The 134,055-nt window shown below is 46.3% G+C and overlaps 21 protein-coding genes across 25 annotated transcripts; 11 read left to right on the top strand and 10 right to left on the bottom strand.

Moving 5' to 3' along the window:
* Nucleotides 1-1,300: 1,300 nt before the first annotated feature.
* On the bottom strand, nt 1,301-2,118 carry LOC131281618 (F-box/LRR-repeat protein 15-like). Its single transcript, XM_058310961.1, has one exon. The coding sequence runs from the start codon at nt 2,110-2,112 to the stop codon at nt 1,366-1,368; it is 747 nt and encodes a 248-aa protein (XP_058166944.1). The 5' UTR covers nt 2,113-2,118; the 3' UTR covers nt 1,301-1,365.
* Nucleotides 2,119-56,902: 54,784 nt separating this feature from the next.
* LOC131282597 (rac GTPase-activating protein 1) lies at nt 56,903-59,013 on the top strand. Its single transcript, XM_058312143.1, has one exon. It carries the CDS (start codon nt 56,969-56,971, stop codon nt 58,895-58,897), a length of 1,929 nt encoding a protein of 642 aa, XP_058168126.1. The 5' UTR covers nt 56,903-56,968; the 3' UTR covers nt 58,898-59,013.
* A 3,111-nt stretch (nt 59,014-62,124) lies between these two features.
* On the top strand, nt 62,125-65,424 carry LOC131281891 (protein dimmed). Its single transcript, XM_058311255.1, has 3 exons — nt 62,125-62,454; nt 64,148-64,420; nt 64,648-65,424. The coding sequence occupies exons 1-3, from the start codon at nt 62,125-62,127 to the stop codon at nt 65,422-65,424; spliced, it is 1,380 nt and encodes a 459-aa protein (XP_058167238.1).
* Nucleotides 65,425-74,997: 9,573 nt separating this feature from the next.
* On the bottom strand, nt 74,998-77,052 carry LOC131291115 (DNA polymerase delta subunit 2). 2 transcript variants are annotated; one of them, XM_058320317.1, is made up of 5 exons: nt 76,709-77,052; nt 76,460-76,643; nt 76,309-76,317; nt 75,913-76,037; nt 74,998-75,831 (listed from the first exon to the last, which is right to left on the bottom strand). In XM_058320317.1, the coding sequence occupies exons 1-5, from the start codon at nt 76,997-76,999 to the stop codon at nt 75,061-75,063; spliced, it is 1,380 nt and encodes a 459-aa protein (XP_058176300.1). In that variant the 5' UTR covers nt 77,000-77,052; the 3' UTR covers nt 74,998-75,060. The 2 variants fall into 2 exon arrangements, with proteins under 2 accessions (XP_058176300.1, XP_058176292.1); XM_058320309.1 differs by lacking the exon at nt 76,309-76,317.
* A 291-nt stretch (nt 77,053-77,343) lies between these two features.
* LOC131282677 (protein D2) lies at nt 77,344-78,199 on the top strand. The gene has a single exon (XM_058312204.1). It carries the CDS (start codon nt 77,398-77,400, stop codon nt 78,025-78,027), a length of 630 nt encoding a protein of 209 aa, XP_058168187.1. The 5' UTR covers nt 77,344-77,397; the 3' UTR covers nt 78,028-78,199.
* Nucleotides 78,200-78,352: 153 nt separating this feature from the next.
* Nucleotides 78,353-79,925, bottom strand: LOC131294794 (actin-related protein 2/3 complex subunit 1A-B). The gene is made up of 2 exons (XM_058322841.1): nt 79,588-79,925; nt 78,353-79,491 (listed from the first exon to the last, which is right to left on the bottom strand). Exons 1-2 carry the CDS (start codon nt 79,658-79,660, stop codon nt 78,440-78,442), a joined length of 1,125 nt encoding a protein of 374 aa, XP_058178824.1. The 5' UTR covers nt 79,661-79,925; the 3' UTR covers nt 78,353-78,439.
* A 731-nt stretch (nt 79,926-80,656) lies between these two features.
* LOC131282045 (carnitine O-palmitoyltransferase 2, mitochondrial) lies at nt 80,657-82,882 on the top strand. The gene is made up of 2 exons (XM_058311432.1): nt 80,657-81,434; nt 81,511-82,882. Exons 1-2 carry the CDS (start codon nt 80,657-80,659, stop codon nt 82,737-82,739), a joined length of 2,007 nt encoding a protein of 668 aa, XP_058167415.1. The 3' UTR covers nt 82,740-82,882.
* Nucleotides 82,883-84,471: 1,589 nt separating this feature from the next.
* LOC131281932 (brefeldin A-inhibited guanine nucleotide-exchange protein 2) lies at nt 84,472-91,693 on the bottom strand. Its single transcript, XM_058311300.1, has 3 exons — nt 91,450-91,693; nt 84,790-89,852; nt 84,472-84,687 (listed from the first exon to the last, which is right to left on the bottom strand). The coding sequence occupies exons 1-3, from the start codon at nt 91,691-91,693 to the stop codon at nt 84,511-84,513; spliced, it is 5,484 nt and encodes a 1,827-aa protein (XP_058167283.1). The 3' UTR covers nt 84,472-84,510.
* Nucleotides 91,694-92,774: 1,081 nt separating this feature from the next.
* LOC131281502 (membrane protein BRI3) lies at nt 92,775-93,531 on the top strand. The gene is made up of 2 exons (XM_058310836.1): nt 92,775-92,933; nt 92,996-93,531. The coding sequence occupies exons 1-2, from the start codon at nt 92,858-92,860 to the stop codon at nt 93,385-93,387; spliced, it is 468 nt and encodes a 155-aa protein (XP_058166819.1). The 5' UTR covers nt 92,775-92,857; the 3' UTR covers nt 93,388-93,531.
* A 523-nt stretch (nt 93,532-94,054) lies between these two features.
* Nucleotides 94,055-99,994, bottom strand: LOC131282529 (cysteine sulfinic acid decarboxylase). The gene is made up of 4 exons (XM_058312026.1): nt 99,248-99,994; nt 96,298-96,454; nt 96,022-96,232; nt 94,055-94,655 (listed from the first exon to the last, which is right to left on the bottom strand). The coding sequence occupies exons 1-4, from the start codon at nt 99,992-99,994 to the stop codon at nt 94,055-94,057; spliced, it is 1,716 nt and encodes a 571-aa protein (XP_058168009.1).
* Nucleotides 99,995-102,767: 2,773 nt separating this feature from the next.
* LOC131293727 (dermokine-like) lies at nt 102,768-103,257 on the top strand. Its single transcript, XM_058321797.1, has 2 exons — nt 102,768-103,195; nt 103,251-103,257. Exons 1-2 carry the CDS (start codon nt 102,768-102,770, stop codon nt 103,255-103,257), a joined length of 435 nt encoding a protein of 144 aa, XP_058177780.1.
* On the top strand, nt 103,186-107,750 carry LOC131282328 (leukocyte receptor cluster member 8 homolog). Its single transcript, XM_058311756.1, has 4 exons — nt 103,186-104,915; nt 105,190-105,388; nt 105,463-105,670; nt 106,074-107,750. Exons 1-4 carry the CDS (start codon nt 103,263-103,265, stop codon nt 106,348-106,350), a joined length of 2,337 nt encoding a protein of 778 aa, XP_058167739.1. The 5' UTR covers nt 103,186-103,262; the 3' UTR covers nt 106,351-107,750.
* Nucleotides 107,751-109,059: 1,309 nt separating this feature from the next.
* LOC131293706 (uncharacterized) lies at nt 109,060-109,732 on the top strand. Its single transcript, XM_058321783.1, has 2 exons — nt 109,060-109,321; nt 109,365-109,732. Exons 1-2 carry the CDS (start codon nt 109,060-109,062, stop codon nt 109,730-109,732), a joined length of 630 nt encoding a protein of 209 aa, XP_058177766.1.
* A 1,237-nt stretch (nt 109,733-110,969) lies between these two features.
* On the top strand, nt 110,970-115,945 carry LOC131282327 (protein pigeon). The gene is made up of 4 exons (XM_058311755.1): nt 110,970-111,335; nt 111,407-112,857; nt 113,192-114,443; nt 115,579-115,945. Exons 1-4 carry the CDS (start codon nt 111,272-111,274, stop codon nt 115,716-115,718), a joined length of 2,907 nt encoding a protein of 968 aa, XP_058167738.1. The 5' UTR covers nt 110,970-111,271; the 3' UTR covers nt 115,719-115,945.
* LOC131293686 (ferritin, heavy subunit-like) lies at nt 115,794-116,473 on the bottom strand. Its single transcript, XM_058321764.1, has 2 exons — nt 116,251-116,473; nt 115,794-116,191 (listed from the first exon to the last, which is right to left on the bottom strand). The coding sequence occupies exons 1-2, from the start codon at nt 116,471-116,473 to the stop codon at nt 115,794-115,796; spliced, it is 621 nt and encodes a 206-aa protein (XP_058177747.1).
* A 239-nt stretch (nt 116,474-116,712) lies between these two features.
* LOC131288074 (uncharacterized) lies at nt 116,713-118,963 on the bottom strand. Its single transcript, XM_058317176.1, has one exon. It carries the CDS (start codon nt 118,960-118,962, stop codon nt 117,184-117,186), a length of 1,779 nt encoding a protein of 592 aa, XP_058173159.1. The 5' UTR covers nt 118,963; the 3' UTR covers nt 116,713-117,183.
* A 468-nt stretch (nt 118,964-119,431) lies between these two features.
* Nucleotides 119,432-121,880, bottom strand: LOC131282548 (protein SDA1 homolog). 2 transcript variants are annotated; one of them, XM_058312057.1, is made up of 3 exons: nt 120,777-121,880; nt 120,178-120,706; nt 119,432-120,102 (listed from the first exon to the last, which is right to left on the bottom strand). In XM_058312057.1, exons 1-3 carry the CDS (start codon nt 121,793-121,795, stop codon nt 119,461-119,463), a joined length of 2,190 nt encoding a protein of 729 aa, XP_058168040.1. In that variant the 5' UTR covers nt 121,796-121,880; the 3' UTR covers nt 119,432-119,460. The 2 variants fall into 2 exon arrangements, with proteins under 2 accessions (XP_058168040.1, XP_058168031.1); XM_058312048.1 differs by having other exon boundaries at nt 119,432-120,706.
* A 611-nt stretch (nt 121,881-122,491) lies between these two features.
* On the bottom strand, nt 122,492-124,456 carry LOC131281563 (uncharacterized). The gene is made up of 4 exons (XM_058310905.1): nt 124,290-124,456; nt 123,447-124,230; nt 122,888-123,379; nt 122,492-122,812 (listed from the first exon to the last, which is right to left on the bottom strand). Exons 1-4 carry the CDS (start codon nt 124,439-124,441, stop codon nt 122,621-122,623), a joined length of 1,620 nt encoding a protein of 539 aa, XP_058166888.1. The 5' UTR covers nt 124,442-124,456; the 3' UTR covers nt 122,492-122,620.
* A 1,397-nt stretch (nt 124,457-125,853) lies between these two features.
* On the top strand, nt 125,854-128,940 carry LOC131283140 (threonine--tRNA ligase 1, cytoplasmic). 3 transcript variants are annotated; one of them, XM_058312716.1, is made up of 4 exons: nt 125,854-126,016; nt 126,665-126,697; nt 126,818-128,711; nt 128,780-128,940. In XM_058312716.1, exons 1-4 carry the CDS (start codon nt 125,960-125,962, stop codon nt 128,923-128,925), a joined length of 2,130 nt encoding a protein of 709 aa, XP_058168699.1. In that variant the 5' UTR covers nt 125,854-125,959; the 3' UTR covers nt 128,926-128,940. The 3 variants fall into 3 exon arrangements, with proteins under 3 accessions (XP_058168699.1, XP_058168698.1, XP_058168697.1); XM_058312715.1 differs by having other exon boundaries at nt 125,918-126,390; nt 126,665-126,713; nt 126,804-128,711; XM_058312714.1 differs by having other exon boundaries at nt 125,918-126,390; nt 126,665-126,713; nt 126,786-128,711.
* A 451-nt stretch (nt 128,941-129,391) lies between these two features.
* On the top strand, nt 129,392-130,727 carry LOC131281076 (phosphatidylinositol-glycan biosynthesis class X protein). Its single transcript, XM_058310328.1, has 4 exons — nt 129,392-129,642; nt 129,718-129,996; nt 130,075-130,258; nt 130,343-130,727. Exons 1-4 carry the CDS (start codon nt 129,521-129,523, stop codon nt 130,499-130,501), a joined length of 744 nt encoding a protein of 247 aa, XP_058166311.1. The 5' UTR covers nt 129,392-129,520; the 3' UTR covers nt 130,502-130,727.
* A 219-nt stretch (nt 130,728-130,946) lies between these two features.
* On the bottom strand, nt 130,947-133,291 carry LOC131287804 (putative inorganic phosphate cotransporter). Its single transcript, XM_058316891.1, has 5 exons — nt 132,715-133,291; nt 132,294-132,622; nt 131,357-132,232; nt 131,132-131,264; nt 130,947-131,050 (listed from the first exon to the last, which is right to left on the bottom strand). Exons 1-5 carry the CDS (start codon nt 132,788-132,790, stop codon nt 130,995-130,997), a joined length of 1,470 nt encoding a protein of 489 aa, XP_058172874.1. The 5' UTR covers nt 132,791-133,291; the 3' UTR covers nt 130,947-130,994.
* Between the last annotated feature and the right edge of the window lie 764 nt (nt 133,292-134,055).

Below are 134,055 nucleotides of genomic sequence, written 5' to 3'. Positions count from 1 at the left end.
CCTTTCCCCGCGGCAGACTAATCTAATGGTGCAGTAGCGAGAGAAAGAGAGGGTGTGAGGGGATGGCTCCGGTTGCAAATATGTAAACGTGAGGGCTCAGTTAGGGAGAGTTGTGTTCTTGTCTCTTCGTCGTGAGAAGTACAGAATCTTAACGGAGTTCTTTAGCGAAGCTTGGGGAAGGTTGTTTCGATTATGTGTCCCCGGGATGATGTGTCCATCCAACAAACTTGATGGATGGATCCGCGATGAAGACATGTTCGATTATCAAGTCTTATCATTGCAGTAATAATCGTAGAAGTTCGTCTTTCGATCGGCGGGTAAAGATAAAGAGAGAGAGAGGAGCAGAGGGAAGCGTTCGTTCGTCGCTAGTGAACGTTATTTTAGCCGTGTTTAGCAATGATTTTATTTTTATACACTTTACCATTTTGTTTTTTAAACCGCATCATTTGCCAGAAGCCGCCTACGAGAACCATCCCTGACGGGTGTATCCGTGTATGACGTTCAGTTCCCGCTGGACCGAAGCTCTGCGGAGCGTACCTATATGGTTCTTGTGGCGCTTGCTTCTGGCAGGATCGTATTGAATCGCTTACAAAATCCGTCACCGAAAAAATAAAAAACCATGAGAGCTAAATGAAAACAATCCACCGCCGTGTGTCATATCGCGTTTGGCACAATCGCAACAGTTTGGAGGAAAATAAACTTTCGTACCTTTAAAATGCAAAGTATCTTTTAGTAACGCGGTTGGATGTATCAGAGGAAAATGCCCTGTTTTGTATCTTGATCTATTTCCCAATAGACCCTTTTAGCGGCACATATACGGCACAAACTATCAGAACAGGATTCAATACGATGTTAGTTACACGAAAAAGGGGAAAGAGTAAAGATCACGATAATAAAACCCTTTTATTGTACAAGTACGGGGAACCGAATTGCCATTACCGTTTTATTTCACACTTTATGGTTGAAAGAAATGTTGTAAATTTTAAGGGTATGTATTTATCTTTTGCTGTAGCTTTTAATTTATTTCTAAACCGTTACTGAGTTTGTATTGTGGACGAAATTGTATAAAATATGAAAAACGTAATAGTTAAATTTGGACGGATGATTGTACAATTCCTTATCTACATTGATCGGCACTCTTGAAATGCATTATAAATATTCAAATGTATATTTTTCCACCATTCTTCACCTATAATATCATAATTTTGTGTAATTATATTCTGAGAGTGGAGTCTGTTTTGTTTCTGAAAGTATCGGAGTAAAATATAATATAAAAACATTTGCAGTGGAAGTTGTGGAATGTAAGCACCACAGCTCATCTTCAAATCTGGAAGGATATCTCTTCAAATGGTTCCAAAAAACGGTTTACCCCGATTTAAAATATGTCAGTTCCGGCAACTCGGTACCCATCGTAATGGAGCGGCCTTCCTTGTGGAAAATATCTTTGTTGCGCTGCAACCAAAGGCTTCCGGTGGCGTCGACGGCGGCCAACCGTTTGGCATGCTTCAGGAACTCCTCCATCATATCGACGTTCAGCGAAAAGCAGTAGCTTAAATCGAGCTGCTCCAGCATGGGGCAGTTGGTCCAGTTGGCGAAGAAAGCACCGGAAAGATTCGGGTTGCCTGCGATGGCCAGGGTACGCAACTGCAACGTAGGCTGGGACTGCAGAAACTCGGCCAGACTGGCGTCGGTCAAATCGCAGCGGCCAAGATCGAGAGTGACGAGCGTACGCAGTAGAACCGCCAGCGGTCTCAGGTGCAGCTCGGTTAAGACTGTGTAGTTGATTGTAAGATGCCGCAAGGATGTACAATACCTGGCCAAATTATCCACGATGGTTTGTTTTAGCTTTTCGTCCATAATGTACCCGGCCGATAGCCGGAACGCAACCATCGACGGTCCAAGACTGCGAAAGATGTTCTGCAGCCGTTGCTCATAGTTTTCGCAGCCCGCGATTGCACGGTAGTCTAGCTCAAAGTGTCGAATTTTACGTAGGTGTCGTTGGCAAAGCTGCAGAAAACGACCACAGACGGCGGACAGCATCAGCAGCTCGTCAAACGAGAAGTAGGAGAAAATTTCCATCAACGAGTCTTCGTCTAAATCGAGCAGTTCCATCTGATACACCGGCTGAGGCTATTCGGCTGGGGAAAAGGGCTTCGAAACTGATCCGCGGGAAGCATTCGCGACTAGGCGATGCACACGAAACCAACGGTTTCTTTACTAAACCGCTTTACTAACCCACTTTTCTTGACTAAAATGTGTTTTACAAATTGTCAAGTTCGGAACTCGCTTTGTTTTGTTGCACCAGTCTGCAACATCAGCTGTTCGAACGTTGCGACATTGTCAAAAATGTTGCACGTGTTTTTTAAATATTTAAAAGGACAATTTAAATAAAAGGTCTTTAAAAGGATGTTGTGCAGAACAATTAAGGAATGTTTCAGCAATACAAACAGTTTTTTACTTCTTTCTTGTCATCTCAAGGCGTTTTAAAAACAAATTCGAATAGATGGAGCAATTTTTACACGATTCCTTCATTTATACACCATCAAAAAGAAGCTAGAGAAAAATGGCAAACCTGTCCGATTGTACGAAAACTGGTCTTCCAATCGTTGTTGGCACATCAAAAGCTATTTTAACAGAAATCCCATTGGGAATGCTACAGACGCAGCCGGTAAACCGCCACCAGTGGCAAATAGAGTCTACCGACTGCATTGTAAATGCATTTTCTCACTTGCCTCACTAGGACAGCCAACCTTCCCCACGCTCGTTTTGCATACTCTGTCCAAGCGCCTAGAATGCAGTGGGCGCCTTACGGCTCTCGAAAGCAGCATCAGGTGGCGAATGGAAAATTCAATATCGTCGGCTCTGCCGGTGGCTGCGTTGAATGGAAATTGAAAAACTAACGCAATTAAAAGGTGAAAACAGAACCAAACCGGATGCGTTCGGATCAATCATTTTTTGTGTGTGTGATATTTCTCATCCCATCAGAGAGAATGCAATTGATTACCAAATTGCGGCACTGAATTTGATTGTGGCCAGTGGCTTCAGTAATGAGCATAAGGTTTAATGATCTGTTTCAGCATAAATTATTCTGATAACGAATACGTCTAATTTAAGTACTTGAAAAGACATTGTGTTAGATATAATGTTTTGTGTTCTAAGCACAACTCTACAACCATTCGACTATTTATATCGTTCCAAGAAACTATTATTCAAACAGTTCATTGAAACGGCTAGTAAGTTAAACGCTTCTTCATGCTACCCATGCTTCCGATCAGAAACGGTATAAAAAGGAACCCATAAAAGGGCGATATTGCTTAACCATGTTTTCTTGGTGGCGTGGTCGCCTGGCAAAATAAAACAATAACCATCAATGCCGTTCAACATGACTTTGATCATAGCATTGGGCGTTATAAATCGGACTTCTGTACCATCGAAATCGCAAGGATGTGAGGCTCCTTTTATGGGTTTCTCTTCGATGAAAAGCGAAACACTCATGGATAGGTCACCGCGGTACGTTGGTCGTAAAGGGATTCCTTCGCAGAATTGTGTTCACGGCCGCAATAATAATTGGAGTCATTAATTGTGGAAACACATACACACATTTCAAACAATGAAGTCTGAACGATCGGTCGTTTTGAGTTGGTTTTCTCTATAACCCTTTAAGGTTCAAGCAAATGATGCATCATTAACAATTTACTAGAAATGTAAAGCGGATAAAAGTACGGAACTATTCTTTACAATGTAGCCGTTTAAAGGATTTAAATAAAATAAAAGCATAAGATGGTAGAGACGAGCTTTTATTTTCATTCCAAACTTCAAAAATCTAGTCCAATGAGTCAGACATGATAATTATAAATGGTTCCGAGCGAGGTACCCGACTGCCGGAAGTCTCCTTTGGTTGTTTGCTTCGGCCCTCCCACGGGCTAAATTCTATTAGTCAACCCTCCCATTTGCAAACAATGTTTTCCGCCGAAAATTTCAAATCTCGCCAAAGCCATAAGTCAACTGTTTGTGCCCCTTTCCTACCATCGTCTAAATGTCGCCGTGGCGTACGGCCCAGGGACAATTGTTGACATCCTTTCACCGACTTCCCAAGCCTTTTCCAAGTCACTCCTCCTCCTCGTATCTACCCACCCACCTCGTTGGAGATCAGAGAAATTGAATCGGTGCTAAGTCGATTATTGTGAAATTGAAACTTCATTGTTCGGTGCTAATTAGCGATCCCGGTAGTGTCCGTTTTGGGGGCGGTTCGGTCACGACTCTAACGACTAATTGACTATGGTCGCCGTCGGTCTCCCTCGGCGGCGTTCGTGGTCTCGGCGGGATACATGATTGATGACAATCGCACGGAAATTAGCGTCCAGGATCCCCGCTTTTCCATCCAGCGGGGATTGAGCGAGGAAGGCAAGAAGGGTTAGGACCACGGGTAAGGTTTCCATAAATAACAACCCTGGTTCAACTGGTGGCGCCGGTTGGCGAAGCTGTTGTTTGCAGAGTGTAGGATTCCTTTTGGCAATAGTTGAATTCCATGATGATGGGGATATTGTTAAGCCGTTATTCAGATTTCCTTGGACTCGTTAGAAACCAAGTACGAAGGGAGCATCGAAATAGTAATATTCGAAGAGTAAAATCTTTGGAATACCATACAAATTTAAATACAGTGTTAACCGAAACATAAAGCTGAAATAAATGTAAAATAAATAATCTAGTAAATTACTGAACAGTACTTAATTAACTCTTTTTTAGGAAAAGGTAAACTTAGATTGTCTTAAGTGTTTTGCTTTGACGAAACTGTTTTTAAATGGTTAATTGACTACTATAATAAAAGTCTTTCCATTTTTAACTCACATCACCCCACTGATGATTGAGTGTCAAGTTTAAAAACCAATTTGTCTCCTTTTCTCTATCAAACAATATAGCATATATGGAAGAAAAAGTTTCTCAAAGCAAAGATGACGCCCGATGCAGGCTAATCGCATAATTCACAACTCTCTGCTCCGTACCATCCACTTCACTCGAAACCACCATCGGAAAAGCTGGTCCCTCGCTGGAGCACTTTTCTTCGAGTTTCCTTCCTTCCACTGTGGTTCACTTTTCATGCACAGATTTATGAAGTTTCTAATTTCTTCCCGCTGACTGTTAGTTAGTTTTTATGTTTCTTTGATTTTATTACCCGCCGGTTGTGCACGTTTTTTCGTTGTGTTGTATCTTCCTTCCTTGCGACCTTCTGCTGTGGTAAAAATTGAGTACGGTGGAAATTGGAAACCCGTTCGTCGCAGGGTCGTGCTCGCTGGAAAACGGAGTTCCACACAATAATAAATGCGTCGAAGGAAAAGAATGGATGGAAGGAGATTTTGAGCGGAGGGGAGAAGAAAAGAAAAACTATGAATAGAAAGCAGAAAACTCGATCCTTTTGCGCACCACGCCATGGCAAGCGATGTTCGCTTTAATCAAAGGGGGCGTACATGGATAATATGCATCGATTGGAAGGCGCCACCAAAGGGTGATGATTGATACCGGGGAGCGCTGGGAGCGGAAAAGTAAAATAAAATAAAAGAATGACGGACCCTGGATGCTGGTGCAAAATTGTATTGAAAAGTTCGTAATAAGATTTCAAGCATCACCAACATAAGGCGCACTGTGAAACATCTCTGACATAGAAGAAAGTAAGTATCTGGTTTTCCCACACCTTACTCCATAAAACCATTCCCAGCGAATGTTGTTTTAGAAAGTAAATAAATAAAAAATAACATATTTTGCGCAACGACCAACCAAGGACACCCGCTTTCGTTTCGTTCCATCAACTTTGGGCAAAATCATAGCAGGCGTATGTAGTTGGCACAGAGGCTTACTAAGAATGAACTCCTCCTTGTACATGTAAGTAGCGTGACGCGAGAGTGGGTGGCTTTCGATGGGAGATTTCGAATGACGTCAAACAATAGGACGATTTTCAGGCGCGATGGCGCGCATTGCACATGTCCCCCTTTGGCTGGGGTGTATGGAAAAGTTGGCCAGGTTTGTGAGGATTTTGTTTCATTGCTATGTTTTGAGGATAACTTGTCTTTCACCCAATTTAATACATGTTTTTAGCATACCATTGTTATACCTTAAGGAATTTGATTATTTCTAAGCAACTCAAACTTTAAAATAGCGTACTTTTTGCAAAACTTTCGTCTTCTTCCCCAGTAAAATATTTTAGAAATGAAACAACAGCAAACCGCTAATTTATCTTTACAAAACTACCCAGAAAGTCTAAGTAGCATTCTAAACTCGGGCAACATTTTGTCCAATCTAACAATTTTCGGAGCGAACGAGCATAAAAAAACACCATCTCTTCTTCCCTTGGTGACAATCCTAACCGATGGCAGGCAACCTGTGTCGAACGTCTGGAACGGAACTGATAACAAGCTTCAAATTCAGACCTCATTCAACACCGCGTGTGCCGCTACCGGTCGGTCCTGATCCTGTCTCCCTCAGCAGGGGGTGAAAACTGTGGAAATTGCCCCTCGCAGCGTCGAAGGGAAAAGGTATTTTCGTCGCATTGATAACGCTAACGGATTTGGAAGCGAGGAGAATTAAAAACAGGGCGAGATGGTCGGTCAAAATCGTAAATAGAATTGCGCTCGATCGTCCGGTGATTAATTCATTAGCTGTTTTACTTTTTGTTGAAATCACTTCACTCTATTTGAGGCTGGCGTGACGCGCGTCTCACTCGTAAAGCGGGGAACTTAACTGCGTGGATTAGCGTTGGCCGCCGATGGGAAAAGGACACGCGTTCCTCGACGCGCTCACATTTCACGCCTGTTCGCCGATGGAAATGAGCTCCCCAGGCAGTAATCTCCCGTTCCCTCCGGGAGAGCGTACGGTTGAGAAAGGCTGCCTCCCGAAAGTCCATTTCGAAAAAGGCACGCTCGAACGGTTTTGTAACTCGTGTTACAAATCAAGGGAATTTTATGAGAACTTGTTAGTTGATAATTTGATCAAATCCCGCGGGCCGTAGAGGGTAGTGAAGAAAATTGAGAAAAAGTAAACGGCTAGGTGGTGCATATAAAAATTGGTACTTTATTTGTCATAGTTAAATTTGGTATGGCATTATAAACAGTTTCAAATCATGTAACGTATTTTCAATGTATTTTAAACACTTAGTATAAAAGATTATCACTTTTTAAAGTCTTATACATTACATTGAAAAAAACGAAACAAAATACTCCCACAGAAAGCAAAACTTCACCACGCTAACAATCAACAAGTAATTAAAACAACATGCGCATTATCGGCTGTCAATTGATTTAACTGGAGTGAAAAAAAGGGACGCTGGTCGAAAGAAAGTGCGCTAAATGGAATTAAGCTGCCCGAGATAGCCCTTCGACGGCAGACGAATCGATAACTTAATCAATTCGTTACCGCCTTCGCAAGAAGCGGGGGCAAGGAGTTCGGGTTTGGAGAAGGTCGGCTCTAAAGTGTGGCCAGCTTACAACGCTACGGGGGATGCAACCGTTACATTGTAGGAGAAGTGAGAAAATAACAGCAAATTACATAATAACGGGATCAGCCCGTTCGTTCCAGGGTTTTTTTTTTTTTTTTTTTTTTTTTTTTTTTTTTTTTTTTTTTTTTGGATGAGGAGGAAATCTTCGATAGACAACCGGTCCCCGCCTGTCAAGGGTCCACGGTTAGTGCCGGATTTTTACCGGCCAAAACCCCCGACGTCTATTGGCCCCTGATTCCTCGCCTGGATCTAACCGGATGGCATTACTACAGGACGAGGGGGATTGCCCAAAGTCAGTTCGACCTGACTGTGCCTGCACTCTGGTGATTATAGCCTTCACCCAGCATATTTGTTTAACGACAGACTATTGGGTGCATGGTGTTATGCTCATGCCCCGTAATATGCGCTCCAGCGACTTTTTGCAGCCCACAACCTACCCCGCTCTGGGTCCGCGGCCTACTGCCCTCTCTGCAGCTTCTTCACGCGCGGCGATTTCCTGCTCGCGTTTCCATGAGCGACCAAGCTCCCCGGTGATCTCCCCCGCCGCGATCTTGATGCCGGCCCATGTCTCGCTGTCCCGCAACATCGCCGGCACCAGGTCCTCCGGTGCGAGCACTAGGCCTCGGCCATCCCTCAGATACCGGTTGCGTGTGGCGTGAAACATTCGGCACTGGAACAATGCATGCCTCGTAGTGCCTCGTCGCCGATAGCAGGAGTGGCACCACGGGGTCGGTCGAAGCTCCTTCAAGTGGAGATACTCCCGGAAAAAACCATGACCGGTCAGCACTTGGGTCAGGCTGAAGTCGATCTCCCCATGGCTACGGTTGTACCAGGGCTCAAGTTGTGGAATGAGAAGATACGTCCACCTCACGTACCGGCTGGCACTTTGGCACTGTCCCAGTTCCGTCCATTTAGCCTGGAGCAACCGCATAGTGGTGATCCGCTCCTCCTTCCGGATCGCCGTAGCTGTCGTCCCTTCTCTCTGCCTACGCTTGCTGCACCGAAGGTCCTCGTCGATTAACAAGGCGATGGGTATAACTCCTGCAACAACGCACGCCACCTCATACCTCACCGTCCTGAATGCGCTGGCAATACGTATCGCTGCCAGGCGCTGAACTCGTCCGAAGTTCCGTCGAAGGTACTGCCGATCCGCCACTTCCTCCGCAAACACTGGTGCTGCGTATCTCATCACAGCGTTTGCCACGTTGGCGAGAAGCTTCCGTTTTGTGCTTCGTGGCCCACTGTGGTTACGCATCAGTCCAGTAACTGCATCGTTGATTCGACGGGCCTTTGCTGCTGCATACTCGACATGCGGGCGCCAAGAAAGCCTGTCGTGCAACACCACTCCTAGGTACTTGAGTGTTCGTGCCGAGCGTTTGTTGGCCCCATCGAGGGTGACAAATACAGGTGCATGCCTATCTCGAAGACTGCTTACCGCCAGCATCTCCGTTTTCTGCTGCGCGAGCTCTAATGATCTTGAGTTCATCCATTGGTGAACTATGTTTACAGCATCCTCAGCTACGACTCCTGCAGCTTGTTTTGTTGGCGCTGCTACTGTCAGAACGACGTCGTCAGCGAAGGCCACCATTTTCACATTCGCCGGCAGCGTCAATCTTAGCAGGTCGTCGTACATTGCGTTCCATAAAGTTGGTCCCAAAATAGATCCCTGCGGGACTCCTGCGGTGATTCGCCGTACAACCTTGCCATGCTCAGTGTGATATTCAAGAAGCCGATCTTGGAAGTAGTCACGTAAGACTTCGTACAGATAGCGTGGTACCTCCATGCTGCGTAGGCTCTCTCCAATCCGGTCCCATCGCGCTGAATTAAATGCATTTCGGACATCAAGTGCCACAATCAGGCAAACTCTATTACGGTCCGGGTGAGTTCTGCCAATGGCGTACGCTTCCTTGCACTGATCTACTACTAGTTGGATCGCCTGAGTCGTTGATCTCCCTTTTCTGAAGCCATACTGGGCTGACGAAAACCGACCAGTCAGCTCCAGATGGTCTGTCAGGCGGTTAACGATCAATTTCTCAAAGACTTTCCCTAACGTATTCAACATACATAGGGGACGGTACGCAGAGGGGTCGTCCGGTCTCTTGCCTCCCTTTGGTAGCAGTACCAACCGCTGACTTTTCCATTCTCCAGGGAACGTGCCTTCCTCTAGGTAGTGCTGATACATTGTCCGAAATACTTCCGGCATTTCGCGGACGGCGGCTACGACAGCTATGTTCGGTATACCATCAGTGCCCGGCGCCTTGTTCTTTGGCATCGCCGAGACAATGGCTAGCAGCTCTTCCTCTGTCACCGGTCGCATTGTTGCTTGGTCCGAGTTCGACCTCTGCCATCCCACCTCCTCGTGCTGTGGAAATAGATGATCGACGATTAACCGCAGCTTCTCCGGACAACGTTCCTGTGGAATTTGACTGCCCCTCAGGCGAGACATGACTATTCGATAGCTTTGCCCCCAGATGTCGTCCTCTGCCTGATTCGCCAGCTCCTGCAGACACCGTCGCTTGCTCTTCCTGATCGCCTTCGAGAGCGCCTTTTTTGCTGCCCTGTGCACTATCAATCGCTGCTGCCTCACTGCTTGGTCTCTCGCTCGTTTCATCCATCTGCGAGTCCTGTGGCAGCTATGACGGAGTTCCGCAATTTCCTCAGTGTGCCAGTGCACCGGTCTTCTTCGAGAGCGTGAACGTTTGCGCGGCATTGTTGCATCACACGCCTGCGTTACCAGTGTCCCCATCGTGCTGGCGTTTGGGTTCTCCTGCAGTAACTCGGACCACCTTAGCCCTTCAACAAACAACGGCTTGTCGAAGCGTGCAATATTCCAACGCTTACCATTAAACCACTTCTCGTTCGTTCGACGAGTCTGATCCTGCTGCGGCGTTCCAATAAAATACCGGAGAGCATTATGGTCGCTAGCATTGAACCTTTCATCAACTCTCCAGTTGGCATGCCCGCATATGGTTGGGCTGGCGAACGTCACATCGACTATAGACGTTGGGCCTACGCCCCCTATCCCGGTGAAGGTTGGGGTATCACCGACATTGAGCAACGACATGCCTAATTCCCGCGCGGTCTCCAGCAGATCTTCGCCCCGTTGGTTTGTCCTTCTGCTTCCCCAGTTGGTCGCCCATGCGTTGAAGTCCCCGGCAAGTACCAACTTCTCCGTTCCATGCACCGCTGCTTGGATGACGTCCATCATGACACGAAATTCCTCGATGCTACGGCGTGGTGGAGCATAGCAGCAGACGAACGTGATGCTGTTGATCTCCGCTATGGCCACTCCTTCGCAACTAACAGGGATAACCTTCTGTATTGGGTACCTACCCGATGCTACTATTGCAACTGTGCCGCTTCTATCCGCCGCCCAGTTCCCGTTGTTTGTCGGGACCCGATACACTTCTGACAATAATGCCACATCACACTGCTCCTCTCGTGTTGTCAGCACTAACAGGTCCTGCGCGGTACTGCTACCCCGGAGATTCTGTTGGATTACTTGCATACTGTGGTGTTGGACTTTCCTCCCACCTGTTGACGGCATGGTGTTCCCATGTGGCGGTCTTCTCCGCAGCGGAAGCACTGCTTCGTGCGATCCTCACCTTGACACCGGGCGGCCACATGGTCCAGCTGGCCGCAACGGGCACATCGGATCCGTCGCTCCGATACAACCAGATTGCACACTGTCCAGCCAATCCTGATTGAATGTGCCTTCAGCTCCTCTACCTTCGATACCGGCACCCTGAAGAACGCATTCAGTGATCCGTCGCGCGCTGTATTGACGTATACCGCTTGAGTCGTGAGGCGCAGTTTGGTTGCCGTTTCGAGTGCTACGACTATCTCCTCCCTGGTTACCGACGCATCTATACCACGGCATGCGACCTCCCGCATCGGCACCAAGGTGCGAATTGCCGTTGTTTTAGAGACAATACTTCTAAGAGCCTCCGCTACTTCCTCCACCGCTTCCGTGGATTCTTTCAGCTCCACCACCATTGCATCTTGTTTGTGGGACTTCCGCAACGATTTGACAAAGGGGAAGATCGCCGCCTCAAAATTCTCACTTTGTCGCGCATCGGAGAGCGCCTTGGTCAGCTCCTCGCGCGTGCCCGCTTTGATAAGAAGCGCAGGGTTGGTAGGGCGCTTCTTTCGTGGCTTCTCGCTCTCCTTGCCTCCGGATTTCTTTTCCGAAACCTCCAACTTTTTTGGCTTGATACTTTTCGGCTTACCACCTTTCCCTGCCATGATCCAAGCCTCCTCCTTCGCCGGTTGCTCAGTCGTCTCTCTCTCCTGCGCGTTCTTCCCCTTCGTTGCCGGTTTAGCCTTCTCCAGCCCTCTCTCCACCTGTTCAACGCGTTCAATTAGTCGGGTCTGAGATTCCATGAAGCGCTGAACCCCCTTCTCATTTAGCTCCCTCATGGCCCGCAGTTGCTCCATCACCCTCGCGTGATCGGCCCGTTCCTCCTTCAACTCTTCGATGGTACCCTGTGCCCGCTCGATCACCTCCAAGAGCTTCTTGATTACTTCTTTCAGCTCTTTCACGCTGGCATTATCACGGCACTTTTTCTTTGCCAGTGTAATGGCCTTTTTAACTGCCGCCGGGGACCCGTTTGCCACGACAGTTCGATTGTGGCTATCGGAGTCCGAGTCTGAGCTGCTTGACTCCACTTCAGAGGTCCCCTCCGGTGTTCGTGCAGCCTCCCTGGTGGTGCGCTTCCCCGAGGTGGATCCCTCTCCGGTACCGGCAGCTTTCGCTTTCTTTGGCGGCATGATCTCTCCTAGCCGCCCCACAGTTTTATTAGTAGAACGCCGTCGTTAGAATGTCGGCTCGTTCTTTTCACCGCCCCTTTCCCATGCGATCCACCTACAACCTGTGTCCCAAGTACCGTTATAAACTCGGTGCACCTTCGATCACACAATCACCACACACTTTGCCCCAAGTACCGTTATCAACTCGGTGCACCTTCGATCACACAATCACCGCACCTGTCCGATCACCCACGCACCGATTTTTTCAGCTGTCACGGTTAACGGTAAATCTCTACTCGTTGTGGAGCACACCAAAAACACAACCGATCAGCTCGAGTGCACGATACCGACTCTCGTTCCAGGGTTTTAGTAGCGACGTTCCGTTTTATTTTTGTTGCCAGATGAGAATTCCACAAGGTGGTTCCTCTTGAATGGTCAGTGGCTTGAAAATAGTTGTGGTACGGAATGAATGATGAACTATTGTTTGCAAAGTTTCAATTATTCATCCTTACACGGGAAACGACTTTGAACATTGATAAAAGGTAATAGAAAACTCTACAACCAAATCGTACATAACGAAAAATTAATGAGAAGAAATTGTGTTTCCAACTTATTCAGGTTTCTCGCTTGTGACTAATTTAAATTAAAAGAAACTTTTCGTCGCAGACAGGATCCTTCTGTGGTCGTGTAGTGAAAATAGAAAAATTGGTTACTTATCTGGAGTAATAAACACTTGTGTTTGGAAGCTGCAGCAGAAAAAATTAATTCGTCCTCTAGAAGAGACAATTCTGTCACTTCGAGGAGGATAAAAGTTGTCAAACTTTCACCGATTGTTGTTGAACTGTTCGACACAAAGGTTTTCTATTACATAACTGTGCATCGTTGTGATTGACAACAGAATTCCAAAGCGCCCCAACCGTAAGAATTAATGGAGTGTCTTGCGATGGATCCACTGGCCAGTGGAAATGATCTCCCACTAATATTCCGTTTGTGAGTTACTGCAGAGGTGAATGAAAAAAAGGAAAACGCATACCATCCCAACCCCTCGAAACTCCAATTATAAACCTCGATGGTTCGATTAGAGGGACACCGAAAGCGGGGTGTGGTAGGGGGGTTATCGGGTGGTTGGAATTCCAGTCTCCAGTGTGGCGGCGTTCGAGCACACTCTAAAGGGGGACGCATAACGTTTTCCTTCCTCCAGCACTTGCCCCGAAGGGCGGCACTTGCAGGGCTGCTCGCTCTAGAGTTAACGGTTGAGTTGAGTTTTTTGTTCCACTGTCCCCTTTTCTTTGGCTTGCTCGGGTTCGGGGGATTAGGGAGTCCCGAGGCTCGCATCCTTTCCATTCTTTCCCAACCGGGGGCGTTGTTGCGTAGCGTACTTATCAAAGCGCAAACGGCACCGATACACACACACACACACACATACATACGCTTAGTTTCCGGCCAGGGAACGCATCCATCCGAGACATCGTCTCCTGTGCAATCCGTGCCGACTACGGGGTGGTGCGGGGTGGGCGAAGGAAATCGTGCGAAAGCGAAAGGCAACACTTTCCATACTATTTTTATAGGCGAGGAAAATGGTTACAAATTATAATTCAGCATCATCGGAGATAATGAATCGCCAGCCAGGCGCCAGCCCGGGGGCACCATAGCACACACACACACACACATGCAGGAGCACACCCACACAGTTTTCCAGTGACATGGATATCGACAATTGCGTGTAGTGTGTAAAGTGTCGCGTTTTCGCCTCTTCCGTGGTCCGAGACGTGGTGGACTTTTCCGGCGAGTTTCCAGCAGGGATGCTGGCTGGGAGGGTGATGTTGTCCTGTTGCTTCGTCGCCATTGGTGTTACGGGGAACGGTTGTTAAACAGCGCCCTCACGCCATTACTATCCGCGCGAGAGAAGAAGAGGGAGCGAAATGTCGGCGATATGAAAAGATGTTCGGTTCGTTAATTTTGGAAAATTATTTCATTTGGGAAATGTTGTGCCCGGCGCTAGCGGGACCGCCGGCAGTGGTGTCGATTAAAATTCGACAAGTGAGAAACTACGGGAATAATACCCGGTTCCGGCGTTATGGCGTCATCCGCGGGAAGGCAACAATTATGACTTGTGAGGGTTTTTCCTCCTGAAAGTCGATGAGACTAAGAAGAAAACCACATGTATTTATTACACGCTTAGGGATTGATCATAAACTGCTTTATTTGCTGAAAACATTTGAAATACTCTTCATTAATTAGATATGTTTATGGCGTTCTAAAAAACATTAGTTTTTCAAGGGAAAAAATATATTTATATTCATTATTTAAAGCTTTAGTAAATTTTACTCGTTTTAAATTTAAGCTACAATTTTATAAAAATAAAGGATTGCAAATGAAGAATACCTAAGAATCTAACCAATTCAAATAAAATTTGCTATAGTAAACAAAACCTGCGGAACGTAAGTAGTAGATGCTGGTCTGCCATGCAGCTACCCAGAAGGTCCTCAAAAATACGCAGCTAGTTGGTTGGCGGAAGCTGGTGTTGACTTTCGCGATCCGCAGAACGGAAGAAGAACGCCGTCATAAGAGCGACATATTGGCGACGAACTTCTACTGCTTCGCTACTCGCTTCTCTGGAGCCTGGAGTTTGCATCGCAATATCCAGAATGCGAGGACTTTAGGGGTTTCTTTAATCGACAGACGGGCAAAACAATGCCGAAGGGAAGTGAGGATGAAAACGTTTGCTGTTAGTGAAAAAGAGGGGGGCTAATATTGCAACAAACGCAATGTCAACAATCGACGAACAGCGAGAACAGCACCTCGTCTTGGATCGATCAGCTTCGGTTTCCTTTGGTTGCTGCGATGCAAAACAACTAAATCCACTCGCCGCACTACAAACACTCTTACACGCACACCGAAGTCAGAATATGCGGATATTCTTACGCCTCGAGTCTGGTTTGAAGTCAAGGTTCGATGGGAAAACGAGTAAGGGAATAACAATATTTGCACAAGCTTATGGAAGAAAATATAGTTTTCGATCGCAGCGGTTAAGCGGTGGAACCGAAAGATCGAACAACGTCGAACGAACAGCGGTCGGGGAACAACGGGAATGGAAAATAGGGATTGGGAAAAGATAACCGCAACCGGGTACCGGCGGGATAAGAAAGTGTTTCCAGGAAGAAAAGTTTGTGCACTCCCCGACAGGGAGGAACAAAGTTGACGGGTGCAGGCTCGGTTTGAGATCGATTAAAAAGGTGGAAAACTGTTTCAGGCAGGGTACGGGACAAAGGATTGTTTTTCATGCCGTTGGAAAGTGCAAGATGAAATGTAAAGACAGTTATGCGATTATCGTTGGTTCTAGTTGGTTTAAAGTTACCGGTAAAGTGAGAAGATAAATGTTTTCTTTTGATCGTGTGCTTTCGATGAAACCCGACAAGAGTATTGACGGTTGGAATAAGAATTCATTTCTTTTATAGTACAGTTTGTTTGCGGGATCTCAGAAACTTTGCGATTCGGGTGAAGTTTTAGTTGAACTTATGCTTTGTTAAACATCTTAATATACGAAAATGGTTTTAATGCCTGCATTTAAATGCATTCGGAAGTTACGCACACAATTTCTTGTCCTTTCGTGAGCCGGTAATCCAAAGGCGTTATAAAAGAGTTGGTGGGAATGGACTAGACGCAAATCTTCTCATCTCCAAGTGCCCTTGATTTTCCGACCCAAATCCGGCTGGTACCCAAGTAAGAAAGCAAAGCAAAGTAAACTCATCGATCCTCTAATCCTAACTTTTCAACAACATACACCCTGCTCCCCACCCGACCGAACCCGCCAATTTCTCCCCGCGTACCCGGAAAAGCCGCCCGGATTACAAGCCATCATCCGTTCAACCCCATAAATCGAGCCCGGAGCATTTTGGCCCCGTTTATTACCCGCCCTGGACTTTATGTGCCCGCCACTAAGCGCGTTTGCTTGCGCTCGGCTTAATTGGATTAATTTTTTGGGTGTTTGTGACGCACGGCTCGGACCTTCCGTGCCCCTTCGCCCCCCGCCCGGGAAAAGGTAACGATCATGTTAGTGCTGTTTTCGGTGTCCTTTTCGGAGTGACCTCGCTCAAAGAACGCTCCCGGGGTCGGCCTGATACGTTGACACTTTGGTTCAATTCTGAATGCCATTAGTATAAATCAATTAAATCGAAATGGCTTCGTTAATGATCAGAGGGAGGAGAAAACAACGACGTGAAATCGTGGAGTTTCACGACTTCCGAGAGAACCTCAGAGCGGTCGGGAAAAAGTTGCATACCCAGGGAAGCTTTTTCTGCCTATCCTTTGTTTTGTTCCCAGTAATGATTTTCTCTCGTGTTTTTCCATTTTTCGATAAACTGTTAATGGAACTCACCGAGCCTTGACACAAACTCCCGGGAATGGTGGGACTACTTCGATAGTATTCCACTTCCTCCTAGATTGTTTCGCTTTAGTCTCCCGTCCGTTGAATCCTATTAGTACGTAAACTTTTCTGTTTGCAATCGTTAAGAACCACTTTCCATTTTGTCGCGAAAAAAAGCGGAATATTTCCTCATTTACTTGACGATTCATAATCCCCGTGTATCATTTGCCGTCTCACCCAAGAGAGGTTGGACTTCCTGTTGTTTGCCTTACTGCAACAATCTTTCCTTCCAGTTTTTCTTCCAGCTACATTGTGTGCACTTTTGCTTGCGCACGGAACGCATCTGTTGGAAACAAATATACTTTCTAACGATAATAATGAAAACGTCAATAGCACTCTCGGTTCATTTAATACCTCAATTATATAACGACGCCCGTCAGAAGGGGGAACCCTTTGGCGGATCGTAAAGAATCGCGAGCGGAATGAAAATCGCTAGTGTGTGACGACGAACGACGGAAACATCGACAGACTTTCGAGTGCAGTACAAGCAGTCGGTTGCGGGCATTAGAGTGTGCCATCAAGATGCCTTGGGGCCGTCTTCTTCAGGATGAAGAAAAATCTGGAAAACTGGAAGTCATACCGGGTTGCACGCTGGGCTCGGCTGCGGCGAACAGGTTAGTAATAATGGGGTGCGGAATTGGAATTACGAAACGTTACGTCTTTTAATGCCTTCGTTGCGATCGTTGGCGAAGAGCAGCTTCCTGATACCGTTGTTAGCGTCATAAACGTCCAAGTCAAAACCATTGATTACTTGTTTTTTTTTAAGACACTAGATGTCATTCTGGGAATAGATCCCGATTGGTCGCGCAATTGTTTTGACAGGTCCAGAATTCGATAAATGATCTATTTGAAGATGAACTGGCATGAACAATTTGAATGAATTAACGAACAAATCGTCTTTTATTAAAACTAAATTAAAAAAAAACATCTTTAAAAGTGTGAGTCAAAAGTAAAGTGATTAGTATTGGATGTGGATGTAACTTCAGAAAATCAATTACATAGTTGCAAAACCTCAAACAAACTTTCCTTAAACTAGCATTTGATTTATTTAAATAATTTTGATTGCTATGAGGTAATATGTTGAGACATTTAATCCAACGAGAAATAATATTAAAATTTATAAACTATTCTAAAAATTCTAAACTATTCTAAAAAGGTTTGAGTGTTTTGCATAATACACTTTTGAGCATTATTGAATTATAGAAATAAATTTCCAATTTAGCTACAAAACATTTCAACGATCTTTTGTTTGAAAACAACATTGTATTTGAAGGGGTTAAATAGATTTTGCTACCGATAATAAATAAAACATGATTCATTGGATTACATGTTATCCCTTATCACTTCCTATTGAAATTAATGAATATATTCCATGCATACACGAAAAGAGTTGAGCCGCATTATTGACACCCTTTTGGTCGATTTGGAAACGTACAGTTTTCGGTTCCGTTCGGGGCTTGTAATGTTGTGGCTCCAAAAATCGATTTGCATTTCAATCACGCGTCCAAACATACACGCGCACGCACGCCATTTTGCTTCGCGCTAATCGTAATGATTTTTATTCAAACCGATCAAACTGTTGTGCCAAATCGCTCCGTAATGGAGTTATCCAGTTTTTTCCCCGCAACGCTTCTAAATTGTGTTGGGCGCGCACGTGGGACGGTGTCGAGGTGATTTGACAGGTTACAGCAGTACGTGGAACACGCAAAGTGGAGCGTGTAAACGCTGGCGAGAGAGACAGCCCTGTGTGCCGCGTTATCCTATTTGCTCGTCATCAACGCCCACAGCCTCGCGGCCCGGGGAAGGATGGTGGCGGTTGTTGTTTGCTCCATGGCCCGTATTTTTCCTACATCAAAAGTGTAACGTCAATTCCTTGCTCGCCCGGGAATCTTTCGTCCTTTCGGCGCGCGAGACAAAAACACAGCACACAACCGATACTGTTGACACTATATTGGTGGGGTGTCGCGAGCTTTGACAGAAACGTGACCGGAATGGGGTTTTCCCACTCCCTCCCCCTCGGCGGGGACAAGAACAGCCAGTCCAGCGTCAACAACAATATGCAGTTGTTGTACGTTCCGATGTGAAAGGAAATCATGGAAGCCACTTACTGGGAAATTGCGCGACCATTCAGAATTCAAACGGCAAGAAATCAAAAGCAAATGAAAACGTGTTCGAAATCCTCTGGATGTGTGCCAAGTGTTGGTCTTTTGGAGGTATGTAAATCCGTCTGTTTACAGTCACCGCTATCCGTTATACCGAATTGAGGCCCCATTTTCCCCAGGGGATAATTCCATGTATTTTTTTCTTGTCGCATTCATCCTTATTTATTATTTTAATACTTCGAGTGTCTAATATTATCCTGCTCTCGGGACGATTCCTTCCAAGTTCGAATGGTGACGAAAATATACACACTCAAAGGATCTTCTTGGACGGCTGTTTATTATTATTATTATTATCATTGATGTCGACTTTGGCCAGTAGCATCTACATAGTCTGGACGACCTGGGGATTAGAAAAAGAAGGACGGCGAGCTTCCCAGTCGGGAAGTAAGATTAATTCGAAACATTCAAACTGTAATCATAATAAATTATAGCCTCGGTGATAAAAACGCACGTCAAACCTGGCGCCCGTGTGCGCGTTTGTGTGTGTGTGTGTGAAGGAAGCCACAATGGTGACTTCGAGGAATGGAAAAGAACGCCATGGTGAGTTCGTTTCTTTTTTAACATTAGGTCCCGCTGGCCCTCGCGTCCGATTTCCATGCGACAGTTGGAAAATTAAACGGAAATAGATGATGCAACGCTCGGCGTCGGTCGGAAACGTATGCGATCGGTTGGTCGTTTCTTCTCGGGGAAGGTTTTTTCGTCCATCCATCAAGCCAGGGCAGGTGCATGCTACACACATGGGGAAGTTATTTCATGGCTTGCTAACTTTCCGTCGAGGCGGGAGAGAATGCATAGTATGATCGGGAATTAGAGTCATGACACAACACAGTCATGTCCCATGACCGTCGAATGATCCTTGCACTGTACTGTATGTACCCGTGCGTACGGCACATAAGGATAATTTGTCAAGGAAATCACGTACCGCGCTGGAAGTGGCCTATTTGCGGCGTAAGATTTGTGCAGAATTAGGTCTGCGTGCCGGACAATGGAACAATTCCACTTCCGACGAGCCTTCGATGGCGGCAATAATGGCGCATCGTCGCCTTGTGAGAGATATTTTTGAACTTCATCACCGTTGACAAGGACATTACGGACTCATGCCTCGGATTGGAGTTGCAGTGCGCTTCCCGGAAATAGATTTTCATTACACGCCTAGCCTGTTGAGTCTGTGAGCCGCCTTTGGGGCACTTAAAAAAATAATCCCAGAAATCATTACGCACCAGTGGACACACCTTGCCCCTACCCCTCCGTCTCGCCCCCGCGAAATCACACAAAAGCACGCATAGAAGAACAATAAACCGGACGAAGAGTTCCGATATGAAGACCGGGGTTTTATCGAGCGTAAAATGGTCACAATGAAATGGCGGCGGCTAGTTTCGCAGGATTTTTAACGTTTTTGCGTTGTGCACCCCGCTGGAGGGCGCGACGGGCCCGGGGTTTACGACGACGATGGCGTGGAAATGGCAACGGTCGTCAATATTTACCGCACGATTTGCTGCACAAGTTTTTAATATCATCCCCATGGCGATCTTTCAGGTGGAAAATGGAGGTTGGTTTGTTGGAAAATAAAACCGACGAAGCCGATTCTTGTCAGTCTCGAGTTCAGGTGGGAGGGAAAAAAAACGGGAAAAACGAGATGATCGGAAAACAACCCCTCCGCGCCCGGTTCGAACAATGCACGCTTAAGCGCACGCGGTGGGGGATCGAAACATTCCTCCGGTAAAGTACTTAATCAGCCCTTTTTCCCGGATCGTGACCGGTGTCCGAGACTTGTTGATCCGTTCGGTATACATGTAATACATCTACGTTCGGAAAAGAGAGATTGTCCAGTTCGATTGCTGACTGGCTTTGGCAACATGCCGGTAACATGGTTGACTACAATGTTGTGTAGGTGGGAGGTGGAAACGAAAAAATAATTTAAAACAAAACGACATCACTTCCATAGCGGTTCTCTTTGTTTTTGTCCTGCAGAAAAAGAATTAAGGGGATTATAGAGCAAGTTTTGTAATTCCTATTGAACGACCGATTTTCCGGGAAAAGGTTATAGTTTAGCCCTGCCATGAGCAAGTGTTTGTTTATTGGATTTAAAATCGTTCATTTGGATCGTTTAGGGTTGATAGAAGTGTTGATTTATAGGATTTCATAATTTATAATCAATTTGAGGATGCTTGTTTTTGTTTTTAAATGTTCTTAACACATTTTAACACCTAGATTAATATTTTTAAAGTTTGTAGTAGTTGGGATTTGTTTTACTTTTATTTCTGATCTACCAATGTGATTATACTAGTCAATTTTTTTAACTATAAAAACAATCATATTATGAGCAGTCGAAGCATTTTGAGTTTTTAAGAATTTTATTAAATTCTTTAATTTAAGTTAAAAATGAAATTTTAAATTTTATTTTAAGAAGTACAAATTTGTGGATATCTTATAGAAGATTAAAAAAACTTGTTATCCACTCCAAATATTATTCAAACATTGAAATAAAATTAACGGAACATAACATTGTATAAAACAATGTTGGCATATTTTCAAGACCCTAGCATATTTTCTTAGATCATACAAGATTAAAGTCTCACGTTGGGATTATTTTTTATGGAAGAATGCTCCGCCATTGACTCTTCCAAGAATCTAAACACACTCTGTAAACATATTATCCTTACAAATCAACGCCACAAGACCCGGGAAAATCGTAAGGCAGGGAGTTTTGAATGTGTGCTTCACCTGTCCCGCCCTCGTTTCCTTTGCAATCCTATTGCATGGCGTGTGGGCGCTGATCCTGATGTTTTTGCAAGAACCTACCAGCACACACACACACGCACATACACAAACAAACACACGTACTCCACATCAAGACGGATGTTTGTAAACTTCACGGTGTTTGTGTGTCCTTCAAGCCTTTCGTGCCCGATTCCCCTTCCATTTGCTATCGTCACCGTTTCGTCGCCGAGAAGCGTGAGGTGTTTATTGATGTAATCAATATCTTTATTTGTTTATCTTATTCATCGCCGTGGTTTTCCCGAGCAGGATCATAAACACAGCGCACACCTATGGTGGCACGGGGAGGGTATTAGAGGAAAATGCGTGACACTATGCGGTCGAGACCGTTGTTGGATCCGGTTGGCAATGGGAGCCATCACAATATAGTATCCATCATCGGTTGGTGTTGGTGGTTGGAAGTGTTTCTAAATCAAGGCTAGAAGATCCACGATGAGGAGGATTCGTTTCCGTTTGATCCCGTGCAGGTTGAAGGGAAGAAAATGTGTTAAAAATAAAAACTGGAACTGGATTTAACGAGGGTGGGGAAAAGACATAAACGTATTTAAACGAGAATCAAAGGACATCTCATAACACACGGAACCTTGAGTCAATAATAAAGGTTGAATTACGTTCCACATTTGTCACCGAAAGCCACAACTTTCCTACCCCCCGGGTCTTATGACCAGTTTACCGTTTATCCAAATCGATGGATCAAACCCCAGAAGCAGTGGTTTTTAAGCGGGAAAAGTTTTTCCCATATCGCTCCCATTTTCCAGCATCAGAATCAGAGCCCGAAACATTAATGATGGACACATGATGGGGAGTGTCTCCTGGTGGCAGTCTAACCGCGAGGTCACCACGAGGGAAACCTAAGGCCGGAAAATGGGAAAACTTTGCCCCTTGAACGAGCGCGCCAGGACACGAACCGGCAAAGTTTTCGAATAAAAATCATTCGGCAAATAATGACGATTATTAGCTTTGCGTGACGTCGGTGCACTTTTTCTTCTTCGCGTCGGTGTGTGTGTGTGGGATTTTGTGGGTTGCACTGCCAGTCCCTTAGCTACAGGAAGCCCCGAAAAGGGGGGAGGCTGGAGGTGAGACAAATCCGAAATTGAGATTAGTGGCCGTTGGACAGAATAAAAGCCCCGGTCGGGAGGTTTGGGGTTTTGTGTCGCAATTTTTAAGCTGATTTATTAGAGCTTCACCACTCGCGGCATGCGAACGAAGTTCAGCTGAACCCGTTTAGTTACCCACGTACTCATACGATGGCCCGAGTTTAGCTGAAAAGGACGTTGGAAAACGCTTCGGAAGGGCATTTCTGTGAGATCCTGTACGGTTCCTATCTCGGTCAGTACGGCGTCCCTTCTGTCTGCTTCGTGTTTTTGTGTTCGCCAGTGAAAGTGAACGATGCTGACGCTGTGGAGTTGCAGGGATAAATTAAATCACTTGTCCCAGTGTCTGTCTCGTTGGCGCCTGACCGATCGTTGCACTAATTTTCCGTCAACGGGTTGCACGTCAGCCCGTGACGTGGTAAGGTTTAACCATCGCTCGCTTTTGGAAGGAATCTCATAAAGTTTACAATATTACCTGGCTTTAAAAAAATGTTTTATTTTGAATATGACAGTAAGTTTACTAACAAATACATTAAGTTGTACAATGTTCCGGAAAATTACTTCATCCTCCTCAAGATAATAGCAGCATAAATTGATCAAACCAACATAGAACAAGCTGATTGAAAACGGAACGTGTTGCCCAGTTTTCCTTCACATGTTTCAAAAGCCACGCGAACGGAATGCCGTACGTTATGTGAATAAATTTCCTCCACCAGCACAACCGTGCTGGAATGATGGATTTATAAATAAAAGGCGCCGAAGCAGGCGGGGGAAAACCGAAGCGCAATTGGATGTGCTTGTGCTTTTAATCTACGTCTTCGTTCGGAGTGAGGGAGGGCTGTGGGGTTTCCGAGTCACGCGAGGGCGTTACTCCTCTCGCCTAGGTACGGAAGGTGTCGGTTTCAATTGGGCCACAGCCATTTTCCGCACAATGGCGGAAATCGGTAGGGGCCGTTTACGCGTATTCCGTTTCGTCGGCAGTGGCGGTGTTGTGACGGTTACATTATTTGCCATCATTCTTTACACGTCCGTTGATCCGAGTTCGCCCCTCGTTCCGCATCCGTTGGGGGGAAAACAAAGCAGCGAAGGAAGTAGTGGAAAATTTGCATATTCACCTGCAGGCATCTGCAGCAAACGCACCGCCGGGAGAGCGGAAAACCCCGGAATAGCATCCCCAGTACGTGCCGTTTGCGACTGCAATGGAAATACTACTATTGTTTTGTGTTCGTCCACCCTCACGACGTTCAGTTGCGGTGGAAAATTAGACTCCGGAGCGCGCGGATGGAATGGGCTTTTCGTACGGCGAGAGGTGATTAGAAGACCGGGTATTTAACACCGAAGGTGTTTCGTAAGCCGTAATGTAAGCGCCCCGGCTCATTATGCAGCTGCATGTAGGAAAAGGGTGTTGTAGGTTGAGCACGCAGTCGGGATGCTTTTCCAGCGGATTATGCTGCGGTGTGAGCATGATTTCCTCGAAGGTAAGCCGTGCGAAAAGGGGCGTAAATTAGTCTCGAACTTAACTTAACTACATTTTAACTAAATGGCGTATCAAAAAAGTGTGTAACAAGTGTAGTTCAGCTATCACCAAACAATAATCGACAACAATACAGGGTTGGAACATGCAAATCAAATGATTTTCGTCGTGAAATCCAGTTGAATTCACCATAAACATCGAAAAAGAATCCTCAATATCTAAAAGATGCCTCCTACAAGCTTTTACACCGTCCTGTCCTAATTTGATTAAAACTATGCTTGGAAAATGGGTTTCCTGACCACTCACCAACCACATGTTAACCACTTTTATGAGTTTCTAGTCTAGTGTAACACACCTCGTTTTGCTTATTTCTTATCAGCATATTGGGCATGCTTGTGTATGTGCGCTTGTGGATCGTTACTGCGAGTTCACCACAAAAACAAAACTGTGGAACGTTACTTTGCCACTTTTCGCTCTGCAAAACAGAGTTTCTCCTCCAAACCAGAAACCAATTTGTCGTATTGTCATGTTCTTGAACACTTCTGTGCCGGGCTCAACTTTACAGCTTCGGTTCAATTTAATTTTCCCCTTCGAAACCCTTATCTCGACTGCCGCAAGTCGCTCGCCTCTTTTACTTCTATGAGAGAACAAACCTTTTCGTTCGGCATCCCTCCTTAAGATCATGCAAATCAGTTCGACAAAGTAGCAATTTCTTGGCCAAACGAAGGGCCAGTAACACTTTGAATCGGATAATTCGAATGCAAACACAAAGATGTTGGATGGAAAGTTTGTGGCGATGGAAAGTTGCCATGTGAGCCGATAAAAGTTGGCAAATAGTTCGGCAGGGTTTGTTGCCTTCGAAGGTAAAACCGAATCAGATCCTTGAGTTGGAGGTAATTTACTTAAGGATTGTTGTGCGTTTCGTGTTCGTCGTGTCGGAAAACGGTGCGAAGATGGGCTTTACGTGGCATAGTTTGTGGTATCAATTTATTAGCGATGTGTATATGGATGTTGAATGTCTTTAAACGATTATTTGTTTCATACTTACATATTGGAAATCGAAAGTGTTTCGGTAGATAAATTATTAGGATCCCATTTTGATTTTTCAATATATGTCATTCCAAGCGACCGTTTTCCTCGGACAGCATATGGTGAAAGTTCTATCAACGCTACATCCGATCGATCGATTGCGATTTTTCTCAACCCACCTCACTTATTCTAACCCCTTTTTCTATCTTATCTCGAATGACGTAAGCGTTCACCACCAGCGATAAGCGGCCGAACAAGTGAGACGCTGTTTGCTTTACTACGATTGTAGCTGTAATAACTGACGCTTCGGGGGGAAAAATCTATCCCCCGGCACCTGGAAAAAATCGGGATCGTAAGTCATCATCGTAACCGTCCCGGTGTCGGTGGAAATAACGCGCATATCTATCACTCGCTTATCAGCAATCAAGCGGGCCCCCGTATAACGGACACTTATCGCTCGTTGCACACAGTTAGCATCAATTTATTGCCACCGATATCGGTGGTGGAAAGTGGTTTTCGTTTTTCCCCGGTACGGTTCGAACTGAAAGAAAAACATTGCTAAACGGTTCGATGCGTTATTTGCTCGACGTCGGAGATCCGTTGGCAGCTATTAATTTTTGTGTGTACCGTTACATGGTACTCCCAACTTATGTGGATTCTTTTCTTTGATGGTTTTTCTCCTTGTGAATGATTTTTTTTTTAAAGAAAGATATTTGTGTTTGCAGAAACTAAATATAACTCCAACGACTGTAATTAACTGCATCCTCTGCCGATCGTATAATTTTATCTTTGAACCAGTTACACCCTCCATGAAAGCGCACGGCCGTTGAACTCTTTTACAACAGCTATTTACATTTGTTGGCATTAACATGAATTACCGGAAACATCCTGGTGTTCCCGTATGTCTACAAACCTTCATTTTCGTTTCCATTTCAACACAGTTCCAAAACTAGAGCGTGTTTGGTGGGAGCAACTTCAAGCGTTCCGCTTGTCCAGAGCAATAACATTAAGCTACCCCAACGTTTTCCTAAGCCAACAACCCTTATGCCGATCCCATCGGTAGCAACTGTCAGTAGTGCTTATTTGCATTTAGCGCATTTTCGTTTCTTGCTGTGGAAAACATGACTTGTGGATAGTTTTCCAGTTTTTCCTCTAACGAACTTTTTTCTCCCAACCGCAGAGACTGTCAGCGACAGAAGTGCGCCGTGAAAAGTTTAATCTTCGTCATTCTTATGCCAACGTGTTCTTGTCTGTTTATCGATGATGATGTCAAATATGCATCTTGTTCCCCCATTTTCCTTTAACACACATACAATGTGTACCTTTGAACGAACTGAATGGAAAACCGAATTTGATTTGGTTTTACACCTGGGTAAACTTTTCTTCACAGGAACGATGCAGGGAATATTTTCTATATCAACTTTTCTTTCTCTCTTGCCTTTTCCAACAAATCAACTATTTGCAGACAGTGTGAAGCAACCCTTCTCTCAATCTCGGCATGGATATGTTTATTTGCAGCGGAAATGGTAAGTGCTAGGAAAAGCTTGAGCTCTAATCTTCCCCATTAAACCTTACCGGAGTGAGGAGATCCGGTTGGTGAAACTAATTTGCACCCTCTTGATATGATCATCCTGCAATATTTGCATCATTCCTCCATCAGCGTCAACTTCCTTACACCTCTTTACACTTAAAACGGAGAGTGAATTGCACCCTCAGGTAAGTAGGGATTCACTCCTTTCGGTAGGTACCGGGAAAGTAATTTTCCCTGGAACAAAGCCCAGTGGAAAGACCGGTCTGCTAATCGAGCATGAAGACACACACAGTGTTTATTTGCAGCGTTCCACACAGGATGGAATGACATGGCAAACAGAAGGATAAACGATCCTTTAATGATTGTAGGAAAATGTCGAACTCGTTGGAAGGATATTGAGCAAGGAGTGATTTTGAGAAATTAAGTTGTTCGTGAAGGAATTGTTGCACCGGAAGCGTTCATTGTTGGTGAAAAAAGTGTAAAATAATATACGTTCTTCTAGAAATGTCTCACTTTGGTTGACTTTTATTTTCTATTTCAGGTCAATTTCAAATTTTAAATTTCAAATAAAATTTTAAATAACTTTCTACAAACAATGTCTGTCCTCGAACTCTTTTTTGTTCGTTTCGTACATTCACCTTAAAACCTGTGTCTCCAGCAAGTCGATGGAAAACCCCGCACAATATCCCGCTGGACCGTTGACATACCGATACAGTGTTCGAGCACACGACATGGCACTATCCGGGCCTGACCCAGTCTGACGTACTTCCCGCATCGTCAGGCAGCATGCCGGTGGGCCCCATTTCCCATCGTTTTCCACCGTCAGCCGACCCAACAGCAACAGGTTGTCAATATACACACTGTGAGTGCCGAACTCGGAATGGATGCCATGAAATGCGCACCGACGGCGCAAGGTACCTTCGTCATTCCCATGATGAAACTCGCTCGGCATGACTTCCGCCGGCCGCTGCCACCGGCACAAATCGAGCGCCCTCGCGGTTAGGGCGGGGAGCGGGGGAGAAAAGGCGACTGCGACGGCGGGACGGACACCCGCTGCGTAAACGTTTCTAATTTTAATGTTGTTTTTCTGTTCTGGGCAGCTTCTGTGTGGGGGTTTTGTCGAATCGCACGAGTTCCATTTTTGCGTGGTGGAGGATTAGAAGAAGGTTCTGTTCATTTTTGAAAACCATTTTTAAGCATGAGAATGGGGATGTTTTTGGGTACCGAGAAACAAAACGAAAAGAAGAAAAATGCATCCCGGAAAACCCTTGTCATGGAAAGCGATATGTTGACAATATCTGATGAAAAGATGACTTACTTTTGACACTGTTCGATTTTCGATATCTACATCTTTTCACATCCAAGGTTTGCTTGAAAAGCAAGTGTCTTTCACTGAAAGTACAATTCAAATTCTTGCAATGAAAGCCAAGCTCTATTATTAGAACCAAACGTTGCTTCTGCAGCTTACCATGTTGAGAGATATTTCCATCCACGCACACACACACACATTCCAATTGAAAGCAATCATCCTCATCCCACAACAAAAGTCTCCACGCCAGATCCAGGTCCAGCTTGTGCGGCATCGTGTGCGGAGTTGATATTACAAAAAGATTTTCCCGTCCTCCCGAATGTCATTCCGAGCTGTATTCTCCCTAGCGCCCAAACCCCTACCCAAACCAATACGTTAGTTTCCTGACTTCCAACTCCGGCGACAGAATCGAACTCCCCCGAAATGGGAGGACTGGAGCGAGCGATGGAGGAAAGTTCGATAAGATTTTATTACATTCTCGTGTCACATTATCATTATTATCTCACACCACGCGGCTTATCTACCCCTCGCTGTTCTGGACGAAACGTGTAGGAAACTCTGTCCTCACTCGGTAGAATTTCCACGCATCTCGTTCTGCAGCTTTTTCGCAATGGGGGAGAGAGTCTCGTGCTCGGTGGTTTGCCTACATTGCGGCGTTGGGCGAGTATTTTTCGAAGTATTCGAAAATCCTTGGAGCGTCATATGGATGTACGGTCTTCCTCGCCAGACGGTTGAGGGTGAACTGTTGCCACGAGCGAACCAACTGCCGCATCTTCGGAACCACTGGAAAATTCGTTCGCGTTTGCTTCGGCAGCATTCTGCCTCTTGAACGGAGGGGAAATGCCGTACCGAACCGAGGCCCGCTTTTGGGTATCTTGGGGTATGTTTTTCCCGATGTTGTTGGAGCCGGCTAACACAACTGCGCCGCACGCCGTGGTCACGCCGTACAGAACGGTTGGGGTTCGCGCCTGTTGCGTTGGCGGAACACACCGTTTGGCACCGAGGCGGTCCTCGCTCTCGCGCGCGTTGCTAGGCTGCTGCGAGCGGTGAAGGGAGAGCGGTTGGTGCAGGCGGTAGACCACGCGGTATGCACCCTTCAGAACGTTCAGAAGGAGGCGCTTGGTGGCTTACATTGTCGACCGACCGACCGACGTTTGTGTCGACTTCGCCGTGCGTAGGTGGGTCCCGAGTGGAAGGAGAATGTGTGTGGCTCAAATTAACGTGAAGGAGCTCAGAACATAAGCGGTTTCCGCGGGTTTGTCGTGTGGGGTGGAGAGCCATGGGAAAGGGGTATATCAAGCCATTGGACAAGCGGTGCTTATTATTGACTATGTTCATCGATCATCTCATGTAGGAAGATTTGACGAAATTATTTTCCAAGTATATCGTTCTGTGGCTTGGATGTGAACGGTTAGAATAGAAAACAATGCACGTTGTGTTTCACTATGTAAATGTTGACAAATAAGACTAATAACTAGCAAAACTACTGTGAATTGAATCAAACAATTAACTTGAACGGGCATTTCAGTTAAATAATTCAAAACAGTTCTATGTTTATATTATAACATGGTTGTTTTCTTTGCCGAATCTTAATTTCAATAAAACACATTTGAATTATGGTTTGAACCACGTTTATACATCAAACAAAAGAGCAAAAACATACTTAAAAAAGGGAGAATTTGTAACCACCTTTCTTCTGTAAATAAAACAAGACAAACTTCGAAATAAGATTAAAAAACCCATAGATTATCTTTGTGCGCTTATATGTGAAAGTACAAAAAGATGGTCTATTTTAGAAAATCATCAATCCTTCATCCGATCGCATCAACAAACCGCGAGCAGAATCGACGCCCAAAAACAGAATGTCGTCAAGAGGAAGGGAAATAAAAAACTTTCACTGAAAACTAGACGCTTGCAAGAACGTTTGGAATGCAAAGTGGAAACGCGACCGATGAACCCACGAGCTTTCGGGACTATGAAATTTGATTTTTGTTTTGCTTCACACACCCGTTGGCAAGTTTCGATGGAGTCGCCTGGTCGTTCACTCCACGACCGACGCGTGGATGCGTGAAAATTTGTGGACGACCGGATTATCCGGTCTGCGACAGCGGCCGTTTTCCCGCAGGTACGGCCTGTCGCGACCAGAAAACCGCAACCCGGGGGTTGAGACACAAAAAAAAACAAGCCAAAGTCAAACATGCAAAAACACAAAAGGCCCCAAAAACGCGAGTTTGGAATCGTTCGTTCTTGAATCAAGTCGCGCCTGATGGTGTCGTACAAATCGCCCCCTTCGGGCGTGAACCATGGTGTACTCTTTTCTTTCCACACCGATGGTCGCCAGTGGAGTGCTGGAATGTGCATCTCGCTCCAGCGCGGGGCTACAGTGTGGCTCAAATCAACACCCGATCGAAGCGTTTTACCAGTTGTTGTTTGCTCCGAAAGAACGCACTTCACTATTTTCCCCATGCAAACGCTGGAGCCGAGCGCGACCCGATGGAAAACTCACAGAAGCAACAAGTTCGGCACGCGCTCGTTCGATGCGGAGCGTGTGTTGGGGTGAATTTTCATTGACGCGCAGACAAAACACGGGCGAAGGGCTAAGGGTTGTCCTGCATCTGACGAAACAGAACTTTCGCCTCGCGAAGGGATGAAAGGGGACGACGGGAAGGCTTCGGCCTTGCGCGCTCGTGTGTGTGTGTGTGTGTCGAGAACCTGTTGCGGATTTGGCTTGCGTTTCGCACAACAACTCTCCGGTGACAGAGAGGGAGTGCGTCGGGCGGGGGTGCTGTCGCTTCGTTCGGCTCTCGCGGGGTTCCTTGTGGGGGTGGTTGATAGCCTTCCGCTCGTTCGTGGGAAACCGGAAAGGAACATAGAACGGCGCCGTGGGGACGAACAGCTACGTGTTGCTTCCGTGACGGTTCGGGTTCAGTTTACGTCCAACAGTTGCCTGTTGCACACCACAAAACGGCTGCGACTAGTACCCGGGAAGAACTTCCAGGTTCATCGTTCGTTAATTCGGGAAGAGAATCGTCGTTCGCTTCCGTTCTTGCTTGTTTTGCTAAGGTCGAAGTAAGCGTGAATCTAAACGACGAGTGTGGACAATAAGTACGTTTAATCAACATCCAAGCAGGCTTCAGTGTAGGTTCATCCCATCGAGAAACATTGAAGGCCTACCTACCTGTTGCCAGGAGTGAATGCAGTGTGGGACGTTGCAGAACGTGGTCAACAAGTTCTTACCGCAAAGTGCACTTCCCAGTTAGTGGTCGTGGTTGGCAGAACACCTCTTTTTTCCCGTGGCAAAGAAAAACGAATCCGCAACCTGAACGGAGAAAAGTTTGCAGAGTGCACTTGGAAACTTCCTCCCGGAGACCCGGGAAGAACCAGGGCAGTGAACGAACGAGAGAGAACCTGCTATAGAACTTGAACTGGACTTTGACAGTTGCGGCACGGGATTGCGAGAACTGTAATTTGAACGTGTCCTTGCCGGCCTGTGCGTACGTGCGTTCGTTCCGGATTGCTTGCACTTGTGGTACTCGGGAGTGAATAGTGTGGCGACGAGCTGGAACTCCAAAAGGGGTCGCTCCACCTCCCAACAGGAGAAGTGATTTCGCACGTTCTGCTCGGCAGTGTTTGGTGAAGTGGTAGTGAGAGTTTTCCATTAATAAATTAAACTGCTAATTAGATAATTTCCTCCGGACTCCGCACCCGAACACCGAAGGCGAAGCCCGAAAGGACCGAAGCGCAGTCGGTACATCTGAGGGAGGCCATCCTCGGGGAACGTTCAGTCGCCGCCTTCCGGTGTCAAAGAATAATCTCTGCAGTGTCGCCGGGCTCCAAGGTTAGAGAGGTAGGATATGGATTTCTGGTTACCCGACTTCTTAACCGACCGGGGGAGGGTGTAGAATAGCTGAATGTGGGGGGTAATGGTTTACGTCGTGGACTTGCTTTTCCGGGATTTTTTGTTCACCTTCGCTGAGCAGAACGGAAAACATCCTCTAACGTCATCTGACATAACCTGCCTCCGTTCGGCCTTCAGGATCGCGCACCGTTTAACCTCAGTGGTCCTTCCTTTGGATCACCTGCCTTTTCCGCTTCATTTGCTTCGCACCAGCAAAACCGGTGCAGGACACAGCTGCATCCATGGTCGGGAGCGTACCGGGAATGCAATTTAACTGAAAGCAATTTACTTTGGCCAGAACTTTCCAATAAACAAGATGGCCACACCGGGAGGAGGAGTGAGGAGAAAGGGTCTGTCCGGGATATAGAAGAGTGTAAGTCTACTGCTCACCAAACAACGCTTGCATTATCTTCTGTCTTTGTTATGAAGTCTCCTTCTTCGCAAAATTTGAACCTCTTCTGGTTAAGTAGGAAATGAGTATACCCTGGCCAAGGTGTCAGGTAGTTCCGTTCAGTCGTTCTACGTGCTGACCAGCGTGAGAAAGCCGGGGCCCGAGGTTTGATTAGTCGTGACTGCTGCATCTTGCACCTAAGAACCACCCACACTTTGCTATCCTCCTCAAGCCAGGGTGAAGAACGGTTGAGTAAATAATAATTAATTCTAAAGATTATCTCACAAGAAGTCTCGCAAAGTCACGCGCGTCTTCAACGGATCTTCCCTGCCCCGACTCGAAGTCTTTTGGTCCTGAACTCCCCTTCCCCTTTGCTACAAGAGGTTATAGGTAAGAGACTTTTACCTTCGTCTTTCTTCCTTTCGATAGATTTTATTCTCGATTGCAGAAAGCGATAGCGCGTAAATTTATCCGTCCATCCGAAGCGGCACGTGCTTGCCATCAAAATGCACAACCCCCGGAGTTGCATGAAGCTTAAATTGGGTATCTGGATGTGGGTGCTTTTTTTTGTGAGGGCTCTCTTTTTCGTGGTTTCTTGGCGCCGAGAGCGAGGAGTAGCAACAAACGAGACCCGTGGCGAGGAATTTTCCACAAAGTCGGGCTATCAGATGCGACCGGTTGGAGCTAAATTTCTTGTGGCCCACGGTGTCGTGTGTTGTTTGTGAAATTGATGCAAAAGTAATCATTACAATGGGAAAGGGTTTATTTTATTGCCGAAGAGAAGGTGATCCTAAATGGATGTTTTTATTTAAGGATGTAAGAAGAAAATTCTTACCCCTTCGATTCCTAAACTTGAAGCAAGGAAGTAAAATTGCAGATATCGAAGCCAAAACAACTAGCAAAAATCAAGAATTCATAGGACACTCCTCAGAGCAATGTAAGAGCCTGTCGAAGGAGAATAATATGCAACTTCATGATCACTTTTTGTACAATCCTCCCCAAAAATATAATTAGTTACAGCGTCGAGACCGAGAACGATAATAGATTCATACGAGTTGTCAACAGCTCCGTTGTTCAACGTCGAACGACCCAGAGATCCTAACACCCACCAGATAATTAGTATTCTTTGGTCTGCCAGAGCGTCTACCAACGTCCCAAAAAAAAAGACAAACCATTGGAACCATCATCAACGCCGTTCCCTGAGTCATGCTTGCCAATTGGTCTCGCCTTTTTATATTATCTCTTGCGAAGGTTGTTCCAAGTCACCCCCTTCGATGTTATGACGTAGAACATCCGTCGGGTTCGTTCTGCCTCCGCGCGCGAACCACACGAGAGCTGCTGTTTTTCGAAGGTTCTCCATGGCGAACGCTCCCAAAAGGACGACGACAACACGGAGTCCAATTCGAAGACGAAAGAGCGTATATTCATTTGTTATTTTGTCAGAACGCAAAAGTTAATTAAGTGCGGCTGAGTTGTTGGTTTTTGGAAAGCAGACAGGACAGGTTTTTGCTTATCGTTTTTGTTTTTTACATTGCATTTTGGTGTCAGAGACTGTACCACCCTGTATTTCATTGTGTTATAGCTTATCAATATAATTATTTTAAATGTATTAACTTTAACAACGTTTACCAAGGTCTTAGCATGCTTTAATAAGGTCAGATTAAATTTTACGCAGTTTCAATTGGCACGGTTTGTTTAATCGAGCAGAAAGTTTCAATTTTCGAATAGTACTTTCAAACAAACAACAAGAAAGTCCTTTTTAAAGTGACACCCGGCAGGAGAAAGTTTGACTCGAAAGGCCAGACATAAAAAAGTCGTTGAAATCTCTAAATGATATCCAACGTAAATATCGTAAAATGCCTGTGTGACGTGAAAGTATTTTTATTTTAAGTTCGTTTCTTTGCTTCGCCACACCAAGGAATGTGAAGGATCAACACAAAAAAGGGAAACATTATTGCACCGTCATGGGAAAGGAAAAGGCTCGAATTGGGTTTTGGACCAGCCTTATTGGCGTTTGCTTTCATCATCTGTTTGGGGGTTCATCGGTGAGGCCAAAATACAGAAGGTTGAACGTAGGGACTAATCTGGTTTACCCGGAATCTTTACGTCACATTCTAACAAGACCAAAAATCACTTAAAATTAATCAATTTTCCGAGAGTGAATTATCACTTGGGTACTTCTTGTCTTTAATCTGGTTTAAAGTAAACATTTTTTAAATTCTATCCTGGAACAGTACTGGAAATTCAATCCACCCATTTTTATATGGATATACGCAAACGCAACAAAAGAAGAACTCTTCTTTCATGTTACAGCTATGTGAAATCAATAACAACAAGTATGTGATTTTAAATATTTGTTGCAACATTGAATAGCTCTCCATTTTTCGCACGGCTTTCGACTACACACAGTCCCTTTTTCAACACGCGCACGTGAAAGTATTTCCCTTCCTGTAGTCATTCCTTGGCTCGCGTTTCTATTACACCCTGCGAATTTGTCTTTTTTAGTGATAATCCATTTTTACACTCCACATTTACTTTACGCTTTACCACTCGCCCCAGCGTCCGGCGGGAAACGAAAGGAAAATCAGCAAGGTCTCTGCTCCTCAGTTTGTGTTTCCTGAGAATGCCATTCCCTCGTGTTGGTCGGGGGCACTTCCGCTTGGAGCAAATGTCCTGTCGCCGGGACGTTCGAGTTGCATTCGAACGAAGGAATGTTTCGTTTGCGTTGGTTCTCGTATTCTTGTTTGCCCTGCTAACTTTTCCACCCGGTAAAGGAAGGTGGGCAGTGGGTCAAAATGGGAAAGTGTAAAACAAACCAAGCGTAATGCAGAAATAATAATAAAAAGAAAGCTTCTGGAGTGGAGGAACACCGATGGAGGAAGAAAGAAGCAAATGAAAACTTTTTCCACACACCCTTCGGGGTGATTCTCCTCCGTAAGGTGGAGGGCACTCGAAAGTTTGTTTGTGAAGCTGTAAAAATGTGAGTACAAGTACAAGGTCAGCGAGGGCACAGCGAGGGAGGGAAGAAGGGGGCTAAAATAATATGTATGTTGAGACACTTTTGCGATGGTTCTGTGAAGGGACAGTCGAAACACATATAATCTAAATACGCGCCAGGATCTTAACTTTGCCACGAGCTACCGAAATAAAAACTCTAACCATAACGGAAAAGATAGAGTGGCTAGAGAAAAACAGCCGGCTTTTCCGGGCGACCCGTGGTGCTCGAGAAAGAGGAGGAAGATAAATTGAGTCATATTTTCAAATTTGTATCATTACTCCATCAACGTCCGGGGCGTACCCGCATCGTCGATAGAAGCCTTGGTCGGCCAACGAAAGGAGGGAAAAATAAAATGGAAGGATGTTTTTCGCACTCGCTCGGGTCGGGCACAAATTCTCAAGAAGAAAGTGGCGGTGAAAAAGGCGTTGGCATACGTTCACATTTGCGTTAAAGTTGGATAGAGCCCTTCCAAGCCACACAGGGCACGAGTTTCTAGTCGCAGGAGGGAAGCGAGCACGCACTCAGCAGAACGTTAGAGATACATTCTTCCAACGGATAACGTGGTGATGATGGTGATGATGATGGGGACGATAATGGTGATGGTGCCGCTATCATAAGCTATGTACTCTCGGGCGTCAACACGTTAGCTGATCTTATACATCCTTAGATCGGTGGAACTACGTTAGTTCAACGTTCTTTTGACCCCCCCGAGCGGGTATGGTAAGAATCTTGCCATTTTGCATTGAAGACGATGTTTGGAATGTCGACTTATCGGGACAAAAGTCGAGACAATATTTAAAGAAATTTGTCTTTCACTAATTCGACACAGTGAACCTTTGTCAAGGCAATTATATTTAACAATCTCTGTTCTGGAAGCCCTTACGAAAAATTTGAATCCAACCTGTATTCCATGAAATATAGAAATCTAACTGGAAAGACATATTACGAACACTTGTGGGGAAAAATGTTTTATTGAAATTCTTAGCTCCGATCTCGCTATGGTCTCGTTTTGCACAGGGCTGAGGCTCTCGAAAATTGCCTGCCATCAAGTGATATGTTTCCCCACCATTAGGCCCACCCTCACCCTCCCGTAACCACTTCCGGCCGAACTTTCGGATGGTGGCATCGATCAAGAAACATTCCCACACTCCGCTCCACCGATTGAATCGGAGTCACGCCGAACACGCCAAGGAAATATCAAATCATGTTGATACGATTTTCATAGAAACATACATCATAACGAGGGATGCCCATGTCGCCTCCCCTCGTTCCACGACATTTTTCCCGGCACGACAAAATTCCGAGCCGAAGGAAATCCTCCCGGCCGAAATTCGGGCGAAAGGGAAAATGATGCAGAAATCGTTGTCGTTGGCATTTTTCGTGTCGTTCTTGGAATTCCCTTTTCCTTCCGCTGGCAATTCTGATGGCATCATGCACAGAAGAAAATAAAAAAAATATCCCCAGCCGAGAAGGAAGCTGATGAACTCGAGAATTGTGTCTTCTGTGTCGACTTGCTTGACTCGAGTGACTCGCGCAAAGAAGACGGGGTTGTACTGACGGATTGTAGACACTGATTCCGTCACCTCAGCGCCTCGACCTGACGAAGCAATTTCGTCCAACGCGACCCCCTCCTTCCCCGGCCACTGCAACGATATGTGAAACGATGTATCGACAGGTGCCTCCGGGTGCCGAAGGAAATATCGAGGAACTTCCAGACGACTTCAACTCTCGCATCACACGCACCGTGTTAGCGGGGATGACGACGCCAACGGGAAATCAACCATCTCCGGGATCATCCTTCGCACTTCTTATCTTCCTCCGTTGGTGGCCAAGGATGCGGTCGGACTTTTACAAGAAGTCTCAAGAAGCGCCCCCACCTTTCCTAACCGCCGAGCCCCTATCGGTTCAACTTTTTGTACAACGCCGTAATTGATTTATGTCGAATCATGACACGTTATGTCCCGAATGCCGACGCTTTCTGTAAAGTAACAAAAAATGTATGGGAAAACAACTGGAAAAGCGATCGGGCCTACACACAACATGGTTCGAATCGCGAAGGCGGGTGCGATGCGCTCCCTTTATGGGCGCGCTGAGTCATGCCTTCGGGGGGTTGTGGTCGTATCGAGTTTTTCTTGCCCACGGTTTCTTAAAGGATTTGGGCTTTCAACATTTTTATTAGTTTCAGAATGGCTTCGATTACTTAAAGTTTGACAGTCACGCTAAAACGGCGTGATCTTTACACTCTTCTCGGTATCCGAAGCCTGACATAGTCGATAAACAAAATTAAGGCTAACCTAAAACCAATGTGTACAACCTTACTTTAAAGAGAGGTCAACTTCACTGAATTTGATGATTACGATACATTGGTAATCAGTTCTTATAGCACTTTAGACGAAGAACAACAAAAATACAAGGGAAAAAAGATGTTGAATTTAGTTGTATAGCTCGTATTTTCTATCTTTCGAAAACAATGTTTCAACATGCACCTGCCACTTCTATCTTCAAATTTGCTGTTTCTATTCTTCTTGGTGTTTTTAGAATTGATAACGAAGAGTTGACTTCAGCTAAGATTGTAAATTAAAAACGATCCAAGCAAGGCCCATTTTATGAGCATTACATTCGTTTTACAATAGGCACTTTCGGTGCAACAATTGCTTTCAGAAATCAATCCAAACTGACGTTCGCAGCCTCGAGCCCACAATAGAAGCCTTTCACCACCCGGGGGTAAAATGAATTCGTCTGAGAGAGAAATGTTTTCAAACCGATCGTTGCATAAAGACTTTTCTAAAAAAGTATATCGTATTCTCGTACCGGTCGAAGTTGCACTTCAGGTGAATGATCCCTCGTTGGCCTTTGCTACCCAACGTGGTTCGGTCTTATGAAAACTCCGCTCGACCGTTCACTGAATCCAGCAGGAGCAGCAGCAACCACAACAAAACATAACAAGTCGGTGGAAACCCCGTTCGGAACGCTTTCCACCGAAACGGCAAACCAATTTCGCTTCGCCGACAAAGAAGATACCAGCGCCGGCTGGTGGATTAGTTTTCTCCGACCCTAACTGACGACCGATTGTTATCCTTTCTTTTTTACCAACGCGAGGGAAGGGAAACGAGGGAGGGAGGGTTTTTTTGTATTTCTTACAGACGCGAAAGAACCCCAATTTCGAGCAGGCAACACACGCTTCAGCTGGCGTGAAATGATTTATTCTCCGTTTCCAGAACGAGCTGTGTGTGTGTGTGTTTATGTGGGGGAAGAGCCCAGCGTATAGGTGTGTGCAATGTTGTTTTTTCCCTCGAGTTTCACTATCCCGAACCGGTTCCCTTGGCCACCGGTTTTTTTCCCCGCTGGGATATCACAGACGATCCGATTTCATTATCACACACTTGCCGGGCAAGGATTTCGGGCGCGTGGAACCATTTTGCCCCAAAAGCGAAAGAAAAAAAAAGTGATGACGATGACCTGACGCACACGTGAAACCACGAGGAACCCCTTCCTCCTCCTTCATCCACCCTGGTTTGGGTTTCGAATTGCTACACGCAACGAGGGAAACGCGCTGAGATGATTACCCTTTTTCGGGTGAGAAGCCAGGCGCAAATTTAGCACAACTTCATCAGAATAACACGAGGCGGACGGTTCGGGAGTGGGATGTTGGGGTTCGTCTTCTGAGGTGCTAGGCTCACCATTCACTCATCCTCCCAGCTCCTGGGACCGGGATTCTTGCAAACCATCTCCCCATCGTGGGACACCCTTTGCGGTCGGTTTGACAGGTGTATAATTAACACTCCCGTTTTTCCGAGCACTTTTCACTCGATCTTTCCCAAGCGTGTGTGTGTGTGTGAAAAAGAGCAGGAAGTAAGGTGCTCGGAATACTTCTTCACTGTTGACTTTTGGGGGGAAGGATTTTACTTTCGGGTCGGGAAAGTGTTACAGTATCCGGGGCCTTCGAAAGAACCACGTTGGACAATGGACGCGTAATGAGCTCTCCTTTTCGCGATTGAGATTGTTCTTTGAAGTGTCAAAACACATTACAGAGACGTTAATGATCCTTCAAAGTTTGTTTGTGGAGTCTTTTGTTAAATGTTGGTTTAGATTAAATGTAGTAGAGGTCTATGGGAGGCTTGTGAAGTAAATGGAAACGAAACGTTATTCATTCCACTTGGAAAAGCACATCATTTGAAAGCAAGTAGCAGGTAATCGTTACATAAAAAACATTTCAACATCAACTTGAGGTATGTTTTCCGTTAAAAACATACGAACACCAACCTGAGTTCACACTATCATTACGCTGTAAGTGGTAATTTTCTACCTTTATAATCATGTCACTTTGCAATGGAGTCACTAATTAGTAAGGCAGCAATAAAGCATTTAATCTCGCCTCATACACACCACCACAGTTCCCCCACCCGGCGGTGTAAGGCCATCATCCAACACCGGATACTTTGCGTCAAGAACTTCAACGGGACCCATTAACAAAACTCCTTCCGTTCCATTGTCCTCCCGGTATCGTACGGAGCTGACATATTGGCTCTGAACTGACAGGAAAACTTTGTCGTCGTGGAAAATCGTCGTGGAGTCCTTAAGAAGGGAGACTCTTCGTGAGCTAATTTTTACCAATGGAGTAAGCTGTTCCGTTCTGTCGTGCCCATTTGACGTTGAGGCGACATGGAGCATCAAGCTCCAGTGTTTCCGCTCTTGTTGCTCCCCCGTCGTCGAGTCCATTGCGTCATTGTTGGTGGTGTCAGTCAGGCTTTCAAGAATTACCAGCGCGACACAATAGCCTCCGCACCAGGGCTATCTTTCCTCCACGCTGGATCGAAATTTTTCCAGCACCACACGCCTGGATACGCCTGCAACTGAGACGATAATCAAATAATAATAAAAATAATAACATATTTTCCAATCCATTTACAGCTCATTCCCGCTCACTTCCTTGCTGCCTTTGTGTCCTTTTGGCGCTCCTTCGAAACAGCCATCGTGGGTGTCGTTCTCGGTGTTCCGCCTTCCGCCTTTATCTCGCTCTAAGTGTCAATAACGTGTTGGCCGGATTCTTCCGCCGGAGGATGCGGGACAAATGCGTCGTCCGTTTTTCCTCCTTCTTTAAAATCTTCTGGCAAGTAAGAAGCTCCTCCGAGGCGAAGAAGGGACGCATATGCTTTCTTTTATCGTCGGGTTTCCTGCGACCAACGCCTCTTCCCATCGGTACCGCCGGGACAGTATTGTTCGTTGTTCTTTCCAGCGTTCCCCATGGGTCAGCGAAGGCAATATTTTCCTCCCGGCTGGTTTTCCATCGGGCTGTCGATAAGCTCTCCGCGTGCCGAGTCGTTCTACTTCAGTCTTTTCGCCATCGCTTTTCTCTTTCTCGTTCGCTATCGAACGGGGCAGCTTTGGACGGTTCGTACAGCAGCATTCCAGCCGCAGCAAGCAGCCCCCCGTCGGGGTTCAAATGAACCGACATCGGATACATTTCGAGCCGCAACATTCCCGTTGACGAACGCATTTACGCCCCGGGAATGGTGTAATGGATTTCTTGTCAGCAAGTGAATTCCGAGCGGAGAGAGAAGCTGTGAGGCGGGTGAATGTTCTGGACCCGAAAAAAAGGCAACATTTGTTGATGGTTATGGCCGTCAACCAGAGCTGCAGAGGGCAGCATCCAAATGGGGCGAACAAGAATAAGAGGTGTATCGTTCAGTTCGGAAAGGAAAGAGAAGTCCTTTGATAGCGAGAAGATTCGATTGCAGCCCAAACCTATCTAGCACTCGACCAAAGCAGCGGGACAGGATGGTTCGAAATTGGCTGTAGATTGGTTTAAAACTTCGTTTAGTGGCAAACGCGTAAGTGGCACTACATTTCACCGGAATACGTGTTGGCTCTCGAACGGACGGAAGCGGACGTTGGCTTTTTCCCTCAAAGCGTTGCTTGGTTGGTTGGATTCTCGGACTGCCCGATCGCGTGATTGGGAGAGCTAATTTTCGTGATTCAATGCTAGTGTTCTTGGCGATGCGTGAAATCACTCACTTTGGCGCTGAGTAGCACTTTTCAACAAAGCGTGAAGTCTCGCTTTTTCCTTCCCCCAAAAAATGGTTTCCCCAGCGAAAAGACTCAATCCTCGAGCACTTTCGAGAATTAAACGATCCACAGTAATCAATTGTGTTGTGTTCCGGGAAGTTATGGTAACTGTTTTCGAAGCACGGCTTTTGTTAATCAAACGGAGAAAACACAATTGGGCCCTCGAAGAAAGAAAATCGATTCTCTATAAATTGCAATTAGATTTTAATTTTGAATGAAAAAATACCTACTAAAAATACCGTAGGACAGACGACAAACAAGCAATTCGTTAGGTGAACTCGAAAATATTTTTCAAATCCTGCTCGGAAACAGACTCACAAGATGTAATGTTTAAACCGATATAGTAATTCAAAAAATATGAAATTTAGCTGCTGATAAACCCATGTTTGGTGTTATTTTTTAATATTTCAGTTATCTCCCTTTTCAATAAGTGACGCAATAAAAGGAAGCATCACTTCCGCTAACGAGCGGGAAATTTTTATTCTTCCCCATCGCAAGCCCACGCCACAATCCGATTGGGCTTCACGGCGGCATCCTAAGTATTCTTAATTCTTCTATTATGTGTTCTAGAGGATTCCGCACAAGCTTTTCCTCGTACGCGAGCTGCTGCTGATGGCGCAAACAATGTGCCCGATTTATGTGCACGGATGGTATGAGCGCAGATTCTTTCAGGGCAGAGATTTGGAGTTTTCCTTTTTCTCCCTCCTTTTTCGATGGTGGCTTCAGGACAAAGGCAAAGGAACAGGCTAAACCCTTCGGAGATCAAGTGGACTTTGGGAAGCTGTTCAACAAAAATGCCTTTAAACTAAAACTTTAAATACCTTACAGAGAGTAAGCGTTCGTTGCCAAAAATTAGAATATATTCTTGGTACAAAATATTTAATCTACTTTTTTACATGAATCAATTATCCCATGATTCGTTCTGGTTTAAATGTTCGTACCCTTACGAGAGCTGATAGATTTAACATTCATTTTGCTTTTCTATCCTCACGGGGTAGTCATTTTTTCTCTCGGGTTTAGATTGAAAACGATTCGTACCTTCGTCGAACAATTATGGTGGTCTTTTTTTTCCCTTCCTCCGTACCCAGTGGATCGATGTTAGAACTTCATCAACATTGGCCACCTGTTGCACGCCGTCCTGTACCGAGAAGCGTAGCGTGAAGACATAAAACCCCACCGTCCCGGGAGTGGGAGGGAAAAGAGGGCGCCCGGGTGAGTGGGTGATGGGTCTGACATTCAACAGGAGAATTCAACAAGTAGTTTTTACCGATGTTTTCATTTCCACCACCCCCCACGCAATGGTACCGGGTGGTCGGGCGCTGGAATGGAAGTGAGCTCGGAAAACACCGAAACCGAGTTAGAGCCCGGTGGCGGTCGGGTGGTTGGTTGTGTGTGGCAATGTAAAGCCACGAACTTCGTTTGATTGCAAGTCACTGAAACTGCGGGAGGAAAGGCGAATACGAATAATCCTATCGTTTCGCAGTGACGTTCTTCGGTATCGTCTGTTTACGGGCCAATTTTCACCAAAACCAATGAAAGCAAACCAATGGAGGAGGACAGCCGTGTTGTGCTTCGGAATCTGGTCTGAAGCATCTCGTCATCTAATCCGATTTTGGGTTTCAATTCACTCAATTCGGAAGCCAATATTCTTGAATGGTCCATCATCATCATCCGTATGTAAGATTATTGTTTTCTTTTCGGTTGATGCAATTTTACCTAGAACGGAATAAATATACTTAATTACTCGGTTAAAGTTTTAAAAAAAATCAATTTTTGATTTAATATTCGAATCTGGTTTTTTGTTACAAAAGATTTCCTACATTCCATCTCGTCGTATCATAACCAACTATGAAACACTTTCTGAACTATAATCAATAGATTCCATTCTCGGTATCTTCTGATGAAAATTGAACGGAACAACTTTAATCGGTGTATCAATCCAGAACAAGTCAATGAATAAAAGAATATCAATTTTAATCATCTCGTTTATAAGAATCGTTGACGCACAGCAGGTGTTCTGAATTTGATGCTTAAATCCATACCTTCCTCATTCAATCTCTCTGACCACTGCTTCCATCCATCTCTTTTACCCGCGCCTGTGGATGGCATTAAGAATGCGGAGGGGTAATTCGACGCGCCCGAAATGATAAATGGTATCGATTATGGGTGTTTTCACCGAGTGGCCACTTTTCCACCAGCCAAAAACTGTCCCCACGACACGGGGCAACACGAACGAAGGCCTTGACGTAGATGTTTGCCATTCGTCTGAATTCTTCCAGTTGTCCTTTGTCCGGATTTTATCCACAGCCACCGATGGATGGACGGATGGATGGATGGATGGCTTTGAAAGTGAGAGCATCCAAATGAAATAAAATGACGTCGGGAGAAAGCGTCGCACGGCGTTCCGTGTGTATGTGTCCCATATCCTGTTGTGGCCTCTATTGGTGATGGTGTCCGGGCGCTGCGTGCGAATTGACCGACTGTCGCTTCGTTTTGCTCTCCAGCTGAGCGAATGCATTACATTCACCGTCCGTTCGATGACCCGACCTGTTTGAAGGGGTGGTTTCGGAGCGGAGGATCGAAAGGACGGAAGAGAGAGAAAGAGAGAGAGAGCGAAGAAAGGAAGCCTAGTGACACTTCCGGCAGGCGCCAGTGGATTAGCCCCGCCAGTCAGAGCGGGCGTAGACGCCATTTGCATCGGCCCGATTCCTGCTCGCAGCATGATTAATGGTAAAACACAATTTAATCCGACGAAGAACGTACATGGACGTGTTTCATGAGATGGAATCTGTCTGCTTTACGAAACGGTGTTTGGTCGATTTAAAGTGCCCGTTGCGTGTGGACAAATGTTCAGTTAGTTTAGCTTTTGTTGATCCTCCTTCAACTGAAAGCAATATCTGTAAAATAATTCCTTCCATTTCTACATGACACGATCCGGTACAAAATCGACATGAACTGACCTAGCTAAAAGTTACTTTTATGAAAACAAACATTCAATTTATTCAAATTTCTTCATGTTATTTCAACGAATTCCACCCAAAACAAAAAAGGTAGGAGTCTGTCATAAAGTTGTACAGCTTCGACTTCTTGTCGTGTTTGACGCTTCGTGGGTGGCAAAACTCCCTCCGACATTTCTTCTTGGTTCATATAATTAACACTTTTTAGACTTAGATTGTTTATCAAAGAAATAGGGAAACCTGCAAAAGAAGGAATGAAAATGAGATTTGAGAGAGAAAAAGCAACTTTCCATTAACATTTTTTCCCCGTCCGATTGGCTCATATTTTGCATGCTGCGGTTCCATGCCGTTTGCTAAATTCTTGATCTCGAGAAGCCGTTCACTATGTTTTCTTTTGCTTTTAACACTTCATGCGGCGCACGAGTTGGTTTTTTTCCATTTCGATTAATTATTCATTATTCAATATTGCTTTGCAATGGTGGAGACATTTTGGTTAAAAAAACATCAACATGCCTATTTCTATTGTGAGAGGTGCAGGAGGTTGGATATTTATTTTATTTTCCATCGGTTCAACATCGAGTTTTTCGGAACATTATTCTTTAGCAACCCGAAAGCAAAAAGCATGTCCCGGTGTGGCTTCTGCGAAGAGAATTTAATTAAGAAATTACACAACCAGTTGACGCTGATGTCGATGGCTGAGAAATCTTAACGAAAAACGAAAAAAATCAACATGTTTAATTCGGTTGGTAATGGAAAAAGAAGAGTGAATTTTTCGATTCTTTTTAGTCAAGTTATCCAACTTTAACTTTGTACTCTTTTTCTCAAGCCTAGATATTAGTAGTAGATCCTTATAGCAACAGTTGTAAGTAATTCAGTAACAATCTGATTGTATTACATCAAATTTAAATATCCTCTCCTTGGATTAAAACGGAATGCATTGTGATTGGGAAAATAATTTGAATTTGAAAAATAAGTACTGGCTTGGAGATTAAAATTACCAGCCAAATACACATCGTGTCGGTGCAAGCACAACTAATTGAATGAAACGTGTAGCAACGTAAACGAAGGTCGACACTATGAACAAGCGTCCAACGGTATCGAGAGCCAATCCATTTCCCCCCCATTTCCGTCGACCAACAACTGAGATGTCCTATTCTGGAACGAATTCTCGGCGTCGGTTAAGGAAGAGGAAAGGTGGGACGATTTTTCCAGCGGCGCATAAAAGCCGAACCGAGCGAGATTTAACCTGATGAACGAAAATAAATCTCAGCAAGCCGTCCAAGTGTCGCCACCATGGCAGCGAGCAGCAGTCGGGGCGCCAGAAAGCACCAGGCTTGCTCATTTACTTCTTCGCACGCATTCTACTATTTTTCCACCCAGCACACACGCACACAAAAACACACACACATACAAACAAACAGTCACTTGTTGCTTGCTGTCCTTGTTGATGTTCTGCCGAACCGTGCCGCTCCAATGGCACACTAATGGCGGCCGACGTCCCGGCTGGTTAGTATCGAAGTAACACGCATAAACAGTAGATTGCTGTTGACTTTATCAATATTCTGGCAACGCGGGAGTGCTGAAGCGATGGTTCTTTGGCGCTGCCTTTCGCTCCGTTCGCTTTACCGAAGGCCTTTCCCGGTACTTCCCTTGGCGCACCAGAGAAACCGGGTTGATGCGTGAATTATGTTTCATTAAGACGTTTGATGCCTCGTTTCACTTCCTCCGTTCAACCTCTTTCCGAAAGCGGCTGACACCTCCTACGACCACGCTTGTTTTTCGGCCAATTCTTAACGCCCCGCTGACGTCCCCGGGTGTTGGTAACGGTGGCGATCAAAATATTGATGGCTTACGTGTGCGATTAAGACGATAATTTTCCTCCACCCTTCCCTTTCATCTGTTCCACCATCCAGAACGCTAGTGACGTCGACATAAATAAGCGAGCTAGCGCTGATCGATCGATCGTCCCGGAAAAATAGCGACACAAACGTTCGATTGCGATTGTTATTGAAATCAACGTCACTTCCGGCGGGCGTGCTTTAATGGGTCGACAGTTTTTTTTTTCCTCTCCCAAAAACGCGCCACTAATAAAGCACTACGGTTTGATGAACTTTGACCGGCACAGGCGTCACAGCGAAATTGATCAGAGAATTAAGAGATTATCACCATCCGGAGCCTCCGCGAAACGATTTCTTTCTCCATTTTGCGTACCGGAATATTTCGCCACGCCGCGCTCCCGAGGAAGCAATATCGAATTAAGTTGATTTTTATTTAATCGTCCATTCCGACCGAAATGGCATTAGAGCGGAGGTGGAGGGTACAACCACGATGACCTCCGGAAAGATTTCCAGTCTTTTGGGGGAAGTTTTCCACCGTCCGTTGCCCGGTGGATCCTTAATCTTCCACGCTACCCCGCTATTTGGGTGCGGGAGGGGAGAAACTTTTTCGCTTCACGCTTCCTTCCTTGAAGTCTCCTTCGGAAGAACATTTTTCTCTTCCGGCCAGCGCAACACCAGTGGACGGATGGCTGCCGTTTGCTGCCTCGTGGCTTCATTAGCGACGAAACGATAATGACGCAACGGGGAGAAAGAAAACAGGGGATTGGAATGGCGCGCTCAGAACGGAAGCGTCCATTCTGTGATTGAAGCTTTAATCGCAAGAGTTAATTAAATAACCAAACGAGTTTTTGACATCTCCAGTGTGGTTTGATTACGTTTCGCAGCGGGGTTAGTGGGACAGATTTCACCATTGGCATTTTCCTAAGAGGGTGGACAACAATCTTTGACCTTTTAGAAAAAAAAAAACACAAGTATTAAATTTAAAACAAACAAAATAAATTCATGTTGAGAGTGCTTAAATACATTGACTAAAAATGACGTACAATCGACGTCATATTTCGCGTTTCCACTTCTTCCTAAACATTTCATCAATTTTTAAATGTGATGGAGGCGCCTGGTGTTTTACTTTTTTTTCTTTTCTAAAAAACTTTTCTAACCAAAAGTAATAATAGACCTTTTGAGCGCTCTATTTACTCTTAACCACTCATTCAATTAAACTCCAAGTTACTTAACGCTTTAAACTTATTAAAGCTATCATATATCCGCGCATAAAAAAAAGACCAACCTTCCCGTTGGTTCAGTAGCAGTACTACCGACAATAACAACAATACTCCAGAAACAGCCCCTAGACTACATTAAAGGAGCAATTACAATGGCTCGGTGTTTGCTCGCCGGCTTCCTTTGCCGACTGGGGCCTCTCCCCTATTTGTAATTAGCAACCATAGCGATGAGGACCAAAGGCAGCCAAAAGTAAATCTTAATCCTCGCCAGTTCCAAATTAAGCGCCACTGTTTCGGCGTCCAGCAGTTTCCAGCATCCGCCAGCCGGCCAGCACTGCTGGGGGGGGGGGGGGGGGGGAGTGTGGGAGGTGGTGTTTTTATTCACTCAATTTTCACCCCTCACCGCGCACCTCCCCCTGTGCCATGAAGGCGTTTTGGGGCTGATTTTTGTGTCTTACTTTGTTTTCCCCCCAGTGCAGATGGGTTCTGGAAGCGTGGAAAATTCGCTCGCCCTATTCTGCGCCCGCCCTAGTGGTCCATAATGAGCTCTACGAGCCGGTGGATTCTGTTTTTACCTTCTCCAAGAAAATCCTCCTGCCAGTACCGGCTTCGTTTTCCTTCTTGACTAAATGTCTCCCCACTCGTTCGTACGAAATGACCGGAAGGATGCTTGGTTTCATTGTGCACTTGCTATTCGGTGTGAATAGCAACACTTCATTACTCTGCTGTTGACCTGCCGTCGGTAGAAAGTGCTTGCTGAGGTTCACATTGCGTCACACTTTGCTTTAAACCGACGGAAGAGAAGCTACGACGTTCAGTTTCCGGCCAGTATGCTGGTAAATAAAACTTTAACTTTATTTAAATGCTCCCACCCATTTCCTCCGGTGATCCAGTGAGAATGGCCGACAAAAAGGCTCCGACTCGGTCACAAAATGTGCTACGTCAGCAAACAGAAACGACGCTCCATCTCAGAACTTTGAAGGACATTTTTGTGTTGCCACCGAAGGCAAAACCGGCTCGGTTCGGTTTAACCTGCCTGGTGAGAAGTTGTAAGCGGTCGTTAATGGTCATCATTGATGCTTTATTTTGTCCAGAAAGAAGCGAAGAAAATTGGTAGATCGTTCGGCTTTAGGTAAAGTAAGAATTTCAAATTTATTCCATTAACCCATGAGATACGAACAATTTTATCAAGACATGATTATTTACTGCCTGAGGAAAAATAATCTAAAAGACAAACACATAATGTAATTCAAATATAAAGCATGATTTTCTCGTTTTTAAATAAACGAAACTTTTGACATCGGCAAATTCAAACACCGTTCATGCAAGGGTTTATTAGCAATCAACCAGCGCCGATTCATCCCTCGAGCAACGAGCAGCAAAGTATTACGAAGTGTAAAATTATACCACACCGTTCTGGGCTCCAGGAAAATGACCAAGAAGTTAAGGTGAATCGATTCCGGCAAGGCGCCCCGAGGTGGTCGAAGGAAATACAACTCTCGGGCAATAAACTCCGGGTTTCCACAAGCCCCCCTTCGTTCCAAATGTCTGTTTGCCATGGGCGGCAGGTGAAGAAGTCAGGCTGTCGGGGGCAAATTAAAATATTTGCTGAATAGCTATGGGAATTCTCACGGAAAGTTGCGCTCAGAAACGTCCAACGTCCCTTACCCTTGCCCGTTCCTTCCTTGTCATCGATAGCGATTTGACGGTCGTGATGGAGTGTCAATATTTACGATTCCGGTTCTACTCCCACAGACTGGACCCGACCGTTCCGGTCTCTTGGCCCTTTCATCACACCTCCCTTTTCGTCTTCTGAAATAGGGGTTGTATTTTTCGAGGCTCTTCTCGAGTCTCGCCCGAATCCAGACCGAAGCGACACTGGATGGTTTATCGATGCCCGTTGGGGAAAAACATTTCCAAGAAACCCGATTTACTGCGGGGTGAAAAGGGGTGGATTGCATCGGGGTCACGAAAAACAAAAACGAAGAGCATTCACCATCTTCTCCTTCTTCTTCTTGCCCGAGCGTAAGACGGCAGTCTTAAGGACACTTTTGAGAGTAGTATTTGCAGTGTGTCCGGCGGGATCCTTCCGTAGGAAATGGATGGGGAAAAGGAGAAAGCGGAACGGAATGAATGGGGAGGCGTTAAATGTTTCAAGATTTACAACTCTAATTACGGCAGCCAGGAAGCAACTACGACTTCCCCCCAACCGATATGTGCCGTGTTGTGCTGCATTCGAGAACGGGCGGTTATCTTTGCCTTTGCCGGAAGCGGATGGTTCTCACACACAAACCCCGCTCTGCTACCGCACCCTTCCGCATTTGACTTCCGCAACCGTTGTCGTCATCGTCGACGATCGACTTAATTACTTCTGGCTGCCTTCCTGGTGGGAGCCGTAAGAACTGCTGCTGCTGCTGCCGTAAGTTTATTGCTAATCTCAAATGTAATCAAAAGTTTACAATGCATTCAACCGATGACACATATGAGGCATGCGCCCGACTTCCGCCCCACGGGGTGAATTCTTTTCGGAACCGTACGGCCATATAAATGTTGGGAAAATTTACAGCCCGTTACTGTGACGACGGCGTGTGGAAGGCAGCATAGGTTTTACACGAAATCGCGTCCTTTGCGGAGGGTTCGTTGCTTATCGTGTTTGTGTTTTTGTTCTTTCAAAGGAAACAGGCAAACGAAGTTTCACAATATTTAAATTAATTCACATGAAAGCTATATGTAGAATTTCCCTTTCAAATCCAGAAGAGCTTCAATTTATGAAACTTAAAAAAGTGGTATTATTGTAACCATAAATGGATGACAGTTTGGCTCAAATGTTAATGTCATCAAATGTTGTTTCCAATGAGTTTTACTTTCCACCATTTCGAGCTCAAAATAAGCAAACAAAAAACCGATTCCACAGTAAAATGATCTGTTGAAGCACCCGACGTTTTAAAAATGTCGTAAACAGATTGCGTGAAAAGCGGCTCCACGCACCAGCAAACCGCATCCATCGGGGGCTTTTGTTTAGAATCTCCTTTCTCCGCACCGACCCCTTTCCGGTTCTTTATGTTGGAGTTCTTTTCGTTCCTCCTCGCACACTTTGCAAAACACTCAAGATTTGTTCTGGCACTTCATCGGCCTCGAAACCATCAAGTGGTTGGGGGTAACTGATTGCAAAGGAAACCCCATTCTTTTCTATTGTTTTTTGCGTCGCAGCCACCATTTAGGCTTGAAAAAAAAACAACACTGGAGGGAAAAAGTTTGGCACTTTGCAAATAAGCCGAAGAATCTGCTCAAGTGTCGATCGAAATTGAACGGGACGTAGCTGGAATCAGTGCAGAAACTTCTCTGTTTTCGGAATCTTTGTTTTGGAACTTTTCTTCGCTCAGTTGGTCGACCGGTTGGGGTTTGGTTTTTGGATGCTTTTCGTTTCAGGTTTTTCCTTACGTCCGCCCACAGCGCGAAGTGGAAATTGATTTTAAACGCACGCTTTTAACCATCGTGTACCGATTTTCTTCTTCGTTGGGGTATTATAAACTTTTCAAAATTTCCTCAAGCCACCCCATCGTCAATCTTTGATGCTGAACACTAATTTTAGTTTATCATTAGTAAGTAAAAGATAAAAAGAGGTATAATAAAATATACAGGAATTTGTATTATGTGTGCTGGTAGTGTAACTTCACTGGAAATGAAACCAGGCACTAGGACCAATTGTGATTGCCTAACCTCCGAAAGAGCTCGCAAACGTTCAGACAAGATGAAAAAAAAATAACGCTTGGGATATATAATTCCTTCGTAAAGAATTTAACAAATGGCCTAACCGAAACCGTAACAGATGATAACACAACAAACACGTGGAAGAAAAAATTGGTTGCGCATACGTGGAAAAATTTAACAATACATGCCTTACAAGAGCGCGCACGTTGGAGGAAAGGATGCGTCGGGAGGAAACATTAGAATGCCGACTTTATATGGCTTCGTGCCGCGCCGGATCACAAATCACTCGCGCGAATCGTTGTTTTATGAAGACGGAAAGGGCAAAAGGTATGTGAAGAAATGAAAAATGTTTATGAGATTGCGTTGCGTAATGCTTTCCCCTTGCAAAAGCGAACCTTTGCCGGTTGGTTGTTGAACATTTTGTTTACGCAGCAAGAAAAAGCCTTTGGAACCATTTAGGACGTATTGTTTTGCGGTATCCACCATTTGAGGGATTTGATGGAAAGATGTTTCCACCCATTTTTAATTTATAAACAAAATGGAATCACAATACCTAAACGATTTATAATATAACTTGATCAAACAGTAGTACATATAATTACGAATTTGTATAAAAACCGTACGTTACAATTTTGTGTAATTTATAAATAATTTGTTTTAAGCGTTTGACCAGCCAACGCCATTCAAGGCCATGCAAGATAATCTTTAAAATCTAAAGAAATGGAATATTTTTAGCAAAACAACGCTAGAAAACACGATTTGTTTACGTGTTTCGTAATTGGTATTATCTAATAGGGTGTCCACCTCTCATATTCGGTCACCTCCAGCAACTGACCTTGATTGCTACCAAGCTATTGCAGTCTTCCACTGCAACTTAACAGCGGACAAGCCGGAACCAACGGCTGCCTGCTTCTGTTTTACCCACCCGAATGGCCGGACGGAAGGTGCCACGACTGAATAAATTTATCCCTGCTGACGTAGCGTTGCTCTATTTTGCTTTGCGCGTGTCCTTTTTCCCCCCCGGGAGGCATCGCGGTACGAAGAACTGCGCCCCCGATCGCGTGGCAAAACAAGCGAAATCGGCCGCCGCCGGCAACCTTAACCACAGGAGCGTGCAAAGCCGACACGAAAAGAAGAAGAAGAAGAAGAAAAGACGCGGAAAATAAGGATAGAGTGTGAAAAATTCATTCAAATTAATTCATTTTATGCGCGCCGTCTGACACTTGTTTGTGTGTGTGTGTGAGTGTTGTTCCCTTTGGTCTGCTTCGGGCGGCAAGGAAATGCCGTCGTTTTCGATGGCATACTTTTCGTTCGTCGGTGGCGTCGGTACAGGGACGAAGGGTCGGGAAGCAATTTGGAGAAAGCAAACGCAAACGTCACAAACTGTTTGTGGTGGACTTTTGATTCTAGCGGGTAAGAAAAATGCTGCACGGAGTTGTTGTCGAGAGTTTTGATAAGGGGCTGAAAGTGATAGAAAAACCATGGTTGCTACAACCGCTTCCTTTCACCAACGCTCCGTTTGGTACCCCGGAATCGCACTCTAAACTCTCGAGCGGATATCGGGATATTTTTGCCAGCCAGGATCACTCCCACACGAGCCAGCAACACAAACGATCGGGGCAACACCATCAGCATAATGATGGCCGACGACTTTGGTCGATAGTAGCAATCAGGTGGCGGTAAATTGGTTTGCAGAATGGTAGTCGTCCTCGTCATCATCATCACCTGTATGCATGTCAGTGTCTCTCTCTCTTGCTTTGGGGAAGATCGAAGAAGAATTGTGTGTGTGTGTGTGTTTTTCAGTTTTTGTTGAGTTTTCCAACCAGGAAGTCAAGCACCATCCCTAGCTGCCGGCATGAAGATGGAATAGAATTTTTGAAAACAATCTACAGCACGTTGTTCGCGTCGTTGAATATGCAATGAACCGGAGCCGGGAAGCTGCATAAAGCGATGATTGCGATTATCATAACCTCCGGGCGGGTTAACAAGGCCACACGTTTTTAGATACCTTTTCCGAAATCCAGACTAATGGCGTGTGTCGAAAAGACGCCTCGAACTTGGACCCCAATGTGACTTCCAGCCAAAGAGTTCCTTTGGCATCGTCAGCGAACAGTAATTTGGAAATTCGAAGCGACCGGAAGATTACAACGCTGCAGCGGAGCCCAGCTAAGCGATTTGTTGGCGATGCTGGTGCTGCTAATCACTGTAACCCGGGCACATTATCTTCATTATCATCCGAAAGGCAATTATTTGATACCGAAGTATTACCGTGACGTTTTCCCCCGGCCAAGGAAAGGTGGTACCGGTACGTGAAAATAATTCAACTCGAGCTTCCGGGTCTGCAATGAGCACTTCCTGCACCGTCTATATGTACGGGTAATCCTTTCCCGATGGCTAGCTAAAATAGCTGCCTGCCGAAAGGCCGACAATCCGAGCGACCCCCACGGTCTGGCCATTCCAATGGCTTACCACGACGGCGTTCTCTCGACGGTCGAAAGCCACGACCGCTCGCGTTGACCTTTCGCTTGGCTCACGTTTATGTATGCGACGGTGGCATGATTTATGCGATTCCGGATTCCGGTAGCAGCCGGGTACTCTTCGCTTCCCGAAGCCCAACGGTCGAGCGTGGGTTCACCGGAGATCCGTACGCGAATGAAAGTGCACCGGATCCTGGTTGGAAAAGTGAGGGAACTCTTTTTCCCACGCCCACGTGCAGCTGATGCTGCACGATGCGGTGCAGTGCAGAGCAACGCTCACAACGACGACGACGACCTACGAAACGCAACACGAGAACGAGAACAAAACGGATGTTATTTTCTACATCTCACTGAAAAGCGCATTGAACAATGGTGGCCTACTGGAGGTTGTTCGATATGTTTGGATACGGATTAGCCGTTAGGTCATGAACGTACCTACTCATGATACCTACTCATTTGTTGTTTAATTTCGTTATTCGATAAATTAAAGAAACTCGATATAAAGCCCTTTTCAAGCCGCCATTCAGCAGCTCGTTTGGTCTCAATATCCTTGAGCGTTGTGTGCGATAATAGTATTAGCGTGAGATAGCTTTTGTAACACTTTGTAACGTATTTGGCGATCGGCAAATCGGCGGATTGTTGCATCGGCTTACAATTCTCTCTTTCCATTTTTACTCGACACGGTAATGGATTTTTGTTGGTGCACTTACGATTTAATTAACTCTAAACCTCTACGCGATAGGCAACGGAAACGGAAGCACTTTTCGGTGGAAATAATCCACCAATACGCGGCCATCCTGAAAGCAACCTATCCACGTGCTACCACAAAATGTGTAAATCTGATAGAAATGGCTCAAATGTAGTCGAGCATACGCCCGGTAGTTTCTATATGTGCTTTTGAAATAAATGAAGGGTAAAATAAAAGATCCATTATTTACCGATATGGGTACCTCGAGCGAAAGATTCTTTTCGGTTTACCCCCTTTACGGAATGGCCCATTTCCGTTCGTTGTTTTAGCGCCACCGAGGAGCAGCATCACCTGGACGGACATCGTGCGCATCCGCACTGCACTCGCTGGGTACCAATGTGTGTCAAGGTCCTCGCCTCGGAAAGGTAACGATTTTCGCGCTTAACCGCGACCTTAATCGCTCTTCGAGCCTTCGTCCTGCTGCATTTACCCTTGGTGTAAGGGTTTGCCCTGAGCATCGGAGTTTCGTGCTTCGTTTGGTTTCCAGTTTATTTTGCCTGCAATAGAACAGTTTAAAGACTGTTTCCTTCCCAAGTCAGGTAGATCTATTGGCAAATTCAAACCCCTTTTTTGTGAATCATCAAAAATTTATTATTGAGATCAAAGTAGCATGATCGTAGAGATAAAGGAAGATTAGAAGCTATTCAAAATTCAACATAACATAGGTTCACTAAATCCACAATAAAAAATCCGATTCTTTATTGATTTGCAATTGAACCAAATACCTCTCGGGATTTTATTGTCATTGCAAAATTCATAATACTTTACGCTGAAGCGGGCTAAACGGGAATGGTGTTACAAGTGTATTTACATCTTTGATTTCATTGGACATAAAACACCTTTATAGGGAACGCGAAGCAGAGATAAAAAGATGTTGAGGGCCGTGAAATACCTATGCACCGAGAGCAGATATTTGAGAACACGTGTCGATGTCTGGGTTAAGCGTAAACTTGGCTCAAATAACGCAGAACCCTGACATACCTGCAGCCCTAAAATGTTAGGTGAAATAAAACAGAAAAAAGGTTGAATTGCCGACAGAGAAATTCCAGTATCAGATTGATGTGCTTCTATTTGTATGAGGAAAACCCCGTCGAAATAGACCCAATTCATAAATTTCAAGATTTATGCTCAACTTATTCGATTCAAAGAGCAAATTTAAAGCGAATTAATTTTGTTTTAAATCACACTTTAAGTATCATTCAAACGGACAAATATAAAAAAAAACTCCATTTTACTTCTACCCTCTGGTAGAGTTGTTCTACCAGATTTTCGTCTGGATGACAACGGAGGATGAAATATTAGAATCATTTTTCCTGCGACAAGTGATAGAACTCTACGAAGGCACCGGGAAAGTAGAAGGAAAGAAAAATGTAAAAGTTTCCTAAAATAAATGCCTCGCCTCGTTCCTGTTGATGGGAAATATGTAAAAGGTAGACTTCGCGACCGGACAAAGATGACCGTCGTATAAAAAAGAGCGCATCATCTAACCGGTGGAAAGGCACGTTTTTGTGGTAACGATTAATTGTGCCTAATGAAGCCAACTGTCCCTGTGATAAATTACCCACTTAGTACTGTGTGGGAAGTGCAGCAAAATATAATTATGCAATTAATTCCCAGATTTGTAAGCTCACGGATTCCTTATGCTGCCTCATGAAAGCAGCTTGATAAAAGTCTACATTCTTTGATAATGCATAGCGCTAGTTTTTTTGGTCTTTAAACATTTGTCCAAGTTTCTAATGATCCCGTGTGATATATAAGTAATAGTTGAAAATGTTCCCCTACATCGTGGCATGCCCGAACAGTTTAAGTACTTTCGATAATCCCACGCACGAGGGCGAAAGAAGGTTAAACATGTGTGTCAACCATGTTTATCGATTCGCTCGTAAAACTATCTACTCCTACTTTCCCTCTAGCCAGGATTTTACGATCCAGTGCGGATAAGTGTGCTTACCTTTTCCTCTTGTTTTACGATGTGTCGATGTACGATGTAGGGTTTGTTTTTTCTAGACACTTTTATGAACTTTCCTTGTTGCATTGATGAGACCGATGCATTCATCTTTCAACATATGTACATGTTTATCTTATCTTTAAGGGTAACCATTCACTGCACTGGGAGTCCAATGATGAACTTTGCAAAGTTTGTAACACCGTTAAAAATGGTACAATAATTTATGAAACAGTTTATAAAAAGTGATGCTTTTGTTTATCTCTGCACCGATTTGTTATTCTAAAAAAAACTAAACAAATGTATACACCTTGGTTAAACTGTTTTCCGATCATTAGCAGCAATTAATTATTCAATTTATCTAAAATTATGTGTTGAGAAAGCATTTTCGACACAACCAATTTTGTAATAGTTTTCAAGAATATCCTCATATCAGTGACTTATATGTAATATTTAAAATTATCAAGAAAATAGAGAATAATTTAGCCGCCCGATCTATTCAGCCGCCGCAGCGAATGACAGTTGATCATGAGCGGCTAAACGCTACCTAAGCAGCCCTGACATGCGCTGTAACGGTCGTAAACTTCACTTTCGAATCATAACCGTGCCGTCGCTGCTCGTGGGACGCTGTTGTTCTTGTAACGAAAACTTTTTACTGAATGGTTCGCAATATCTAACACAATGGAGTTATCGTTGGTGGCTCAATTCGATGAGCTTCGTCGGTCGTGTGATGTGTTGCGTGATGGCACGGCCGAAGTAGAATTTCTTCGCTTCGCCCAGCTACAGGATGAGTGCCGGATGCAGTGGCTAAAATCGATCGAGGAGGCCCAGCGCTTGCAGCGCGAGCTGGACAATGCATTGCGCAGCATAACAGCCCTGGAGTCTAAACTGTTTCATGCACGTAAACTCCTCGAAACAGAAACGAAAGCCCGGAAGCATGCCGAAAAGGAACGGGATTTGGTCGAGGGGAAGATGCTGGATGTGTTCGATATAGTAAGGAACGAACATACGCTGCGGGATGTGACGCGAGAACGGTTGGCCGAGTTTGAACGCGTGCCGCGGCGCCGATCTCGTCTCGGCCATGGCCATCACTCGGAGCTGAACGGTGGAGAAGTGGACAACGACATCAACTCGACGGGTTCGTTTTTGGTCGATCTATCGTTGACACAATCGGAGGACGATTTCCTCGAGCCTTTGAAAGCACAAACAAAGCGCAAGTCTTGGAAGAAGCACCGTCCTTCGTATAACAACAATGTCAGCTTTAAGGTACCGCAGGATCCTCCTAAGCAGAAGGCGATGGAAATAAATTCAACTGCAACCACGATGGAACCACGCGGGCTTGGAGAAATCATTGCCCACGCCAAGGTGACCGTCCCGACCGGTAACGATGGTGGGCCAATTTTAGCCGAATCGACCTTCCGTACAGCGGCTCCTCAACAAAATCACGGTCCAGCCGTTTCTAGCTGTGCTTCATCCAACTCCACGGCTGCTACGATTGTGAATGTTCCACCACCAACAACACCATCCGAGAAGCCAGAGATGAAGAAAACTATCATACAACGGCAACACGATCTGGCAAGCAAGACGTACATCGCCTCGGATACGTGCAACCAGTGCCAGGAACGCATTCGTTTTGGCTACAATGGACTAAAGTGTCGCGAGTGCAAAGCCACCTTTCACCTCTACTGCCGGGAGAAAATATCGTTCCCCTGTGTTCCGCAATCTCAGACGAAGAACGGACGTCGTGGTACGGCGAACACGGCGGCTACCAATGCGCCCACTACCCCGCATGCACCGGGCGTATCGAAATTCATGCTAGAAGATTTCTGTCCCTCGTCCAGCCCTCGCATTCCGGCCCTCATCGTGCACTGCGTAAGCGAAATCGAAAACCGTGGCCTTGTGGAGGAAGGCTTGTACCGTGTGAGCGCCTCAGAGCGGGAAGTACGTACGCTGAAGGAAAAGTTCCTTCGCGGCAAAACCATCCCGACGCTCGGTCAGATGGACGTACATGTCCTTTGCGGTTGCGTTAAGGACTTTTTACGGACGCTCCGAGAGCCGCTCATCCCACCCGCACTGTACCCTGAGTATAGAAACTTTGCCGCCACAAACTCTGGGCTGGACATTAATCAGCGAAACATCGACACGCTCTGTCAGCTGATCGAACGGATGCCCGAACCGAACCGGGACACGCTGGCGTTCCTGATGCTGCACTTCCAGCGCGTCGCTCTATCCGAGCGAACCAAAATGTCGATCGACAATCTGGCGCGTGTATTCGCCCCGACCCTCGTTGGTTACTCTCGGCCAGATCTGGACCTGAACGATATGTGTGCCGAAACTTTCATCCAAGTTATCATCCTCCAAAGTATGCTGCACATCCCGACCGACTACTGGAGCCGGTTCATTATGTTGCAGTCGTCAAACGAGAACGTCGATGGCAATGGCTGGAAGACCATGGGTGCACCAACTCCCCGGCGTGGTGGTGTTGAACCGAGTGCCCCTTCTGCGGCTACCCTGGAGAAAGAAAGACGCTTTGAAACACCAGTTCTGCGGCGGCAGAAAAAAGATAGGAAATACTATGCGACCCCACCGTACAAGACGTCGAAAGATTAACACTGTCCAGTCAGGGCGGGAGAAGTGTTGTTTTTTACTTAAAGAATTAGAATTATTTCCTTTCAATCATGCCTTCTCCCCAGCGCCCGTTTCTTTTTTATACATTAACCATTATATTCTCTCAGCACCTCGACGGCGTGGGTTCGAATCCCAACCGAGACCGGACCCTCCCCTGTACGAGAGGACTGACTATCCACGTACAACAGGGAAACAAGTCTCGTAAGCCCTTAACGGGCAGGCATGACCATGACCAAGAGGTCGTTACGCCAAGAAGAAGAAGATTATATTCTCTGAAATCATACTAATGTATAAAATTTGTTGATTGCATTTTTACGAGACAAAATAAAAAAAACAAACAACTAACAACATATGATAACTGTTGTATTATTTGGCAAACATGCAACAGAGAAAAACGCACTTTGTATTTCCATTGTACGGTTAAGTGTTTGATTCAACTCCAATTGATCAATTTCTGCAGAATTGCTTTCGGTTCTGTCCACGGCTTATGATTACCCTCGGGAAAACAACAAGTGATTGTGGGCACAATAGTTTATGAGCTATGTGTACTTCAAACATTATTATGGCAGGATACTCCCTCGAGACGTTGCTTGACCGCCAACTTAGCAAAAGATCTAGACGACATCGATTGATTGGAGAAGGGGAGTGAAACAGCGAACGAAAAAGAAAATCTTAAGGTCAAAGATAGCCTTGGTATAAGTTCTTCGTCGTCCTACTCGCCGGTCTCGGCCAACCACCGTTGCGGGGGATTGGCTAAATTAGAAGAATATAATCTCAGCGGGATATGATTCAATTTGTTTTCATCAACAACACGTACCCCGGGACCCTCTCATCGGTTTGTTTTTCATCGACGTCCCCGCGGGAGAACCAACCAACCACCACCGCATCGCCCATCCACGTGCGTTCCTTGCGGCGCAATAGGGCTTTTATGGATGACAAAAACAATGATCGGCCCGAACAACCGAGCGAATATTGGACGCTTCCCTGGAAGAATTGGAACGGCACCTATTCCCGCAAGTGATAAATTTTTGATGAAATTGGAAACAGAACGTCTTCTGCTTTACTGGTTGGTAAAAAAAGAAACCGATTCGCGCCGCAGGGTTTTGTGCGGCGACACTGAGCCAGTGGAAGGATTGGAAAGGATACGTGCGGTAATTAAATTACGTATGTCCTTAATTAGTGGCCACCGGAGCGCCGATGCAGTCAATTCCCCGCTCCGTTTGGCCGACGCTTCGAGCGACTGGCCGGTTGGAATTCAGCGACCGAAACGGTTGCGGTTCCGTTGTCGCCCCATTCGGCTGGCTGCCCCATGAAAGATGTCGAGCAACTTTTGGTCCATTCGGAAGAAGAAGCCTATTTAACGATTCGTCAATGGCCAAATTGGATGTGGGCGGCACTTCTACCCGGACATTCGGCACCCGCCGTCAACGTCGCCTCACTCGCTTCCGGGTAGTACCCCACTGAAGCAAATTACTATTCCTGGCCCGATTTTAGCAACCTATCGTCGCGTCCTTTGATAAATTAATTATCACCTCCGGGGCAGCAAAATGGCTGCTCGGGGCGGTGAAGATGAAGGGAACATGGTTGGAAATGGGATTCCACGAAGGCTACTTAGCGTTCAAAGGTGTTCGCACACAATGCCCTTCTTGGTGCCTGACGTGACGAACAAACTGATTCTGAACTAACAATTCCCAGGATAAGCGCAGTGTAAGTATTATCGCCTACTAAGATGCCGTAATGTGACGAAATGCACATTCCAGCTAGGATTACTAACGGGCGGTCTTATCTTTGGTTCTATAATTTCATAATGTTCATTATTACTGATAAGCAACAACAAAACTGGTGCATCACTTTCACTGAAACAACATTACTCTAATAGTTTTGTAAAATATAAACTTTTCACTTAAAAATTGTGTGCCAATGGATCATTCTTTTCGCAACAAAGTCGCTACTAACTTTATAAATTAAAACATTTTTGCCACAGATTTTATTTCTGTGCTAAAGATGGAGAAGTGTATTAATCTCCCTGCACCACAAGTACCAATCAAAATCATTTTTCTCGTCCCATCAACTCGTTCTCGCCCCGTGGAAAGCTTGTGGAAAATGAACCGTCAACATTAATCCACCTGCAGCACGGAGCAAGGAGATTTGATTTTCCAACATCGCACTAGTCCGACCTCGGTTCTTTTTCCAAAGCAAAGGAAGCTGTGGTTGCCTACCTTGTTCATGGCTAACTGAGAGGGTTTATTCTTTCCAGTATCTCCCCGTCGTTCGTACCCCATGCTAAAGAACTTTCATTGACCATAGAACGACCATCGTTTTACATAGGCCAAACGAAGGTTATCATCTACCACAATAGGTAGGGAGGGCGGTGGCCTTGGTGATAATCTACGTCCTTCCCAACCCCCAGTCCCGAACAACGATCTGCGGCCGGGACCCATCAGCTGGGACGTCCTCATTTCCGCTTTCGTTAAATGGCAGTGTGAAACATTCTCGGTAGAAGCCTTCGAAGCACTGAAAGCCCGTTGTTCTTGTGCGCTTTTCACCCCTTCTTCTCCCGGCTGTCATCGCATCCTGGCGGGTAATCTCGGTGCGTGGTGCGTTTTCCTTTTTATGCCCGCGGGAGGCTAACCACCAAGGATTCCCGTCAGGGATGTCTTCAAATTAATCTTGAAATAAAAATAGATTGCAAACTAAATTGGTCCGGAAGTGTTTCATAATCTCGTGTCTGCTCGACCACGTTGTTTTATTTTTTAAGCCATTTCCCTCCCGGCGCATTCACCGTCCTCACTGATTCGTCGGGTCGTTCTTAGGGATAGCTAGGGAAAAACCCGGGCTCTGACGGGGGAAAAACGATCTATTATAGTTAACGAGGCTGGTGTTCTTTTCGCGTCGTTTTCTAGGATGCAAATGTTTCACCTTTTCTGGTTAAGAATTTATGGTCATCGTAAGTTTTCTCCGTTTTCTCATCCCTTCCCTGTTTCTTCCATGATTTTTATCCTGCAGATGATCACAGCATTAGCTGATTGGAGCATGGTGTGAAGGCCTGGTAAGCGTGGTCATGGCTGCTTTGCATTTCTGAGAACGACTCGCGGATACAACCCGGCGGCTTATAATTGGAGAACGTACCGTGTGGACCGCAGGTTCTTTCGCTTTCTCTTGTTCCCCGGTCGAACAAACAAGTCAACCTGCATCCCCTACCGACCACGATGCGGTCCGATCTTTCCGACGACAAACACAGCGTGCAGCTGGCGGCCGCGGAAATCGCGGAATCGTCCGACACCAGCGGCTTCTACGAGCTGGCCTCGAACGGGTCGGCAAACGGGATCATCAATAACGGTACCGGCCAACTGCACCACCAACACCAGCACCACCATCCGCATCTGCAACACCAACAGCAGCAGCAGCAGCAGCAACAAACGGAGCTGCAGGACAAAAATGCAAACCTCCTGTCGGTGGAATCGTTGTCGCCGCACTCGACGGGAGTCACGCTGAGGGACACGTCGCGACCGAAAAGAACCACCAGACGGATGCAGATGGTGAGTGTCGAAAGAAGTTTCTTTTAACTTCCAACGGATTCGTGGCGAGGATTTGGAAAAGTTATATAATTTGAAACCCTCCGGTATGAAAAAGACGACGAAAATAAAGATGCCCTCCTCTGCTCCACTTGAATCCCAAGAACAGTGAACTCTCCAACAGTTATTGGCGGTGAATCATGTTGCAGAGTGGTGAAAAATAACGTTACTTGCGTTTATAGACCCACAAATTAATTCTCCCGTGTTTTATAGACTGCCATCGCCATTCCCTTGGTCAGATACACTCAAAGCTTTCCTCGAGTAAAAGGGCACCGCTTTGCTGGATACCTCACCTTTGCTTCTATCCATTTCACTCCCTTTTCTGACGATGGCGCGGGACTTTTCACGCAAAACCGCGCGTGGGGGGGTTGTTTTTATTTTGCGATAAAAATAAGCTGATAGTCCACACTTTTTACGACTCTAATTACTGAAATCGATATCACGTCCGCGGGGCGGTACTTCGGCCAAAACCCGAGCGCCGTTCGTTTGGACGCTGTCGAGGATATTGTGCCTGCAGTTCGATTCCGTTTTTGGCCGCTGTTTTCCCTCTGGGGCGGCCTCTCTGGAGTATCCACACTTCAGGGGAACACTTCGACTTTGCAAACAGGGTGGAACTTGTCCAACAACGGGACGCATTCGGCTTCGGTGCGAAAATTCAATCAAGCACCAGCACCCGGGAAATGTTCCCTTCCGCGTGGGGGTGGGATTTTACCTGGTATGGTGTGTTTTCGTGTTTCTGGACCCGTTCCGTCCACGGCCCGGAACCGGGCGATATTAAACGGTTTGTTTACTCTGTCATAATGATAATCGTGCCTCGAATCCAGTTCACGAATATTCGTAGCGACGGCTTTCGGGTCCACATTTGCAAAACCTTTTCAACAAAAAGAAAAGTAAGCTTTTTTTAACTCGCATTCTTTTGGCCACTCCTTGGCATCTCGTTCCATCTTACATTTTAACCGCACCGGCTCCAAAAATAAAACAAAAATATCTAACAGGTATTAATTCATTTCATCGAGGATAGTTCATGATCTTCGTAAATTGTAGCCGCATTTTAGAAAATATTGATTCAATTTACCGATAACTTGTGCAAATGGTCAACATTGTGGATCTATTTTCGTCCTGGTCAGCACAAGGAAAAGCAATCAAGCGCAATTAATGATGGAAATTATAGGGAATATTAACGAAGGACGAAAAGAAACCCAAAATATTCCATTTGGATACAGCTTTAAATTTGGTTAAATTAATCGAACAATAAAAAAGTGGGATCATGAAGTGAAGAAGGAAATTCTACTGGTTTTTATACTGAAAAATGTGGAACAGGGGCAAGATTTGGATTAACAGCCTCGTGCCTTGGACACCCTTGGTTTGATTACTAATCAGCAAAAAAAAGATAAAGTTTGACACAAAATGAAGTTAAGCATGTCGGTAAAAATTACTGGTAGCACATGGAGCAGGAAATTGTAGGAACTTCATAGTGGTTCAAAAATACCGATGTGTAACTGATATATGAGCCAACCCTGCATCGACTGTTATTAGAATTCTTCGATCAAAGTTCGTATCTTATCGAAGTACAATTAAGATTAGCACTATCGTCGACAGAAGAACGTGTTTGTTTTCATGTCACGCCAATCGCCAATGTTTCTCCAACCCCTAGCAGGAAACCGCTATCGATCCGGACATGACGGACTCGAGCTCACAAAGCGACGATACGAGCTGCGGAAGCAGTCGAACCGGCAGCCGGGGCAGCAATGGCGGCGGAGGCGGCAGTCGGTCGGGCCAGGGGGGCACGAATGGGAACGGAAACGGAAGCAGCAGTGCAGCGGCCCGACGCCGCAAGGGAGCGCTGAACGCGAAGGAGCGCAACCTGCGGCGATTGGAGTCGAACGAACGGGAACGGATGCGAATGCACAGTCTGAACGATGCGTTTCAGGTGAGTTTCTCACGTGTCCGGTTCCATGACCGGTGTGACGAGTGTTTTTCCGCGTTCTAGTCTGTGAAAACCGATATTTTTCTTAGGACTTTGCCGCGTTTTTACTTCAAGTGTTCATTTGTTCTTTGGTTTGTCTTTCTTGGTGACTGGTGTTGGAATTGGACACCTTGTTGAACTCTCCGGCTGACTTCTTCTCGGTTAACGCGCTCGCTGAATCCGTCCCGCAGTCCTTACGCGAAGTTATACCGCACGTGAAGAAGGAACGGCGCCTGTCGAAGATCGAAACGCTCACGCTGGCAAAGAACTACATCACCGCGCTGACGGACGTAATTATTGTGATGCGTGGCGAGGGTGAGGGGGGTGCGAATGGCGGCCAGCTGCACCAACAGTCGCTAACCGACGCCGGAACCGTCGCTACGCTGGCCACCATGCAGGGCAATTGCATCGCCACCGCGACCACCACCACCACCACCAGGACGCCGGCGGAAGTGGTCGTTGGGGCGTTGGGCCACGCGTCCGAATTGGATCCGATTGCGTCCACCCTCGATCTCCTCACGTCGTCGGCATCGGCGGTTACGGCGGCCGCACTGGCCGACTGTGCCCACGAGTCCCGTGCCGTCCTACAGCAACATCATCTTCCGCATCACCACCAGCATCACCATCACCATCTTCTGCCGCACCACCTTCAGCAACAGCACCAGCAACAGCAGGATGGAACCAGCAACAGTAGCAACAGCGCCAGCAGTCCCAGCGGTAGCAGCATCAGCAGCATCGCCAGCAGTTCCACCAACGGTAGCAGCAGCGGAGGAGGTAACAGCAGCACCAACAGCAGCAGCAGTGGCAGCATCATGGACGTGTCCGTTGGTGGCACACATTCGACGAATGGCCAGCACCACGGTAGCATAAACAACAATCACCTTAACGCCCACCATTTCGGTAACAATAGCGCCAGTAGTATAGATATTGAAAACAGCTTCTACGAGGATCCGTTTCAGATGATGTAATCCCTGCGGGCATTTTTGTCCATGCCTACCACATCCTGCTGGCTACACATAATCACTTTTTTCGGCACGATGGTACACAGTGGTGTAAAGCAGGGCTCGCCAATCTCCGCGATCATAGTAGGCTTTACATTTGTTGCATTTAATATGGCAATTGACTGTATTTTCGAGACTATAGCACCCCCTCAACATTCTTTGCCAATTGAACAAAAACACTTTGTTTTCAAGTTCTTCGTTTTGACGACTTTATGTTTGTTAGTCGGTAGATTAATTTACCAAATTTCTCCGATTTGAAAAAATATATTTAGCATCCTTTTTCCTGCTAGTATCACAATCAATATTCTCGCTCTCAACACTACTTTTATGTGGTTGCGATAAATTTCACTTTTTTGGCAACTCATTATTAATATTGTTTGTTCTAAAAGGAGCCCCTTTGTCGGCCCCTGATATTAGACATTTTTATATTGGTTCATTTTTTATTGCTGCAACAAAGAAAGTACCTGTGCATAAGAACAACAGAAAATGGAATGTAGGCTAGGCAGCGACCGTTGCTTTAATAGCCCTTATTTTTACGGCTTTTTCTAGCTTGTCTTTTCGTGACAAGACGTGTAAAAAAGGGAACTCTATATTAAAGTTTGTAACAAAGTATTCTTCGGTAGAACAGAATACCGGGGCGAACATTTTTCTTGCACTGATTTTAAAGGATCGGAAACGTCCTGCCTCATACAACAGAAGCTCCCGGTTGCGTTTTCTAGTACTCTGTTATTTAAATTTATGTTTCTATTCCTATTGCGCAGCACGCTGCCGAGGGCTTTTCAAATCTCTTGACTTACACCGTCTGCACGTTTCCACTTACCCAAAAGAGATCCCACCCGACTACGGAACCAGGTGAAACCGGTGGTTTTAGAAGTAGGCCACATTATTGTTTTGTATTTTTGTCCCCAAGAATGGACACGAGGGGAGGAGTGTGCTTCCGCACCTCGAGTGTTGTCCCGTCGGTGATTTATTATTTTTCCACGTGCACCCAAGGAAGTGCGATGGGTTGGGAAAAGGGCCGTCCCGTGTCCACGGGGCTTGGCCAACAGGTGGAGTGAAATCGGAGAACGGAGAACCACACGCGCGACCGGTCCTGGGTGCGTCCTTGGTCGTTCTGGGAAAATCCCTACTCGACTCGAGCAACTTTGCGGTGGCGGATTCTTTTCATTTCCTCAAGGGATAGTCTTTCGTAGACGGCGGCGTGGTTTGGCGTTTTTGAGGGAAATGTGTATGTCCAGTATATCCAAAATCCTGTGTAGGTTGCCCGGGATTGCATCGTGTGGCAAAAGGACATCTCTTATGACCGTGATTTCGAACATAATGCAAAGAATGGTGAGGCATTGTTCCAATAGAACAGAAGAAACTGGGCCACACTCTTAAACAATGTGGACAAACAGCTTTTTAATACGTTTTTGTTACATGTCTAATTTACGATACATTTGATGGTTCTATCTGTTGAGACTGTATTCTTTTGAAACACTTTAAGGTATAGTTCATATCCTACTTTAATGTAAATTACTCAAAATAATTAGTTTGAAAATGTTGTTTTGGAAGTTTTACGTTTTTACTAAACAAATTATTAGACTTTTGTTCTCTGCACTTTTAATCCTGTATTGAATTCCTCTCCACTAGCCCTTCAATATCTATTTTTAAAACGCTTCTTATCGTTTGTCTGAGCTGGAAAAACGCTGCAAACAAACACTTCAGTTTTCGAGTCCGAACGTTCTTCTACCGTTTTGTCTGTACTGACGGTGGCCTGAATCAGAACAGCTCCACCATCGGAAGGGTTATAAAAACCCCGCCGTCAAGAGGGGCTGTATAACTATAATTCCCTCAGGACTTCGCCAAGGCCGAAGCGCAAATGCCATCATACATAATCGGCTCGACCGAATGGGATATGTTTTTTCTCTCTCCTCTATCCTTTGCTACAACTCTTCAGAGGAGATGTTTGCCCTCTTCGACGGTTCTAGCCAGTGTCAGTGGAACAACCGAACAGACAAGACAAGATTCGACACTGGTCGATCGGGGTTTCGTCTCGTTCTTGCGCGGGCGGGAAAACCGATCAATCATACTTTCGTACCAGCATTAGGGATGCATCGACTCGTCCAGGGACCGAATCCTCAGGTGGGCAACTCGGGGCTGCTGACTCGGTTGAAAGAAAAGTAGTCAACAGTGGATTTGGGCGTAGCGTAGAACCGTTGCGAGGAACTATGCAAGGACGGGTTCGATCTTCATGGTGACAATCGATTTTTATCGGGTTTTATCATCGTTTATCGCTAGACACGAATTTATTTGCGAGTTTTCACCAGACTTGCCCCAACGTTTTGCATCTTTAATATGTTGTCAAAGATCAGCTTCAAAACATCGAAGAAAATAACCTCTAAACAATAGTTTTGTTTTCAACGATGAATCTTTTCGTTCTTATTTCACAATACACACACACAAACACACACACACATGTTCGTGGAATGTTTTGTCGAAGCTTCCAAACGGTGAGACAAAAATAATGCTCCTTCTACGAACACCAACACCTTGGTGTGGGATGCCGGCGCGTCTTAATGTATTTTTGTCCTTTCATCCAAAATGTTTCTACCTTCTCGTAGAAACCGTCTTAAATCCAATTACCACCCACTAGGGTGGCCACGGGTCCTACCGTAGGGGAGGAGCATGGTGCGATTTTCCAGAATTTTTCCAGACGCATCTGTTGCGTTTTTATTTTCCTTCATTTTTTTTTTCTTATGCAAAGTTCGCGCAAAGAGGATCTCATAGGTAGCAGAAGAGAAAATTAGCTAAACGAATCAACGAGTTTTCGCATGCTTGGAAATGGGACAAAAATGGAAGAATTTCCCCCTGGTAAAGCTGAAAACGTGATGGCGCGATGGTCGCCCCGAAAAATTGGGCAAAGGCAAAGCGGGAGCCATTGTGCTATCGATAACAAGCCACGCAGGAGTCTCGCGGGATAAAAGGGAACCAGGTACGGGTTCGGAAGGTTTCAATTTTTCGCCAAATATCGCCTCGTCGTTAACAGCGTGTATCTTCGTCAAAGTGTCCGCTTTTGAGATAATAAATTTATCAATTTTTTCCGTCCTTTTCGAAATCTTCTCGTACTCATTTCTGGTACACCAACGACGAGCGCCGTTCTGGTCGCCATTCTTGTCCATCTTGCCATGGAGGATATCGACAGATTTTCTCTTCCCACCCAACTTCCACCTTTTTACTCGTCGCTGAACTCGATTAGCCCTGGAAATGGGACACATATTTTAAGGAGAACCTTCCGTCGTCCCTTCTCCATCGGCTTCAGGGAAGGTCATCACCTGGTGCGGAATTTATTTTTCCTATCGACAGGACAGCAAGGCGACCTTGGAGCCCTGTTGTCGAATTTCTTTTTGGCTCAAAGGCAACTCCTTACTCAGTGGAGAAGCACGTTGACGGCAGGGCACGCGGAAGATGAATGGACGGAAACTTGCCGCACGGGCAAATGAACTTTTCCCCGAACACACTCTCCCTTTCTGCTCGGTAACGGGGTGTTGATTCTGTTATGCTGAAGAATGTCCCGCTATAAAACGATTTAGAATTTACCGAAAAGTTTACCCCCGGCTCGTTCCCCAACTGGTTCGCTTCGTTGTATGCGTGTAGGTGTGTGCCGTCGGTGGCAATTCCCTGCTAGCTTGTCCCTCCAGTCGGCTCCAGTTGTTGATATCCCCCAGCGACATACTTTTGTTCAGTGACCCTTCGGCGAAAGGCGCTTTTCCCTCCCGACATCGTTATCTCCAATGACAACGCGTCGATGAAGAGATGGATGGGCTTTCGCGGAGGGCGAAGGGGTTGGAACTCGGGGTGCCCGGCGAGAGAAGCTTGTAATAATTTTATTCTCAGACTACCGCGAAGAAAGAACCTACGAAGGGAGGGAACGCGGGGAAAGGATGTCCCCAACAATGTCGACCAGCTATAAGGAGGAAATCTGAATACATCAATCATAATTTTGTTATCCGTTCGTGTCAGCCGCAGAAGCAACCGGGAACTGTTACCACGTACCGGGCGCCTCCATTTCGGAGGCCGGAATGGTGGAGAACGGTGCGGCATCTAACATATGGAGTGGAGTGAGGTCTGTTAGAATTTCTATTCATATTTCACCTCGCCTAATTGGCCAAATACAAGAAACAGTTTTCGTTCTCCATGTCTCGTATGGTTCTTTATATAAACCTATACTCTGTTTTCCTTCTTCATGAATTCATCTACAAAAAGACACGAGACAACAAACTGCCCAAATGCATCAACTAAGGGCGCAAGTATAATGTTTATTAAACTGTGTAACTTAGCGACAAACACTTTCGCTTTGCCAGCTCCACTTAATCGGATTTATGGCCCGTCGTTAAAGGTACGCTTTCGTCGACGATGGCGCGTATGATCGTACCTTTTTCGACGGCAATCAACTAGCAATCATTCTTAGCTCAATTATTTCCCCTCATCCTCCGCCCCGACGTTCAACGATTCTCAATTTGCCCAATATTAACCTCCCCGGGTTCGGGTGCCTCATTCCGGTTCCGGTTCCTTGACAGCCTTCACCCTCGAGTGTTCTGAGTATTTCGCTGGAAGGCTCCCTATCCTTTCACACGTGCTCCAGGCCACACATGTGTGTGTGTGTGTGTGTGTGTGTGTGTGTTTGTGTATGAGCCGTGCTCGGAAAGGCGCAAAGGAGATAAATACGTATTTATGTACACATAATTCTATCAACCGATCACACAACTTTTTGTTGTCTTCTGTCGGGCAGAAAAAAAGGGGTGGTGGGGTTGACAAAAGGGCCACTAACACACACACAGGTTTCGCCCACTCGCCGGCAACCATCATATGTCGACGGAAGAACCGAAGGAATTTGGAAGCTACTTTCCGGGGCGCTTCAGATTTTTTCTTCTCCTTCTTGTTTTGTTTCGTTTCGGTAACTCGTGTCTTGTCGCGTAGGAAGCGTCCTTCTTGGAAAAGTTCTCCCACTCCCCCTTTATGTCCTTATTCACCGTTTTTTTTCCAATAAACCAGAAGCGAGAACGACACCACCTCACAGTCGTTGATCCTCGGGCGAAAAAGAACCGTTTATAATAACATTACACGCAGATTTACACACCGACAAGAGGGTGAAGGAAAACCGAAACCTTCGGGCGGAGGAAAAGCTGGCAGATGGAAGAAAAGGAAAGAAAAGTTTTAGAACATACATATTTGTGCGGGAAATATGACCCTTCTGCTCAATAGTGTCCTCCCCCGGAGGGATCACACGAGGTGTGAAAATACTGTCAGGAAAGAAAAAATCGTCCCCCAGTGCCGACAACACTGGAAGGTTGGGAACGCAGACCACGCACGAAACTAAACTGAATGGAAGATAATGTGTTTGGAGAGCAAAAGGTTTTCAATAAGACCAACACCTTCTTTGTGGGAAGCTGTAAGCTGCTGCACGATGCTCGGAAACAAAACGAAAAAGTATCGCTTCTGTTTTAGTCAAAGTGTTCGCAAGACACTTCCCTCTCCTCGGTGGATATGTACCCAGCGGGGTGGGGAAAGGGCATCCTTTTCCGACGAAACCCCCCACACAACATGGCCCATGAGTGACGATTTATCAGGATTTTCGTCAGTTCAGCGCATCAGCGTATTTGTTATTCCTTGCTCCCCATCTCCGTCCCATTGACCACCCGGTCGTTGAAGCTCAACAACACATGGAGGAGTGTTATGCTTTATGCTTGCTTCGACGAGGAAGGAGGTAATAACGTCAACAACATTCCACAGCCGGTATGAATGTTTGCACAGACACACTCACCGTTGAGACGCAGCACAGTTGAACACCACCGTGGGACGTGCGTTGGAAAATCGGGAATCAAACGCAGTGTGCCTCGATTTTTCACCAAAGCAACCGTCGCCGTTGCGTCGTCTCCCACCTCGGGCGGTTGTCATTTCGACAGTAAGGACTTTTTGAAGCCTCCTACGCTCGGCGAAGTGAAATCATCTGCTATCTGTTTACATTCACTACACGACGACAACACAAATCCGTCCCCTTTGGCCCGAATGTTGACGATGCTTCACGCCGTTTCGGGATGCGTCAAGTATTTGCCCGATGGAGGGTGGGTTTATGTTAATCAAATTTGGTGTGCTCATGGCTCTTGGTACGGGGGCAAAATTTCGACTTACTTCTCAACATACGAGCCCACCAATCCAAACTGACTCGAGTATTTCGCGACCGACATCGTTGGTTGGTGTGTTCGATGAAGGGTTTACTTTTCCATGATTTTGTTCCCAAAGTAGTCATCATCCACTTTTGGGATGTATCGCAGTGGAATAAATGGCTACAACGAGCCAATATTGGAGAAAACAATGGAACGATGCTTCATACAATGGTCCTTACAAGTATCATTGTTCAGGATTAATGGCACTTTAAGACCATGACAATTTCTTTATCAGTAAGAAGATAATCAATTCAGAATTCTCAATTCTCTATTTATTCCGAGAGCAGGATTTTTTTAAACGCTTCCTTTTCTCCATGCAATATTTTTAAGTAGTTTGATTACTACACAATTTCTGATAGTCTTTGTTGTGTTCATTCATAGTAATATCCTTGTCTACAAGTACCATAATCATTACATTCTCCTCACAGAAACACACTCCTTCGACCCAAGAAGGGTAACAAGCTTCAAGCATCAAATAAGTGGTCAAGAAAATACACCACAGTTTATGTGCTTCCCTTGCTTTCCTTCATACAACATACGGTCACTGACCGGAAAACAATAGCCGCCACAATGTTTCCTAACTGCCCAATCCCATATCGTTGCAGTCTCCGGAACGACTTCGAGCCAGAAAATGTTCACTTACAAACACAACAAAACCAGAAAAACACTTGACCATCGGATGGATGAGGCTTAATGGTGCTTTTTAATGCAATTATTCACATGTCGCAAGAAGTGGGGAGATCGGGGTGGCCATGCGAAGAAGGAACTGCGCCACAGGGGAAGGAGTTGTTTTTCTGTTGGATTTCCCCGATTGAAAGTGGCAGTAGGGCTCCGTTTTTGTGCCGATAACAAGAGAGCATCGTTCCCACGTGTGTCCACCGTCTGCCATACAGCAATTGGCAATTGTTGTAGCGCACCCCCGACAGCAAAGGGGCGACAATTCCAAGTGCACCGAGAACCCGGTTCCCTTTTCGCAGTTCGCAATATTTTCCACGCCAGCATAGTGCATCGGCCAAACGAACACGATTTTATTGAATTAGCAAGCAGGTAAAAGTCCTTTAGCATTGCATTACCGTAAGCAGCGGACGGGAAAAAAAACATACTGAAGGGGGCCACAATGTCCCCATTTGGAGTGGTTGCGTGGGTTGGCCTCTATTACACCACGCATCCCGAGGTTGTTCCTTGCGCGGTCTAGCGTTTAAGTTACCACGGTACCGACAAAAGCCCACCCGCCACCCACTAATGGACCCAGGACGGGCACGAAGATGTTCTGACATTTCGAATGAAGCTGGTAGGGTGTGTTAATGGTTTGGGCCAATTATATTTTCAATAGCCCACCTAGTAAAAGAAAGGCTGGCACAGCGTAGCAACTAGGCTTTTCATGTAGAAGAATTAATAGCGCTTAGTGGAGGGAAGAAAAATTAACGGAAGAAAATGCACGGATGTAGTGCTGGTCATAATAGCAATCGAATAGGATTGGCAACGGCCGTCATTCAAATAGCCACAGCTCAATGAAGCTCAGGTTTGTTACCGTCCTTTCAACGGAGAGTATGGAACGGCGCGCGAAAATGGTGGCACGGAGGTGTTAATTAATACATTCTAGTGTAGTTGATTACTAAGCAAAACCTAATGATGCTGTGCGAATAAATAAATAAATACATGTAAGCGCTGATTAGTAGTTACAAGCATAAGTTAGAGCAAATGTTCTCGTTGAAAAAGTAGCATACAAAAGACCTATACTTTGAAACAATGGTATAATCTTATTATTCTTCGGTTTGTTACCGCCACTCTTGTTGTTTTACACAATTTCTTTTCGTCGTTAAAAATTATCCAACAAACGAAATCTTCAAGATTTTGAGACAGTCTTCTAATTGTATTCAGCTTAAATGTGAATAAAATTTCCTTAAAATGCGCAAAAAGTATGAACAATTTAAGAAAACGACAAGCGAAATGTAAATAATACAGCAATTGAGTCAAAATGATGTGCGATTTCGCAAAAGCAAGTCTGCTTAATGTTACACGAACAACTAAGTACAAACGATACAATGACAAATTAGAACAGCTGAATACCATTTTATGTTAACGATAGATCGTAGCAATTAAATCGCCCGCATACATGAAGCATAATGAAAACGAAAATTCCACAAAAAAAGGATCTATCGATTCGATTGCATCGCGTAGAAAATCAGTTCGAGACAAACACAATCAAATTGAAGTAGATGCTAACTGGTAATAACGATGAAACGCTGCCTGCAGAATAGGAAAAGAAACTAAATATGTAGGGAGTGAAAGAGTTGATTATTTTTAAGATTGGTTAAATCTGTCTAGTAAATCTTAATTTTAGTGAGTAATGCTAAATCACTTCATTTGAGAATAATTAAAATAAAAACTACAGCTAAAGAAAATGTGCCAAAGAATAACACAAAATTGTAGAAACTGTGCAAGCTTTTACCAGTTACTTCTAAGTCAACTGCAGCAAGTACTCGATGTTCGTGCCAAGTTTAGCTAAAGCGGCCAATTGTAGTGAAAAGGAAAAAAGAGGACGATTGAAGAAAGACTGCTTCGTCCCATTTTCTTCTAGCCCTTGCAAGTGCAGCTAACAGATTCGATTAAATATAAAATAGATGAATACACGAGGGATGGGAAACTTTACATAAAAAAGAGATGTATTATAAAACATTTGGGTTTCCATCGAAATGTACAATAAGCTTTGTTATAGATTATATAAAAAATGATTACAAGTAGATCGCTTTTAAAAGCCAAATAAATTGCATTGTGGCTCGTAAGAAATTAGCACAAAAACTAAAACGGAAAAAACACAAAAAAGAAACGAAGAGAAATTTAACATGTTTTATCGTATCCACTTCATCGTGAATCCTTTTTTTATCCCTTCTGATGGGTATGCTTAACATCTTTGCGTAGAAACTGGCATGCCCGAATGTAAATATGATCAAAGGAAGCCTCGAAACCTACTAAGGTGCACGAGAGCAGAAATGCTGGTGCTTTCACCTTTAGTTTTGACTGCATGGGATGGAAACTAAAATTCCAACATTCTCTGTTCATTTGCATCCAGCTGACGTCATCCTATAATCTACATTTTTCCATCGTATATCTCAATGTTTGTAGAGAACCGAAAAAGCTACAACTATGAAAATCTTGTGCCACCGAAAGTCACTCTTTGTGGAAATAAAATAGAATGAACCGTTAGCTCATGCATTGCTAGGCACACTTAATTTCTTTCATCCGAAATCTGAAGTTGAATTTAATGATCTACATATTTTTAAGAAACGCTAAAGGCAAGTAAAAATCTTTTTATAAGTGAATGAAATTTAAAAAACGAATTGATATTGTTTATTTTAAATTAACGGGCCATAAATAGAGAAATGTTTTGTTTCGACTACTCCTCGCCGATGGCCTCTATCTTAAAGCTGACCTTTTTACAATCCATCGTGCGAAGGTTTACGACGGCAATGCTCTGATTTTCCGAGAACGATGGTACACAAACCAACCGGACTGACTCACCATTCGATCCTTTCCACTGATCCGTCGCGAAATCTCCTGCGTTGCCAGCAAAATACACGTGAGGGCACTCTTTGATGATAAAGGGATCCTTCTGATAGTACGGATAGCAGGGCAGGGTATCCGGGGCTGTCGGGAAGATATGACTCCAGCGCAGCGTGGCTTTCAAGGCGTCCATTGGGGTTTCTAGCTTGGAGTAGCGCAGTATATCGTGTGCATTCTGACCGGCCGTACCGAGAATGATTCGATCGGCCACCTCGAAGGAGTACGGATTCGGTACGCCCTTGAAAGAGGTAAATTCGGCCGACCGCGGAAACAGGCAGTGGTGCATCGGTTGCTGCGGAAGCATGTGATTGGCCGGATCGAACTCACCCGGCATCAGATCGACCGGGACCGATTGGGCAAGATTGTAAATAAGCGTGTCCACTGCCTTGACCGCGCTGAGAAGTTCGGATGACGCCAACTCGTTCGATGCTTTCGATTGGAGGTGATTTTTGGGTTTTAGCGATGCTTTCACCGAGTTACCGGCAATGACGATACGGACGATGCTGGCCGCTTCCCAGTCGTGGTCTTGTCCAAAACCTTCCATATTACCGAAAACCCACTGCTGCAACAATTCCAACGACATCGAGAAATCGTTTGCAGCACTCTAAAAGCAGAGATTAAATAAATCGCATGTTCAATATTAGTTTTAAAAATATTAATAAAAGTAATATGAAGCATTGCTTACCTGATTCAATCCCGACATCAATACGAGCAGAGGTGAGCTTTCGAGTGGTTTTAAAGGTTTCTGCATACCTCCCTCGTAGAAGATGAAATCTTCGACAAAAAATCGGCCATCGCTTTCCTCATACCCTGTGGGAAGGCATTAACAGGCACACACAAAAAAGAAAATACATGTTATCTAAATTATTCTGCTATGAGATGATTGTTTAATGCGAAAAAAGGTGCGAACAAAATCAATTGAAAAACTGAAGCCGGTGCGTGAAGTATTAATGTAATGTAAAATTTGGTAAACCATGAAAGTAAAACAATAAATAAGTGCATGTTAATGTTAATGATAGCAACAACGAAAAAATGTATCCACTCATGTAAAACAGTGCAGCTAGAATATTGTATCACTTACTGTCTTGCCCTTGTGGATTGTTCATTGGGGCGTTTTCGTATTTCGATAAAGGGAAATATATTCGACGGTTAAGTAGATTGAAGAAATACGTTGAAAGATCATTCCTTCGCTTGAGTTCGCTCTGGCACTTCCTTCGGAACAGACAACTTACCCATTACAGCACAAACAACACCAGTTACAACAGAATGAACATCGATGTTTCCTACGAGCCTGATTCGTTGCAATGCGTCTTCCAAAATGAGTATATCCGTGTCGTTCGTATAGTGCGACCGTGGCGGCTGCGGCGCCAGCTGGTTTTCTTCCGAGATTTCTTTCAAGATGCTGGGTTTCAATTCCTACAACCAAGAGAACCAACGGTATAGATCACATATTCCTCCAATGCCACACTTTCTTCGCTTACCTGATGCTTAAAGAGCGTCCCGATGATAACACACTTTTGAGGACATTCCTCACGAAGATCGGCCAACCGTTTGATCGGAATATCGTTACCCCATTTCTGCTGGACGCGATCCTCAAGTAAATTTAGCATTTCATCCAATCGAGAGGCATAGATGAATGCAAACTGTTTGGAGAAATCTTTCGCATGAAAATGGAAACTATCCGACGTGTTTTGGTACGGCACTTTCAGACGTTCGAAACTGCCCCCCGATGCTGGATGGTTTGTCAGGTACTTATCCTCCGGAAACAACATTTTTCTTGAGATTTTCGATCGCACACTCGCGGTTCCGTGTTTCTTTTTTGGAAAGGAGGTTTGAAAACACAACAATTCAGCTTTACCGCCTTCTGCAAGCTGGTTGACAGAACAGGGTGTATCAACATATGAGGATGTTTAGAATTTCGTGATTGCTGCGTTTATTGTTAAAATTAATGAAGATCATTTTTATCAACTAGAATGCAAATTCGTACATCTATCGTTTTTCGCCATTACGATAATCCCCATACGATAATTGTAATTAAAAATGTAAATAACAAATCTCACTTGAATTTCACATGCCTGCTCTTGGCAGCACTGTATTGCGCAGGAAGGTCAAAAATAGTGGCCAACCGGCATTTTGGTTAAGTTTTTGTTCAACAGCCGAACAAAGTAGAATGTCCATTAGCCGTCTCCAGTCGTGCTCCACATTAACCCGCACCATCTTCACCACTTCGATCCGTTTGTTCAGTTCTGCCGTCGCTAAAAACATGGAGAAACACGAAGTCGTTCCGGACGTTATCCCGGTTGCTCCGACCGAAGTGGCCAAAGTGTCCTACCCATCGGGTGCCGTCGTAAACGAGGGCAACGTTTTGACTCCGACGCAGGTGAAGGACGTCCCGAAAGTGGAGTGGAACGCGGAAAGTGGTAGCTTGTACACGCTCTGCATGACCGATCCGGATGCACCGAGCCGCAAGGAACCGACGTACCGCGAGTGGCACCACTGGCTGGTCGGAAACATTCCCGGCGGTGACGTCGCGAAGGGAGAAACCCTTTCCGCTTACGTCGGTTCCGGCCCGCCGGAAGGTACGGGACTGCATCGTTACGTGTTCCTGGTGTACAAGCAAAATGGTAAGCTGACGTTCGACGAGCCCCGACTGACGAATACCAGCGGAGACAACCGTGGCGGATTTGCCATCCGCAAGTTTGCGGAAAAGTATAAGCTGGGCAATCCGATTGCCGGTAATCTCTACCAGGCGGAATGGGACGATTACGTGCCACTGCTGTACAAGCAGCTGGGTGCATAAACATCCGTAATCGCATTCAATTGGTTAATGGGGTATGCCATGCATTCGTTGTCATGTAATGAGAGGGCATTTGCAACGTTCGGAGACAGAACAGACATTTATTTTTGGTAGAATTTGCTAGAAGCAATAAATCAATACGAGAAAGAAAAAGTAATAAACAGCACTGATAAACTTTTAACCGGCTGTATTGTGTCGTAACTTTGGGATGTGTGGAACGAAAAGCGCCCCAGCTCATCGTGGTGCGGGATGGAACTACTTGATGGAGGCTTATCGCATACTGCTTAAATAAGAAAACATAACTTCTCATGGAAATTGGTTAGAAATGATATTTATTTCCGGCAAAACTATAATGGAAAGTTAAAAGGTAGAGGTGTGGCGAAAAATACTGCCGGGTTCATGCCATGGGGTTGCTTTAAAGCTTCAGTCCCTGCATGGAACGAGTGAGCGTGTCGATGTCCCAGATGACTAGCTGGCCATCCAGACCGGATGTGCTGACACGCTGCACGTTTCCTTTCTCCCCGCTGTACACGCAAACGCAACTGATGGCATTCTGGTGGATCGACTCCAGGTTGGTGTCCGAGTTCTCCGTGCGAAGATTACGATCCAACGACTGGAAAATGCGCATCGCCGAGATACCGCTCTGCTCCTTCTTCGTTGACTGATCTAGCTTAGCAGCCAGCACCACCTTGCCACCCTCGGCGACGGTGTAAATCAGCGGAACACAACTGTGGCCAGCCACCAGTATCGAGTTCGGCGAGATCCACTCGCAACACATGAACGGAAGGTACTCCGTTTTCTGCTTGATCCCAACGTTGCCCCCATTGGCAATGCCAATGTTGATGGCACTGTCGTGCCCGACCCAGCAGATCCGATTGCCGTCGGACGAAAAGCTAACGCTATGCACCCAACCGCCACCGGTGGAGGAGTTCTTAAACTCGGCTAAAATTTGCCCCAATGGCTTCTTCGGGCCCCAGGCCGTCGGTTCCGGATGCTGCTCGATGTCCTTGATGAACGCCGAAAACACGCGTACCTTGTAGTCGGTTGAACCGGCCACCAGCAGCACATTGTTCGGATGCCAATCGATCGAGGTGACCGTCGAGCGGATCGGTTTCTTGATGTGCTTCGAAACCCACCAGTCGTTCTCCGATTCGAAGTAGCACACCGATATCAGCCGGGCACCGGAACCGACGGCAAACTTGTTCTCCAGCGGTGACCAGCGGACACACGTTGCGGCACGGTTGATGCGCAGCAACACCAGCGTCGGTTTCCACTTGCCATCGTCACCCTGCGTCCATACGTACGCATTGCGGTCCACGGCGCACGTTACGATACGGTTCGTGTTCGGTGCCCAATCGATGCCCATCACACGCAGATCGTGCTGGTTCAGCACATCGGTCAGCTTCCATTCCGAGCCCTCACGCTTATAAATGTGCACCTCGTTATTGTTCGGTGAGATCGCAATTTCTGCAAAACATACGGTGACGCAAAGCAAACGATGAGTAATGCATCCGGACCCCCCACATCTGACAAAACTGTCCCGAAAAAAATCCCGATACTTACGCGAACGATCCTTATTCCAGGCATGGCAAGTAATTGGGCTCACCGTGCCCCCAAACGTATGCCTTTCAGTCATGATGGGTTTATTAAACAAAAAATACTCTAAATTGAGATCTCTTCACGGGAAACGCCCAATAGAAACAATGCTTATCTACCGAAGAACACACTACTGCACTACCGGAGGACAAGAAGAATACTTTTATGATTGAATGTTTGAACACGTATAAATGCAGAAGGTAAAGAATGGGTTAAAATTCGCGGACTCTGGGCCGTCTACACGAATTTCACCAGACCACCGGAGGAGGAAGCCGAAAAGACAAATTGCTGCAGCCAAGTCAGAAGTAAATCTACACAAATGTGATTCAAAGTACGGTTTATACACATCGTCAGGTTCCTTCATTTAGTTGACTTTTCATACGACTTGACACAGCCGTTACGGCGGAAAATAGCGTGATGGATATTCCAAACGACTCCCAATAGCAAAACGGTTTTTTAACAGATAAAAATGAAGAATTTTTGATCCTCCTTTATGATCTTAAAACTGTAAAAATACAAAGAAACTCTTTTCGTTAACAAATAATCCAAACGGTTGACATAACAATACCTCCAGTGACAACTATCGTACCTTCTGTGTAATTGATGCATCTTGGTTTACAAATTGTTTCGGTATCAGCTGTAGCAGGTTGTTTTGCTTTGCAGGTTGATGACTCGGCAGACAGGCCTGACGGAATTTGTCTTCGCGTTTGTCCCCGCGTACAAGGACCGTCGATTTTTTTTTATCCAAAAACTGCCCTTTTTACAGATAATCCTGGCATGTAATACTTTTTTATGTTGTTTTATCTCTCTGTGCCTTACTTAGCGGCCGATAAGAGCATTCGATACGGAACCGTGTGTGCCACCTGACGTGTTCATCCTCTTTTTCGGTCGGACGGCAGAAAAAAAGTTGAACTTTGGTCCCAGTCCATGTCTCCGGAGTGAATTATTCCGTTGTCTACTGTCAGTGCTCTGTGCATTCCGTGCAACCAAAACATTACAAATCAAACTGTTGAATTAAATACTACCTCCTAACGAAATGTTACGAGTACCAAAAATCCGTTGGGCCCCGTTGGCCAATGCGGCCAGAGCAAAATCAACCACAGCTCGAGCAACTACCGGTGATGAGTACCAATATCTGCAACGATCCAAGATACCGATGCTTCATTTCCAACCATCGTTGCCCCGGTTACCGATCCCCGAGCTCGAGAAAACCTGTTCCCGCTATCTGGCCGCCCAGCAGCCACTACTCACTCCGGAAGCCTTTGATCGCACGAAGGCCGCTGTGAAACAGTTCTCCGAAGGGGACGGTCCAAAACTGCAGGCACTTCTGAAGGAGTTCGATGCAAAGAACAAGCATACTAGCTACATTTCCGAGCCATGGTTCGATATGTATCTGCGCGATCGAGCGCCACTTCCGTTGAACTACAACCCGCTGCTGATGATGAACCCTGACCCGCGGCCAGAGTACAACAATCAGTTGCTGCGTACGACGAACCTGATTATCAGCTCGCTTCGCTTCATGAAGTCGCTTCGGGCTCGTTGTCTTGAGCCAGAAGTGTTCCATATGAACCCGGCCAAAAGCGATACATCCACTTTCCGGACGGTGACCTCGCTGATGCCTTCGATCATATCGACGTACGTGGCGTACACGTTTAAGGCGTTCCCGCTCGATATGAGCCAGTATCAGGGTCTGTTCGGTGGAACGCGCATTCCTGAGTTGGGGAAAGATCGAATCTACCGAAGCGATTCTTCTCGCCATGTGCTCGTCCTCAACAAAGGCAACATGTACGCAGTAGATGTAATGGATGAGGCTGGTAAGCATCGAGCGATCGGCTGGCTAATGATGAATATTAAACTAAAGAATTGTGTTTCGTTTCCATTCTTGATCAGGTAATATTGAACAACCGGCCACACTCATGGCACGCATCGATCGAATCCTCAACGATAATAGGCCGCCGGCAGCAGAACCGCTGGGACTTCTAACGACTGAAAACCGTGACCGATGGGCGACGGCTAGAAGTCACCTGACGCAAATTGGAAGCAACGCCAAATCACTCGAGCTGGTCGATTCTGCACTGTTCTGCCTATGTCTGGACGATTCGACCATCAGCCCGGACAATCCAATCCCGGCTATACGCAACTTCCTTTTCGGCGATGGCACCAACCGATGGTTCGACAAGTCGTTCTCGCTCATTGTGGCCAAAGATGGGACGGCTGGCATTAACTTTGAACACTCCTGGGGCGACGGAGTGGCCGTGTTGCGATACTTCCAGGAGATTTTCAAAGAAACCACGACGGCACCGTTCGCTCATCCGGGTCTGAAAGGGAACGACCCGGCCGGAGCTGGCGGTAGCCCGGTAGTGCCGATCGAATTCACACTGGACGAGCAGGTGCGGGGTGCCGTTCGGGCAGCCGAGAATCACCACAACGCGATCATCGACTCGCTGGACATGAACTACATGAAGTTCGAGGGCATTAACAAGGGCGTTTGCAAGCAGCAACGCATCAGCCCAGACTCGGTGATGCAGCTTGGATTCCAGCTTGCGTTCTACAAGCAGCACGGCCGCTTTGTGGCCACGTACGAGTCGTGTAGTACGGCCGCGTTCCGACACGGGCGTACGGAAACCATGCGTCCCTGCACGCTCGCCACCAAAGAGTTCTGCAAAGAGATCGAGCGTGCCGAGGGCCCAAAAAAGAAGAGCGTGGCCGAGCTGCGCGAGCTTATGAACAAATGCTCCACCGTGCACGGGCAGCTAACGAAGGAGGCGGCCATGGGACAGGGCTTCGATAGGCATCTGTTTGGATTACGACACACGGCACAGAAAAACGGGTTACCACTGCCCGCGCTCTATGAAGACCCTGCGTATGGAGCCATCAATCACAACATTCTCTCGACCAGCACGCTCTCTTCGCCCGCTCTTTTGGCCGGTGGATTTGGCCCGGTGGTTCAAGATGGCTACGGCATCGGGTACAACATCCAGGACGCTTATCTGGGCAGCGTGGTAACAAGCTACAAGCCGCATCGCAATGGTCGCGAGTTTGTTGAATGTCTTCGTGAGGCTTATGAAGATATTACCAAGGTATTAACTTCCGGTGGTACTCCATCCAAAGGCAAATAATTCACGGACCTGGGCCGCTCTCGCATTTCCGAATACGTCGCAATATTTCAGAACCTGTTTTTGTTATGGGGGGTGGTAATTTGGCTGAAAATGTGTTTCCCATCCTTTTATATTCCAAGACTAGCTAATAAAGTAACGTATATTTTGTACCTTTCTACCCGTTGAATGTCGATTCTCATTTCGAATTTCTTTTGTCCCCACTGTCAGCGGATTAAAATTCAGCATCCCTAGACTTAACGATATTTTATTTTAAATCGTATGCAGATTAGTATATACGCTATATATACTGTGTTTCTCCTCCGATAGGTTCCTATATAGATAACAAATAAATGATTAATTTATCACCTCTTCCTCACGTGCACGCTCTTACATACCGTTGTAGGGACTGCCACACTTCGAAACAACCCTTTTACTACTCCGGACCAGACTTAATATACGAAGTCCATCCGCTCTGCTTTGTATGTATCACGGCTTGCAATTGCCTACCCCGGTTTGAACCTAATACGAGCAAGCGCATAAATTAGGGAAATCTCGCATTGAACCTTGCACTTCTTGAGGATATCCCATGCCTCGGTACTATTTCACTAAAGAGTTCGGATACAAGTAGGCTAGAAAAACTTTCTTTTAGACGTCCCTGATCACAGGGAATCCCTTGTTGATTATTTTTGTGGACGCGGGTTAAATATTAGTCATATGCAGATCAATTGCGCTTTGCTTTTGTTGCATTCCTCTTTTCCATGGATTTTATTATCACACACGCAAATTTGATGCTGCCCCTACCCTACCAGACTCTTTCGCGTGGATATTTTGTCGAATGTTTTTTTGTTTGCACATCCTATCGACATTATTCTACCTTCCCTCAATCACCCTCCCTTCGTTAACAATTTTGTGACAATGTGATTTGAATTATGTGCCGACTTCAATCCAAGCAACACGTGCAATCTCTACTGTTATTCGTACAAGAAACTTAAATTCTCTATTTACATGAAGCGTTTTTTTTAACATCTCCCAAGCCTCTCTAGTAGTGGTTGCGTCCCCCTGGTTTTAGTGGATGGTGACAGAGTCAAAGAGGTAAAAGTGGAAAAACTTTAACGAAAAGTAACAGAACATCCAAGGCTGTTGTGATCGTAAAGAAAAAACGAGGATGAACAGGATGACTGCCTGTTGTAAAACGGTAAAACAAACGAAGCAGCTATCCTAACCAATCTTTGATCTACAACCTACGTTTGCCCGCGTTCCAAGACAGGCGGCCACCGGTCCCAGCAGCTTTAGCAGTAACATTTTCTATCGCAGCAGAAGGTGCCCCCACGGAAGTAGAAGCAGGAAAACGTCGTGCAAAGGAAGGAACTAGCGATGAAATTCGTGGTGTTGTTGGTGCTAACAAACGGTTACTAGTGTTGCTGCTACTGCTAGAGGTAGTGGTGACGTATTTTATGCTTCTATTGCTAGTGGCTCTGCTACCATTCCGTCCGCTCGAGTGACCGAAAACAGCATTGGAAACGGACGAGCGCCGATGGTGCGGGTTCGACGCCGTCATCGTTCGGCTTCGCTGTCGCTCCGGTGAGGACGGGAAGGAACGAAGGTGCCCACTGCCGGTGCCGAGGGCCAGCGTTCGCCAATGCTGACAGTGGCAGGTGGTAAACGTCGCAGCCCGCATCAACTGCTGGGGATGGGATGCGGGGTAGTACAGCATGTGTCGCTGCTGCTGTTGCAAGTAACGCATCCTGCTGCTGGTGCTGGTGGCGAGGGAGATTGGATCGTACCGCCGATACTAGGTAGCTGCTAGAGGGATGGTGGTACTGGCACCGTTGCCATTGGCATTCGAGATTCCAAACACGGGGCTGATGCGCAAGAACACACGACGTAAGACCGTCCTCAGCTCCGGTTTCAGATCGACGCACGTCAGATCGCACAGAAACACGTAGTAGCTGGTGATGTGAGCGGCAAACTTTGGAGGGGTAAAAGAAATAAATGCTAAACTGTTAAACTGAACTAAACATGTGTATACAGGGTACACCATGGAAGGTTTAGTTCCTCTTCCCATACTTACTCTCGCATCGGACATCTTGAGTAATCGCGTCATCACCAGCAGCAGCAGTGACGTCCAGGCGTCCCGGTGCGGTTCGCTCGGTAGCGACAAGAAGTAGTCCAACGCCTCCGTACAAACGCCAATCAACCGGCTTTCGATGTCCTGCCAGTCCCGCCGCCGGCTCTCGTCACTGTACATCTTGAACAGTATCCGCAGCACGCAGGCGAGCGATTGGGTTTCCTGCTTGAGCAGATTCGGTTTCAGCGAGCCCTTAAAACCGGCCTTCCACAGAACCGTACGCTGGTCGTTGTTTGAGTTGAACTGCTTCGCGAATCGGTGGCTCTGGAGCAGGCAGTCCACGAGCTGGAGCAGGTGGGGCGTATTCAGATAGCTGTACATGCCCTGCTCCTCCCGCTGACACTCTTCGCCCGAGAGGGACGAAGGGTACGATGGGTGTCCACCCGACGGGTGGCTGGAGATCGAGCTAAGCTCGGCCGTCGCCTGGGCGAGCGTTTCGGCGTCCTCCTTGCGCGAGGTCGCGGGGAAAAACACGATGTTGTCGATCGTTTGGATCAGCTCGAGCTGCACGACGCACTTAATCAGCAGGTTGGAGAAAAGCACCGATGTGTTTGCGGTACTTTCCCCATGATGCGGGTGGTCCTGGGTGTGCACGGAATGCTGCGAACCGGACCGCTTCAGAATGCCATGCCGTGGCAGATCACCGTTCTCGTGATTCCCCCGCACCACCGAAGGTTGTTGTCCACCGCCGGGTGTGGCGATCGATTGAGGCAACGGATCCGGCTTCCAGGTGAGCAACTCTCTCGGCAGCGTGCTGTTGAAGATGTCCAGCATACACTGGCACGTCTTATCCCACGTGTCCTCGCCGAACTTCAGCCCGTTCGAAATGACCAGATTCTCCAGACAGTTCGTGCCGGACCGGGCCAGCTGCTCGTTGTTCTGCTGTACGCACCAGTGCAGCTGACAGTACAGGTCGGCCAGCAGCATCGGTCCGAGCATGTCGAAGTACTGCGTAAATACGTCGATGATGGCGTACAGCGCGTGATTACACGTCGTCGTCATCCATTCCGCTTTCTCCGTCTGATGCTCGGGCAGCTTCATGTTGTCGAAGATGCGGAACAGCACGTTGAACAGATCCCGCCACCAGTTCGCCCGATATGCGTCGCCGTGCGTTTTCACAATCTCGAACAGCACGGTCAGCCCGCGGGTTCGCACGTCCAGCTTGCACCGGTTGACGACACAGGAGAGCGAGAACAGCATCGGGAACCAACCGCGTACCCACACGCGATCCTCCTCCGGCACCGAAACGTCGTTCTCCATGCCCGCGTGCTCGGCGAACAGCTGCGGCGACTCATTCACGCACAGGGCACACGTCCGCACGAGCCGAATCGCTTCCATGCTCGTGTCCGGGAAGCGCGCATTGCACGCAAACTCCGACAGGCACTTGACCGCATCCTGGAACGAGTCGATCATGATGGGAAACTGCGAGCGGTAGAGCTCGGTGATGATTTTGCCCGTCGTCAGGAAGGCGAGCTCCACGATGGCTTCGTCGTGATCGCCCGCCGCCAAATGGAACACGGAGAATATGTTCTTCCAGCCCGATTTGATGTTGTGTGCCTGCGAGTTTACCATCTGCGCGACGCACCGCACTACCATGTCGCGGATCGCGGGCGAATTGTTCTTCTTCATGATGTGCTCGAACGGTCGCAAGAAGTCCTTCTGGAAGCGGAAGTTCGTGAACTCGCCCTTCTCGATGAACTTCATCGACAGCTGGCGTAGCGAGTCGAGCGCAAAGAAGGCGATCTCCTCGTTCGTGTTGCACCCGACGGCGTTAAAGTGCTCGCCCAGAATCTGCCAGATGCGGGACCATTGCAAACGAATACGACCCATATTGTAGTACGATATTTCGACGATCTTCTGGAGAGAAAACATGCGTGGCTGCGGTCGCGTCAGTTCGTCCAGCGACACCTGACAGAGGGCTTTGACAAAGTCCACGATCGCGTCACCATCCAGCCGGATTGAGCCGGTGAAGATTCGATCCACCGCCACCACGATACTCTGCGAGCTCGTTTCCCCAATGTGTTCCTTTGCCGATGGATCGAGCGTGTCGCGATGCGATGCCGGCCCCGAGAGGAACTCGGGCCGCACTCCGGTGCCGATTAGTTGGGCCAGTTCGAGATGTGAGATGCACTTCACGATATCTAACCAGCTCGAACCGAGATAGTTCCCGTCGGTGTGCGCCACCATGATGAGCGTTTTGATCGTGTCGATGTTCTTCGCCTTCATCTCGTTGATGGGCGAGTTGGCCGTGAGCAGCGTGAACCGTGCCAGCGCCTGCACGTACGCGTCCCGCTCGAGACTCATGTGGAAGATGCACGCGATGCGCACCGCACACCGGATGCCATCGAGGCACAGGGAAGCGATCTCCGGATCGTCACAGTCCTGCAGCCCAACGGAGAACGCGGCCAGGAACGATGTCCAGGCCATTTTAAACATCGGCCGAACATGCTCCAGATGCTTGGCGGACGTAAACGAAGCCTTCACGTGGGACACCGACTCCATCAGGTTCTTTGCCGTCGTCGAGAGGGCCTCCATCTCGAGGTTCCACAGCAACTTTCGCTTCTTCTCATTGACGATGATCTGCTTGCCGGCCGGTTTGTTCGCTACCGTGTTCTTCATCTTGATCTCGTGCCCGGCGATCTCGTCGTAGATCTGCGACAGGTACTCCTCCGGCAGATCCTTGTTGTCGCTGATGCCCCGGTTCATCTTGATATACTGCTCCTTGGTCATCTTGTGCTTTACCTGTGGCGAATGCAGGTCCGTCGTTAGCATTATCACAGAGAACGCCAGCACATACACCGTGTCAGCGCTGGCAAACAGCGTGTTGTTCGGATTGCAGTCGCAGTAGCGCGACGCAAACTTTTCCATCAACCGATCGATCTTTTGCGCTTCGCCCGGTAACCGGAATCCTTCCAAGAAGTACCGCAGGGCCGCCACAATGTCCAGCTCGGCAAAGTTCATCGCGTCGATGTAGCCACACATCACCGCCCGGCTTTGTTCGTCGTTTTCTCCCAGATAGTCACCGATCTGCGTCTTGTCCAGCCGCTCGTCTTCGTGGAGCCAACGCGCCACGTCCTCAACCGTCGTCCCGAGCAACCCACGCTCCTGTAGAAACGCGATGCCCTTCTTCGGCTTACGGTTAAACATTTCGATGCCCGTCTCCATCACCTCCTTCCGCTGCTTGCGCTCCTCCAGCTCCTCGGGTAGGTCCAGAACTTCCCGATTTCCTCCACCGCCGGACGTGTTGGTACTACCGAGCGAGTTGATACTCACACTGGATCCTCCATGCGATTTCATCACCATCTCTTGCGTCGTCTCTTCGACGATCGACGTTCCGCTCACATTCAATCCACCACTTTTTCCCCCAGTACCACCACCACCACCACCACCTCCACCGGGAGGATCACCGAGCGTGGTCTGTGAGTTCGGGTTCACGTAAAGATCCTTGCTCCACTCGACCATACACTTGAGGATCGACACCAGACACTCGAGCCCCCGGATGCGCATCGATTTTTCCTGATTGACCGACGTGCCGAGCTCGAGCGCCTGCCGACCTTGGCCGATCTTCGAGAGGTCGTTCACTAGCCGCTCGAACAGATTGGCAGCGGAAAAATCACAATCGTAGTTGACGTAAATGTCTACCACACTTTGCGCGTCCGCACAGATACGCGTCAGCGCCTGAATGACCATCCACTTGTGCTCGAACGACGAGCTGGGCGCCTCGAGGATGTTGAGGAAAATCTCCTTGAAAAACACTTCGATCTGTTTCTTCAGGTGGATCTTGAAGTTGGACAGCAGTGCGACAAAGATCGAAAGGGACAGTTCGAAAACTTCAGGCACCGCGCTACCGCCGTTCTTCGAGAGGGCCACGCACAGATACTGCTTGATGGCCATGATGAACATTTCGTTCGAGCGAAACACTGGACCGGCATTCTGCAGAATCGACAGCAGAAGATGCAGCGAGAGAATCTTCGAGCGCAACTCGTGCGACTTCGGGTCCGGATGGCCCTCGGGGAGCGGTTTCATGGAGAGTTTGCAGAGCGCACGGAACACCAGGAAGGCATCCTTTTGCAGGATGTGGGTGAACTTGGCCGTCACGATGCTATCGTTCTCGCTCGTCACCTCCATGCTCTCCTGCGATGGGACGCGTGCGATCGAGGTGGAATCGGTACCACCGTTCGATATCCCTCCGATACTAACCGTCTCGCTGGCCTCATTGTTGGCCACCGGGGTCGTTGGACTGACGGCTGTCTCCTCCGAAACACTCGATGCCGCTTGAGCGATCACACTATCCACGATTTCCTCCACGATCGCTCGCATGGCATCATAATCGGGATGTTTTTCTCCCGCAACCACCGGTTTCGTCGTTGGTGTCGATGAATCGTCCACCATCGCCGCACTACTGGCCGTCACGCCGGTCGGCGATGCCAGGGATGTTTGCAGTGCCGCGGACTGGTTTTGACTAGCGGCCAGTGCCTCAAACGCTTGATTTTCCATCCGCGTAAAGATCACGTTCAGCATCTGCGTCAGCGTCGCCCGGGCCGTCGTTTGGTTGATGAGGTTCTTGCTCGACAGATAGATGTCGTAGCATGTCCGCACCCCCTGCAGTACCGTGCCCTCGTGCACTTCCACGTGCTGCGAAGTGACGACCGTTAGCAGCGCTTTGATAATCTGCAGTTGCACACCTTCGTCCGTCTGCGGGCCCATAAAGCAGTTGCAGATCGTCGTCACGATACGATCGATCAGAAACTTGCCCGGATTGGACGAATCGGGAATGTTGCCGGTCAGATGCCCGTATGCGATCAGCTTCTGCAGGCAATCGAGCGCGGTCACGACGATACGGGGCGTGCGGCTTTGACATGCGAGCTCAAACGGGAGGAAATACTTTTCCGCATTGATAATGTTCCCGGAGTCGTTCTTTGGCAGCGGAAGCGCGGCCGATGGTACCGGTGTTTCGCCATTGGAATCCGCATGACCAGCCTGTTTCAGCTCTTCCTTGATGTCTTCTGCGGAAAAAGAGAAAAGTAGCTTCATTAGCACGCGATCGTAAGTAAAATTCAATTTCAAAGCGTGAACAAAACCTCCACCTTTCACTCCAAAGCCCCAGTATTCCTCGATTCTTTTGAAAACGTTAAGAAAAACTTCATCCATCGGGAACGACCTAACGCACGGAGGGACAATCCGAAGTCACTGCCACTAGTGACGATTGATGACTACACATAGGGGACCCTTATCGTCGTCGAATCTGATACCGGAAAAAAACGTATACCCCCGCGCACATGATATCGGGACGGCACACTAACATATGGCGCCGTTGTGTTTTATGTGTGGCTCACAATAATTGCCACCACCCTGGATGGTGTTGCACAATCCTACCCGCGGCCACAAAACACACACACATAGTCCCACAGCCGCGTGTTATCTATCTTTTTGCGCTTAAATAAAGCTCCTTTCGCCCCAGGTTTCCTCAGGAGTTTACGCCTTTACGGGCATGTGTCTCTTCGAGTGCAGATTGCAGGTGCAATCATCCCTCCCCGAAGTGCAATGAAGAAAGTTTGTAGTGATAATCGGTATTAGAACACTACTCACTCGGAAACCGGATGATGCGTAGAAAGCCTACTATGCTGATTTATGTAACTGCATTTTTTTGTTTGCTGCATAGAACCATATGTTGGTCAAATGATATTATGTAAACGTAAAAGAAGAATTCTAACAAATTACTGTACAGAAAAGAGTGTAGCAACTGGTGCATAAGACTAATGCGTTTTCAAATGAATAAAATCACTGTTAATTGAAGCATGGCACATGCACCTCTTCATAATTGAGTTAAAACCCCCCAATTCATCGGTCGAACATCGGAACCCTTATACTTAAATTCCCTGCGGGAAACGTGTGCACCCCAAGTGCGGGACACCCGGACAACGTTTGCTCGTGGAGCCTTCAACTTCAAGTGGGCTTACTTAAGTGTTATTGATTTTTTCTTCTCATTTTACGTGTTTGCTCCCATTTGCGTGCGTGCGAGTGTGTGCGTCCCCTTTCTCCACCCCGCCAGGTTCCTTCCACACCGTTGAACAGTTACGTTTACGTTGCTTTGATCGTTCGCGCGAGGACGCGCTCTAATAAAATAAAGCCATATCACGACCTTCACCGCATTTCTTCGCCGCTTCTCGGGATGCAGAAACGGGTGGGGATGGTATTTCTCTACACGGCTATGCTGATCGAAAGCATGGCCTCGCTGGAAGGCCATTAATAAGCACAACAAGTGAAGATCAGGAATGGAGTTATGTTTTTTTGATCGGTTAATACCACTTTAAATGTGATAAGGCCAACTCGATGATAGGAGGATGTTAAAAACCCAAATTTAGTTGTGTTTAAACATTTCCTAAAAATCCCGTCAGCAACATGTAATCTTGAAGCACGTTCCGACAGTGACTCATTGCCCCGACTGACGAAGTATTATCAGAAGTCCCAACAACGCGATTGTGGACTGTCGATTGGATTAGCTGTTCGGTTTCCGATCTCGTAGTGATTCCCCTCTCTATACGTGACCAACGACCGTAGCGCTTGATAGCGCCGATGGGCCAACGGAACAAGTCTACTTACCGAGTGCCACATCGCAGGCCCGCTTCAGCTGAAGGTGATGCGACCGTTTGATGTCTTTGTCGCTGAGAATCTTTTCCAGTGCCCGTAGAATAAACATTTCCTTCGTTTTGGTCGTCAGTGCCGAAATTCCGCTGATCCCTTTGCCACTGCTTCCGCCGGTCGTCTGGTGCGCCGTGCTGTTGATGCCCCCGCTAGTGTTGTTGCCAGTGTTTCCTGCGTTGCTGCTGGCCACAGTAGTTTGCATAGTTTTTCTTGTTTTTCGATGTTGTCCTTACACTTTTGCTGCCTAGTATTACTGTTCGCCACGAACCAACGACGATACAGAAATATATTTCTGATGAATGAATTCCTTTGCCTGCTCCGTTTCCATTTACCTTTCCATGGGATGGAAACACACAAAAAAATATCAAAATGCAGTTGTGCACCACTGTTGTTCGCCCCCCCCCCCCTAGAAAACGAATGGGGACCGGAAACGAGTGACACGATTGCGACGGTTTCTAATTGCCATCGCCGATGTTTCTTTCCGTTTTTGTACACCCCAAAACTGTACGGATGTGCACTGGGGTCACGACGACGAGCTTGAAATATGATCCGAATCGAAAAGCAGTGAACTTTTGGGGGAACCGAAGAGTAATGTGGGAGTGACCGACAACGGGAGAATTGGACTGGACAATTCAACACGTCGACACGTACGGTCCAAAGGATGCACGCACTTTTCACTGCAATCCAAGTTATGTTGTCAGCAAATTACACCATGTCCTCGATACATACGGTTCGATTTTCCCTGCGAAAACGCGAACGATTATCAGAGATACTACACGAAATACATGGTCTACGATTGCAATTTTCCACAAACTTTTTTTTTCTGATTATGTGGGCACGTCATGATGACAGAACATTTTAGTACAGATGATATGACAGCTATTCCACGTACAGCTCTGCCTGCAATAACTTGGACAAACGAATGTAAACAAAAACAGATTAATCTTTTAGTTCCGTATATTTTATTAATTCCATACATCATAAAGTTATCTCACATATAATAACGAACGAATAACGAATATTCTAACCATGTTACTTAAGCGTTACGGTCGTCTTCGGTCATGCCTGTACAGTAGCAGTTTTTAAGACATTTCTCTGGAAAATCTTGTAGAGTACTTACTAATAAATCTAAAGCGGCATATAAGGAGAATGTTCATATCACATTTGTATCAAAATATAATAAATTATATCTGAAATGTGGCAATAAGACTGAAAACCACTGTGTGCTCTAATTTCCCTGTACTAAAAACTGACAGCTCATTATTTGAGATTTTTGTTTCGCGAAACAATTGTGTTTTGATTATTCATATTACTCACTTTTTAGTTGGCGCTTCACGAACAAGAACAAAGTTTTCTACGAATCAAAATGGCCTCACAACAGTATTCTAATAATCCTCCTTCCTACGACCAGGTGGTTGCCGAAAGCTATCATCAACAAATAGGTATGTAAACTAGACACGCAGTAGTGTTTCAAATGTAACCTTATGAATTGTTTCGGTCTCAGCTGCAGCTACGGTTCATGCAGAACCATCTGCCCCGAGTGCTTCGTCCGCCTCATACCCGAGACAAGAGTTCGTACAGCAACAACCGACCGCTCACGCATTTGTGGCTCCCGTGCAGGGAACCGTGCCATACTACGGAGCCATGGATGGCAATAAAGTGACCGTGCAGATAATGCCTCAGGTGACGACACAACCACTTCCGGGGCAACGGGCCGAAACAATTACACAACAAATTATCGTCGTCAACGGATGTCCGGCCTGCCGGATTGGTATGCTGGAGGATGACTATTCCTGCCTGGGAATATTCTGTGCCATATTCTTCTTCCCGTTGGGTATTTTGGTATGTCTGGCGCTACGCAATCGACGTTGCACGAACTGTGGTGCACAGTTTTAGGGTGGAGGAATACCATGAGCTCATTTATACGGACATTTATTTACTGGATTGGTATGTGATACAGTATCGAATTAACCGCTGTTAAGAAACCCTATTTCATAGCAGGGAAATATACGTTGTTTCAACAGTTTATCTAAATTTTGTTTATAAAACATTTATTACACTATATTATGAAGAAAATATAAACAGAATTACTGATACTACATCTCTGTTTAAAAGTTATCTTTTCGTTTCGGATTTACAATCCCTTTTTTTGTTTTTCAATAATAACTCATTCGGATTTATTGACGAAACATTTGGCGTTCGTTAAAAAATGTATTGAACATGCTTACGATACAGTAAAAATAAGTAAACTTAAGCGAATAACTCCTCCTTCAGGGAAGTTACAATTTCACTTAATAATTGTGTGTGTGTGCTTGTTTTTTTTTATCTCGCAATAGTAGTACACTTTGCATTGGATGCATTCCCTTTCTTACGCCCCCTGTCTTTCCCAATTAATCGTTATCGCAATTCGACCAACGGTCGTCTTATAGAATCCAGTTTGTGATTTGTTTTTTAGAAGCTAGCAACGAATGCGTTCAATAAATACAACTGTACGTGATAAAGAGGGGAATAATTTAAGCAACATGAAACAACAAGGACCAAGTCAGTGCAAACGCGTATGTATCTACAAGTCCTTGCCCAATCGTTCTATCTCATCGATGATGTAGTTCATGTCCGATTTGTCCAGTGAAGAGTTTTGCAGCACCAGCCGGAAGAAGTTGGGCTTGTCGTGGATCGGTTGGTACGTGATCATCATGGAACCTTCCTTCATCATGCGCTCTTTCACCTTTGGCGCGACCTTGTGCAGCCGTTCCCGGTACTCGGCCGAGTCCCGCGGTACGCCCCGGAGTCCCGGAGGCACATACCAGAAGCACACGTTCGTGCACTCCGGGTTTTCGATGACCATCTCGAACCCGGGCCGTGCCTTAATACTGCTGGTAAAGTGTTCGGCATTCTCGAACACCTTGTCGATGTGCTGCTCAAACCCGGCGGTACCCTTGGCGCGCCACATGAACCAGAACTTCAGCACATCGGCCCGCCGGCCACACTGGATGTGCTTGTCGCCGGTATCGTACCGGGTGTCGTAGAATTTGTCCTTCTGGAACAGATAGGTCGCGTTGGTCGAGTGGCACTCGGACAGAATATTGCGATGGCGGGTCAGCAGGGTGGAGCACTGTTGCGGTGCGGCCAGCAACTTGTGTGGGTTCCACGTGACGGAGTCGGATCTGTTCGAGGATGGAAGGAAGTGAACATACCGATCAGTTATGAAGACAACCGATACGTATCTAATTTTACGCTGCATTACAAGTAGCCTCTAAAACAAAAATCTGTCACTAATTCTTGTCTGTCGTTTATTCATAATTTGTACCGGCATTTTCAAACGCCCGTTCGTCACGCTCGGCGAGTTCCCTTTTACTGCCGCCAATACGTGCAAATGTGTACCGATCAAGGATCTTCGCATTTTCACTGCCATTGACATTGGCCTCGCGCGTTCAGCTTGGCCTGGTACGTCCGCTATGCACAAAGAAAATAGTCACTACCCAGAACGAACGCTCCTTCTTACTGGCGTTGCTTCTAGGCCTTTGGGCCAATGTCGCGGCACGTGGCACTAGCGCAAATTATGTCTATTCGGACCGGAAAATTTATTTCGCCAATTCAAACCAACGACTGGGGTGGTGGAATGCCTTGTGCGAATTGATTAGTTAGCAATTAGGTATGACTGGCGTTGGACCGGCAAAAACCACTTCAGTCGGTTTTCATTTCGACCGAATTTTTTAAATTTAGTACACAATTTTTTAGTTTATTCTTATTTTGTTCGTGATCAAAAAGGTGCTACACCTCTTTCAGTTTGCCCTTTTTGAGAATTATTTTGTTTAGAAAATGTGCACCCACCGAGCACATGGCCTCCATTAGTAGGAACAGTTCGGCTTGTGCATTCACTAAATGCACTCTATCATTTTGCGATGGCAACCAAAGACCAACCGAGAAAAACCACATTAACCGTACCAAAAAGGTCAGCACTGATTGGAAAGTAAAGGCCAAAGAGAAACTTTTATGGCAGGCTCGATCGGCTCGTATGTAATACCGGACAAAGTGGCGAGGCGGAGGTACAGAAGCACTAGGCAGGAGTCGTTACAATTAAAATGGGGAGGGGAGGGGGGGCTGTGCTTTTGTTTCTAGTCGCGACGTACGAGAATATCTTGGCTTGCCAGTGCTCCCGCGATGCAAGGTTGCGGGGTACGCTTTTAAGATGCCGTATGAACCAGTGCGTTCACAACATTCATTTCCGCAACGCGGAAACTCGTCAAAACAGACAATGAACCCGAGAGAACTTCCTCGCCGATTGCCGTCCAATATCAATCACAAGAACGGAGATTGGTTCCGAAGTCCGCGACGAGCTGCAGCGGCAGTGAAATCCATTCCCTTGTTCTTTACGAGAATAGACAGAACAAAACAAAAACCTCCACAAAACTGGCCAAACTGGTGCACCAAAAGGAAAAAAAACAAGCAGGGAACCTCAAACCGGCACAACGACAACAACAACAACTGAACGACTTCCGGAAGTGATGGTATGGGTTCCGTGGACCTTACCTTTCGATTCCTTTCAGCAGGGTACGATACTTCTTGGACATCAGCGCACCGCCACCCCAGGCCGCATCGACGTGCATCCAGAGGTTGTACTTGGCGCACAGGTCCGCAATCTGCTCCAGCGGGTCGAAGGCCCCAATTACGGTGGTGCCGGCCGTGGCGGAAACCATGAACGGCAGCGCTCCCTCCTGTTTGGCGCGCAAGATTTCGCTTTCTGTAAGTGGAAGGAATGTTATTGATTTACCACCTTGCAGCAAGAAGGAGAACGTTCTCACGTACCCAAATGATCGACGCAAATTTTGCCAATCGCATCTGTTTTGATAGCGTAGACGTTATCCGAACCGATGCCCATGAACGACGCCAGCTTCTTTACGGAATAGTGTGCATCTTCCGATGTGAAGATCACCAATCGTGGAAGAGCATGCAGTCCTTTCGCCTGTAATGGATCGAAGAGAATCGGAATCGGTGATTAAAAGAGATTCATTTACATAAGCGTCAGAGGTCTGGAGGTTGGCAGAAAGGTTTCTAGCTCTATTACAGCATAAGATGTGACGTCAGAGCTTATCGGTTAGTATAGATAGATTTTGTATTGTAAAACAATGAACGTAACATCGTTTGTACGATCACCGAGCGATAAGCCATATTCTATAATCGATCTTTGTTTGAGATAGACGAAGTCTGATGGAGCAAACCCGCAGGCGATCAGTGAATGGGCAATCAAGGTCGTGTTGAATTTGCCACGTAACGGAATGGGTTCGCTTTGCGACGTGCTAGAATTCCCACCATTAATGGAATGACCCAAGCCCAGCAGCATCAGCAGTTATCGCTCTCTAGCCGTAATTAGCCCTCCGTGCCTGGACGGAGAGACGACCCGTGATGATCATGTTGCCGATCGCTGATCGCACACCGTGCGATACGATGAATCAATCGCAGATTGTACGGCAGCGGCATTTACGATAATAAGTCGCTAATAGGCACCGCGAACCGTCCGGGGCCTTTGTAGCCGGCGAGTCTAGAATGGAATCAAAGTGGCTGTACTTTGTAATTTCCTTTACACTGCACCACAAAGCGACCGGGCGGGGGAAACCCTATTGCCAAAGGAACTCCCAAGTGCAATTGAATGGAATTTGCAATCATTTACTAGCAACAAGCTTCCAGTGCATTCGCTGCCGAATGGGAAATGGTTCGACCGGGATCCCCTTTCCATTTCTAGTTTAAATGAGCTAATTTTTGCACCACATGCGTCATCTAGATAAGAACACTCTTTATGTACATTTCCTCTACAACCAGTGGAGCGTCATTTTTGAAACGCACTGGCAAATGGAGAAACGGAAAAGAACGAACCGCACGCGACAAATTTCGCATATTAATGGCTCATGAAAACAATCCTACCCCTAAACCAGTTCCAAACCATTTGTTTATACACATTTAGGATGCTGATTATTTTGTCAGATTAAAATCCCCAGTTCCTGCTAGGTGGAAATTAATGATCGTCACCTTAACCAGCCAAAACCAGTTGGTCGGTTAATAGTTCGCGAATTCAAACCTGTCGAAAACCTACCAGTTCACCAAACCGCTACATTTTCAATGTCGAATTCGGCAGTAGCAATTTATTCCAGTTCACTGATCGATCGTGCACGGCGCGTGTCCCTCCGCAGGAACCTAGTTCGTTTTCGTGGTCATCGTGCTCTGGGGCTTTAGGTTTGAATTTGGTTTACTCCAAAGATGGCGGAGGAGGGAACGTCATTCGCGCGCGCGCGCGCCGTCCGTCATGTTCAGGGTCAAAGCCATCATGTCGTTACGGGCCAAAAGCCTCGCGGTGGTGCGGTGGTGCGGTGGTGCGGTGGTGCGGTGGTATGTCGGCATCACGATTGGCACATCGAGTGTCATGGTAATCGGTGGGGCCGGTGCTTGCCGCCTGCCAAGCCTACCGGCCCAAATACAGGAAGTAACACTTCCCCCGTTTAACGGTTGATTGGGCGGGGAGTGTGAGCGGCCGGTGCCGACTTCTTACGGTCTTACCGTTTGCTTCTTTCATGGACATCCTTGCCCCCCGCCGCCCTCAGGAGGATGGCAATGGACACGCGCCACCAATAGCTCTTGACTGGCTTGTGGGCTCCGCAGAAGAAGTGGTGCGCCTTTATTCACAGCAATTTTAGCAGCTACTTTTGAGGCTTTACTGCGCCACTAATTACGGTCGGCATGATCACTGTGCATGTTCTGCATCTATTTTTAGCACATTTTTTATTATTATCATCCGTTTCACGCTGCATCGCGCTGCACTTGAAGGAAGCCCGCCGTCTTTCAATGCAAACGAGGTTGGTTGGGTGGACAGCTACCGACAATCGACTTCCTGCAGCTGGCGGCAGCTTCAGGTTAGTGCACTACCTTTCCACACCGCTCCCGGTCGATAAAAATAAACTTTCCTTTCACTCAACTCGCAAAGTGATCCGTACCGATCAAGCGTTTTCCTTAAGGAGGTATATAAATTATATATAAACCCTCCACAAGTCATTTCGAAGGATCTGATGAGTTGAGGGACCAATCATGGCCCAAGCTAGACCACAATGGATTGTCTAGAGTTTTTTTTATTGTGGCACATGTGTACACGTGCAAGTCCTTGCCAGTCATGTTGGCGACTACACCTCAGGCCACCGTCGAATTGAATAATTGCCGTGATATTGAAGCACGACTATTTAAGATATGTTAGCATGTGTTTCTTGAAAAAGCACAGGCTATTTTTTGTTTTATCGTTTTAGTATTGTTGAAATCTAGTAAATTCTATTCAATCGTAACATCGGAATCGAGCAATTATATAATTTTACATTAAATTTGAGAACGTTGATCGTTTCATAATTTGTGTTCTTCACATAAAATTATACTTTTCCCGTTATAGATATACAAAGGTATTTGTTTCGATTTTTAAATAATGTAGGTATCAAGTAAATTTTGATTACAATCGTATTTTTCCTTAAACTGATAGCCTATATCTGTAGAATAATAAATGCAAGAATTATTTTGTAATCCGTTAGATTTAGATAGAACCGTGCTTTTTGCAGTTCTGAGATTTAGCAGTATAGTTAAATGGTAGAATGGTTTTGATTACCCATAACCTTCTATGAGAACAATGAGTTGACAATTAAATTTAAAGCAATTTAGCACACCCATATTAAATCTGGAACTTCCAGCTGGTTAGAACACTTATGTGTCCTTTCCAAACGCCACTTACCTTCACATCAGGCATGAATTTGTAGCGCGCGCAGCTAATTGCGTAGCCGTTGGCCATCGAGCCGCCGGGAGCGAAAATGCCATCGCCTTCACCGTTCGGGTAGCCGACGATCGTGCGCATTTCCCGCAGCACCACCTCCTCCATCAGCACAAACACCGGCGACACCTCGAACGTGTAGACGCTCGGGTTGAGCGCATCGGTCAGCACCTGGCCAGCGAATCCGTACGGATCGACCGACGAGAACAGCTGGTTCATGAAGTACGGATGTCCCGTCTTGACCGAGTGCCGGATGGTGGCACGGGTCAACTCCAGCAGCTTCTCGTGCGTGTCCGGCTCCTGCTTGATCGCCAGATCGAGCGTCCGCTTCAGCTCTTCCGGGTCGACCCAGTTCAGGACCTTGTTCGCCCGGTCGGTCGCATTGAAGACGGCCGAGTTGAGCACCTCGGTGAGGAAGTCCGTCAGGAACTGCTGGTGCTGCTCGCGGTTCGGCAGACTTGCGTAACGCTTCTCGGACACCTCCGCCGCCAAGCCCTCGGAGGCCGAGCCCTGGAACTGCGTGCTCTTTCCCCGTGTTTCCACCGCCTTCTTCAGTGGTGGCACACTGGAGATGTGGTGCGCTCCGCTCACAAACAGCTGCTGCACGTCCTCGTCCTCCGAGACGCCAGCACTGTCCGAGCCGCTGGCGTACGTCGTGGCCACATCCTCGATCACTTCCAGCTCGACACTATTCACTCCGTTGGCGGGCATGTTTCTAGGCGTAGAGCTCCTGTGGGTGCTTTTCTTTTCAACGAAAACTTCGTAACACTGGATCCTGGAACCAACAGGCGACGGTTATAGTCCACTGGTGGGTTTTTTTGGATTATCCTTGTTGATATGGCTGACTGGTACTATACTCCTGAGAGGGTCTCTGGGTGGGGTTCTTGGTCACCTCTTACTATGGGACGGGCTTCCTTGCTCGCGAACTGCTTTTACCGGCATGAAGCACCGAAGGTAGACCACTGCACACACACACGAGCGCACACACACACTCACAGGCTGCTGTACTATTGCTTGCTGCGATCGACTTTCGAAGCGATCAGGCTCAAACTAAACTCTCCCGGCCACTGGCACACGCTCTTATATATGAACGCTACTGATCGGGTGTTTCGGAAGTGGTCGTTACTGATTCCCCCCCGTTTTGGCGCACGTGAGTACGCGAGAACGACGGTGCTACTGCCTGCGCCCCATGACGTGTGTTGCTCGATCAGCGGCAACCGTTAGGTAGTGCGATGCTACTACTAGGCACACGCCGCGAATCGGAAGCGGAGCACTCGCGTAGTGCGGATCGCCCGTCGACCCGCCATTCAAGATCGTTCTCTCAGTAAGCGCTTGGTTGGTATGGTAGGGAGGGTGAGAAAAACGCCACTACCAAACTAAGCGCGCGATCGGTTCGTGTGCTAGGTTCCGCCAAACGGATACTCCGGACACGAGAGCGCGTTTTTGTTCTTTTGGCACGCGTACAATCCGCTTCAAATGCTGCTATCGGTCGGGTGGAGAAAAGCTGGTTGGTCATCGAAACATAGCGAGAACATAGCAATTAAGTGGAGCACAAAAAATGAATGGTCTTAACAAAAAATCAAATCAGTTCATGAATGTAGCATGACGTGGGATGTAAGTATCGATCTCGTGTGTACAAGTTTCTTTGCTACCCTATTAGAATGTAGTGTTTTTTTTTCGTGTGATAATTAGGACAAAAAATCCTCCTGAATCCCATAAACATTGTTGCCGCCACCAGCAATGTTTACTATCTAAAGCGATCGATTAATTGGAGGAATGATTCGAATTGCAACGAATGATGGCTTACGGTACACTATTTGGACACGTCCTTGGCGCAACCGTTTCCTCGGTCATCGCCAGACTCGTTCGGCGGGTGGACGCATAAACAAACAAAAAATCCATATGATCGCTAGCGTACGCCGAACTCACTTCCGAGTATGCGGACCGCGTTGGGAGCCTAGGATTAAGTCGGGACGAACGGGTTTTTATCAAACCCGTTGTGCGATGGAAAAACGAAAAAAACAATGGCACGAGCTTAGAAAGGCTCTTCTCCGCATACTAATGTAACAAATGGCATATACCTTGAACTTTAGCTCGGTCGCTAGAAACACATGTTGCCGATGATGTGCGTGTATCGGGAAAATCATTATTTCCTCCATATAACAAACATTTCCATTCGACCTCTAGCTTAACACATTTAGAAGCATGTAATCGAACTGTTTCACATTCGGTTCGAGGTAGCGGCCAGTGATTCATTAAACGAACCAGAAGGTGTGTGTCCCGCTTATGCGACGCAGAACAAAAACGCAGAACATTTTCAATTGCAACATCCTTATTGAATTACGCGATACAATTAATGTTCAGTTAGCGTTGCTGTTGGGGGAACTACAGTCGTAAAAAAATGGCAAGTCGCGTGGGTTGCACACGAACACTGACTTTGCTTACTACGCCACGAGGGGCATTTCAGAAGGTTTCATGAATGAATGAAAAAGAAAAAATCACGAACAAAACAATCGAAAGATTAAATGCAATCTTAAAAGCCATTTAAGTCTGATTAAATGAATCACTAAGCGAGTTTTAAATTTAAACCATTTTAATGAGTGGATAAATGAATTGTATTTATATTTTGAATTATTGTTTGAATCGGGTGGCCCACGCGCCCCCCTCATATTTCACAAATTTATAACGAACTAGTTTTTTAGCTAGTTCAAACCGTTTCTTCTTTTACGGTAATGCATCGGTTTAAATATTCGAACTGCAATCATGTGACACCCATTGCATACCTTCAGGGGCAAATTTGAATCAAATTCCTGTTGGACTCGAATCATTCGATTCAGATTCATTCTGATTCATCATAATGAGTCACATCATGTGTGCACATCGAACTTGTCGACTTTTTATATTATTTGTTGATTTCATTGAACTATTTGCGTAAGAAAATCAGGATACGGATAATCTTATTCGGTACAATCGGATTTAAATCTTTAGAATCCGTCAAATGGGAATCGAATCTGTAGAATCCGGCTAGGGATCGAATCTTCGGATCTTCCGAATCCCGATTTTTCAACACTACTTTGGTGTTCAAGCAGAAGCCCTTTGAAACTCAAAGAAGTGAAAAGTGTGTCACAGAGTTCCACAGAGTGAAATTTATGCTTGTGAATCCAATTTAAATAGAATTTCTGATGAATTGTAGTGTTCCGTTAGCATACTTCATTACAATTTTACGGTAAGTTATCATATTTGCACAGAAGTCTCGTTCAAAAAGTATAGCGATTCGCATGATGAAAAATTCCTACTGTCCGCCATTTTGATTTTCTCCAATGTTCATTTTACCTCCCATATTTCACAACCATAGGTGGAAGTAAAAATACTTTTTCGTACCCAAAACCGAGCCAAAAGGGGATAAAAAGAGGACGCATCGTAGCGGATAGTGAATGTTAGCCGTGCGATGCATGTTGTGGGTGAAACAGCCGTAAGTAGCGTTATGAATTCGCAAGATCAATCGTTGAAACAACAGCAGGCAGCTGCGTGGATGGCTGCTGCCCAGGCAGTTCAGCAGCAGTCAGCTGGATATTCCGGTGGTTACGGAATGAACCAACCACAGCAACAGCAGCAGTATGCTCAATACTACCAACAGCTGTACCAACAGCTGCAATACAGTGTGGGAGGTTTGCAGGGAACCCCTGCGGGAGGTGGTGCGTCCGGGTTCGGTGGTGGAAACAACGCCAGCAACGGCAGCGTGGGCAATACAGCGTCGGGTTTCGTCAGCGGTGGTCCAATGTCCAATCTGTCGGATAATGGCAACTCCTCCGATGGAGTGGGTTCTTCATCCGGCGGCGGAATGTCGGGCAACACATTTTTCAGCTCTCAACAGCAGCAGCAGCAGTCCGGAGGTGATGGAATGGGTTTTAAGCAGGCACCGAGTCAGTTCGGGCCTATCCGGTTCAACATCAACAAGCATCCGCAGCGTGTGAGTCCGATGGTGGCTGCAAACCCGCTTGCTGCGGCCAGCCAAATACACGCCCAGCAGCAGCAACAGCACATTCAGCAGCAGCAACACCAGCAGATGATGGCCGCTTTTCAAAATCAAAACCAGAACGGAACTGGCGGCAAGAAGAAGCGAAAGAAGAACAAGAACAACAACAATATGAACAATCAGTCGATGGGAGGTAATGGGGGTGGTGTCGCTGGTTCAATTTTTATGAACGGTGGTAAAGGCGCAGGCTCGACGAATATTCCGCCGCTGATGCCAGCCGGATCGCTGCCATCGAACGGCGGGGGTGCATCTAACGCCGCCAACTTTCCTACACCTCCCCCCGATCTAAGCAAACCACCGCCGCCCCTTCCGGTCGTCTCGATGCCCGTGGTAGGAACGGTTGGACATTCGCTTCCGGCCCCGCAAGCCCCGACCCCTCCGAATGTGCTTCCCCCACCGAAGATGACCGATCAGCAGTTCCACGTTCCCACCGATGGTTGGCCGCAGGGTTTGAACAACTTCGTATCACGATGCTATGCAAAGTGCAAGACGGACTTCGACAAGGATCAAATCGATATCTGTCTGAAGGGTCGCATTACGGCCGCCGCCAACAAAGGTGAACTGTGGACAAAGGACTGGGACAACGAGCCGGTGCCAAGTGTGCATAGTGAGCGCAACCAGCAAGCACTGCTACCGCCAAATATGAACAGCAACAGTTTGGGCGTCAGCCTTGGCCTCGGCAGTAACATTGGCAATAAGGGCAAATCGTTGAGCCAGTACCAGAGTCCACTAGGTAACACCGGTAAAGGAGGCAACCAGCAGTCGCAACAGTTCAACTCCACCGGTAAAAAGGGAACCGCTGGAACCGGACTATCGCAGTCGCTTGGTACGAGGCTGGGCGTAAAGGCAGGCGGATCTTCGAGCGGACGCAAAACACGTCTGTCGAGATCACGTTCGCGTTCGCCAAGTCGTTACAGTAGCAGCGGTAGTCGCAATCGGCGCAGCCGTTCGTCCAGTGACGATTCACGATCCCCACGGCGCAAGAATCGCCGTTCCTCCAGCAGTAGCGAGGAAGATGTACGGCCGACGTTCAACAATAAATCTTTCAGTAAAGGAGGTAACAAACAGCAGCAACAGCAGCAGAAAAATAATAAAAATCAGAAGCAGAATGGTAAAAACCAACAAAACCAACGTAACAACAAAGGGTTCTACTCCGAGCACGGTCAGGTTGGCGGTGCGGTCGAGGGCGACCTGGAGCAGCTGAAGAAGCGCGCGGCCCGTTTTAACAATCAGGGTGGTAAGAAGGTGGCCGCCTCACCGCCTGTCGTCGCCTCGAACATCATTTCACCCTTCGGCCGGAAGGCTGATCGCAGGTTGACCATGCCAACGGCATCGAGAATCTACATCGATGACGCAGCCGACCGGAGGGACGATGACGACGACGACGAGGTGGATCTGTTCGATTTGCACATCGTCGGTACGTGTCGCGATCTTGAGAAAAGCTTTTTGCGCCTAACGAAAGCCCCTGCCCCGTGTGAGGTGCGACCGGTCGAGGTGCTGCGCCACTCGCTGCAGAACGTGAAGAAGAAGTGGGTCGATAAGCAGGACTATTTCTACGCCTGCGACCAATTGAAGTCCATTCGGCAGGATTTGACGGTAAGTTTGTGTTTAAAAACAAATGTCCGTTGTCCAGTTTTGGCTCAGGTACAAATGCTATAGCTATATAACTAGTGTCAGCATTATTTTAGAAACAAGTACTGCTGGATAAAGCTATCAGTTAACATCCAAACGCCTGCTAAGTTTTGACAAAAGGATAAACACATTTGTATCTAGCTACCCTGGTAGATTTGTACATGGAACGATCTCTCCTCGTTATATTATTTCTGACCGGATTTTTACCCTCTATTTCTTCCCAATCGCACACTCACAGGTACAAGGTATTCGAGATGCTTTCACTGTACAGGTATACGAAACCCATGCCCGCATAGCAATGGAAAAGGGAGATCACGAAGAGTTCAACCAGTGCCAAACGCAGCTCAAAATGTTGTACGCCGATGTGGGTGGCGAAAATCATCTCGAGTTTACCGCGTACCGCGTCCTGTACTACATTTTCACCAAAAACACCTCAGGTAACTGAAAAATGGAGCTGCTTTAATAGTCGAGTAGTTTTTAACACGTTTGTGATGTTTTCTTTTACTTTCAGATTTGACCACTATACTCAGGTCGCTAACGGCAGCGGACAAGGAAAGCGATATCGTTCGATTCGCGCTCCGGCTCCGATCTGCCTGGGCGTTAAGCAATTATAGCACTTTCTTCAAGCTCTATCGGGAAGCGCCGTTGATGGCGGGTTATTTGATCGATTGGTTCATCGAGCGTGAACGCAAATTAGCTCTCAAATCCATTATCAAAGCGTACGTATGCGAGCAGGGGTTTTTCTGGTTGTGGGAGCGATGTGGGGTGGGGTAGTTTGGCATGTTTTTCAGCATTCAGCAACGCGTGTAGTAGCAGTCCTGGCCGTTCTCTCCTGCCAATCCACATTGGCTTGATTTGGGAGAAATCCCAAAGAAGGGTTTATTTTATCTGATAGTGGGGTAACTTTACAGGTAACGTTTGGTATGATGGAGCTGAAGAATCTACGAGGTCTAGACAGGTCACAAAGTTGTCTGAAATCGACATATGATCATGCAGCTTTCACAGTACCGTGCGACGTAATAATTCTACTAACTTAACCTTCTAATTTTCCCCTTCTATATTGTATTGACAAGTGACGGAATAATTCATTTAACGATTTCAATTGTATGTATGCACATTTAGTTATCGGCCCAACCTTGCTGTGGAAATGGTCGCACAAACGTTGGCATTCAGCAGCGAGGAGAAATGTAGCGAGTGGTTAGCGTCGTTAGAAATAAGCATGCTCTTCGTACCGGCCACCGCTACCAAAGCATCTTCGCCGCCGGCCTCGACAACGCCGACGACTGCTGGTGGTGTCACTGGGAATGCTGCTGCTGCTGCTCCTGTCGCGGATACTAAAAGTGCAAACAAAAAAGTGATAGATTGCAAGCAGAGCATGAACGCGCTAATCAACTTCTAGTAATGCTCTTTGCTTGAGAATGAACTGAGGAAATAAGGATGATACGGTGGTCCAAGTAGTCCGCTGCTGCAAGATGAACTTGGTTGGCCATGACGTTCGTTCGCCTGATGGTAGTTTACGTCATGATGGTGTAGCTTCTACTTTGGTTCAAAATTTCTTGGCCTATCAAGATGCTACTTCGGTCCCGTCCTCAATCGTAGATCTCTTGCGCTTGATGCAATCCTCGATCGCACAAGAGATGATCCATCCACCTAACACACGACCACCACCCCCTGCTGCGTCTTCACCATGAGCAAAATCGTTATCTTAATCATTCGCCTTGCGTCTCGGTTTGCCATTTGGTGAAGAAAAAAAAGAGCGTTGGCCATCAAAGGAAGCCGATAAAGGAGGAATGAAAGGAGAGAAATTTGTTTTAAAATTTTTCTCCTTTCGATGATTCATTACATCCGACACCTTGGCGCTAGTGGCATAGTGATAACATCGCAGAAAAGGCGACTATCGGTGCGGTATGCTTCTGTTCGTCCGTGTGGTGTGTGTCTGTGTGTGTATGTTTGCGTGAAGAGCAAAGTGAATTAGCGATCAAAATCAAAGACGTAACTTCCTATGTTCAGGTAGCTTTTGCACACCCGATGGCGCTCCGATGAAATTAGACCAGACCTACTCCACTACATTCTTCAATCGAAAGCCGGAGGTGGCCATTACCTTCTTTGATGAAGCAATGCTGGTGCTGAATCATACCTCTGTTTTGTCCGCTGCTGACTTTCTGTTGCAACAGAAGCTCCAACGTGTAGATCTTGAAAAAATAAGATCACCTCCATCTTCCTGAGCAAAGCACTGAAACGAATAACTGCAAATGTACACATGAAAATTACGATGCCATCACAAACAAACCGATCTGCAGACTCTCAGACTGCATTACACATTCCATCTTCAAATGATCGTTCATGAAAACCGAAGCTCTTGAAGCGGATACATGAGCCCTCACCACCGTAAGGAAGAAGTCGATAAGCGAAGGACATGAACCCAATTACAAGTGTTTAATTAGTGTATAGTGCGTGATTTTTAAAGTGTTTATAGAAAACATTTTCCGTTTTATTGTAATTAAGTTATCTGCGCACACTCTGTCGAAGTGACAACCAATCAAATAACAATCGTATCGAATGGACGAAGCCGCAGAATCAACTAGCAATCGCGAAGAGAAGGGTTGTCTTGAAGTTGCTGTGTGTGGTTAAGGACATGCTGTGTGCGACCGAATATGATCACTCTTGCGCAAAGGACGAATTGTGTTAATGTGTGATCAGAGCAGGAATAGCTCATAACGAGCGTTTTTCGTTCCACCGCCACTTCAATGCTTCCATCAGCGGTCGATGCGAAATCAATAATGGGGCCGTACCATTATTACTACCGCATCGAGAAACGGACGCCAAAAGAGCAAAGGGGCGCGGGGACAACAGAGGGGAAGTTTTTTTTTCCTACATCCATAAACATCCATCCTGGGCATCCTTGCAACCCTGAAACGATACTCCTTTCCGGCAACTCTTAAAATGATCCCGTCTTTGTCTCAAGCAATTGGGACAATCCTTCCCCAAGACAAATCCTATCCCCAACTACTACTTCGCTGCTGTTTTAACTGTGATATATGGTATGCTGAAGAGATTGACTGGCCGATGATGGTTGGGTGACCTGATGAATAATGTAGGAACAGGTTTCTCGATGGGAGAAAAGCCTGTTTGCATTACTCTGCTAAATCGACCGTCTTCGCATATACCTCATCAATCGTCAGTTGGAACCGTTTGTCGAAGGGCGACCCCATGACGTTCAGTGTTTGGATATTGGACAGAAACGATGCAGTAATTGCTTCTTGCAGAATGGAGAGTGGTCGTCAAGCATCACCTAGACATCATTTTACAATGGATAATATGGATTATCAACGATTTGTACAAATGCGTTGAGTTGTTACATTTTTGTATATTTAATTATCGCTAGAATAGATAGATCGAGTCTTTCTGCCGGAACCGTAAGTCAATGCGAAACCAGCCTTCTGAATGCACTGGCCTGGCGTACAATATAACCAGAGAGTTCAGTCTTTTACACCTCCAAAACAAGGATGTAAGAGATGTCTTCGGAGCAAGCTCGACATTGTTTTCTGTATGAATAAGAAATTAAATAAATATCATCTTTAGTTTAATCATAGTTTTGTCTGAATCTTTTCTTTTCAAAAAATATCACATCAAATTGGAGGGAAAGAAATATGCTACAGTGTGACCTGTAAAGGTAATTTGCCTTTGTTGCCAAATTACATAAAAGTTTGGTTTTGAATTCAAATAAACATCGCGAATTATTTTATGCTTACCATTTATGCTCACCCGCGCTGACGTTTTAATGTCAGCGGTAGCGGGAGAGAAAAAGAAAGCAAAGTTTGAAAGATTTGTTTACAAATGGTAGCATATCCTGTCAGTCAACCCGAGTTGTCGTTGCAGTTGCCAGTAATCATAGTATCCTTTGGCAATTTTATGGTAGCAAGATTATCCGGTGAGTGTGCGCCATTTTCCCTAGTAAAGATCAATTTGATGCGTACTTTCTTAGCATTACCTAGACAGAAAAGAAATTAACGCTTTGCATTTTAGAGCAAACATTGCCATTTGTATACAAAGTAAAACGATATAGCATGTCATTGTGTTGTTGTATTCGAATAGGAAGCAATTGAATATGGAAAGCCGAAATACGGATCCCACGAGCAACGCAGGATCATCAAACCGAAATGCCGATCCATCCTACATCACATCCAATACGCGAAAGATTTGGGAAAGCACGACACGATTAGTGCAGGTTCAAAATGCCATCAATGTTCTCTTCCTTTCAAATTGGTCCAATGACGCATTGATACAAGTACCGGAACCGATAATATTGGCGATGCGCAACATTCTCGCCGAAAATGAAGGTAAGTCTAATGATCACGTACCGCCAAAAGGTGCACGGTTCTAATCAAGGTAATATACCACCCAACCGAACAGATGAGTCGCTCAAGCAAACGATCGAGGACATGTGCTCGGGCCCCCAGACAACTCGCAAGGTAAAGATGGTGGCATACCACTGTATGAGGACATTTCAGGATAGATTTACGCAAGACATTCTGTTTCGCACGAAACATGCCATGTTCTACGACGAGCTCGAGCAGCTAATGAGTCGCCTGAGTAACGAGTCGGCCGAAAACACCCAGCGAGAGATCATGCGACACTTGAGGGTGGCGAAGACACGGATTGCGAATCGAAGTCAGGCACGTTATAATCCACTCCAACGGCAGCAGAAATCACCGGCATCGGCGTCTACTACTCCGCGGGCCACAAGTTCCTCCCAGCCACCAGAGCCTCGTGAATCATAGAGAAAAGATAGGCAAATAACTATGCAGAGAGAATTTCTGTCTCTGCATAGGAAGTTTAAATTATGTTTAGTTTATTCCTTTTTTCATAATAATTTCAATGTTCTGCTCGCGCGTGCAGAGAAAGGACAGCAGAAAATGAATTCCCCGAACTTGCGAGGACTTCATACAATCATGAAGAATTGTCACGTTTGTCAACTAATCGGAATGTACACGCTATTCTACGATAATGCGAAAACTAGCTGTTCATTCTTTTTAGTTGCTCCACCCATGTATTGAATTGATTACCAATAAAATTTTCGAACTATTAAAATGTCTATGCATTTCGTTTTTGCTGTGGGCAGCATGCAACGGACTACGCATCTAGTTGGCGCTATGCATTCACATTGCCAAAGTGATTGTTTAATTGATCCAGAATGGTCGTGCCGAAAGCATATGTTTAATACAACACTATTTAAATGTTTGGTGGAAACCAGCATAGCCTAGACCATTTCGGTATGGCATGTTCTTTGAGGTTGTTTGAAAAACTACAGATTTCATCTTAATTTTTAGCAGTTCATTTGTTTGTTGATTTCCACGCACAATGGTTGTTCATATTTCGTATGCTACAAAATTAATTCCGATTCCGATGAGGCATTCATGCGTTGATTATTTCATGCGAGTATCATACAAAATGTATAAATTCCTCGCAAGCATATTGAATAGATGCAATTATGCACGAAGATTGTGAATATTTTGGATTGAAGTGTCAACAATACAACAAATGTGTACAACTGTTGCCAATCGTAAAAACTCGGACTGAAAGCTGTCACGCACGCAATAATTTGGTAAATAAATTGTTTAAAATTGGTGATTCAGTTTTAAAAACATAACATTTGCGGACCGGTATCGTCTTACATATAAAAAACCAGTATCGCTTCGGAATCGAAATCGGAACCATAACTTTTTTCTTCAACAATCGGCATGTGCGGCGGGGTTTCGGTTCGGCACGGTGGTACCCCTTCGGAAACGTACCCTTCGTACACAATTCAAACGTGCGAATTGTAAATAAACCTTCCGTTGTTTACAAACCGATGCGCGTGCGTCGAATCGGCACCGGAGGTTGGTCTGGACAACTGATAAGGGACGAACCGGCGGTGGAGGTGGTGAAACGACTCGACCGCAGACACGACGCAAACTCGCAGCAGAGTGGAAAGGCGTGCGAAGCGAGGAAGGCAGCGGGGCGATTGTAACATGCAACTTATCAGTACCGAATTCCAGCATCATTGACAAGGTGGCATAAGAGAGGAAAAGATTATTGATTTGCTGCGATGTGATGTCTCAGACGGACACGGGAAGATCACGGAATCGGGTCAACGAAGCGAAAACCGTTTTAAAGAATCATCAAAAAATCATTAGATTGTGTCCTCGTGCGACTGTTTTTGGTTCATTTATCCTCCCGATTGGAGTAGAAGCTTCTTAATCCCAAGCTTCGGAATCTGGTGTGGCGTACGTGTGTGTGTCGGAATTTGTGGTGAAACATCTATCGCACAAACTGAAAGGATGCTGAAGCAGGAAAATTTGGCAGCCAATTTTTGCGGCCTCCTGTCCCTCGGCGGAAACAAAGGTAAGTGCGGAAATGGTAGAAAATAGTCGTTCGACAACTCACCATCCTCTTGTTACTGCTCCTTGTTGTAGATGTGGCTATAGAATGGCGTATCCTTGGGAAGGAACAGGACAGTTCCATGCTTGCGAGCTGGGTATCGTTCGACCCGAAAAAAGGCCGCGAAGAACAGCGCACAAACGTTGGCATATACACGCCGAAAACGAAAACCTTCGACATCCTGTACACGTTCCCCGGGCGGGAAAATGTCATCCAAGCGTCGGTCAACTTCACGCGCACGCTTCTCCTGTACGTCACGAAAGAGTTGCGGCAGGACGAATCTGGTCAAAACGGTGACGTGTACCGGGCGTATCTGGTCGAGGTGCGGCCGAAGGTTGAATCCGTTCGACCCCATCTGCTGCTGGAGGTAGATCGCAATCGTCAGGTGATGGCCACGTTCTTGTGGCGGAAGCTATCGACCTTCGAGAAGAGCTATCAAGATAAATTCCTGCTCCTAGTGCATCACGAGCACGTACTCCTTTACACGGTCAACCTGAAAAAGGTTGACCTTCCGACGACGGATGAAATTGACGATATCATCGGTTCAGTAGGCAGTAGGCCGGGACGTATTGACTATATGAACCCGCTGGCCTGGGAGGTGGACCGGGACAGTCTGAAGAGCGAAACGATAACAAAATCGTTTATCTGGGCTCAGTGGGATCCGGTGGTGCAAGCCTTGTACTATATTCATCTAAAACCAAGCACAAGAACCATCTTCGAAAAGGAGGATGACGGGGCGAACGGCGAATCCGGCGAAGCAGAAAAACGGCTTCAGCCGACCTTATCTGCGTTTCAGTTCCATGACGATCTGCCGACTGAAACGGTGCTCAACATTCCACTCAATCTTCCCAAAATCCCATCGTCCAACAGTGAGGACATTTACGAGGATGACACGGTGCCGCTGCGCATACACGACTCATCGTTGAATCTAGTGATTGTGAGCGACGAATCGGGAATGCTTTTCGTCTGCCATTACTATCTCTACCAACCGATCAAGCAGCAGGAAGAAGAGTCAACTAATGCAAACGGCGGAGGAGGACCGGCACAAAATATCTTCGACGTACACTTTGCCTACTCGGTGACCATCCTCCACCATGGGTGCGTGATACACTGCGTCATCCCGGGCATTCCGTGGGAAAAAGCGAAACTGATGAAACCGACCTTTACGCTACACGGCGACCACCATGTGCTGGTGTTTCAGGCGGATCTTTTTATGCATTTGCTCGATGTGGGCCTCTCGCACGAACCTTCGTGCCATATCGTGTGCGCACCGTTTACCCGGGCCCCCATTACGCAGCTGGTACCGTGCTTTGCGACCAACAACATTTGCTACGATTCGGCCACGCTCGATCTGATCTCGATTACAATCCCGAAAACGCATCTCATTGACGCGTTCCGGAATGATACGTCGATCGATAACCGGCTTGCGATCGTGCACTACTTTTTGGCACATTCGAATGGAGATATTATTGAGATTTTCTCTGAGGTAAGTGGCCTGTCATCTCCACGAATTATTTAGCTAAATACTCTTTCCACTAACCTACTTCTTTTGTTTAATTTAAATTTGCTTTTATTTTTTACACCACCCTGCCACTTCGACTCAATCTGTCTAGTAGGCTATACTTCTTTCGATTTTCCTTGCCAACTAGATTCGATTTTTGAAAATTGCGTTCAAATCAACGTTACGCTGGGTCGTGGTATCCTTCATTCAATTATCATTGCTCTAGCTCTTCATCTATTCGGCTCTATCCCTACAAGGACCCCTCTTACAACAGTTTCATTACGATACGATAATAAAATTATGCTTCTTTTGTGTGCAGATACTAAACATCATCATGGAACGACCCTTGCACCTTGACACGGTCCCTCTACTTAAGGAAGCGCTCATCGCCGGTACCTACGCTTCGGCCAAAAAAGGGCTTACGCAAGACCAACTGGCCCTGTTCCGCCTACTACCGCTGACGTCCTGCAGCACCACAAAACCGATCGAGGCGAAGGTTGGCAAACTGAACGTGGGTCTCTCGCACGAGTCCCTCTACAACACCTCGATGATGCTGCTCTCACCACAGCAACGACTTTCGCCGTTCCGCAAGGACATCTGGACGCTACTGTGGGATCGGTTGAGCGACAACGGTGGCGGCAAGGAACGACCTCGCTTCCACCAGGAACAGGTACGCGAGAAGCTGATGTACTCGCTCGCCTGCTACCAACCGGAAGCTCTGTCCCGCTGCACCACACCCATGTCCCCGGCGAACCCGATCGGAACGGTGGGGGTAGAGTTTTTCGCCAGTGCTGCTGCTTCCGGAGGCGCTCGTGGTCGTTTGCAAAATGACCTACCGTTCGTCGAAACGGAAGCATGTACGGCCAACAAGCAGGAGTTGGTACTGAACGTAAACCTCCGCGAACTGAGCATGCACCTGGTGAAGCACAGCGTGAAGGAAGTGACCGGTTTCCGCTGGCTCAAGAACGCTTTCTACGATGCAAATCCGGCCACCTCGCACGTTCACGCCGTGGCAACGCGCTACGTCGCCGCGCAGCTGGAACAATCGCGAGCGCTCTGTGTTTTAGTGTGCCGTACAGCCGGGCTCGATCATGCGCTCGCGCTCGGTGAAGGAAGCGAAAGCCGTGGGTTTGCACTTATCGATCAACTTGAGCGTGCACTTCAGGTGCGTCTCTTTGCCATGCTCGAGCGATACTGTCTGGCGGCGGAAACACTCGCCTTTCCGTTGCCTCTCGGGTTTTCCTCGTTCTTCTCTTACCTCGGATACCGGGCGCTGTCATTCGAAAGCTTCATGCAGTACGTCGAGCATCATGTGTTCGAGTTGCAGATCGACGTAGTGAAGGTGATCTTCGCCGATATCGGTGAGGATACGGAAGATGGTATCCGGCGAAAGTTGAACCTGTTGATGGTGTTGCCTCGGTCAAGGGCGCGCCGTTTGCTGAACAGTTGGAACCATCCCGTCAGTGCGATGCTGCGGGGACGGGAGCATGCCATGAACATCCTGTCCGGGAACTCGGTCCATCCGCGAGGATCTTCACATCTCAAGAAGAAAGACTATCAACCGAAAGGTAGTGGCGTTTGGCCGGTGAACGGTGTTACCTAAAGTGTATGTCTGTTGCATGAAGTATGTTTTGTGGTTTGTTCGTTGTGCGTGTCCGACAATGTTTTCCGTTACTGTAAGTTTTTCTTAATTTCCACACAATTACTTTTAATTTGCTTTCATTATCATTTCCTTCATTTTACGTTTGATTTACCAACATTTCAGTTTGCACATGCTTTAGCACCTGTTGCCATCGGTTGCTTGTTTTACTCGGTTGCCCCACGGTAGGGAAAAAACCGCAAAAAAATGCTCCCATATCGCACAACCGCGCATCACGCCATTCAACCACATCATCATTTTCATCCGCATCGATTGTATCCGTTTCATCGTCGATCTGCTGTTCCGAATCGGGCGCGCTTGAAAGTTCCTCTCGGTCCAGGAATTTGAGAACCTATGCGAGCCTTAACGCACTTCGACTTGCAACGGCATCACCGGCATCGCTAATCGATTTGGAAGCCGGCGACGGACGAGAACTTCCCGGTGAGGGCAAGGACATTATCGATGCAACCACCTGTGGCTCGATGATACTTTCGTCGTCGAATGCTCCGACGAACCATGGCCAGCGGTACCGTTGCACATCCTCTACGTCGTCCTTTTTGATGCAGCTTTGTAGGGAATCGCCGGATCGGATTGTGCGATGGTCAAGGAGAGGCGTAGCCCGACTTCAATCCGATACGATTCCACGTGGCGGATTTGCTATGCGGAAAACGATACTTCTTACACTCGGATACTGTGTTCTGGTCTTTGTGATCGTTTGCCTCACCGTGTTCGTAATGACTGAGTTCCGTTTGGCGGCATCTATTGTTTGGTACATGCAGATGCTTCGCATGCTATTTTAAAAACTAAGCATTATTATCAAGCCTTACCAATCTAGTTCAGTTCTATGCATGTTATTTTGTCTTGTTATTTGTTGTGGAAAAACAATATGCATTTTCGTTCCTTTCATTGTTTTCGTCACCCGGTGTTGCTTGCTTCACACATCATTTAAAAAAAGTGATCATTTAAATATAACAATCAGAGTACATACTCGTTCGAAGAAAATAACTTTTACGTTGAGCATAAATTTCCTATCGAATAATTTTTGTTTCTGACAGATCTCAGCCAAGGATTGGGCGCCGCCCGGAAACTCCAGCAACCGTTGGACAATTTTCTCGATCTACTCACAGCCAAAGCTAATCTAAACGAGCTCGACTTTAATCTGCTAATTGAGACAACTCTTACATCGGTAGAAAATTTCCATGTCTAATTACAACAGCAACCAATATAGAACCGGCCACTCTCGCAGTTTACGACATTTTATTCTTGACACATCATTCATGTTTCATTTAGGGAGGTTTGAAGACAGAATCCAATTTCTTACCTCCCGGTCGAACCGGTACGTCCCATCCGGAGCCGCACGCAATTGGCTCCATTTGGTGGAGAGTTGTTGCAGAGTGCGCAACGAATCACACTGCTGGTGGAGGAAATGTTTGGTAAGAAAATCCATCAACACTACGTCACGCTGCTTCTCGGCCACTTCGTAAACCAACGAGATTGAACCGGAAAGCTTCATCTCTAGCTCGATCGTTTCGCAAAGCGTTTGTCCGATGTTTGAGCTCCACTGGCGTTCGGGAGGTTTAGCAATGGTTTCGAGCGTGACAGAGTTATTGCGGAAAAGCAAGAAATCCGCCAGCGACTCTGCGTGCCCGATCTCTTCGGAGGCAAGTTTCCGGTAGAGCTCTGTAATGTCTCACAAAGTTTACAATCTTCATATTGCGACTTCCACGAAAGTTACATACCTGATAATCCAAGAAGGCACACACTGGAGGTCGCGAAGTGGTACGAAATCGAACGATACATGTAGCTCGCATAATATTCCTCATTTATCTGACCGTTGATGGCAAGCACGAGCTGTTCCGGAAGCGAACGTGGGACAAGATTGCTTTCTTTCTGGCCTGAGGCCGGTATTCGGATGGAAGAAAAGCACCTTCTTAGGTACACTGCAGGTCGAATCGAGAACATGGTTTTTATCCGGTTTTGTGCAAGTAGTTAGCCTACTATAAGTGATTTATTATTTATTAATTTTTCGTGTAGAAGAGCAATCCAAAAATAAAGGACATAAAAAAATGTTCAGTTCATGACAAACTGATGATGCGTCCTGTTTTAATTCTTTGATAGAGCAATAACGAATAATTGTTAAAATAATAGAACAACTAAAAACGAGAGAATAATGTGATCGATGTGTTTCCAGTAATTAATTAATGGCGATTTTTTATAGTTTTGACCTAACTCCTAGAAATCCTCACCTTGAGTTCAAGATTTGGTATGTAAACTCTTTGTCTTTTCTTTAACATTTGAGTGCTGCATGTTCTCTTTGTGGCAAATAGTATTCTTGCTAAAGCTAATCCGTTTGATTTCAACCTCTTCATGCAATTCATCACAAACCGTTATCGGTAATTATCACCAAATTCCTTTAGTTTTCTTCTCAATTAGCTCAGCAGGCAATTATGGGAAGACTCCAGATTATTTTCCCTGCAAATGAGGGAAATTCGGCCAACACGTGCTTGAAGCCTTTCACCACTAGGTATGGTAACATTTTTGAAATAAGTATATAATCACGATGCTTAGTATTAATCGTTGCAGTAGCACCTACCAATTGCGCTTTGGTCTTCAGTTCTCAACCGCCTTTCACTATAAAGGCACTGACTGCTCTATCGATTTTTTGTGCTTATTTAAGTCGCTACTATGGGGTACGTAGATTGATTGGCAATTTGAGACGCATCGTAATGTCCGTCCAAACAACTCGTCCGCCGAGTTGCGGCATTTCGATCGGCTCTAGAAAATCGTTTCAACACATGCTTCATAACAAATACACGCAATATGACGAAAAATACCAGACAAACGCCACAAATTATGCCAACTACAGCCCACGGGGAGATGCCACTCGACTCACGATAAATCCCGGCCACGAGGGACGGATCGTGCAGATCGGTCTCGGTGAATTTTCCCACCGGAATGACGCGGCTGTTGTCGTTCGGACTGGCCGATATGATTAGCGATTGCTCGCGCGTTATGGTGACCGGTAGACTAAAGCCTTCGGTGGCCAGCTTAATGCGGGTTCCTCCCAGTTGAGGTATGTATTGCAATAGGACGTCCATCGATCGCACGTGGCACATACGCAGGAGTTTCAATATACCGACTCCGTGCAGTGTGAGCCCTTTCAAACGATCCGTACCGTATTGAATGGTGATATCGGTAAAGTTGGGCACCACATAAATCCAGGCGTTCGGGTCAGCGAGCTGTACCCACATCTGAGACCGCAGCTGCAGCCGCGTGGTACGACAATTCGAGTCGCGCTGAGTGTTGTTGAAATAAGTGGCCGCAATGCAGTCATCGGTTGTTGTGAGATTTCGCATGAGATGATGGGAATTGCAGAGGGCAAAATCGGTCAAATGATTGCACGCTTTATACTCATCGTACGACATGACCATTCCGCTGTTCGAGGTTTCGTTAAACGCTACAATATCTCGCTCGAGCACAATAAGTGTCACCACACCGTCCTTCAGCATCGGTACGTTCGTTCCTTTCAATGTACGATACACTAAACGATTGCAGAGCGGAAGCAGAATGTTGACCACAAGCCGACACCCTTCAACATACGCTACCACCTGCGAGAGGGGATAAAGTTTGATTACCTCGCGAAGCTTCAGTTCGACGGGGAAAATAAACTCTTCCGGTAGGTATCCCTGCACCTTCTCCAGCTCCACCAGGAGCTTATTGGGGGAAATGATACTATCGCTCAGGTCCATCGTGCTGGTACTTTGTAGCAACTGCATGAAGAGGTTCTTCTTGGCGATAATTTTGTTCAGCAAAATATCCATCAGCAACAGCTGCCCCTCGCGTGTAAAGTCGATCGCATTTGGTTTTTTCGGGTCCACTTTAAACAGGTTGCCCGTCAACACGGCTAGCGCTTGGTTTGTCGTGTTGTAGAACATCTTCAGCGTCGACGATTCGATGGCGATCTGTTGATTTACCTTATCAAAGTTGCTGTTGATTTCGGTGCGATCCTCGTCGTCCATTAGGCCGAACCACGATCGAAGTATGCCACGCTTTGTACGCCTGGAGCCTACATCCGACTCTTCGCACATGCTCGACAGTAGCGCACTGAAGTCGTTCAGTTCCTTCGTCAGCTCGAGAATGTTATTAATTCCCTCACAGTTTCCAATCTTTTTCTCTCGCATTTCTGCGCAGGCCTTCAACAGGTGGGACACCGTACCGCTGGCCGTTGCGATTTCGGCGATAAACTCCGCAATATCGTAGTCGGCCCGCAGTGTCCAAGTGCTTACCTGCACCTTAATCGGTTTAAGCTGCTCGAAATATATACCATCCGTGTAGAGCGGAATGTTGGACACCGGCATATCAACATACGAAGGTTCTGCGTTGCATTGCGGCATCAACAGTAGACTACTGCAGCAGCCCAGCAGTAGGAGGATGCATTTGTTGGAAAACATGATTTCCTCCTTCGTCGAAAGCGATTTCGAAAGCAACACTTCACCTAATGAAAGCAAAGTATTAATTTACACTTTAATCCAATTGTAAACTACAATAATTACCTACAATAACTCGTAAATTATGGGCAATGACTCAGAAATGAAAAACGATGCAAGACGATGGACGATGTTTATTTTAACATGTCAATACTTGGGGCGAGCAGGTATGTATACACATGCTGCACCGTAACAAGATGTATTAAGGTCCGCTGTACCGTACTTCAATTCAAATAGCTAGCGCCAACATTTGTTTTATTTTACCAAAAATATTAACAACGTTTAGAACAAATTGACCTGATAAAACAGTTCAATGCGTTACACATCAATTAATAGGTAACATTAGCCAACACTGGAATGGACGGAAGCATGAACAATTCGATTGGAAGTTTGCGGAGTCTATTTATAGTCGGATAAAAATCACCACTTTTTAAGTTTCCTAGGATACATAGAAATGTAAATTTATTTCATCTTTTTCATGTGAATCAAATGTTTTCGCAACGCCAACTGCTTGTCGCGGAAGGATTTCTTAACCTTACCGCGCGCCTTGTGCCGAATCATGGAGAAGTTTTTATTCTTCTTCTTCTCCCGGTTCGTCGTCGAGCAATGCGGATTCAGCCGGTTATCCTTGTATCCGAACTTCTCACGTCCATCGCGACCCTTCTGCATACTCTCCACGCGTGCTTCCTTGTCTGCCTTGCGCCGTTTGTAGATCATCTCGATCGAATCGAGCTTCACAAACTCACTGCGCTCCGTTTCGGCCTGGCGCTTTCGATTGTGGTGCGTCAGTTGCTTCTTTACACGCTCCTGCTCGATACGGGCAAAGTCCGCATCGGTGAAAATTTTCGTAAGCGCCAGTTCCTGCATCGCTTCCGAGGTGTTTAGGGTTTGTTCATTCCCATCTGCGGATTTGGCTTCGGCGGTTATTTCCGATTTCTTGCCAGTTTTCTTAGCCTTCTTCTTTCTTTTACCATTTGAATGATCGCCTTTCTTCTCACTTCCATCTTCGATCTCTTCCTCTTCTCCTTCATCTTCCTCATCGCTGCACTCTTCCCATTCCCCTTCATCGTCATCCTCATCCTCATCTTCCGAATTATCAATACCCTCATCCTTTGACTGATCTTTCGTGGATTTAATCATAGTAATTCCCTTCTTTTTCCTTCCTTCACGCAACAACGCATCTGTCTCATCCTCACTACTTGCCACGTCCACCCAGTCACCCGATTCTGAATCATCCTCGGACGAGCTTTCGCTTTCCTCGACCTCCGGAATACCCTCACGTAATAGTGCTTCCGTTCCGGGAATATGATCAACTGCCAGCACCTCGCCGTATCGCTTCGGTTTAATTTCGACGCTTGCCTCCGTCGGTCGGCCACGATCCTTCTTCGCCAGCAGAGTAGGCACTTGTTCGCGATAAAGCATAATCAACGACTTTGCCGACATCATGACAGACTTTTCCTTGTAGCTCTTGTACATCGTAAGATCGCGCAGTAAATCCTCGTTCATCGCCAGCGGACAACGGACACAAACCTCCCGGACCGCGTTCAGCCCAATAGCCATTACGTCGCTCGAGTTCCGCTCGGTGACGAAATTGTTCACGAGCGTCTTAATGACCGGCTCGATAATGTCCGGCGGAATCATCTCGTGGGACGCTTGGGCGGCAAATTGTAGAATTCGTGTAACCTGACGTTGATGTGGCTGGATGAACCTGGGGCGTTAAAAAAAAGCATTAGCATGTCATATACGGGCATTGACAAATTTACGGTCATATTAATTACCTGGTAATGTACGGATAGAAACTGAACAAAAATAGCTCGTGAATTCCAATTAGTCTGGAAATGACGTCCAGATGCATCAGCTTCACCTCGAACCGCTCATTTCCATCCTGCAACTGTTTGAACAAATTTTCCGCCATTCCCTGTGGGTTGTGTATCAAATGAATGGCCGAAAAATTGAAAGCCACCACCTTTTTCTTTTTCTTCTGAGCGTTCGCGTACAGTTTCTTGACTGCCTCCACCTTATTCTTGCGTTTCTTCGTTTTTTTGTTAATTTTTGCGGCCATCATGATACCTTTCAGGTTAACCTCCCGGTCGCTATCCTCCTCTTCTTCTTCCTCCTGCTGGTCGGTACCGAGGAAAAACTTCAACGAAGCAACCATCACCTTCGTTACCTTCGAGAAGCAGCCGATGTTTGCAATTACATTAACTGTCTTCGCGTCGTTCCAGACCTGCTTCCTGTACAGCTCGATCATGATGTCAATGGACATTTTAGCCGCCTTTGGATTCGTATCGCGTAGCATTGTGTACATGAACGATTGCAGCGTAGAATTGAGCTTCATATCCTTCTGCTTCGCGTTCATATTCTTGATGTCCGTAATAATGTGATTCTGTAAGAACGTTCGGAGCGCCTTGTCCGGGCAGCGCAGCAGCTGGAAGAATAGTTCCAGTAGGTCCAGCGGGGATATGAGGTTTTTATTCCGCAGCAAAATCAACGCTCGGCAAAACGTGTTTCGCATCTCCGGTTCAAGCGTTGTCGAGTGAGTCTTCAGCAGATCCACCAACGTCTGGGGAAAGGTTTTCATATCCTCCAGATAGCACTGAGCTACCTGCGCCAGAAACATTATTGACTCGCAAAGGCTTTTGTTTTCCTTATCCGGTTCCAGCCGAAAGATATCCAACACGCTTAGGAAATGCTGGTACTGCTGTAGAAACTCTTCCCGGTAAGATTCCGGATCGCGCTTGATCAGATTCTGCAGCTGCGGCAGATTGTCCGGCAGTTGATTATTGTGGCGCACCATCTTTGCTGCGTGGCAGGGATGTTGTGTGCCGGAAAAACTAGATTTTCCTCGTCGAGGAAAATATTCAAAACACTACACTTCACTGACCCGGCCACATGTGGGAAAGACGAATTATTTTGCTGTCATGTTCACTGCAAGGTGCATATACAGTAGAAAGTTTCGTTTAGTTACCTTGCGCTCGCAATGTCAAATTTAAATGTTCTGTTAATATAGGCGAAGGATAACCATCTCGTAAATGTTCGCCGATGAATAATAAAAATTTGCTAAATTATATTTCATACAAGCATTTATTTGATTTAAAGACACCCACAAAGCCATTGTACGGACGCTGTAAGTTGTAGCGTTAAAGCTCTATCAAACGATAACGAATTTACCAAGGCAAGTGCGCTAAACGTACATCCCTGGTCCTATCTATTGTTATAACAAACGAATGCTTCCTTATACAGTAGAGACACGAGATTCTAAGCTAACATGCTTAACATTAGAACTAAGTAAATATCTTTTCATAAGTAACAGCGCTTCCCAGTGAGAAGTATATCATAAAAGGTATCACGAAGTGGAATGAATCATGGTCATTTAAAAACATAAAGCGAAGACCCATTCGATATCTTCGGACTGGTTAGGCTTCTTCTATGCAGCTTATGCAGGCAATAGGGGTGATGTTGGCGAAAAAAACTGTGGAAAAAGAATGTGCAAACCGTGGTGTTCCATTGGTCTTGTCTCATATCGCGCGGATTAGTTGCGTACTTTGAGCTAGCTGGTGCTACTATTGCTTCCGCTGCTGGCGATGCGCTTCCGGCGTTCGCCGGAGTTGTTGGGCAATTTTCAAAGGTTCTCATCCAGAATGTAGTCCTGTTCATCTTGACGGTCGGGAAGGCAGACGAAAAATTCAAACAGATTCAACACCGGTCCACGCGAAAATGGATTCTGGTAGCGGCCGCGTTTGTCTCGCAGATAGGGGTAGCGCTTGTAGTTGAACATTTCGTTGGTCGTTAAATTCATACACGCGTGTAGGATCTATAAGAATACGAAGACAACGACAGGTATAGAACCTACGATCTCTTGAACAGTTTCTTGATTTTTAACACTTACGGAAGTGCAGGTAAGAATCCATCCAAGTCCACAAAACACAAATGCCTCCAGTAGTCCCAACACATACAGCAGACTGAAACCCTCGATCATGACACAATAGCACGCAAAGTAGATTGTGAACGAACAGTTGATCGCGATGCTTAATACAAACAGCAGGAACCACATTCTATTTCGCAATCCCACGCAGTTGTATATAAACGGGCAATGATGGTCGAAGTACGAAACACATCGGTTACAGATACGACAGTGTTTCGCTCTCAGTGGCCGCAAACAACGACAGCTATGGCAGAGGCGCGAAAGGATCACATTGCGTTTCTTCCACTTGTCGAAGTATGGAATTTGCTTGATCGCTCTGTAGTAAGTATCGGAGTTGAGAGGAATGTACCCAGGATCGCGGCGATTGGCAATGATCCAGCTGATCCACATGACCGCATTCCAGTAGATGAAACAATAGTGCGATCGTCTCAAAATGTTCCAGGTGATGGGGATGCACTGGAATGCAATAACAAAAATGAAAAGTGATCGTTGAAATGAAATTATTACTTGTAATCAACCTTACCCTTATCATGTACATTGGGTAACCCCACAGCAGCACAGAAACGAGGAACAATATCAGCGGTCCCTTTGACGCACCAGCGCCACCAAACAGCATTCCCCATATCTCGGAGATCGGAGGCATCCAGCGTGACTTTTTCTTCATTTCATTGTGCAGCAACTTGACGACCTCACTGTTCCGGTGGCTCTGGGCGAGCATGATAGGAGTTTTGCCATTTTTATCGCGCGGTTCCAACTCCAGATTGCGCTTTTCGCAAAGGATCTTCACGCACTGTAAATTTCCCGACAGACAGGCGAGGTGCAGTGGTGTTGAACCGAAGTTGTCCGTTTTCTGCAAATCCACACCCGAGTACATCAGCAAACGAATGAGATCCGCATGGCCTTTGTATGCTGCCCAATGGAGTGCAGTGTCACCGTTGATGTCGGTTAGATGATTCTGTGCTCCCATGCCCAACAGGTACGCTGCGGTGGCCGTGCGGCCGTACATGCAGGCCGTCATGAGCGGGGTTAGACCCTTAAAATCGGCCGCATTTACCGCAACGCCGGCTTGCAGTAGGACCTGTACGACGGCAGCGTGGCCCTTCCGGCATGCCCAGTGGATAGGTCGTGGACCTTGCGTTCCTAAGCATGGTAAATCTACCGGAGCATTACGTTCGACTAGGTAACGCATCATCTCGACGTTACCATCCAGGGCGGCCCAATGCGCCGGTGTGTAGCCATGCTTGTCCCGCGCGCTGAGTGCTTCTGGGCCTAGCTTTTCTACCAGATTTTCCACCTCCGAAAGCTCCCTGAAACCATTACTTGTAAGTCTCGGATTTAGGCATTTGATAAATAGTTAAGAATTTACCCAGATTTGATGACATCGAATATATCGTCCATGCTACTCTGGATCAAAATCTCGCTACTGTCCGTCCGTGCCAGCAGGTTGCTGTCCTTCTCCTGTGTTGGTGTTTTCTCCTCCTCCGGATGGTGCGGATGGTCACTCTCCTCGGTGACCATGTTGCATGATGCCGTTAACGGCAGTGCCCACACCAGGGTGCGAGCACTACCGGGACTCGGATGCACACGGGACTGCGTTTTGATACCGTTGTCGAGCGCCACTTTCGAAACCACACACTCCTTCACTGGGCTGCAACCTCTCCTGGGACTTTCCTTTGCTGGGCAGATCTACTCCGTTAAGGATTCACCCAGTAGAAAATATCCCAGATGGTTTGAATATTTCAAAACTTTGTAGAAACAAAACTGTTTGGCGTGGGCCTATTAAGCTCCTGTACGGATTGCGGTCGATTCGATTGGTCAGTCAGGCGCCAAATGCAAACCGAGGTCGTCTTCTGCAACGGTTCAAATGATACTGCGGTGATATTGATTTTCTGATTGCTGAAAAATGAATGGTACAGTGCAAAGTTTCCACAAAACACGGGAATATTCCGGACTCTGCACTGGAGCATGCGTATTGAATTTCCCAATTCAGTATCTGACAACCGGCTAGTACTTTGTGGCCAAATATTTAGTTTACCAACATTGGAATCCTAGGACATTGGAGTAGGTCAGTTTTGAACATGTGCTGGAAAGGAAATTTATAACAAAAGTATATGAAAGTTTTGTGAGAAGAAAAATAAATGAAAAATGGAGACGGAAAAGTAATGAGAAATATCAAAACGTCCAATTTAAATGTCCATATTTTGGTGCCAGAGTTTGTATTTCGACAAATCAGATGGCAGACAATTTGGCAACAGCAAATTCAACCATTTTTCTTTCTCGGAAAGATGGATTCTGCGCAAATCGTTTGGTCTTTTCATCCCAAAACATGTGAACATTGTAGAAGAAGATCAATTCTTGGTTGCACGGAACCTGACCTTGGTGGAATCCTAGATATTTAATGAAATATTATCTTTAAAGTACTTGTTAGGTATACCGGATAGCCGGAAAGTGTTGCAACAAGTTCCATAATTTGGATAACACATGGGGAAAAATAACAAATCCAGCCAGGTGAGGAATAAAAGATTTTAAATATGTACTAAGTGAGACCACCCCAGTAGCGGTCTGTACCTGGGGTTTCGGTGGTTTTTGTAATAGATTGAGTTTGAACTGAAACTAAGAAAGGGAAAGTGCAAAATCTATGCATTTTACTGCCACGTGTGCATCTGCGGCATTGATGCTGGAATGATGCAAAACTGCATTTCTAAATACAGCATTTACTGCATAATGTTACTTTGTGTATCATGGAGTACGATGGATCATTATTAGCTCTCGATTCCCACAACTGTTCTATCAAGATTGTACTATTGTTTAAAAAAAAAAAGGAATAATGTAATATTTGAGTATCAAAATTGGCGTGCGATACACTGTACGTACACTATTTAGGCAAATGGCCTTTGACAACAGCTGTCAGTCTCGTTCCGACACGTCCGAGTCCGATACGTTCAAGCCGAAATCGGTGCGCAATCGATTCGCATAGAAACGTGTTTGGAAATAAGAAAATTGTAGTTCCACTTGTGCAACTAGCCCGACAAGAAAATGCCCGAAACCACCCCCGTCGCCGAGATGGAAAACATGGATTTAAATAAGCAAAAGGCATGAGATAACCACTACTTTTCACTTCCATTCCCCACCTAGAACCGTACCTGTGTATCGTGGCACTTGGACCATTCAGTCATCTTTGCAATTTGCATCGTTACGAGTGTACCCAAGTGATGAGTGAAGCATTGCCGATAAATTTGTTAATGAAACTGTAAACTGGGAAACAGCAGTGTAAAATGCAACCGACGGTCGGTGTCCTGTTGCGACGATGTGCAGTGTGGACTGGAGGCGGTGGTGGAACAAACCTGCTGCACCGTCGTTTTGGTAGCAGGGAATGGCTAATGTTACGGCAACTGCACCGCTTAGTGCAACCAACTATCGGAAACCGCCAGAAAAGTCCTCATCCGTGCCGTCAGTTTGCAACATTGGTTCGTTGAGAAAGGCAAACGTTTAGTTAATGTGTTTCTTTTATTTGTTCAGACTCGCAATAATCTACAGATCGGAGTGCTAGATGTTCCTAGCAATGTTTCTCCTGAAAGTGACATAACCTCTCAATGTTCATTAAAACGAAAGGAACGGTGTTAACGTCATACGTACCGGGGACGCATAATGAGAACGATTTATTTAGTTGTTTACTTTAACTTAGACCTACTGTTCGAGCTGCTAATAGTAACATGTTTTTTCTTTTATTCATACTTTTAGGCCAGCAAGGCAAAGAAGGAGAAACAGAAGAATGCGGCTGCGGAAAAAGGTACTTAGAGTTGAGAACGAGGGCGGCTATCAGATGATTCATTGGACCTATTCTGATGCAATATTTTCTGTTCATTTTCATCATCTGCAGCGGCATCCGGGCAGCCTTCGAGTGCCGCTGAAGAGCCGAAGGGGTTGCCGGATTTCATCGATCATCGCATCAAAATCTACGACGAACTGATGGCGCAATATCGGGAGGAGCTTGAGAAGAAGGAAAAGAGTCCCATAAAGGTGACGCTTCCGGACGGAAAGCAGGTGGATGGGCTGAGCTGGCAAACGACACCGTATGAAGTGGCTAAGGGAATCAGCCAGGGACTGGCGGACAACACCGTCATTGCGCGGGTCAACAATGAATTGTGGGACCTGGACCGACCACTCGAGGGTGACTGCAAGCTGCAGTTGCTGAAGTTTGACGATCCGGATGCGCAGGCCGTTTTCTGGCACAGTTCCGCACATATTTTGGGTGAGGCGATGGAGAAACGATACTGTGGACACCTGTGCTACGGGCCTCCGATTGAGAATGGGTTCTACTACGATATGTTTCTGGAGGGAAGTGGAATTTCCAACCAGGACTATGGTGTTCTCGAATCTGAGGTAAAGCGTATCGTGAAGGAAAAGCAACCCTTCGAACGGTTGGAGATGAAAAAGGCTGATTTGCTGCGGATGTTCGAGTACAACCAATTTAAGGTCCGCATTCTTAACGAGAAGGTGACCACCGATACAACAACCGTCTACCGGTGTGGTCCGCTTATCGATCTGTGCCGTGGACCACATGTCCGCAACACGGGCAAGGTGAAGGCGCTCAAAGTGGTGAAGAACTCGGCCACCTACTGGGAAGGCAAAGCGGACGCGGAGACGCTTCAGCGCGTGTACGGCATATCGTTCCCCGATCCGAAGCAACTGAAGGAGTGGGAAAAGATCCAGGAGGAAGCGGCCAAGCGTGACCACCGGAAGCTTGGTAAGGAGCAGGAGCTATTCTTCTTCCACGAGCTATCGCCGGGATCGTGCTTCTTCCAGCCGAAGGGAGCACATATCTACAACACGCTGATGAACTTCATTCGCGGAGAGTACCGTAAGCGCGGCTTCCAGGAGGTTATCTCACCGAACATCTACAATGCCAAGCTGTGGCAGACTTCGGGCCACTGGCAGCACTATGCGGAGAACATGTTCTCGTTCGAGAGCGAAAAGGAAACCTTCGCACTGAAACCGATGAACTGTCCCGGCCACTGTTTGATGTTCGATCACCGTAATCGATCATGGCGTGAGCTTCCGCTTCGTATGGCCGATTTCGGAGTGTTGCACCGTAACGAACTGTCCGGGGCGCTGACCGGTTTGACACGCGTTCGCCGTTTCCAGCAGGATGACGCCCACATTTTCTGCATGCCAGATCAAATCCGCGAGGAGATTACAGGATGTTTGGACTTTTTGCGCCACGTTTACACCATCTTCGGATTCACGTTCAACCTCGTGCTTTCGACCCGTCCGGAGAAGTACCTCGGCGAGATTGAGGTGTGGAATGAGGCGGAAAAGGCGTTGGCCGACTCGTTGGACAAGTTCGGTGAGCCGTGGAAGGAGAATCCGGGCGATGGTGCGTTCTACGGACCGAAGATTGACATCACGATCATGGATGCGCTCAAGCGAAACCATCAGTGCGCCACGATTCAGCTCGATTTTCAGCTGCCGATTCGTTTCAATCTGAACTACATCGACGACAATGGCGAGAAAAAACGGCCGGTTATCATTCATCGGGCAGTGCTCGGTTCGGTTGAACGTATGATCGCGATTCTGACGGAGAACTACGCGGGCAAGTGGCCGTTCTGGCTGTCCCCCCGGCAGGTTATGGTGGTGCCGGTTGGCCCAGCGTACGACGAGTATGCGGACAAGGTGCGAGAGCGATTGCACGAGGCTGGCTTCATGGTCGAGGCGGATCTGGACGCGGGCGATACGATGAACAAGAAGATCCGTAACGCTCAGTTGGCACAGTTTAACTTCATCTTGGGTAAGACATCTGCTTTTTAAGGGCTGTACGAGCAATCTGTACCAGAAAATTTATCTTTTCATTCACAGTTGTCGGAGAGAAGGAACGTAGCTCGGACACGGTGAATGTGCGTACCCGCGACAACAAGGTGCATGGCGAAGTTTCAGTCGATGACTTGGTAACCAAGCTGTCGAAGCTGCGGGATGAGTTTGCTCGCGGGGAAGATCAATTTTAAAGTGTCGCATTTAGAAAGGCAAGAGAGTAATACGCTAATCGTGTGCAGTTATTTCATATGGCCGCCAGGAAAAGAAACGGTTGGAATTTAAAGTGGCACATATTGTTTAAGCTTACCCGGTAGAATGTGTCAGTAGAAATTTTGACAATTTCTACAATTTCTCTTTGTTTTTTGAAAATAAATTATTGTTCTTCATCTTATCTGCTTGTACTACAACCTCTCGTTGAGATGAAATAAAACTATGAACTCTGGTAAATGATTACGAAACTCCGACGTTGTATATCTTATTCAAGGTTTATCACTTAAATCTATTTTTTACAATTTTTTACTCAAATTAAACCACTAGCAACCGATTTTAGTAAACACCTGCAATGACAAGGATAGCTATACGGGAAAGAAAGGAGACAAATGGCTGAAACCGGCTGTCAAATGTGAACGTACGTGAAAAGTAAACAAAAATATTGCACCAAAGTTTACCACTCGGTACATTTAACCGCTCAGGTTTTCCTTGAATGGAACGTCCATTTTTCTGTAGTGTAGATCATTTTTTCCGTGTGATTTTAGTTTAACCACATTCCTAGTTTCGTTAGAAGCAATGGTTTCTGTTCCGGTGTCGCTATTTTCCATTTGTGCAACGTTACTCATCGCATTGCTTCAACCTACGGATGGGTTAAGTTCGTTCCTTTCGGTTGCAATTCACAACAGTGGCTTTCATCGGTAAGATTTTCGGTGCAAGAAAGGATTCACAATTGTAGAACAAATGGCTAATGCAATTCTCCGGCTTGTTTTCAGGGAAATAAACTACGGGCTCCGTTTCGGTGGCATCGGTCGGATGTCATGTGAGCTTTTGCTGGTCCAACATCTACCGGCAGCAATCTACGTGAACACCGATCAGCTGGTGGACATGAAAAGGTTTCATAAAATAAACAGCTACGTTCCGCTGTACGTGGACGTGGAAAAGACAACGAGCAAATCCGATCCCTTCACCGTGTACCTGTACGAATCGGTACGGAAGGAGGTCAACATTACGCTACCCATCCATTTTCGCTACCACGATCCGTCGGAGCGGAAGTAAGTCAAGTCAACATTACTGTTATCTTGTTTAAACGTTGTTATCATTTACTAGCTCTGTTTTGGCATGCTTTTCAGATTCGAACGGATTCAAGTGGAAAGTCCCACACTGTATGTCCGGTGTCGGAATGTACAGTCGAGCAAATATCCTTTGCGTGTGGTTGGCAATGCGACCCTGCCGTGTTCCGATAGTACGGAAATCGAAGACTACGACGATCTTCACAATGCAAAGTTGTGCGAATGGGACGAAATGGAATTTAATGTAAGGGTTCGAGCAGCTAAGAGAATGGCCCCCTAGCCCTCGATAATATCGTCATCCTTTGCATCTGTTTCTGTTTTCTTTCAGAACCTTCCGACGGTGATAAGCGTACTCATCCCGGTCGGAAATAGTGCGTCGTATCATTTTGTACTGCCAGCCACCATCATCGTCAGTTGGATTGGTAGCCTGTACTTGATCTATGTGATAATGAACGTGGGACGAAGGGTGAACAAAAAATTGTTATAAAAAAAGGATTCCAAAAACGTACACATTGATCTCACTTGCATGCTTGCCTGCGTCGAGGGCAATTCCAACGTCTAATGCAAAAGCTTGCATTTACTTTATTTTAACTAGTATATAACGGTTCATAAATATAACCAATCTTTCTTAATTGCGGCATCTAGAGCAAAATATCAATAAATGCCACCACAGTCTGTTCATTATTACCATGGAATTTGTGTGTGTGTGTGTGCTCTTCAACAGATTTTCCTATATTCCCTGTTTAATCGCCTCGATAATTTTTCTCGCCAACCAATCTTAATCCTATTACGCGATATGATTTTTAAATTAAAATGTTTTCTCTTTCCCCTTGATGATCTCAATTTCGCTCTTCCTACGAGGGGTACCGAGTACGCCACCGCGCTGCGAGTGTCCCTACGACATCTGTTTGATCCACGGTCAAATCATTGTTGGGCTTTGCTGGTTTGTGATACACACAATCACGGCCAAACTGGGAAGCTTAATCACTATGGTCGGTGTTGTTGGTCATTTGGTTGTTCTGCACATTTGAGGGGACTATGAAAAGAAAGAGAAATTTCTTTTTATTACAACTGAAAAAGTTGGTTATCGATATAATAATTGGCCAGTTTCGCTTACCGTTGGTTTCCGATGTGACTGTCTCGTTCCATCGTTGAACGTCGGCCTTACCGAAGATGAGGAATGTCAGATTACCGAAGAAGTAAATCGCGGCCGCAATGTAGAACACGTTGCGCCACTGAATCGGGTCAGTCTGAATAATTTAAAAAAAAAAGTGTGAATAAAATAAATGAATGCTCGTACTTGGTTATCACAGGACGGAATAATCGTTTTAAAGTCCCTTACCGGATCCGTTATCACTTCGCCCACAATGAGCGGTGCAATGATGGACATAATGTTGGCCGCACAGTTCGTGATGCCCATCATGGTGCCCGCGTGGTTCGGTGCGAGATCGAGATGGTTAACCTGGAAGCCCAAATAGGTGGCCGAGTTGATGCCGACCGCCAGCGTCAGCAGCACGATCGCCAAATCCGATCCACCCTTCGGCACAAAGGCAAGTCCCAGCAGGGCCACCATCGGCACCCAGAGGCCGATCGTGTTGAACAGCTTCCGGCTGACGACGCGTGAAAGGTACTGCCGGTTGATCAGGAAGTCCGACAGTGGACTGAACACGAAGCTCAGCAGCCACATCACCAGGTACGGGAGCGAGGAGAGCAGGGCGTTATTTTTGATGTCCTTCTCGAGCACCTCTTTCATGTACGTAGGCATCTCGGTGAGCAGCGTCCAGAAGCCCCAGTTGTGTGCCATGTGCGAGATGGTCAGGGCAATCATCGGAGCAGACGTACAGATGGCAATCCAGGGTGTGATGATTTTTTGGCTGTGGTCCTGCTGACCGAACGAGCTCTCGATGAATTCACGTTCTTCGGGCGAGATACCACGATACTCGGCCGGCGAGTTGCTACCGTAGAAAAACCATACAACCGCCCAGAGGATACCGACGGCACCGGAAATGTAGAATATGCTCGGCCATCCCATGGTGGACGATGCCAGGACGCCACTGATGGCGAGCATTACGACCGTACCGAACTGTGCACCGGCGTAGCTGAGCGTTCCCAGTCGGCCACGCTCCGAAGCCGGCGCCCAGCGGGAAAGCATATGGTGCGTCGAGGGGAAAACGAACCCTTGACTGAGACCCTGCAATATCCGAAGTCCCATAACGGCCTAAAAAGGATTGGGAGGAAATGTAGCGTTCGTTTACTTGGCAGGTTTCCATTTCTTTTACCTTTGCGCCACCGACGTGAGCACACAGTGGAGTTAAGATGGCAAGCAACGCACAGATACCAATAGAAAACATCAGCAGGATCTTCGGGCCAAAACGTTGCGCCATTTGGCCGGCCGGTATCTGGGTCACAACGTAGCCCCAGAAGAAACTGCTCAGGATTGCCGACTTAGTCCGCTCGTCCCATTTGAACTCCTCGAAGTCCTCGTTGGCAGCATGACGATCGACCATGGCGACGATCGCTACCGACATGTTGACCCGCAGGGCGTACGCCATCGTAAGGCCAAAGAAAAGCAGCACCGTTTGAAGATGCCGCGCACCAAAACCACTCGCTGAAACGGAAGGAAAATGGAAGGCTTTATTAAATTAACTCTTTTTTTTTAATCCTAAAATACATTCAGGACATGAGAGTATGGATCATTACGTTGCTGTGGTTGGCCGATAGGGCGATATTCATATCGGGTCGTCGAATCGTCACAGCAACCGCAACAGAAGGGCATCGTGTGCCTAGCAAATTTTCCAGCGCGATTGGGGATATTTTTTTTCGAATGTTATCCACAATAGTTATCCAAATGGTGACGTTTGCGTTTGTTTACTTTGCGTAGCGGATCGATGGCTTCATTCGACGCAGTGTCGTAGGGCTTTTCACTATCGAACCATATGGGGAGCTCTGTGTTGCATTCCGTGTTTGTTATCTCGTGCAGAACAGTTCGACAAAACAGGAGAACAAAGAAACAGACTCGCGGTTCGTTCTGTTCGAGGTTTTCCAAACAAGCAAGCCTCTAAATTTATCACAGTTGGATATTTGTTTTGTTATTTTTATGTTGGCAGTGTTTGTTGTTTATGGTACGTAGGAGAAAACACTTTGGATATACTTTATCACAGCCGTGTAATTCAATGGTAAGTTTTTAACTATCTAACGATCCGCAAACGGATCGAGCTTCTCCTCGAGACACAACGGAGCAGCTGTGTACGCGGTCGCTTGGGAACTGTTGTTTTATTTTTGCCTCGCCATTCATCTGTATCCGCGCACTTTCGCTTGCGTCTCTTTGTAGTGCGCATTATGGCAAAATACACCACTGGGGAAAAATGTACACCTTTAATTTTATTAAAAAAAACTTCTGTTTCAGTAAATTGCAGATTAATTTATTAGTTACTTTAAATTTGCTAAACAAATTTAACACATTGAGGAAATAAATGTAGTTTATGACAAAGTTTATCAAAACCTTTTTTTACCATATTTCATTGGACGGAGGAGAACAGAAATCGAAGAAGAAATGCCTTAAGGTCCAGCCACAATGGGTAATTTGAAGCCCCAAGTTATCATTAGTTTTTTTAATTTTCCCGCCCCAGTTTTGTCACATTTTCTCCTACTTCGTGTGCATAGTAGTAGGGAGGCCTGCTATAATGCAAGGGGGGGTTGCACTGAATGCAGCGAAAAGTGACACGTTGGCGCATTCAACACTGCAACAGCTTGCATGCGGTGATCATTTATGGAATCACGGGAGGCTAAAGCACGCATGCATTATCAGTGGAGCATGAATTGCAGGTGGAGAATGATCTTGTGCTACCTGCTACATGCTAGATTTTAAAATTGAAATTTATTTTAATGTTCATAGCTTTTGGCTGCTTTCAATTTTGAAATTCTTGTTCTTCTGAAATCACGAAATAATTTTCGCTCATCTCATGACAATGTCATATTCATCCAATAAAAGATAATCACACAAAAAGCACATATCGTAAGCTCCACCAGGCGGCAGGTTCT

This window comes from Anopheles ziemanni, chromosome 2 (assembly GCF_943734765.1).
Source record: "Anopheles ziemanni chromosome 2, idAnoZiCoDA_A2_x.2, whole genome shotgun sequence".
NCBI lineage: Eukaryota > Metazoa > Arthropoda > Insecta > Diptera > Culicidae > Anopheles > Anopheles ziemanni.
Note: the sequence above shows the minus strand (reverse complement) of the source record. Positions and strands in the feature narration are given on the sequence as shown.

Bases quoted from the DNA above. Each gene is read 5' to 3' on its own strand.
- LOC131281502 (XM_058310836.1), top strand. From the start codon at position 92,858: ATGGCCTCACAACAGTATTCTAATAATCCTCCTTCCTACGACCAGGTG. The intron at 92,934-92,995 runs GTATGTAAACTA...TTTCGGTCTCAG, and splicing joins AAGCTATCATCAACAAATAG to CTGCAGCTACGGTTCATGCA.
- LOC131282327 (XM_058311755.1), top strand. From the start codon at position 111,272: ATGCTGAAGCAGGAAAATTTGGCAGCCAATTTTTGCGGCCTCCTGTCC. The intron at 111,336-111,406 runs GTAAGTGCGGAA...TCCTTGTTGTAG, and splicing joins GTCCCTCGGCGGAAACAAAG to ATGTGGCTATAGAATGGCGT. The intron at 114,444-115,578 runs GTGGCGTTTGGC...ATCTCAGCCAAG, and splicing joins AGACTATCAACCGAAAGGTA to GATTGGGCGCCGCCCGGAAA.
- LOC131293727 (XM_058321797.1), top strand. From the start codon at position 102,768: ATGAATTCGCAAGATCAATCGTTGAAACAACAGCAGGCAGCTGCGTGG.
- LOC131293686 (XM_058321764.1), bottom strand. From the start codon at position 116,473: ATGTTCTCGATTCGACCTGCAGTGTACCTAAGAAGGTGCTTTTCTTCC. The intron at 116,192-116,250 runs GTATGTAACTTT...GAGACATTACAG, and splicing joins GTGCCTTCTTGGATTATCAG to AGCTCTACCGGAAACTTGCC.
- LOC131282597 (XM_058312143.1), top strand. From the start codon at position 56,969: ATGGAGTTATCGTTGGTGGCTCAATTCGATGAGCTTCGTCGGTCGTGT.
- LOC131281076 (XM_058310328.1), top strand. From the start codon at position 129,521: ATGGTTTCTGTTCCGGTGTCGCTATTTTCCATTTGTGCAACGTTACTC. The intron at 129,643-129,717 runs GTAAGATTTTCG...GCTTGTTTTCAG, and splicing joins CACAACAGTGGCTTTCATCG to GGAAATAAACTACGGGCTCC. The intron at 130,259-130,342 runs GTAAGGGTTCGA...GTTTTCTTTCAG, and splicing joins GGGACGAAATGGAATTTAAT to AACCTTCCGACGGTGATAAG.
- LOC131281932 (XM_058311300.1), bottom strand. From the start codon at position 91,693: ATGCAAACTACTGTGGCCAGCAGCAACGCAGGAAACACTGGCAACAAC. The intron at 89,853-91,449 runs GTAAGTAGACTT...CTTTTTCCGCAG, and splicing joins GGCCTGCGATGTGGCACTCG to AAGACATCAAGGAAGAGCTG. The intron at 84,688-84,789 runs GTAAGTATGGGA...ACCCCTCCAAAG, and splicing joins TCAAGATGTCCGATGCGAGA to TTTGCCGCTCACATCACCAG.
- LOC131282328 (XM_058311756.1), top strand. From the start codon at position 103,263: ATGGTGGCTGCAAACCCGCTTGCTGCGGCCAGCCAAATACACGCCCAG. The intron at 104,916-105,189 runs GTAAGTTTGTGT...GCACACTCACAG, and splicing joins CCATTCGGCAGGATTTGACG to GTACAAGGTATTCGAGATGC. The intron at 105,671-106,073 runs GTACGTATGCGA...ATGCACATTTAG, and splicing joins CTCAAATCCATTATCAAAGC to TTATCGGCCCAACCTTGCTG.
- LOC131283140 (XM_058312714.1), top strand. From the start codon at position 126,199: ATGCAACCGACGGTCGGTGTCCTGTTGCGACGATGTGCAGTGTGGACT. The intron at 126,391-126,664 runs GTTCGTTGAGAA...TCATACTTTTAG, and splicing joins GCCGTCAGTTTGCAACATTG to GCCAGCAAGGCAAAGAAGGA. The intron at 126,714-126,785 runs GTACTTAGAGTT...ATATTTTCTGTT, and splicing joins GAATGCGGCTGCGGAAAAAG to CATTTTCATCATCTGCAGCG.
- LOC131281618 (XM_058310961.1), bottom strand. From the start codon at position 2,112: ATGGAACTGCTCGATTTAGACGAAGACTCGTTGATGGAAATTTTCTCC.
- LOC131281891 (XM_058311255.1), top strand. From the start codon at position 62,125: ATGCGGTCCGATCTTTCCGACGACAAACACAGCGTGCAGCTGGCGGCC. The intron at 62,455-64,147 runs GTGAGTGTCGAA...AACCCCTAGCAG, and splicing joins CCACCAGACGGATGCAGATG to GAAACCGCTATCGATCCGGA. The intron at 64,421-64,647 runs GTGAGTTTCTCA...TCCGTCCCGCAG, and splicing joins GTCTGAACGATGCGTTTCAG to TCCTTACGCGAAGTTATACC.
- LOC131294794 (XM_058322841.1), bottom strand. From the start codon at position 79,660: ATGACTGAAAGGCATACGTTTGGGGGCACGGTGAGCCCAATTACTTGC. The intron at 79,492-79,587 runs GTAAGTATCGGG...TATGTTTTGCAG, and splicing joins CTGGAATAAGGATCGTTCGC to AAATTGCGATCTCACCGAAC.
- LOC131287804 (XM_058316891.1), bottom strand. From the start codon at position 132,790: ATGCCCTTCTGTTGCGGTTGCTGTGACGATTCGACGACCCGATATGAA. The intron at 132,623-132,714 runs GTAATGATCCAT...CTTCCGTTTCAG, and splicing joins TATCGGCCAACCACAGCAAC to CGAGTGGTTTTGGTGCGCGG. The intron at 132,233-132,293 runs GTAAAAGAAATG...AATCCTTTTTAG, and splicing joins CTCACGTCGGTGGCGCAAAG to GCCGTTATGGGACTTCGGAT.
- LOC131291115 (XM_058320317.1), bottom strand. From the start codon at position 76,999: ATGTTGTTTCCGGAGGATAAGTACCTGACAAACCATCCAGCATCGGGG. The intron at 76,644-76,708 runs GTAAGCGAAGAA...TCTTGGTTGTAG, and splicing joins GGACGCTCTTTAAGCATCAG to GAATTGAAACCCAGCATCTT. The intron at 75,832-75,912 runs GTAAGCAATGCT...CTCTGCTTTTAG, and splicing joins TGATGTCGGGATTGAATCAG to AGTGCTGCAAACGATTTCTC.
- LOC131288074 (XM_058317176.1), bottom strand. From the start codon at position 118,962: ATGTTTTCCAACAAATGCATCCTCCTACTGCTGGGCTGCTGCAGTAGT.
- LOC131282529 (XM_058312026.1), bottom strand. From the start codon at position 99,994: ATGCCCGCCAACGGAGTGAATAGTGTCGAGCTGGAAGTGATCGAGGAT. The intron at 96,233-96,297 runs GTACGTGAGAAC...TTCCACTTACAG, and splicing joins AATTTGCGTCGATCATTTGG to AAAGCGAAATCTTGCGCGCC. The intron at 94,656-96,021 runs GTAAGGTCCACG...ATCCTCGAACAG, and splicing joins CTGCTGAAAGGAATCGAAAG to ATCCGACTCCGTCACGTGGA.
- LOC131282677 (XM_058312204.1), top strand. From the start codon at position 77,398: ATGTCCATTAGCCGTCTCCAGTCGTGCTCCACATTAACCCGCACCATC.
- LOC131293706 (XM_058321783.1), top strand. From the start codon at position 109,060: ATGGAAAGCCGAAATACGGATCCCACGAGCAACGCAGGATCATCAAAC. The intron at 109,322-109,364 runs GTGCACGGTTCT...CCAACCGAACAG, and splicing joins TGATCACGTACCGCCAAAAG to ATGAGTCGCTCAAGCAAACG.
- LOC131282548 (XM_058312048.1), bottom strand. From the start codon at position 121,795: ATGGTGCGCCACAATAATCAACTGCCGGACAATCTGCCGCAGCTGCAG. The intron at 120,707-120,776 runs GTAATTAATATG...TTAACGCCCCAG, and splicing joins TTCTATCCGTACATTACCAG to GTTCATCCAGCCACATCAAC.
- LOC131282045 (XM_058311432.1), top strand. From the start codon at position 80,657: ATGTTACGAGTACCAAAAATCCGTTGGGCCCCGTTGGCCAATGCGGCC. The intron at 81,435-81,510 runs GTAAGCATCGAG...ATTCTTGATCAG, and splicing joins AGATGTAATGGATGAGGCTG to GTAATATTGAACAACCGGCC.
- LOC131281563 (XM_058310905.1), bottom strand. From the start codon at position 124,441: ATGGTCACCGAGGAGAGTGACCATCCGCACCATCCGGAGGAGGAGAAA. The intron at 124,231-124,289 runs GTAAATTCTTAA...TAATGGTTTCAG, and splicing joins TTCGATGTCATCAAATCTGG to GGAGCTTTCGGAGGTGGAAA. The intron at 122,813-122,887 runs GTAAGTGTTAAA...GTATTCTTATAG, and splicing joins GGATTCTTACCTGCACTTCC to ATCCTACACGCGTGTATGAA.